This window comes from Paramormyrops kingsleyae, chromosome 23 (genome assembly GCF_048594095.1).
Source record: "Paramormyrops kingsleyae isolate MSU_618 chromosome 23, PKINGS_0.4, whole genome shotgun sequence".
Lineage (NCBI taxonomy): Eukaryota > Metazoa > Chordata > Actinopteri > Osteoglossiformes > Mormyridae > Paramormyrops > Paramormyrops kingsleyae.
Genome location: NC_132819.1, coordinates 22,731,267 through 22,853,361, shown reverse-complemented (window position 1 = coordinate 22,853,361; position 122,095 = coordinate 22,731,267). Strand labels below are relative to the sequence as shown.

The 122,095-nt window shown below is 38.9% G+C and overlaps 11 protein-coding genes and 4 long non-coding RNA genes across 22 annotated transcripts; 5 read left to right on the top strand and 10 right to left on the bottom strand.

Annotated features, from left to right (window-relative positions):
* Positions 1-18,874: 18,874 nt before the first annotated feature.
* Positions 18,875-23,182, bottom strand: hoxa1a (homeobox A1a). The gene is made up of 2 exons (XM_023817731.2): positions 22,446-23,182; positions 18,875-22,262 (listed from the first exon to the last, which is right to left on the bottom strand). Exons 1-2 carry the CDS (start codon positions 23,050-23,052, stop codon positions 21,898-21,900), a joined length of 972 nt encoding a protein of 323 aa, XP_023673499.1. The 5' UTR covers positions 23,053-23,182; the 3' UTR covers positions 18,875-21,897.
* Positions 23,183-23,355: 173 nt separating this feature from the next.
* On the top strand, positions 23,356-26,305 carry LOC111846968 (uncharacterized). The gene is made up of 2 exons (XR_002838983.2): positions 23,356-23,493; positions 25,871-26,305. It is a non-coding gene; the product is annotated as an uncharacterized lncRNA (long non-coding RNA).
* Positions 26,300-28,843, bottom strand: LOC111846966 (homeobox protein Hox-A2b). Its single transcript, XM_023817730.2, has 2 exons — positions 27,806-28,843; positions 26,300-27,269 (listed from the first exon to the last, which is right to left on the bottom strand). Exons 1-2 carry the CDS (start codon positions 28,167-28,169, stop codon positions 26,536-26,538), a joined length of 1,098 nt encoding a protein of 365 aa, XP_023673498.1. The 5' UTR covers positions 28,170-28,843; the 3' UTR covers positions 26,300-26,535.
* A 574-nt stretch (positions 28,844-29,417) lies between these two features.
* On the top strand, positions 29,418-31,979 carry LOC111846887 (uncharacterized). Its single transcript, XR_002838968.2, has 2 exons — positions 29,418-31,415; positions 31,799-31,979. It is a non-coding gene; the product is annotated as an uncharacterized lncRNA (long non-coding RNA).
* On the bottom strand, positions 31,774-78,259 carry hoxa3a (homeobox A3a). Of its 8 annotated transcripts, XM_023817581.2 has the most exons (6): positions 78,215-78,259; positions 61,167-61,250; positions 60,976-61,054; positions 54,542-54,644; positions 35,051-39,339; positions 31,774-33,366 (listed from the first exon to the last, which is right to left on the bottom strand). In XM_023817581.2, exons 5-6 carry the CDS (start codon positions 35,508-35,510, stop codon positions 32,597-32,599), a joined length of 1,230 nt encoding a protein of 409 aa, XP_023673349.1. In that variant the 5' UTR covers positions 35,511-39,339; positions 54,542-54,644; positions 60,976-61,054; positions 61,167-61,250; positions 78,215-78,259; the 3' UTR covers positions 31,774-32,596. The 8 variants fall into 8 exon arrangements, with proteins under 8 accessions (XP_023673349.1, XP_023673345.1, XP_023673344.1 ...); XM_023817577.2 differs by lacking the exons at positions 61,167-61,250; positions 78,215-78,259 and having other exon boundaries at positions 35,051-35,626; positions 37,654-39,339; positions 60,976-61,111; XM_023817576.2 differs by lacking the exons at positions 61,167-61,250; positions 78,215-78,259 and having other exon boundaries at positions 35,051-35,626; positions 39,279-39,339; positions 60,976-61,111.
* On the bottom strand, positions 45,449-51,132 carry hoxa4a (homeobox A4a). The gene is made up of 2 exons (XM_023817593.2): positions 47,417-51,132; positions 45,449-47,001 (listed from the first exon to the last, which is right to left on the bottom strand). The coding sequence occupies exons 1-2, from the start codon at positions 47,823-47,825 to the stop codon at positions 46,679-46,681; spliced, it is 732 nt and encodes a 243-aa protein (XP_023673361.1). The 5' UTR covers positions 47,826-51,132; the 3' UTR covers positions 45,449-46,678.
* LOC111846889 (uncharacterized) lies at positions 54,832-63,519 on the top strand. The gene is made up of 3 exons (XR_002838969.2): positions 54,832-54,982; positions 59,900-59,927; positions 63,052-63,519. It is a non-coding gene; the product is annotated as an uncharacterized lncRNA (long non-coding RNA).
* On the bottom strand, positions 55,272-58,799 carry hoxa5a (homeobox A5a). Its single transcript, XM_023817590.2, has 2 exons — positions 56,843-58,799; positions 55,272-56,201 (listed from the first exon to the last, which is right to left on the bottom strand). Exons 1-2 carry the CDS (start codon positions 57,393-57,395, stop codon positions 55,951-55,953), a joined length of 804 nt encoding a protein of 267 aa, XP_023673358.1. The 5' UTR covers positions 57,396-58,799; the 3' UTR covers positions 55,272-55,950.
* LOC111846883 (homeobox protein Hox-A7) lies at positions 61,870-64,554 on the bottom strand. The gene is made up of 2 exons (XM_023817591.2): positions 64,043-64,554; positions 61,870-63,327 (listed from the first exon to the last, which is right to left on the bottom strand). The coding sequence occupies exons 1-2, from the start codon at positions 64,488-64,490 to the stop codon at positions 62,996-62,998; spliced, it is 780 nt and encodes a 259-aa protein (XP_023673359.1). The 5' UTR covers positions 64,491-64,554; the 3' UTR covers positions 61,870-62,995.
* On the bottom strand, positions 67,917-72,132 carry LOC111846884 (homeobox protein Hox-A9). The gene is made up of 2 exons (XM_023817592.2): positions 69,319-72,132; positions 67,917-68,896 (listed from the first exon to the last, which is right to left on the bottom strand). The coding sequence occupies exons 1-2, from the start codon at positions 69,854-69,856 to the stop codon at positions 68,658-68,660; spliced, it is 777 nt and encodes a 258-aa protein (XP_023673360.1). The 5' UTR covers positions 69,857-72,132; the 3' UTR covers positions 67,917-68,657.
* Positions 72,269-77,966, bottom strand: LOC111846879 (homeobox protein Hox-A10b-like). Its single transcript, XM_023817586.2, has 2 exons — positions 74,794-77,966; positions 72,269-74,287 (listed from the first exon to the last, which is right to left on the bottom strand). The coding sequence occupies exons 1-2, from the start codon at positions 75,575-75,577 to the stop codon at positions 74,013-74,015; spliced, it is 1,059 nt and encodes a 352-aa protein (XP_023673354.1). The 5' UTR covers positions 75,578-77,966; the 3' UTR covers positions 72,269-74,012.
* LOC111846881 (homeobox protein Hox-A11b-like) lies at positions 78,094-82,238 on the bottom strand. Its single transcript, XM_023817589.2, has 2 exons — positions 81,414-82,238; positions 78,094-80,667 (listed from the first exon to the last, which is right to left on the bottom strand). The coding sequence occupies exons 1-2, from the start codon at positions 82,018-82,020 to the stop codon at positions 80,435-80,437; spliced, it is 840 nt and encodes a 279-aa protein (XP_023673357.1). The 5' UTR covers positions 82,021-82,238; the 3' UTR covers positions 78,094-80,434.
* Positions 82,239-84,112: 1,874 nt separating this feature from the next.
* On the top strand, positions 84,113-88,924 carry LOC111846886 (uncharacterized). Its single transcript, XR_002838967.2, has 2 exons — positions 84,113-84,578; positions 86,041-88,924. It is a non-coding gene; the product is annotated as an uncharacterized lncRNA (long non-coding RNA).
* Positions 88,925-90,511: 1,587 nt separating this feature from the next.
* LOC111846880 (homeobox protein Hox-A13a-like) lies at positions 90,512-92,740 on the bottom strand. Its single transcript, XM_023817587.2, has 2 exons — positions 92,003-92,740; positions 90,512-91,691 (listed from the first exon to the last, which is right to left on the bottom strand). The coding sequence occupies exons 1-2, from the start codon at positions 92,640-92,642 to the stop codon at positions 91,447-91,449; spliced, it is 885 nt and encodes a 294-aa protein (XP_023673355.1). The 5' UTR covers positions 92,643-92,740; the 3' UTR covers positions 90,512-91,446.
* A 14,996-nt stretch (positions 92,741-107,736) lies between these two features.
* evx1 (even-skipped homeobox 1) lies at positions 107,737-111,190 on the top strand. Its single transcript, XM_023817729.2, has 3 exons — positions 107,737-108,341; positions 109,454-109,689; positions 109,836-111,190. Exons 1-3 carry the CDS (start codon positions 107,969-107,971, stop codon positions 110,358-110,360), a joined length of 1,134 nt encoding a protein of 377 aa, XP_023673497.1. The 5' UTR covers positions 107,737-107,968; the 3' UTR covers positions 110,361-111,190.
* The last annotated feature ends 10,905 nt before the right edge of the window (positions 111,191-122,095 follow it).

Genomic DNA, 122,095 nt, shown 5'->3' with positions numbered 1-122,095 from the left:
CTGTAGCACTGCATTCAGTCACCTGGGTCCACTGTCAGTACAACATCCGCAAAGTCATTTCACGGCGCTACCAGGAAATAGGTTCCTGAATCTATTCTGGAAGTTACACACATGCGCATCCATGCTCAAATGCCAGCCTCTTATAAAAATGAGAAATAAAGCTTTGTGTCATTGTGCCGATGAGGTATTATAGCCTCACATTGTGTGTTCTGTGGAAATGTCATTGATGCAAAAAGCCAGAAGCAGGTTCACCATGAAGAAGAAACAATGTGTCTGTTTGCATTTACATTTACTGGTGTCAGATGTGTTTTGGCCTGAATATCATTCCTTTATACAATGACATTTAAAAGTTCAAGTTATAAACTAGCATAGGTAAGCGAGTAATGAAGAACAGTATCTTGATGTCACCTTATTTTAGTTTTTCAGAGAAAACATGGAAACAAAAACACAATTTATTCGAACTGGGGGAAACTCATTCACTGGACTGCTGTCTACGAGACAAGGTGACTTTGTGTGGCTGACAATAAATACTTCATAAGGTAAAAATATTTAGGTGTACTTTCAGTTGAATGGGTGCTGAAAATATACAGGTTGTTTTGTTTGCGTTGCACAAGACTGGCTGTAGAGTAAATGTGGACGTGTGTTTATTTTGTGCTTGAATGGCTTTTAAACTTTTCTGAGCAGCAGAATGCTGTTGATCTCTTCTGCCTGTCCTGTCTATTTCTATTCAGCAGTCCCCGGTGATATTTAAACAGTGCGCAGCACGCAGCAAAACATACAGGCAGGCGATGAGGTCATTCTTCAAATTAGGTGTTGAGTATGACCACTAGGGGCGCTGCCGCTCACCGAACGCCAATCCAGCAGTCTGGTTTCTGTAGAAGGTATGTCGGACAGGCAGCTTGGAAAGGCAGACCCTCACCATGACAACCAACAAAGACACATTTCCCTGGTTGTGCTCACTTGTGCTGATTCAGATGACAGATGTTATTCGCTGTGTAAATCTTTTATAGATATGAAAAACTTTCCGCCATTCTTGCCAGTTCTCATGTTTTAATTCCTGTCATCGGCAGTTGACACAGTACTTGGTGCGCTGGGCCTAGCAATGTAATCAACTAATTGTTGAAATTACAGTCCTAAGGGCCGCCGCGCGACCCTACTGTAAATAATCCTATAGTAAATATTTACTGAGAATTATGAACTGCCAGAAGTTTCGACGGCGATCTCCGTGCCTGCGTATTAACAGTTTTCAGCAACGATTATTCATTTGTGTCTTTCTTCACATGGATCGTTAATATTTAGAATCAACGAGGGGAGGACTTGGAGTTAAGTGTCATTTCCGTGACACATGCCATCATGTGATGATGTTTTTTTTTTCCACAAGGGAGGTGGGTAAAGAGACCAGGCACGCTCCACCAAATGAAATCACCCCCCCCCCCCCCCAAAGAATAAGATGACGTGTCGTGGCATATCTCTGTCTTTGCGGCTTCTGCCTGCATCTAGCGGTAATGCGTATCGCTACCTCGTGCCACATAAATCACGTTAAGTGGGCTGGGGTTTCGTCGGCCGCCCCTTTGCTCACTGTGCGTGATTCCCCCCCCCGCTCCTCGAGGTGGGCAGTACTTAAAGCGGCACACAGCACCCATAGCAGAGCTGGACGCATCTTCCGAGGCAGCTGGAGGGCCACTAATCTCCTCAATAATAATGTCGTAACGATGCAGAGTGTCTTCGTAACAAATGCGCTCAGTAGCTTGACCTGATCGGGCCTGCATGGTTTATGCTACAGGCTAATTGAAATTACCCTGGGATTCGACGAAATCTGAAAACAGTCATTAGCAGCCCCCCCCTCGGTGAATGTGGCCCCCAAGCCTGACAAAGTGACCTGCTTGGTGCCAGTTAACCCTGATTCTGAGGCGCTCCTCTCTCACCTGCTTCCTGTGTTTCTTGACTCTCTCTATCACCAACTGCTTGATCTTAATGAGCTGGTTAACTGGATGCAGTGTGGGATGCAGTGGACCGTGGCCAGATCGAGAAACGAGAGAGGGAATGGCAGGGAGGGCAAAGGATCCTGGGATATCGAGGCAATCTCTGTGATATTCCCGGTAATCCTGAGAAAAATCAGTTTGTATAACATATATTATAGTAACGGCAATAGAAAGCTAGCTGTGTCAGTCTGTTGCACAGATGCATGCATAGAGATGGATGGTGATTTCAGGTATAATGGCACTATTAGTGATGATATCAGTATCTTTTATTTGTTTATTTGCTTATGATTGTATTACTGATATGTATGTATGTTGAGGTAAGGAATTCATCCACAGCAAAATGCAACATGCATGAATGCCAATGTTGAGTGTCAGTTTGAAAATCCTGAACCGGATGAGTGAAAGATCCTGCTGTCGGGGGGTGGGGGGGGGTGACAGAGAATGCCACACGGGATCGCCCTTGAGCACTGAAGCTTTCTGTCTCCTTGTCTCCCTGGTGACGCTCGTCCCATTAAAAATACACCCCCCCCCCCCCCCCCCCGCACGGGAATGTATACACATTCGGAGAATATATCCCTCACATTCGGACGCAGATGACAGAGGAAAGGAATTCCATCTTTCAGGATCTATTTTTTTTTCTGCAATTCAAGTTCGACAGCCCAGAGCCTGGGAAAGTTTTTGGAAATCTCCCACAGAGATTTTGTGGTTTATATTATCGCTAAGCGTTATTTATTTGCTATAACGTGCCTCACACTTCGTGCTGCTGTAGCAATCCTGACAAACACAAGAATTATGTTACCATCTCACTATAAGTAATGTGTAGATGGAAATAATCTTCCCACTTGAACTAAGTTAACAAGCTTTTTTTTATTTTATGAGGACTATAAAATGTTTCCTATATATATATATAATCATAAAGCCAAACCAAATACTACTAGGATATAATGCTTTTATGATTACATGGGATTATTCCGGATGTCTCTGGCTTCTTCTCCAAACTTGGCATGAGAGTAAAGAGAAAAATCAGCGATGGTTCCTTTTGCTTGTTTTCAGCTTAACTTCTGGGAAAAGGCTCTTTAGGTCACGAACCCTTTCGGCCGGCGAGGAGGAAGGAGGGTGTGATGAAGCCTGCAGCTTGAGCATGACGTCTGCCTGTCGTGATCATAGAGGGGGGGCCTCCAGGAGACCACCACCCCCCCCCCCGGCCCTGTGCTTATCAGCTAAACATGTGGGTGCACCCCCTCGCCAGGTCGGAAGGACACCCTCACCCATTCCTGCTTTGGAAACAGACTCATATTTATGCATCATACGGGTAAAAAAGTAAGGGATCTCACTGGCGCCCAGGCATGTTCCCACAGCTCCCAACAACAGGCCAGGCGGAGAAATACTCCCTCCTTATAAGACAAACCAAAACAAACCCAGTTGGTTCCCTTCTCCCATTCAGCTGGAAGAGAAATTACAAGATTTGTCAGCTACATGCTCCTGTTTGCTTTTAGGCTGAGACCAGGGGCTCATGGAGATGTTCAGAGAAGCCCCCCCCCCCCCCCCTCGTTCTGGGCCCTCGGATCTCCGACAGCCTCTGATCCGTGTCAATATTTATAGCCGTGTGACCTTTTCTCTTTGGATAATCCACACCTTAAAAGCCCTAATTATGGTGGCAGCCCCCACGCAGGAGAATAATCGATGCGCTTGATCGGACGGTCCGTACTGCGCTACCAGACACTCGCGGCCGCTGGGCCCAGGCCCTGCTTCTCCCCGCTCTTCCAGACGCAGTCATCTTTAGGCATGGGCTCCTACGCCGTGACCTTATAGAAATGTATCTAATTATGGGCGTCCTTAGCACAGCATTGGAGCCTTAATGTGAACCTTCTTGGAGAAGATAATGGCATTCAGTGACTCCTTTAGGTACATCTAGCTAGTACTGGGCAGGACCCACTCTTTGCCTCCAGAACCACTTCAAGGGTAGATCAGGTTTATGTTCAGAGAAGCCATTCTTTTTCACCTCTGTTATACTAAGCTATAGAGGTGGATAGTTCAGGTCCAGAGAGTAAAATTCCAGACCAAGGTTTTGTTTCAACCAACCAGTTGTGTATAAAGAGTCACGGTCACATAGTACTCAACTGGTTGGTTGAAACAAAATCTTGGTCTGGATTTTTACTCTCTGGACCTGAACTATCCAACTCTGTTGAGCTATTATTTTTTGCTCATGGGACCTTCTTGTTAGCTTTAACGAGTCTGGCCATTCTCTTCCGACATCTCTCCATAACTAGATCATTTCACCAGCTGATAGGCCACTGAATGTTTATTTTTTTCTTCCATTGCACCAATCTCTGTAAACTCTTTCCAAGTGGTATGTGGGAATACCATCGGGGGGGGGGGGGGGCTGTGTCTGAGATTTTGCAGCCATATATATTATTAGACCCATACATCCCCATTACAGCATTACAGACAACTTGTTTTGGCTGATAAGATTAAATTTCTGCACATTTGATATTTATTGAAATTGACGGCAGAGTTATTTAAAGGACCACTCTGTAGATCTGTGGATCATACCTCTTTGTAGAGAAGTTCATGATTTATGTGTAATGATATAATGCGGGGCCTCCACATCTGGCATGAAAGACGAGCCGCTGAAAGCTTAACGACTGCCTGAACACGCCGTGCGCAGACGCCCTCTGCTCAGGGAGCTCAACACGGACCTCCTTCGCCAGTTTCAGAAACCGCCGGCGAGATGGCAAACGCGTCAAGGCCAGCGGACCGTGTCTCCGTTCTCCAATCTGCAGGGCTTTCGTTTGAGTGTTATTTCGGTTTCCAAGGATCTGAAAAAGAAAAAAAAAGTTTTTGAGGGAATGAAGCCACATCTCGGCGGTCAGATTTCCATGCCAAAAGGCATCCCGATTTTCAAGCCGCACTGCGAAGATGACAGCCTCCTCCCGGCAACGGCAACAATGGAAATGAATTTCACCCAAGTGGGCTTGGGCCACCTGCCGACTCGGTGGAGGGGGGGTGTGGTAGGGGGCATAACTAATGCAGCTGAAAGGCACAGGTAGCCCAATGTGACCTAAAACAAGCATGTTTACCCGCCCCCATCCCTATCACTCAAGCGCGGCCTGCAGACCCTCAGGGCTTTGAAGAATCAGAGCATTGAGGATGTGTCTGTCCGATGGGCCCGATCAGTACCTTAATTGCCTCTCTGGGTCTCCCATAAATGATTCCTCCAACGTTTTAATTACCCCTCACACCCTCTTCCTCTTTTCTCTCACACACTCCATCCAGAGGCCTGAAAAGACAGACCTACCCAAACCTCACCCAACTACTGGGGATTAGCTACTAAAGAACATAGATAATCCTATTTATTCCTATAACTGAACAATACGTAATCCTACACGGCGCACGGATCAAGTGACTGAACCTGGAATCTAGCGCGTCTGTAGCTTCCAGCACAACGCAGCAAGGTTTGACGCGCCAACAGGATCACTGACATTTGTAGTTTCAAGCACAAAGCAACAAACTTTGACTTTGACGCTACGACGGGATCGCAGGGGAAGTGCAGAGATGCTCGCGCGTCGAGCCACCGTGACTCGCGGATGACTTACATTTCCGTCCGGACAACTGGCACAGCGAACAGAAGGGTTCCGGGTCTCGCCCGTGAGATTCTCCTGCTGCAACCGGAGAAAGCGTGGTCCGGTTATTTACACGCGGGAAGACGGAGTGCAAGATACCCGGACAGACCGATTCATGTTAGACCCCACAGGTTTCTCCACATCTTAACTGCTTTTATCTGTTCTGATTGGCAGATGAATCAAAGCTGAATTCAATAAAGCGAAGGATGTAAAGAGCAACGCGAGCTGGGCGTAGATCTTTGTTGTGGGCCTGTCGGATGGCGGATCTTCACCCACCCAATCTTGCTCGTCACTCGGCGGTCAGTCAGTGACACACTGCTGCTGACCGGCTTGTGACCGCGTCCCGTGTTGATAGGAATTCGCGAGAGGCTCTGACCTTTGAACCCAGCCTTCGTGAGAGAGCGCGCCCTCGCACCTCCAGTCTCGCACTGGAGTCTCAGGGTGCCACGTCGGTGCCGTTTACCTCCAGCCCGGAGGTCCTTTTACCCTCTGTGTTTGTAAGGGTTTATTACCCCTGTAGGGGCATTTTTGAAATGCCCCCGGAAGGACACTAACCACCGAAAGACACTTTGCAGAGATGACCCCACAGAAACCCTTTAAAAATACAACCTGCTTTTAAAATACAAGTCAAACGCGAAATCAAGAACACATACTACCAACTGTTAATGCCGTTTATGTGTTTTTAGAGGCAGTTAGATACTGGAGCAGAGTTAATGGGAAATCCTGCAAACACAAAAGCTGTGTGTGTGTGTGTGTGTGTGTAAAGGGGTGTTAGTGTGAGCCTGTGTGTTTGCATGGGGGGGAGGGGGGGTCAGAGCTGTGGTGTGACTTCCTGGGTCTTCTCCTTCCCTGCAAGCTCACACAACGTCCGCCCCCCCCCCCCCCGAACATGCAGGGACAGCTGCCGACTGCCCCAGCCTGTTCAACATGCACATTCACCATCCCCCCCTGCCCCCCACCCCCAAAAGCACAGGCCCCAGACGTGTGAATCACCTGAAGCGGCTCGTTCTGACACAAAGCGAGTACAATCGCAGGACACGGGGAGTGCCTGGAGGAACGTGCCCTACCACTGTCATTTCAGCACTGCATCCAGTTTGCTACGCTCCACGGCATGCTGGGAAATCTGACGCTCCACAGCATGCTGGGAAATCTGACAAGCTTGTTTCATGTCTTTCCCCATGTCCTCCGTGGCAGGAATCTGCCCCAAAGAAAGCTCATCTTGTTTAGCAAACACGATCCCAGCTGCGAGATTTCATCTTTACGGCATCATCTAAACATCCGCTGTGATAACATTGTACCTAAGCCACGAAGGTTTGATGAAAATAGATAAAAACATGTTGGTGTGGAAAAAAAGGGAAATCAGGAATGTGACAGGTGTTGATGCAGGAGTCAGAGTAATTATCAAAATATATTTAGTTCTAGATGTAAATTGGAAAACAACTGAAAAAATAATGTCTTTCTATGACATAAGGAGGTAAAATATTCAAGAACAGAATGGGTGGCTCCTTGCTTCTGGTTTTGCTTATCTATTTCAGAATCATACGCTGATGAACAAAATTAACAATACCATCTTAGATGGAATTCCTTTATAATGTTCAGAAAGTGGCCAGAACCATTTATTCAGAATCATTGAATGTTTCCTATTTTATGCAAAACCCCTTCCACAAGTGCAAATAGGGATTTAATGTGTTCAAACAGTCCAGAATACATCCATATTGGATGTAAACAAGGAGAGTGGGGGGGGGAAACATCATGGATTTGCGTCTCTGGTCACCAGGGAGTCCCTAAATCTCTCGTTTACATTGCTGCAAAAACACAGCGCTAATCCCGTTAAGTGGGTGTTTATCTGAGGCATGAGTCAAGAGTCCCAAATGTCAGCAATATTGACCCAGCGGCCTGCGGCCCAGCCCTCGTCCACCGTTCTGCATGTAGATGATAGCTGATAGCATCTTGATGGCTCCTCTCCAGTCAGGTGGACACCCACCCCAGTGTCGCATTGATGGAATTTAATCAGCAGATACCCCAGGACCAACCTCCTGTGCGACGTCTTACCAAATGTCTTCTACCTTATAATCTTCCAGAGATATATTACATTCTGCATTACATTACATTCTACATTCTACATTCTACATTACATTACATTCTGCATTACATTACATTCTACATTCTACATTACATTACATTCTGCATTACATTACATTCTACATTCTACATTACATTACATTCTGCATTACATTACATTCTATATTCTACATTACATTACATTCTGCATTACATTACATTCTACATTCTACATTACATTACATTCTGCATTACATTACATTCTACATTCTACATTACATTACATTCTGCATTACATTACATTCTACATTCTACATTACATTACATTACATCCTGGGCACATAATTTGCAAAAATGAGCCCCCATGTAGTTGTGGTTCTACATTCTATGATTCTAAAATAAAAAGTTCTGAGATCTGATCTCTACTTGAACATGTAGAACCATTCGACGGACCTCAGCAGACAACCACCCAGCAGTAGTTACAAGAAGTGTCAGAAAGAGGCTGCCTGCAGTACTTGAACGTCTCACCTTCTGTCGGGTGCAGAGGTCATTCCCTGAGAAAACAGATCCTCTGTTACAGAACAATCTGGTTTCTAACTCCAATCTAAAAGAGCAGATGGCAAGAACCAGCCCTCTGCATCTTTTCACAGAGAAACACAGATAATACGAAAAATAAACTCTCAAACCAAAATTCCGCCGTCATAGAAAGCAGCAGTCCTGACAGTAAACATTTCTACAGTACTTTTGAGCAATGTGTCATATTTATTATTTTATTCAAAGCTTAAAACTTGCATGCTAACATTCTCCAAAAAAAAAGTGGCATAAATGAGAAAACTGCAAACTCTGAAGCCCTTTAACATCCAGTGTATTTATATTTATTTGGATACAATTTGTAGAAGAATCGGTTGGAAAAGGATTTATGCAGATCTGACACCAGTCTGTTTGGTACAGAATGCAGATTCCACTGTAAATGGTTTATGATTTTTGCTGAAAGTCTTCTGTCGTACCGAAGGATTTGATTGGATCTTTGCTAATTTGCTTTGGAGCCAGTTTATATTTTTCTTGTTTATTGCTTGCTGGTCAAGCAACTAAAAAATGTGCATGTTTGCTGTTAGAGGTAAGAACTGCGGGGGGTCAGTGAATGACTTTCCAGTGAAGAGTCTCTGGTCCATTAAAGTGTGAACTTCCCTCGATTAAGGAACAATCTGGATCTTACCAGGATATTGCAGACAGAAACAAACTTCAGTGCTGTCTCCTTCCTTTTGGTGTCTCTTTCGCTTCTCTATCTGAATATCGGCTGCAGTTTCTTTAACATGCACGCCAGGGCCTCGGGTCTCACGCCGAGCCAAATGCCAGTCTATAGATCTACAGGACTAAAGATCACATCATCGGCCAGTGTCTGCAAGGGACACGTCAAAAGGATCCGGACGAGTCATGCCGGCAAGCGACCTGACGATCACGTTATAGACAGCGCTGTCATTACCGGGGTCTCTACGGACTCCTGCCGATGCACAAATTTTAACGAGCGGTGCTCGGGGATTGAACCCGTGGCTGTCGTTCAGGTGAGGGAGCAAGACTCGGGAGGTCAGCAGCTAGACCAACGGCCAGGATTTGGCACAAATGCACCACATGTGCTCACATGCGAACCTATGCAGCTAAAAACCCGCATGCAGTGACTTCTCCTGCCAAACTGAACTCGGAAATCGTCCAAGGGAGGGCTGGTCGCACCTTTTTTGTTAACTGCTCACATGGTGATACAAGTCACTGCTCATAATGTTCTTGATGGCTTTGAAGGTCTGCCTTCCGATAGGCACGTGAGCAGCATTTGAATCCAGATCACACCGACATGACCGCCTCTCAATAGCGAGATCGACAACCGTCTACCTTGTGTCTCAGAGACAAATCGGATTCGATAGTGCTGAGATAACACAATGCCTGACAGCCTGGCTTTATCCCCCGGCGCTGATGCCCTCCAGTTCCATGACCACACATGGGATGTGTAGAGGGTTGCTGGTGGAGATTTCGGCTCCCATAAAAGCATTTCATACTGGGCCCCCAATCCAGACCAATCCAATTATCTTCCAAATTTTTTATGTTCCTTGTCTCTCACGGGTCCTTGGAGTCATCATAACTTTCCCTCCTTAATCGGGCCCCTGCGTGTGTACCCAATCATATGGGTGCACCCCCAGGGCTCTTACTTGATGGTTCCCAGTGATTCAAAACGTCAGTGAGATGCAGAAAGAGCCATGAACGGGAGCAGAACCTGGCCACATTTCCCAGAAGCATCGCACTCACATCATGGACAATTATCTCAAACCCACAATCCCTAGAGCTGTACAGCGCCATTGGAATCGAGCCACAGCGCTGGTTACTTAAAAATGGGCTTCTCAGTTTCAGGACAATGCTATTGTTTGCAAGAAGCATGCGAGTCAGTGCCCAACACAGCCCCCTGAATCCAGCCGCTGTGACACGCGCGGCAGCAGAAGGTGAGCAAGGTGAGATCTGAAGCTCAGATTGGGTTTCACTTCCCCTGCAGGGACATGTGACTGTAATTCCTGTGCAGTTTCACTCACTGCCTCTCAGGCTTTTAAAGATTAAACTGTCCGTGTGATGTTTTAAAAAGGCTTAGAGTTACTTTAAACCCTTCACTTGTCACAAAATGGTTTCTGTCTCTAACCACTGCTCATGGTCTAGGGATGTAGGGCACCACCCAACAGGCAGCTGTGTACAATGATGCCATAATGGAAATATAATTTAGTATTTTCATATTATTAATTAAACCGCAACCCGTACTAGAAAAGTGGAAAGGAAAGACAGTTGGGTGGATGCATGGATGGATGGATGGTGTTAGTGATTTAATTTGCATCCAAAAATGCAGTATGTACCATCCAGCCAATGCGAGCTGCTTAGTTTTGGTAACGACGTAATTTCCCACAAGCTCTTACGATGTTCCTCGGATTTTCGTCCTTGATATCCATCGAGCTATATTCGAAGGATTACGGTTAAAATTTTAAAGTAGGCCTGCGCCCCTCTGCTCTCGCCTTCTAATCACTGGTCCGCTTTCCACCGATCCTTGTCCTCCTCGCCGTTGTCGCAGCGGTGTTTTCATCCTGATATTGGCCACAGTCTGAAAATGTGACAATGCAATCTCACGCTTCTGGCAAGAAATGCGAAACAGCAGATAAACTGAGCCTATCTTGCTTTCTCCTAGAGCGCTTATCGCGTTTTTCTCGTGGGGTCAGATCATGCAAAATGTGGAAATGTCAGATCACTGATAAAACCGATAACATGTTTATCTGATGGATCTGGTTTTGTTTTACAGATCAACAAAGACAGACACTTTATTGCGTAGCCGTCATATTTCCCTGATGATAACCAAGCCGTTAAGCTACTCTTGGCACGTCTGCGAGTGAATGTACAGTACTGAGTACTGAAATGAATATAGCTGTCAATTATTACTGTAGCCAGAGAATCTGAGGGGACGCTATCCGCATGTTGCGTTAAGACAACAGACAACACTGAATACTGACTAGCGCAGTAGTGCCATTAATACAGAAGTTTCGACCAAAAGGCAAACAACTCCAACAAACAGCAGTTCCTCAGTGCATTTGTTTGCTGTTTTTAGTAATAACCTGGAACCAAAAACTTTGAAACTGCAAATAATTCATTAGCATTTTTATCGCTGTTGTGAGAGTTTCTGATCGGACTTTGTTCATCCTATAAGCGTGCATATCCCTCATATCTTAAAAATAACTGCGACTGTGAAATTGTGTGAAACTTGATGTTGTAAAACTTTTTTTTGGGGGGGGGGGGGGGGGGGGCTAATATGCTAACAGAATGCTGTGGCCGATGCCTTTTAATCTCCTGTGTAATTGGAAGCAGGGAGACAAGTCGCCTTCCCATGCGCTCAAAGTGTCACTATATATGAAGGATATTAACTTTTCTTCCAGTGAAAGCGGAAATTAAATAAATACTGATGCTTGATGGGAACTAAATTTAAGGAAACCATTTCAACGGCTACTTGCCGTTGTATTGGGGATGGTATTGTAAATATTACCTCCTCCCAGTCTTCCAAACCTAAGCCAAAATAAGCTTCGTGTTTGCACTCACACTTAAAACAACGTTAGTTCCTGATGTCAGAATTAGCGCACGTTTGTATTCGACTGAGAATACAGAATTGCGCAACATTTTAGAAAGGCGTTAGCTAAGGCTTATATTCAATTTAAAGGTAACAAAACGATCTCAATATACAAAGGATACAAATCATGCAATTTTGCCATGATTCTCTGTAAAACATAATTCAAGTATAATAAATCGTCTGCCAAATAGATGTAAATATTTACATTCAGAACACATTTTAGCCCCTATTTATGGCTCCTACTCATCTATGAATGTATCGATAAAACATGAAAGGATGTCGACTTCCAGTTTGTCTGCCAACAGACAAATTGCAGGTAATCCGAAAAGATCGGTGCTCTGACACCTACACGGCTTCCGTGCGCAGCAGTGACAGCTGGGGAGATCCTTTCGTCTCAGGTAGAGTAACTCAGGTGAGCCCCGGCACTTCAACACTAAGTCGATTAATCCCGGGTGACGAGGCCGCCGTGAGCCCCGCGGGGTGGCCTGCCGCTTCGCTCTCATCACACCTTGATTAGTGCCTCACCTGTATCACCCGTGGGCATTTCCATATAGGCTGAGCACCTGTCAGTGTGCCGTCTCTCTGCAGGTCTGCACGGCTCGCCTTTATTCTTCGGAACTTTTTAAAGCGAACACTCGCATCTCTGTATTTAATTAACTGATGCCCTTTTAGGTCTTTTGTAAGTAACACGGATTATGACAGGGAACCGGAACACAAAATTTATGTCAGCTGTGCTTTTCGAGTGGAAGCAAAGACTTTGGCAAGAGCGCGTGTTTCGAAATGCTTTTACTGCGAATACATCAAGGGATCATTTAAATTAAAGCTTTGGAAGAAAAAAAAAACTTCGATTTCTCTTTAGTGCCTGACACTTCTATTACCTTGCCTAGATTCATCAGTTTTCTTATTTAGCCGGATTTTTATTTAGCATGAACAGGCAGTCTGGCGGACGGAGCCACGGTGGACTGAAAGCAATTAGATTCCTTAACCCCTACTCTTAACCCCTGTGAGAGAAAGGAAAAGGATTGTGACCGGTTATGTATATTAGGAAATCTTGTGGTGATTGGTGAAGCACTGGATATTTTAACAATTAACAAGTAATATATAATATTTTTAATGTATGTCATATTTAAAATTCATTGTTTTATATTTGGTTTTAGTTTGTAATACAAGCTACTTAAAGATCTGAGTAACCAACTGCTGTTCAGGGGAGCATCCATTCTGGAGAAGACATCAATTCAGTCTTTCTGCATCTTCTTCCTTGATTCTTACAATCTCCAGCGTATCCTAACGCTGACCTCTCCTTTGTGCCATTGTGCTGTGACCTCTGCATGACCGCTTCCTCATCTGCAGCAGTTCGTCCCGTCAGGTACTCACACTTTGTCCACATCCACGCGGAGACAGTCGGCGGGTGTTGATTGCGAGCACAAAGACCCCAACACTACCGACACTGAATCTCTGCTCGTGGGATGGGGTCAGGGAGGGGGTGGGGACCCAGATCATTGGCTACCTATCTGAGGTCACCGCTGGGTCGCAGCCTGCATGATGGATGAAGTCAGCGAGGAGAGGGATGGGGGGAAAAGGAGGAGGCAGAGAGGCAGACAGAAAGAAAGAGAGGGAACATCATCTCAGCTTGGCTCCAGTAGAAGAGCAATGAACAGCCTTGGGTGGAGGAACAGGGTCACCATGATATGGATGGGTTGCTCAGTCCCACTTGCATATAATGACAGAACGCCTTCATACAGCTTCCTGTGTCCCCATTAAAATGGCCTCAATCTCCCCTGCCCTGGTAGAGGACGAGATGTGGACAAAATACCTCGTCTGAGTGAATTTGGAGCTGTGGGCTCCTTCCATGTTGTATCTGCAAAGTTCTTGCCGAAGTTCCGGTCCAGGATCCAAGCATACATAGGTGCTTTGAAGAAAACATGTCATTTTCTGGGTTGTTCTGCCCGCCCCATTTGCTTTGTGGCCGTTTGAGACCTGTGCCATAGACGGATTCCAATAAACTGGCACCTTGAAAGAAATCATAATATCCATCCCTTGGTGACATTTTTAGTTTATAGCCCAGCCCCTTCTGAAACAGTTAACTACTTTGGAGAAACTTAATTTCACCGTATTGTTTCATTTAGACACCATCGCGTCTCCCTTGAGCGGCATGGAGGCTCAGAAGGTGATTCTCCTGCTTCATACTTCCAGGGGTTTTCATTCTCATCTCCGCTTTGTGTGTGTGGAGTTGACATGCTCTCCCGGTGTCATGTGACTTTCCTCTGGGAACCCTAGGGAGGCGTGCAGTTAGGCTGACTGGCATCCCTTCATTTTGGTACATGTATGTGTCCTGCAATGAAATGGCATCCTGCCAAGATAGTGCTGCAGCCTTAGCCCCCTACTGCCTGGGACAGGCTCCAGCCCCCCCCCCCCCCCTCTCTCCAACACCAGGAAACGTGGTTAAAATAAGGATGGACCTTCTCCTTCTGACGTCATACTAGAGCTATTTTAATCATTTTTGAACTTTTAGACACATGTTTATGATAAAGATATATGATAGGAAAAAGACAGGGCTAAGGATGAGAAAGTTCTGGTTTGCTGTCAAGGCAAATGACTCTCCATCTCTTCACAGTTTCTCATTTCTGTGTTTCACTTTAAGGCTGACGGGGGTGAGGCAGCTATCCGACCTCATACCCCACACACACACACACCCCCCGCCTTCAAGTGCCGTTTCTCCCAGGATGTTAGGAATGTGTCAAGTCAGAGATGTGTTTGTGCTGTGAGCGTGTGTGTGTGTGTGCGGGTGTGTGTGTGTGTGTGTGTGTGCGGGTGTGTGTGTGTGTGTGTGTGTGTGCGGGTGTGTGTGTGTGTGTGTGTGTGTGTGTGTGCGGGTGTGTGTGTGTGTATGTATGTGTGTTTGTGTGTGTATGTGTATGTGTATGTGTGTGCGGGTGTGTGTGTGTGTGTGTGTGTGCGGGTGTGTGTGTGTGTGTGTGTGTGTGCAGGCGGGTGTGTGTGTATATATGTATGTATGTGTGTTTGTGTGTGTGTGTGTGTGTGTGTGCGGGTGTATGTGTGTGTATGTGAGCACAAATTTGATGTAGAGGATGTGGGGGGGCAGGCTGGAGGGACTTGTCCGGGTATCTGATGTGCAGCTGGGGGGTTCGACACAGCTGCAGCTACAGCCGATCAAAGCTCAGCAGCTGCCCCCCCCCCCCCCCCGCACAGAACATTATCACACCGCCGACCCTCTTGGTTTGTGTAGGAGAGTAAACTCAACATCAACAAGGACTAGGAAAAAATGTGCCGCATTTAAATATGCATTTCCGCTGCTAATAAACAGAAGTGTAATGCCTGCGATATTACTCAAAAAATTGCACAAGAAAACGTATTAAATGTCTGTTGATTTGAATTTATATGAGTAGATCATTATCTCTGTATTTTAAATTGCTTGGCTGCTACTTTTGTCCAAAACAAGAAGCATGTCTTTCTGTTGATGCTGCTATTTTACCGGAACAGATCAAGTTAGTTACTGTGCTTAATGTTGGCCCAGCAGCCTCCTCCCCAGGGAAAGAACCAGAAACCATTTGGGTCCTAATGTCATTAAACCCCATGACACCTGCTGCAAAAAAAATGCATTACATGTAAATGTGAAAGTCTTTGGGAGTGTCATAAAATGCAGGCGTCCCTGGGATGAGGGGCATTGCAAGCAGGAAATGAGCTCATCTTGCCGTCAGCATCTGTCTGCTGCCACACGCCTGATAGAAATTTGATCATCGATACAAAATTCAGAGTCTCGCCAAAAACTAAAATAGTGAGAAATACCCGATAGCCTGAAACCCCCCCGATGGGTTTAACAAGGACTTCACACCAAGCTTTACACATGATTTTAGCGTTAGGTAGCGCTAAGACCTCTGGGACGTCAGCTTTTTTGACGCTAGTGAGTATTAGCAGCCCTTACATACTGAAGTTTTGGTTGAAGATGATTCTGCTGGGGGGCCTGAAATACAACTAGGCTTCTGAAGCTCTATTCGTCGTGCGCCGGAACCAGAGGGGATTTTGCAATAATGTTTCATAATGTAACGAATTACTCCTTAGCCTAATGTGCCTTTCAAAGAAATCATTTCATGCATCACAGGTAAAGTACCCAGGCTGGGTGACAGTTCAGCACATTTCTTGTTTCAGTTGAATTTATTCTGCTTATTTTGGAGATTTTTTTTCAGGGGACAACTGTGGAGCCCACGCAGTGAAAAATCTGACCTCAAGAAAGTTGTATACTGTGTAGATGTTCAGGTAATTAATACTGAATGCAAAAGGTATTGCTTTTTTGGAAGAAGTTCTGTGGTATGAGTATGCAGTGTTCTTACCTCCGACGAGACGCACGCCAAGCAGACGGCTCAGATGCTGAGTTTGCGCAATGCCAGTGTGACATGTTTAAACAGCATCTCCCCACCTCTGTCTTCTCACCAGGCTTCTGCAAACATAGCATTTGTGCAAAGGCAAATAGCCGAAGGTAATCAGATCATTTTCAAAAGCACATTAAGAGGAAAGACCTGCTCTTGACACACTCCGTCAGACTAGATGCTTCCTGGCAGCATCAGGGAGAACAGGTTCAAAGATTTCAAGAACTGTAAAATCCTGTAGCCAGTCAGTCAGGTATTTACGGCTGATTTATGGACTCATGTGGGCGAATCATGTCAGTCACTAGTGGAAAATTAGATTAGGAAAAGCAAATTCAAAGCTGGAAAAAAATGCAACAAATCTGCCAAAGTAATTCCACCTCAGGTGACTTAAAAAGCAGTGCAGAGATCTCTGAAACATGCAAGTAAAAGTATATATTTAATTGCATCTGTATAATTCATGACCCATAGTCAAACATTTGTGATTTAATTAAGCTTGTTGTAACTTAATTCAAAGTAGCTGTTAACTTTTCAAAATCTAAACAAAAGCGTTCTGTGAAGGTCAATATTTAAAAGTTAGGTTACGTTTGCTCTTTTAGTGATGGTAGTATCCTGTTTTCACACTGCGTTTGGTTGCTAAATAATAATAATAACAATAATAATGCATAATAGTACTAGTAATTATTATGACAACAAATAATATAACAGCTTGCAGAAGGTGACATTAGAAATGTTATACCCGCGTTTCTTTACCCTTCACTTGCACCAATTTCTTTTACTTCATCTATTAAAAGCCTATTCCGAGCTTAGTTATGTCCCGAAGGCGCTGAAAACGAGCACTATCTTAAAATACAGTGGATCGTCGTCGTGCTCTCAGCAAACTGATACTCGCGTTTCTTTACCCTTCACTTGCACCAATTTCTTTTACTTCATCTATTAAAAGCCTATTCCGAGCTTAGTAATGTCCCGAAGGCGCTGAAAAGGAGCACTGTCTTAAAATACAGTGGATCGTCGTCGTGCTCTCAGCAAACTGATACTCGCGTTTCTTGTGCACAACTTAAATACACATCTACGTTTTGCTCTGGGGATGTATAGCATTTGCTGTATACTGTATTAGTATAAAACTAAAACTACGTAGTATTGCACCATCCTACACGTTGGAAAAAAATAAAATATATTACTATTGAGTACAAGTAGCATCGTTTTAATAAAATTATTCAAGTCTCATTTATTACAGGAAAACATCGATGACTACCGATTGAAGAGATCCATGATTTAAAATATACATAGGTTGCCTATCAACATCAAGGGTACTTCTTTATTTTCAATTAACTATATTTTTTTTCCATAGATGTCATGCCAAAGTTCTTTTTATTGCTGGCGGAAAAAAAAGATACAAATAAAAGCATTGATTGAAATATGTAAATTCGCGGTCAAAAACGAATGTTTTTTCCCCAAAAATTCAGTTAAAATTTTTTGAGCTACGGAATCAGTGCGGCCCGGGGAAGTGCTGACCCCTAAGATGGCACGTGGGGTCATGGCTCGGTCACTCTGTCACTCTGTTATCAACAGCAGTCTAACCAAAACAGAACCTGCGTCCGTTAAAATGTGAATCATATGAATATGTGGTAATACACAATTTTAATAAAATGCGAATATATTATTTCTAGTAGGGCCTTGAAATCTTGATTAATGTAGTGGGGTTTATTTTACATACGTCCAGGACCTAAGCCCAATGATTCAGGGGGTTGACTGACTCGAGGCCTAATTCCACACCATTGTCACAGAAACAATAACAGTAACAATTTTGTTGGCGGGTCAAACACACTAAATTAAATGTTAACATTGATAAATCAGTGTATGACGCAACAATGTTTCCGCTTATGAAATCGATGAAGAATATAAAAAGGTTATTTAGCACTTCACGCCTATCAACAGAAAAAGTTTTTAGTTTTAGCTTTCGTAAAAAGTTTGGTCATTATTTAAGAAAAAATCTGTTAGGTTAAAATTATTAAAACTAGATCTAATTTAATTAAAGTCTTGTATTCAACTAATAGATTATTTAAGTCGATGTCATAAAAAAAAACGTGAAATGTGGATATGTATGTATTATATTTATGTAATTCATGGTGATACAATTATCATCAATGTTACTATTTAATACTGGTTATTTATATAACGAATTTTACATACGTATACAATTAACATGTTTTCCAGACGAAAAAGTGTTACAACCTGTATATCTCCTTATATATAGCCTTGAACAAGTTATATAACATTGCAAGTATTAACTACAGTGCAATCACGAATTAGAATTAGAGAAAAGGCCAACGAATCTTAAAGCTTGTATTTAATTAATCGTTGCGAATCAGAAAATTCTAACATTTAATGTAAATAAAAAGCTTACATTGATCACCATTGTTTGTACTATCGGACAACAGCGCTACTAAATAACTAATCATGCACGTTACGCACGTGGAATCTTCAGGATCAGATCATATAAACTGTATTAATACGTTATTAATGTATTAGACATTGTAGATATGTAAACATTTTTACAATGATTGTTGTTTCATTATGCCACATGCCACAACATGATTGCAATGCCAACTTAAAACGTAATGCCGAATTTAAAATCACTTGAATTGCCTTGTAAAACAAGTTAGCACAGTCGTAAACTTATTTCAATTAATAATTTAATAAGAATGAGAATGCATGCATAAAGAAATACGATACAATAACTTACATCTCTAAAACAATATCTGACGTGCTTTGCGAGTGTTTATAAGAAGTTCCTTACAAGTATTTTAAGGTAAAGACCAAAAAGAAAATCTGAATCACTGCAAGCGAAACATAACGCTGTATTTCACAGAAAATAAGCTTTCCATTGACTTAGAGCTTTCGCTTCTGTTCGTCTTCCGGAGACAGACTGGTCATATCTATTTGACCTGCATAAACACTTCTCGTAGCGTTCAGGTGGATTCGAGGTAAAGGTGAAGTTGATCATCGGTTATTTACAACATAATAAGGAACTTCAAGTTGGAACACTTTATCCAAACGGTTAATAGCCGATGAACGTGTTATTTCAGCAATGAAGACGTTTCTGTTAAACTAAGAATTCAAGGAGATAAAAAGTAAATAAATCTTTAAAAATACGGTCACGGCGGTAACAATAGAATAGTTAATTTTATTGTATAGACTATTCTTTAACAGAATTGAATGATCTGTAAATCATATTAAATAAATGCCCTATAATGTGTTGACATAGAACCACACAATACTCTGTATAAGAAAGAAACGAAAACTTGCGTCAATTCCTTTTTCCTAGAAGCTCATTTTAAATAATAGAAACGCAACAAAACATAATGAATTGCAAACATATATTGTCATGTTTAACAATTTGAGACAAATAGATTTCTCTGTTGATCTATATTCTAATTACGTTTGGTCAGAGTTCTTTCAACGAGCATTTGACATGCTTTGCGTTTGTGGCCATTGAGCACTGAAAACTGAAGTAACATCAAACAAAAAACTGGGAAGTATTTTGCTGAGACGAAAGAGAAATTTAGAACCATCCGCCAATGTTCTTATATTAATATATTATTGTTCAGTGTGCATCATAATATTAATACTCTGGGTAAGTTTTCATGCCTTAGATGTCATTGTAACACTCGCACCAAAAGTTGCCACTTTCTTTTAAAATAATTTTAAATTTTGAATTTCTTCCCAATGAAAGAGCTTTAAAAACATGTTATCTAAATGGCAATTATTGAAAGTGGTAATTCCGGTACTGAAATTGATACTGTCATCAAAGATTCGCGCTTGAAGTCGAAATTACAAACAGCATTGACATTCGTTCGGATGAAATCTGAACCGTGCTGATTATTATGGTATTCAGCATTAAGCCACAATCCACACCGCTTTCCCTGTCATGCTGCCTCCACCCTTCAAGTTGCTGCCAGTATCGTTAAATTGATTATTTGGTCAAATTTTGCTTAGACCTGCTCTTTCATTTACAAATGATATAGATAAATAAACCAATAAGCTGATATTACTTGGAAGATTAGCAGCATGAAATGATAAATACATTTTGTCGAAGTTATTCATGTTTGAAGAACATGGATGGTTCTCCAGTAGTTTAATATTGGCAGTAATCCTCGTAGTTTTTGAGTGACTTTAAGCTTTTTATATACCTTTAATGTTTCTCATTAAAAGTTAAGAAGAACATTCATTTTTCCATACTTACGACACTGACCTGTGGTGATCTTAGCGAATAACGAGCAAGATAACGAACGATGAAGAAAATAACGAGTGGGTAGGCTCATTCGTTAACTTACGAACGAGATTACGAACTACTCTAGTTAGGAAGGGTTTCTGGAAACACTCGCTAATAAAAGAATGTTCTCAAGTACGAGAAAGCTAAGTGCTTAGCGTTACGAAGCTTCCAGGAAACGCGCCTCTGGTGTGTCGGCTGCTCCCCGCATTACTACACTAACTCCTGACACAGGAGTTATGGAGACAGGTGTCAGGAGTTATGCTGATCACAATCTCTCTCTTTCCCTTATACAGAAAGAAGTTAGAGAAACCGAGAAAGAGAATGTATTGGGGGATATTAGTATAATCATTACGGTGTTTATTTCGGATTGAATGCTCTAGGACAATACAGTATGCAATTGTGTCGTTCTCGTTGAGCTTCCACAGCTGAATGTCGTAGAATCACACTTTGTATGTTTAACTGAGGTGACAAACTTCAAGAATTAAGGTCCCTGCCTAATAATGTGTGGGTCATCCTTTAAGCTACATTTCTAACAACACGCCACGGTTTCCCGTAAATGTAGGAACATCACTCTAATCGTTTAATTTCCGATTTGATGTTACAACAATAATCAAGTCTGACCCGGCTATATGATTCTCCTCGGATCTTCTTATAAATCGGAATTATTTGGGTTAAAATGTGGCAACCTGGTTAAGGCTGAGGGCAAGGCAGAGTAAAATGTACAAAATGATGATATACATATTCAAGAGCGCTTTAATACATACACTGACCCGTAAACACTGCTGTGGGAAACACATTGCACGTGCCCTACTTTTTATGTATAATACAGACACTCCTGCTTTCAAACTGATAAAACTCAGTGTCCAATAAAATACATGAAAGCGTTGCACATCATGCGAACTTTACATAATACATTCATCTGGCCACAAATTACTTTTGAGACAGCAGCAAACAGGCTGATATTACGAGGTATTTAAAGACGTTTTCAGGTGATTGTAATTCAGTGTACGCTTCTCAGATGTGGCGTTGCGGCGTCAGTGCGGTTGAACTTCCGCTACAGACCTGCACACTCCTGAACTCCGTCTTCTTAAAGTTCTAATCGACTGTCACACGTTTATCGTACAACCTGCAGTTTTCATTCAAGTGTTACAACTCTACAGTATACCCAAACCACTTCGTGTAAAAAATCTAAAAATGTTAAGCGTCTGGAGTGAAAAGGCCAAGTTACTTACTTGCGCTCTACATATCACGTACATTTAACACATTAAATTAATAAAATGTTCCAGGCTTAATTACCTTGCTCTAAACGCCCTCTTAGTGCATTTATGTTCTTCTCGAGTTATCTGCATACGACATAAAGTTATGTACAATGCTGTCACATGTCATACGGGGTAATATTTTGTGTTGACCTAGCAGGGCAGATGACAAGAATCATCTAGCTAGAGATGTAAGGGTCAGGCGCTGAAGATGTTGTAGACGAAGCTGGAGAAGGTGTGGACGGGACAGAGTGTGATTTTTCTGAGGCGTCTTCGTTTTTCTCCTCGTTCTCCACTTGTCCCGACGGGGATTTCGGCAAGATCCCTTCCTTCTCGCGCTTCTTCTGCTTCATTCTACGGTTCTGGAACCAAATTTTCACCTGAGTCTCGTTCAGCTGCAGCGCAGCGGCTATCTCCACGCGCCTCGCTCGCGTCAGGTACTTGTTGAAGTGAAACTCTTTCTCAAGCTCTGTAAGCTGCTTAGTAGTAAAGTTGGTCCTGACCGTATTCGGCTGTCCGCCGAAGCCGTACTCTCCCGCTTTACCTATGGGCCGAAAAAAAATGACCAATGGCACTAGTTTAACAAACTATTAAAATTTGCTTAGATAATTATTAAGGACAAAAATAAAATTACAAACAAACTCCAAAACTGCCTAAAATGTGAACACGGCAGATATATGTTGCTATTAATCTAGTGAAAATGTGTCTTCAAGTGTGTAACACTCACCGGTCTTAGGGGGGTTTCTTTTGACTTTCATCCAGTCAAATGTCTGCGTTGGAGTTGAGCTTTCGGACAGGGGCGAACAGCACGAGTCACGGTGGGATACCTGCAGAGGTGACAGAGGGTTCGTGAATCCTGCAAATGTGAGGTTGGACTGCTCGTGCGCATAGGCAGCGTGAGTATACTGAAACTGTCCAAGAGACGCCCCACTGTAACTTTGGCGATGCTGCACCATAGATGACGAAACGTTCCCAGAGTAAACGATGGGGCCACATTGTGAATATCCAGTGTTAGAATCCACGTCTTGGTTCAAGGTGTAGTGATTGTAATTAGCACAAAAACTCTGGGGGGGGTAGCCAGAACCGCAGCCCGGATGGGTGGCGTATGTGATGCCCAGTGGGCCGTGAGGTTGGTATGATCCCGCTTGGTGAGGGTGTGTAGGAATGCCACCTGGTGAACCTCGACTGGCAATAAAGCGATCATCCCCGCTGCAGTCATTAGCTGTGACAGCACAAGACTGAAAAGTTGTAATTCCGTGGTCTGAGTGGTACGAGGTAGTAGAGCAGGAGCCGCCGTCTCCACTCATCACTGAGTAATCTAAGAAGGTGCTCATTGTAGCATTCTCTCTGTGACAGTGACAGACCGGGCCCCGACTGATTATCTCTCACCCCAGATGACCGTGCCAACCTGCCCGCTTCTCCCATCAGGCCAGCACTAAGCGATATGAACGAACGGAGGCGGTCACGTGACGCGGGTCAGCCAGTGAGTGCGCGCCGTCGTAGACTTTGCCTTTCTCTCGGCGGTGATAGATTACCGTTTTAGAGGCATTTAAATTCCTAACGCTCTTCGATCAAGGTGACGCGCATCAGCATTAATGTATTGGCTGTGCAAACAATAGGTACTGCAGACGGCGACGCGCTGCAGTCGTGTAGCGCGTAGTCATTGTATCAGAGCAGTAAACAGTGCCTCTTCTAGGCGGATGTTCATGTGCTGCACGCATTCATACCCACTCTGCACCAGGGCGACCATGTACTATATCCACAAAACACCCCAGGTAAGAAGAACCGATTATGATTTGAATAATTTAGACTAACCTATAGGCCTACTAGCTAATAATTAACGTGTAAATGATACGAGTTAAATACGGGCTGTGCGTGCGATTAAAAGGCAGGGAGCGAAGTTGGATGTCTTGGTTTAACAGGGTTGTCAGGTCTGAGTACCAGGGAGGCAAACTTCAAATGTCTGTGTTGACTGTTGTTGGTTCCGAGATCGCAAGCTCGAGTAACTTAAAACCTTTGACGCTATCGCAAAGTTCTAGACCGATTTAGTCTGTACATGTCCGTACCTTCCATGGCCGGTTGTTTACACGGCTCTTGTAATACACGTTGAATAGCATTAATTTTGTATTTGACGTGGGACTAGCGTGATGATATTTCGCAAGAATTTGTTCAAATACGTGTTCCTTATTCAAAAGACATTATTTGTGTGCCATGGCTTGAGATTTATATGGTTTTTATATTCTGCTGGTTGCCTTCCATATGTATTTAAAGAGGCAAAATATTTTTAAATATTTTTAAATGCATGCATAATTGTGCATCGATATGTAAATAACATGATTATGTGTACTCGAGGAATGACTGAATATTTGAAATAGTCCGATAAACCATCAACCTAGGCTCGTAAATGCAGATCAGTCTATTAACCAGACATAGACACATTGTAGCCCATGTCCGTGGTTAAATTAACTGTTTCATTTGGTTTCCAAGTTGCTTTACCTGCTAAACCTCCAACAATACATTTATCGTTTTATTTCGTATAGCTGCGCACAGCCCACACGTGTGTAAGGATGATCGTCATGAAAACGGCCTGTGCCCTTTCTAGACATTAAGCTGAACATGCGGCCTTGTGGTCAGTCGCAAAATGGCTCCCCTGGCTTACTGCTGGGGCTACCCCCGCCCTCTACTCTCCCTGATATGCAGGCGGCTAAGCTTTGAATGTAGGAAACAGCTACTGTTTATTCAAGTATCTCCACTCGAAAAAGGCGCACGTGTGCCCTCGCAGAATTGTCAGTATTAATTTGCCAATACAACAATTTAAGCGAAAAGGGCTTATTAAGAAAAGCAATACATAATACAACTGATAGTCCATTCGAATACTTTTTCACGGGCATGTGCTGAATACATTTCACTCCGCTTGTAAAATATGCATTGTCTCTGTGGTGAGGAGAGAAAGGCTGCATTCACCGTCTGCGGGCTATCTCGTTAGGAATAACCCGAAAAGTCTTCTTTCCGGGAGAGACAAGTAACAAGCGATGATTTTATCTCACGGTTTATTGGCGAAATGTCATGCTATAGGGCTGCATTGTGCAGTTATACCTAGTAATTGTACTCACCATACTCCTTACATGTAACAGGATCGATCCTAATTAGCAAGGCAAGCTTATAAACGTGATAAAAATAATTCATTTTATTTTAGAAAAAGTAATTAAACAAACGTGAATGCGAGTGTGTAGGACTGCACGAAAGCTTTCGTATTTTAGAAAGAAATATGTTTTTATATTGTCCAAATGATCAATGCGCAAAAAGACCATCGTCAAAAAACAATGTTTAAACTTTTCATTATATTAAGTAGAATAAAATACATATTGTGTTCTTATAGAATCCAGTTAGAAATTAAACCTTTATAGTGTGATTGTAAATTGTATAGTTAAATGTAATAGTGTTCAACACAGAATATATATATAATTACGTGTTATTTATATGTTAACACAAGCAGGATATTAAGAAGGGAATCTTTCTGCAGCAGTCATTTTGAATTAGACAGCGCGCGGCGCCTGGTTATTGTGGCCACGCGCGGGCTGTAGGTTTAAACAGCTATAAAAATGAATTACAGCCGAGAGCCTAAAATAGCCATTGCTTTGGCCGGGAATCCCCAGTACCCTCCAAATGCGTTACAGGGTTTTATTTGTATATAGGCCTCGGCAATTGATCTCTTTGTTGGCATTCTCATTCATGAAAGAATTTGATTTATGACTTCGAGGGGAATTTCGTCCAGAATTCTTAGACAGACCCCTCACTTTACACTGAGCACAACAAACATTGCCTCGATATTTTCTAGGAACTGTTTATAATAATGTAGTTATATATTTAAAAAAAATAGATTGTAAATGTTACTGGGACACCTATATTTACGTCTACTAATACACCAACATATAATTATGCATTTAAAAGAGCATAAATTACTTTTTATTTGAAAGGAAACACGAATTTCTTGGCACAATTCAACTGCACGAAAGTGTGTGCTCCCGATGACATTATAAGTGCTATATTAAGTGTATTTTGCTATTTTAGATGACCTAATTATTTTTTTATAGTAGACTTTATGCTCCCACATGTTCAGAAATGTAAACAAATGTTTTGTTTCGTTTTTAGGTTGGAAACGAAGATTATTTTTCCATTTCTCGCTGAAGGAAGCTGAAGTTTCACTTACCGTTGAAGTTTGTAACTTTCGTGATCAAGAGAATGACTGCGACTACAAACTTTACTTTGAATTACAACTGTGTAAGCAATCATATATGTTGATATATTGTTTTCATTTTGCACACTATAGTCACATATGTCCTTGCTTCCGTTTTTGAGAATTGTGTATTGTACAATAAACATTTTCTAGTTAATTTTATTTGTTTTATAATTTGTAGTGTGTTGCGTTTTAGAAAGTTCGAAAATACATTTCATATTTCATCAAAAAAATAATTAAATGACGCATTTTTTAAGCTACTTGTAGCAAGTCAAGTTTATTCTAACAAAAATATTTATTGACATTGTACCCGAAAGCGATACAAAAATAAAAGGACAAAGATTCATTTCTATTTTTCCTCTTTTTACACACAATTATATTGCTTTCGGATAGTCGCCTGTTCGAATTTTAATTCAAATATTATCAAACTAATTATTTACACAAATTATATGGTGAAATCTTACCTCTGCATGATTAGTTATCTAATCAGTTAAGCCACGAAGAAAATGTACTAATAATATATAAAACTCTGAAGACAAGAACCGTGTAGTTGTGTTCTTGGGTTTGTTTCAATTTCATTTTAGTAGTTCAGATGCTGCAAATCGATAGTTGTTAAAGTGTCCGAGAAAAAATAAAAGCTGTCCGTAGATATGTCCACGGGACTATCCAGAGATTCTGACAGACTGGGGGAAGCGGCATCTGAAAGATGTAGGCAGGAATCTGCGGAGAATACGTGAAAGTCCTGTAAAGAAGAAACGTCCAGGGCCGAGGGACTACCATTGTCTAGGCCAGATGCGGACTCCGGGCCCATTGTGGACATGCAGCCTGGAACAGTGGGTGACGGATTGGGAAAATTTTTAAGATTTTTGTCATTGCTGTTCAAAGGCGAAACAGTAAAACTTTGGGAATCTCCATTGTGGACGTTCTGAGGCTGCTGCGGGGTTAGCGAGTTTTGTTGAAAGGAGTAGGTCTCTCGCTCCAGAAGGGCCCCTGACACGTTGTTTAGCGCTTGCTCGTAAAGAGATTTCTCCTCTTCGACCTGTGCTCCGTCTTCCATACGCTTCAACTTTCCCTCGCTATTCTGGTTCTCCTTGCACTGGGTTTGTCTTTTATGTTTCATCCTCCGGTTCTGAAACCACACTTTCACTTGCCTCTCGGTCAAATCCAGTAAAGCGGCGATCTCCACCCTCCTCGGTCTGCAGAGGTACTTGTTGAAATGGAATTCTTTCTCCAGCTCCAAGAGCTGAGTGTTGGTGTACGCAGTTCTCAGCCTGCGCGATCCCCCGCTGCCACTCTCCGGAATCTCGGGCGACCCTGAATCAGCAATAACGCAACATCGCGTTACGTTTAATACGGTTTATCAATGAAATTGCAAAGACCGTTTACCACACGCACATTGCGGCAGAATGCCAGTTATTTTTAAATGCGTTAAGGATTGTTCCTTGGTTTCCGAACTGCTGCGGCAATGTTTAGGGAAATCGAGCAACGAGTCATACACAGCATAAGCTAAACTCCCCAAAATAGTACTACGTTAGTGGGACTCTGAAGCAGCCTGGCAGCCCAATGAACTCGCCAGCTGCACCATAGAGCTACAGCAATCTATCACTCCTCATTACTGTCAAATATCAAAACTCTGGCACCGGACAGCAAGGAAGGTCAGTGTGGAAATCAAATAAATCATTTTACATTACAGAACTTAGTGAAACTTTTAAAGATACAGAGAGATGCATACACTATACAATTCGAAATTATTTGCAAGGTTGGGAGTTTATATATGCGCTTCTCCACAAAAAGGGAATATTCCTTAAAAAACATTCCATCAGTATTTTCAGCAAATTTTCAGCACTCACCTTTAGGCGAGAAGCAGACCGGTCCTGCCGCAGCGGCTGTGGACGTTGGTGTCGGCAAGTGATTCTTCTTGGAAGCTTTTTTTTCCTTCATCCAGGGATACTCCGGAGGAAGAGATGCGGTCGGCAGCGGACTACAGCCATTGGGGCTGTGCTTGGGCCGGCCGTGGCGAGGGTGGCTGCCGGGGTTTAGGCTGGGAATGGTCTGCTCAAAAGGAGGAGGAATCAGTGTCGAGTGTGAAAGCGTCGAGCTCTTGATTGATGAACTTTGAAATGAATCACCGACAGGGGGAAAAGATGTCAGGCACTCAGCAAGCGACGGTTGACTGTTGATAAAACCAGTCTCTCGCTCAAATTCGTAATTCATCTCCTCTCCCTCAGAGCTTTGGAAAGTTAGCTCTTATTTGAATTTTGTGGCCAGATTTAAAAATCATAAAAATCGCTGCTAGTGTTTTTTCTAATTCACTGATTACGGCCGTATGGGGACCGCGCTACTATTAAACTATTGAATTCATGGAGACAAGGTTGAAATTGGACCGAATTGCTTGTCACATGATTACTTCTGCCCAATGACAATTTGGGGTTTAATCAAAAGAAGCCACTGTCTGCGTGATTGATCCAAAAAAAGTCTGTAAGGAACGCCTCGTTCTGGGGGTAGTACTGTTTTTATTTACACGTTCTGGTCAGTTTGTCCACCGCCACGGCCCTACAGCATTGAAATATTTTAAAAACGCAAGCGTGACTGTGCATCCGCCGCGCGAGCCTCTGCCCTCCTCGTATTGTTACTCGATGTCAGAAGGACGCCCCGCGCACCACCAATCATTTCAGCATCTACTTGCGACGCCTGTAGCCATTAAGTGAGAGATTTACCAGAAAAGTACTATGAGAAAATTCATATATCCAACTGTTCGCATTAGGTCTTAGGCACATACCAGGTTAAAACGAAAACAAAGACGCTGTGAGATTCACAGACGCATATACATTCATACAAATATACAGGGTATAAATACATCCTGAATATTTGTTAGTGTGTGTAGGTGTATGTGTACACACACACACACACACACACACACACACACACATATATATATATATATATATATATATATATATATATATATATATATATATATATATATATATATATATATACACATACACACAAACGTAATGTATGTGTATGGTACTGGACAGCATATATATCATATACCTCATAATATCATCATATACCTCATAAATTTCATGTACCAGTAATGTAATGTAAGTGATGTGCCACACATATACATATATTTATCTTATCATATAATGATACGTATCATACTGTAGATGCTGCTAACATTCGCTGTTCATTTGAAGAGGATGTGTAAATGTGTAGTGCGAAGGCTACATTTAAGTCACACAGCAATATGAAAAATATATAGGCAAATTCATTTGAAACAATAAGGAACGATAAGGTACGGTGATATTATTAGCCCATGAGCTGGTGTCAATGAGATCAAAACAGTCACCGAATGAACATATGCAATTCATTTACATTCCATTTTCCACATCTCTTTTTTGTTCATTATCGAAATGTTGGAAAGGTTCTTTACCTGAAGAAAGATACATTAAAAAACAAAAGGCTACAATCTCTTAAATCTCTGGAGCCATTTGCTTTGAAGAGTGAAAATTCCACTGTGTGTCTGATATGGGGTGTGACCCACAAGCATAATAGATATTCGGCGGAAAAATATTAAAAACTTAAATTTCGATTGATTTAATTGTATATACGATAACCAGCATTAAAATAATTGTCCTTAAACGCTGTTATTCATGTCTTATTATAGGGATATCGGTATTAATGGGATTCATCATTATTTTGATACTACGAGTGCTTTATTAACACTTAAGTAGTTGAAATATGTACGGTACGTTATTTTAAATCGTTTCTTCGTCGGTAGTAAGAGAGGGTTGTATTTAAAAGGGGAAAGAGTAGTAGGCCTCTCACAGTTTATTGCTTATATTATAAACAAAGAGGCAAGGAAGCCTTCGCGCTATCAATCTTACTCGCCAATAGGTCTGACAGCTTCGTGCCCTGAGAACACATTTAAACCTTCTAACTCTCTCTTAGATCAAATGGAACCAGGAAGAGAGGACGACCACTGAACACTTATTTTAGAACAAGATTCTGCTGCCATTCTAGTTTTACACTAGGATTTTTAAGCCGTAACTATTTTCTTGAAAGAAATAATACGAAATCGGTGAGTAACCAACCTTTAAACTTTTTTTTTTGCCTTTTACCCACTTCAACATTTTGCCTTTTATAACGTTCCAGTTTTTGCGCGAACAATTGTGTAGGAAAGACTCAGCTGGCGAGAAAAAGACGAATGGTTTTGCAATTACACACAGCTTTGTGTGTGAGAGGTGAGTGGGTGTCCGCATTCTACTAAACCCGATTCAGTCCCACACTTCAGCTCGGACTGAAATAGCACTGAATGATTTCCCCTTTTCCCCAAGAATATAAATCGGTAGGTATATCGACTTTACGTACATATATCGGTTACTATGTTTTTTTTTCATTCCCTGTGAAGTTTAAAGCACATGTGTGTGTTCTAGGCGTGGAGAGAAGGACAGAATCCTCACGGATCAATTGTTCTTTCCATATCCCTGTTAACCATATGTTAGGCGAGGCAATACGGTCATGGACCCTTGAAGTCAAAAAATAATACGAGAAAAAAAATAACGAGTTTGCGAAAACAAAGCACGAATGAACATTTGAATTACTTATTACTTGAGGGCTTAAGCAACGATAGCAACTATATAGAAGAGCATATAGTCTATTCTGCGACGAGGTACCTTTTAATCTGTACCATTCCAATTCTAAATAATATTATTTTAGGGTATATAATAGCTTTTTCGTAAATAAATATTATACGCAGTCTACTGTGGTTTAATATCTCTTAGAATTCCAAGTGGGCTAGTTTGCTATTTTTGCAAAATAGAATACAAATTGGTGACTAAATAAAAACAAATTCAATCTGCGCGTTAACATACACAGAATAGAGCGCTATTGTTTCAAAACGTAATTCATTAAGAATGAAAAATGCACGAAAAATGTACTTTCTAAAACACTTAAAGAGAAAAATTAAGAAACAGAATTCGACTTTTGCGGTTGTTATTTTAAAACAGAAAAGAAAGAGTCGAGAGGATATTTTCTGCTGATGATTGTCAGTGGGATTTAAAAAAAATTACAACATGGGAATATAGCAGTCATAGTATTTTTTTTTTTTCTACATTTAGTGTATATAGTATTACCGGTTATTTAGTTATTTTTTTAAGTGTAAATGTACTTCAGATAGTAACACAATGAGCTCTTCTCACATATATTGTAATTTATAAAAGCAACTTATGAAATATTTGATATTTATCCAAAAATGTTGCTTTTGTTTGTTCACACATATGTATTTAGTTTGTTCGATTGATTTATGTAATTGTTGGTTATTATTTGAGTTCTAGAAGCATTGCGTTTGTGACGGCCGCGTCTGCTCGGCCGCGCGGGAGAACCAGGCCACCATCTATTCCGATTTTCAGCCATCGCGCTTCGGAATCAGCAAAGCAGCACAAATAACCGCAGGTACACGACTCCCGCGGACTATTGCTCGCATAATCCTGCACGCGGACGCGTACTTCACGTAAACGGCTGCGTTTTGATTTTGTTGTTTCCATACATAAATTTAATGTGTATCTGGAACCATACAATAAGATTTTGTCCCTTTGTGTAGTTGGGTATATGTAATATATTTTAATGTATGGTGATGTAACGATTAAAAGGTGATTATTATTGTTATGGTTATTGTTATTATTGTTATTATTATTATTGTTATTATTATTATTGTTATTATTATTATTGTTATTATTATTATTATGTTACTGCTGTATATGCTTATCTCCCACCCCTCCCTCAAAATTGCTATAAGATTACGATACAAGTGTATGTTTAAACTTTTTATTTCTTAGAATGGAGCAGCTTGGAATGTATGACAAACAGAACCTGTGATCTTTGAAGTATCTTCAATAAACAAGTACAAGCTGGGGAATTCTAAAACTCTCATACCTTGTCTCTCATATCTTATTGCATGATTCCTGTTTCACTTCCCAAAAAATGTATGAACCCAATAAAGAGAACATTGTAATCTTGGTTTTTGACATGTATTCCTTTCCCTTGCAAATGAGTTTGTAAGGAGGGCCAAACCCTGTCTCTGCATACCTCCTTGTGGAAATAGCCTACATATTGGCTGGTGGAGATAAATAATACTTTAGAAACTTATGTTCTGTTAAAACAAATAAATAATTTTGAAAGTCCATCAGAATACAAACAGTGGCGGTCGGAAGCTCGTGCCGCAGACCTTTCTAACCAGCGCGTGATTCTCGGAACCTCCAGGAGTGCAACAAAATGCAAACAAAATTCTTCACCTGGGATAAATAACTAATGAACAAATTCACATTAAAGAATATGATAAAATTTGTTCAGATACCCTGTTTGATTAAAAAAATAATAATAACGTTTACGACTAAATATGCATATCTGTGCATCCGGACTGGATCTCCTAGGTATACGGTAATGGAACAATAACACTATAGCAAATGTATAGAGAAATCCAAGCAACAAGAATGACTACTTGACTAAGCTACACATCACACATAAACAATAAAAAAAACAAGGCATAGAAGCTGCTGAATGGAAAGAAAGCTATGGGTGAGGAGGTAAGAGATTGGACGGAGTTAGAGAATATCACACCACCGCTGACGACGTCGTTACAGATGCGTCAGTTTGGGCGCTTCCTGAATTCTTCCCTGAGAGTAATGTGGAGTAAGGTCTGCGTATGTGGGGTGCGTGTCGCACGGCCCGTGGTGGTGACTGTTGCCCATAGCGACAGCGCCATTGTAGTCCATGTTGGTCGATGACGGATGAGAGAGATGCGTCAGCCCAAAAACGGAGGGCCCAGAGTTCGCCACCGGTTCTGTGTAGCCTCCACCCACATATATGGGGCTTCCTTGCAGATGAGTTCCATAGTTACCATGCGTGTCATAGTCGGGGGTGGCTGCCCCAGTACCCACATATCTTTTCTGGGAGGGCAGGCAATTGTTTAGAGTGCTGTTCAGGGGTGCCGGATATGACGTCGGTATACCATACGCATTTTGATTAGCCTTATTGTAAGACGTGGGCGACTGGGATTCATACGGAACACTGTTGACAAGAGAATGCATTGAATTGAGGTATCCTCCTCCTCCTCCTGCCGACGGGGCGACCGGGCTCCTCGGGGACTGAGCTCCGGGGGAATGCATCATTCCCACCCCTTTTTGATCTTTTTTATACTTCATCCTGCGGTTCTGAAACCAGATTTTTATCTGTCTCTCTGTAAGGTTCAGCAAATTCGCCATTTCGACCCTTCGTGGCCGGCAAAGGTATCGGTTAAAATGAAACTCCTTCTCTAGTTCCACAAGCTGCGCGCTGGTGTAAGCTGTCCGAGCTCTTTTGGAGGCAGCAGACCCAGGCGGACTCTTGTCTCCTGCACAGAGCTCAGCTGCATGGGAGAAAGAAATGCAGGTTCAATAACCAATAATACAGACGAATATTATTAATGCACCAAAGCATACATACATGATATTGGTGGTAAATGATTTTAAAATGTACACGTTTCAATGACCTTAAGAATTAATCTTTAGATGAGTTGACAAAAATAATTTCCATTGTATTTGTTTGATATGCACTGAGATGTAAGTCAAAAAACAGATTATTAGATCAATATAGCTGGTTTTGTTATCAGCGAATATGCGCTACAAGTGCAACAAATTGACACGGACTGCTATCTGTATTACTCTAGTTTCACGCAAAGCATGTAAATACAACCTATTAATAACGCAAAGGAAGAATCCATTCTATGGGATGGACCATGAGCCCTGATCACTGCCGGTATGTTTGCTGTAAAATAGCGTATCCTGTGTTGTGAAACGCATATGGTATCCGCTTGGCGGGGCTGTTTGTCCTAGATCTCTTTCCGTAGATGCATGCGTGCACATTTGTGTGAATAATTCGCATATAGTTGCGTCGCTTTCGCTGGAGTCACCTGACAGCAACCCCGATAGACTTACAGGTTTACCCACTGAGGTGGGAGTAAACCCGCTATCATATGTCACTATATAATTATTATCAACAGGAGTATATGCATTATGACATACGTATCGATTATCATCACGATATTATGAAATTTATGTCAGTAAACCTGCACAACTCATTATTATTGTTATTGTTGTTATTATTATTGATGATGATGAATATAATAATTATAATATTTGGTATAATGTCAAGATATCTGGTGAATTAAGTATGACATTAACCAATGAGGTCTTTTTAAAGTTTTTGCATCGAACATTGTCGTTTTAGATATAACTGCAGAACGCCTATGTTTCTGAAAATGTTGGACGAAAATGAAATATTACAGATGCATTAAAAAAAACGAATGGAAAACATTCCACCAATCTAACCGAAATGTTTAAACACGATTCGAGTACGTTTCCTTTTAGTTTACGTTATATTAATACATGAATTATTATTATTATTATTATTATTATTATTATCATCATCATCATCATTGTTGTTGTTGTTGTGGTGGTGGTTGCTGTTGTTACATTCTCAGCCTATAGTGGCTTTGACTGAATTCGCATGGCCTACTAGACAGAAACGCCCTGAGTTTTGTAGACGGTGTTTAGTCAGATGGCGTTAGCAGTTGCAGTTCCCTTATTCAACCCCACCTATACTTTACGCGGAAACCTTTCTTATTATAAAATAATATCAATCAGGTTTCGGTATGATAACACCGCACCCAATACAAAACCTACGGTTACAAACAGAAATAGCTATTTAGTTTTTTTTTGGGAGGGGGGGGGGCGGTGTTTCAACAACGGTGAATTTTAACATCAAAGAATCACCTACCAAGGTTAACCTTACCTAAGCACTGATCATTACAAATAAACAAATAAACACTAACCGAACGTGAGTACATTAGGGGTAAAGGAAGGCCGAATCTAACTATTCGTTCGTTTTTAACATAAGCTACGTCTGCCGTTTATAAGCAAGTAAGCAAATAGATGTTTGACCTTGCGAACAACATTTGGCTATGCTTATCCATTTATCAGATATTATTAATATGAAAACTGACTGTTAGCTTGCAATCAAAAATCGACTTATTCGAACTTCAAGTAAAGTACCTGAACTGGAACTATTGTTTTTTTGTTTAGCGTTCTGGCGTGACTCCTTCATCCATGGGAAAATCTGCTTCCGGGATGCAGCGGTGGGTGATCCATGTGTGGCATTCTTGGTGGTGGGGAGACTGGAGCTGTTGCTGGAGTTTTCGGTCGGAGAAACTGGAGACGGTGGCGGCGGCGCCGTGATGGGGGCCTGCTGTTGACTGTTGTCAGGGATGACAGGCGGCTGACCGGTCTGGGCTGTATTACTCCGCACACAGCTCTCTGCGAGTTCACTGGACTTCTGCAGAGGGACAGCGCCGCTGGGGGACAGCATTGAGCAGGCAGGTCGATGGTAGTCACTTTCCACATGAGAGGATGGGGGATATTGCTGCTGATTGGCATTATAACTGAAACCATTTGCTCCTTGATATGGGTAGCCACTGTATATTGCAGAGCTGTCGTAGTAGGTCGCCTTTTGCATTTCGCCGTTTCCCAATATTTATTTCAGAAACTGACAGGGTCTTGACACCCTTGTAGACTAACATTGGCACCCGGTGTCACGTGACGCCGTTCCGCCAATGGCCTCCTCGGGTAGACCTAGGGTTACAAGAAGCACGGTGAGATGGAGAAATGGTGTCGATCCATCTTACTTTTCAATACCCGGCTGACACGAAAGACTATAGAGAGAAATATGTAGGACATTTCTGAAGCAATCACAGTTTAGCCTAAAGGTACACTTACAGCACAGGGGCCAGCGTGGGCTCTCAACACATCGCGTGTTCATGCGGTTATTAAGTAACGTTTGAAAATTCTTAGCTATTCCAATAACAATACAACTTAACGATATGACACGCGCATTTCATTATATAAATATAATAATAAATATTTTCGTGTAATCATTGTAAAGTGAGGATGACTGCCTTCCTTTAAAATAGTAAGCGCTCTTTTACCTGGCTTATCTTTCATAGCTCATTGCACTTCAGAACTTAAGCTTCTTGTTTATTATTATTATTCGTAGTAGTAGTCGTAGTAGTATTGTAGTAGAAGAAGTAGTATTAGCCTTTGAGTTTTTGTTGGGGCAACAAATGCACAGATTACGTAGAACTCTAAAATCTTCTAAAGAAATCTCTAGCTGTAACCTCCACAGGTCCGTATGCGGTCACTCCAAAAAGGAAAAACTCAACAAATGCACTCTCTACCTTCGAATGTGTAAAACAAAGATGAATTGAAGACCTTAAGGAACCTGAAAACCCGAGCGCTCATCTCCATGACCACGTCTTGAACTTTTCTTCCAACCCCACAATAATGGGTTGCTGTCCGCGAGGCCGTCTTAGGTTGATGTATGGGGGTCAGTGGGCCGAGACAAGACACCGCAGACGGCGGCCATGGATGTATTCTGTGATAGCGAGCCTTCTTCGGGAATGCCAGTAGCTCGCTAAACAAACCAAGGCGCATAGCCGTATGCAACGTAGCCACAAGGAATAAAAACCGTATACAAATTAATTTCAGTACTGCTGCAACAATAGCTTCAATTTGATAACCATGCGTAAGTTTTTTGTAAGTAAAAATTAGCAAAAGTCGTAAAACATTACTATATATAAAGGCAGTCTACAATTGCAATTTATAAAAATATACTATTAAAATATATTTAGGGCGTGTAATATCTATACATTTTCCACGAGTGTTTAATACTTAACTTGCCTCTCTGCATATAAAGTTGAACTAATTTGACGATGTTGTAATGAAATAAATTCTTTTAATGAGGTAGTAATGAAACACCTAAGCAATTAATTGCCTACTTATGACCGAACAATGTTCCGAAGCGCCCGTTAGCTGTGCCCTTGCAGAGTGCATTGAATGTTAAACTGTAAAAGCTAGGCGAGATGATATGAAGCCCAGTAACTCCTTTATTTAACATAGATAACATGCAAGTCAGAAATGCTTCAGAACATGTAGCTGAGTTGATTAATTTAGTAATCTACCCCACGCCATAAAATTGCATAAAACTGAGACAAAATTTCTGTTAGCGGAAACCTTGGAATGGACATGTCCCTACACGAGTTTTCTCGCAGTCAAACCAGTATTGCGGGAATAAAAAAAAGGATCAGCGTTCAGGGAAAAAAAAAGAAAAACAATAGTTAAGTTAAATACATTAAACAAAACTTGAACCCAAACAAAGACGATTGTACTAAATATCTATGTTAACTATCAAGTAAAGTAACAAAATAACAATAAAAGGGAAAAAACAACTAAAACAACAATTTAAAAACTTATAAATGAGAGATCTATTTTTAACAACTAACGAAATGTTAAAATCAATTGCACAACAAGCTAAACAACGGATTTTGAAATGTGTTAAAGGGAAACACTTAAAAATGTAGCGACTATAAATAGCCGCAATCAATTTTCTAGCGTTCAAACTACAGGCAGAAAAAATACTCAAAAGCTTACAAAAAAAAGCGTTTGTAGAGGAGTAGTTTGAACATTCGCATATCAGGTCCTGCACGAGAGGAAGAGCAAGCTTGTGAACTCTTCTTGAACCTAGATTTAAGTCATACGGTCATAAATCACCAGGACATAAACTCCGCCATTTACAACCGATAGCCTATTTCTGGCCTGCTTACCTTATCCTCTGACGACAAATGCAGAGCACAACACAGTATTTTCTCATTCAGTGACAAAATCGATTGAAAGGTAGTCCAGGGGAAGTTTAACGAGGCAGCGCGTGCACTTGCCGGAGTCATCAACAAAAAGAGGAAGACCCGAATGTCTACGCCGGTAAAAACGAAATCCCTTTCTTAGTGTGGATCGGTAAATCGAGATTAGGAAGACGAGCGAATCTTGGTCAAGGAGATAAGCACTATCAGCTCCGACGGCTGCAGTTATCGCATGCTGAAGAAATGCCCATGTTTCATACCGATATTAAATGTAGCAAGGGCTGTACTGAAGTGTGTCTCATTGCAGAAGTACTATGCAGAAGCCAGTGAACTCCCCCGAAACACAGCGTCACCATAGACAAGAAAAATTATGCAAATGAAGTGGTGCCTTAAATCCACACAAGGCCGAATGTTTTCCACCAATTCCATCTAATAGTGGCTAATTTAAAAGGATTTTCAATAGCACCACTCTTCCAAATGTATCTAGGCGATTTAACGCATTTTTTTTAAATTGAAAGGATTTTTAAATCTTTGAACGAGATTTTTTGTAAGTCTTAATATACTCGAAGACAAAGTCTGCGCAATCCATTGTCTGTTAGATTTCATTAATAACGCAAAATTTGTTAGCTTTAATTATTTTCTGATTTTATTTAGTTTATGCTAAAATACATTCTCAGTTAAAACGAGTAAAATGCGCCTTTACTTCTTGAATTTATTTAGTTTTATTCCAGTTCTTCTCTATAACAGTGGGGAAGGAGCAAACCAAATTTATGAAACATTTCTGATGAAGAATGGCTACCAAACGGCTGGTATGCAAGACCCCCCCGTTGAGTGCAAAGTGGCAAAAAATGGAAAAGTTGCACCTCCAAAAGGAAAATCAGAAGAAGGCGAGAGACAGAGGGGCTGTGAACTGGGACTCCTCTGCATACGAAAGCCTTTGTGTCGTCCGTAGCCAAACGTAAGATTTATGGCTTCATGCATCACAGCAGTAAACACGTCGAAAATAGAACTTAGGGGAGCTCAGGGCTTCCAGCGAAGAAGTAATCGCTGCACAAAAAGAATAACGGACGACGTAGGTGGGGAGAAAGCGACAAAAATCCACACGTGAGCATTTTAGCAAGCGGTGTAGTAGCATTTTAACTGAAGGAGTTGGGAATAATCACTTACTGCTTTGTGTTATTTAAGTGATGATTCAGGTTTTTCTTTACTGCCGCGCTAAGTGTCGGGTTAAATGTCACTGGAACGGATTAAGAGGGTGGGTGGTTTCATGGTCTTGTACTCTGCGCCTCCAAGCTCGACCCGAAGATCAGAAGCATTTGGTGTATATTTTAATAAATCCAGCTTGTTGTTCTTGCACCAATTGTTGCTGCTCAGTTTATTGCTGATCAGTGTTTTCTTAAAACTGCTGTCGTGTCCGGAGGTGTGATTTACCCCCATGCAGTAGCCTAAATGTGACAAATTATGCTACAAAGAAAAGCGGCAAGCAAAGCAGCATTAGCTGGGAAGGTAGCGACATATTCCCATCATTCCAGTTTCTTGGTAAAATTAACAGCAACGGTTAGTGTGTTAATTAAAAAACAATTTACACTTACCAAATGGCAGGAAGCTTCTTTGCAAGGTCGCAAATCGTAAAAGCTTTATTTAGGAAGAAATCTGTAGGAAACAATAATACATAGTATGTAATAATCGCATGACGCCTTGCAAAAACGGACAGGTGATACGAATATTTTGGCTTATTAGTTGACTAGTTTAGTGGAGTTAAAACGAATGAATTCATCCAGGGATGCTTGATTTAATGTTGGTAATCATGAATCATTACTGCTTTCATTGGCGCATTAAAGAGGAATAAAGTTTTTGAAACAAAATGTCCAATTATTATTACTAACAGTTGGTAATGTTGCCTGAGCGAAAATCTAATTTTTCGAAAGCAGGTTAGTGCAAAGTTTATCCTTAATTTCACTATATTTGTTACACGTTTGTGATTCAATTTGAATCAGTTACAATTTAAAAGAGTAACTATTTTCAATAGGAATTAAACGACAATATAGTATCATTGTAATTATCCAATAATAATAATGATGATGCTGATAATAATAATAATAATAATAATAATAACAATAATAATAATAATAAATTTAATGAGTTTTAGGGATCATTTGTGGATCGAGCGGTCATTAGTCGGCTTTGTGAATGGCTCTCGCAGCGGCGGCTGTCCCAAGTCCCAGAGACATAAATCACGGCGAATGCGTGACCTCGTCGCGGCCGAGCCGCTCTTGGATTGCACTCTGTATTACATTATATCCTCATTTTGCAAGCGGAACAGCATTATCTTTCGCTATATTTTCCCGAACTTTTTTTTTTGTTATATTATTTGATTTATTCCACCTTTTGTACACCTGTATATTAAAGAGCTGATCCACTGATCCAATATGTATATGATGTGTGTGTATATATGTGTGTGTGTTTGTATATATATACAATTTCAAATGGAATCAAGTAATTTACTCTTATCAATATATATATATATATATATATATATATATATTCCTCATATTCTTCATACCCGTATCTTAAACAAACAGTTAATTTTAACTGTTATAGCACGTTCTATATGTCGTCACAGTTAAACTATGGATTAGTTTTCTAGGCCAATTCATTAACTCACAAAGCTGCAACTCTGTCTTGAGCGGAAACCAAAATGCTTAATACTAAGGCCTATAAAAAGAAGAATTATATACATACATTTATATGATAAGAGAATTGACCGTCAGCGGAAATCGTTATAGTGGGAGGCAGCCGTGCCATTTCGTTTCTCGTGAATACAAATCCACATATATGAGTGAAGAAAAAATATTAAATAACTGGGTAGCCGGCATTGTTATCTAAGACACCGCAATGACAACAGTCCTTAGGATTTCCATTTAAAAAAAAAAACTCCATCTGAGCGCACCGGTATTGTTGCTCACGCCGTTTTTTTCGGCGAGCATTGAGCTTCATTACTAACCTTTGCCTTGAACAGCAATAACTCACGACAGTAATGAACAATCAACGGAAATACCTCAAAATAAAATCCATCCTCCCAAAGCAGGGGTTTTTCTCTCTCCGCCTAGAAAAACATATCCATCCGTGAGAGCGATGATATAGCATCCAAAAAAAGGAGCCCCTTCTCAAGTAAAGTGCATGAAGCCCCGACTCCAAACAGAAAATGGGAACGTGTAATCAGCATCGCATAGCCAGACCGGGTCTCCGATGTTACTGGCACAATAATGCGCCGTATTATGCGTTCACTCACGTGGTGCTACGTCAACTTAGACCCTTTTATTTGAATCTGTGACTCATTAAAACATAAATTAATTGAGTCAGAAAAACGCAAAGAAGAAATACATTTAATCGAAGCAGCTCCTGTCAATTTCAAATGGAATCATGTAATTTACTCTTATCAATAAACCTGCTCATTCAGGGTACATCACATATTAGTCGATAGACTTGTTTCTTCGGTGCTTCAAGTGAAACACATTTGGACTGTGTTTTTATAACGGGTAAAGTATTGTTATGAATTGCGGGAAATGATTCTCGCGGCGGTGTTACAATTTGGACGATGTGAAGCGTTTTTTTTTCCGCGAGGAAGCCCCTAATGTGCGCTCTGAGGATCATTCGCCACTCCAGTCGCCTGTTTTATAGATTCATTGTGCAGCGCGCGCTCCCCCTCCCGTACGGTACAGTGGGGTTACGTTACTGAAGCACGGCGTGAATAGGTACCGGAAACCAGTTTAAATCGAACGCATACTCTTGCACAGATTGTGGAGACCCGGCGAATCAGTCTCTTACACAGCCTATTGCTTATACGACTGACTGAATGATGCTGGAAATGGCTTTGTAACTACAACTCAGATTCAGACAAGATATTACCCGACGAGTCAAATGGTAATTATAAGAACTTATGAGGTCAATAAAAATTACAGTAACGTTTAATTTTTGATCAAACACCTTTAGTGCTATTAAATTACTATTGACAGTAAATGAGATACAGTGTTGATGTTTACGCGACATAAATTTGATACATTTGTGATCGTAAAGCAGACCAGGTACTAACATTGGACGGAAAGTGGGTACTAAATCAAACGTTCTCAGCTCAGTTTGCTGCTTGTTTCCGCCAACATGGGGTGGCCTCGCAGCTCAGCGCTCGACTGGGAAAGCTTACTAGGATGATAAATCATTTAACCGGACACCAGCCACATTACACTCATACTCTCATGCTCAACAGCCTTTGTCTTCACAGACTCTAAGCAAGAGTAAGTGTAAAGTTCTATAAGTCTCACAGGACGACCCATAATTTATTTATTTTTTTAAAAAATGCACGTGTGGACATTTAGCACACGAAAGAATCGATATATGTTTAATTTGTATTTATGACTGTTCTAAACAGTCTCCACGTGCTGCGTTTGGATAAAATGTCCGTGATGGTAAAAAATGGCGTGTCGACTGACCTGCGTCGGACCATCTGTTTATAAAAGAAAGAAAATATAATCTTCATTTTGAAGTACCCATTTTCTGGCCAGAGATACAATACTATCAAATCACATGGGCACGTGGACTGCTGTGTCTGGATATTATTCTAAAGCGTCACTTTTTTGTGGACGAAGAAAAGTGCGATCTCACTCGATTTTATTTCTGCATATTAGGTTTGACCCCCCGGAACATTAGCTGGTCGTTGTATGACGGAAAGAAAAGAATTAAATGTTGGATTATTGAAGTTCGTTTTCTCAGTGTATTATGTTAACATTTTGATTAGTTGCAAATAATAAATCTCATGTGAAGGAAGAAAGGGCAGCGTGGACGCCATTTCTTTGGACACGCGCCAGACGTTTGTACATATCTTCCCACAATGTTGACATTCAGAGCTATAAAAGCAAAGCTAAGGTTACCGACGCACTCATCTGAAGATAACTGTATGTTTACATCAACCATCAGGACGGTGAATGGGATCTTCAACGGCTACAATGAACTCATTCCAGAACATTTTTATTGCTTTGGAATGTTAATTAGGAGTACTATGTATCCGAAGTCGTTCTAAAACTTTTTTTTAAACTTCAAGGTACATGACTGTTCTTTGCTGCATGTAACTTTGCATTTTAGTGTATTATAATGGTAATCTTTTGGTGATATTAAACTCGTTATCTCGGAAGTGAACTTATGCCGGTTTAATTTCCAATCGGAATATTAAAATAAGTTGAATCCGTGTTAATTGATTCCAGAGATTGAGGTAAGCAAATTAGAAAGCTTACATTTTCGCATTACTAAAGCTATTGCTATGATCATGAAAGCAAAACACGCTATCTATTACGAATACCGCAATAAATGTACGGTTGATATTTTTTCCTCCATTTGCATGGTGTTAATTTATAGCCAGCTTCGTGTGTAGAAGCCCTGTAAATGTTTAACAAGTCCACAACTGAACCTTTTCTTCTCCAGGTCGCCTTGCTTACCATCGAGTTGCCATTTGGCATCTGGTGGGTTTCTTCACAAAACCAGCTCACTTAAGTGCAGAACTGCACTAAACCACAAATAACTGTTTATAATGTTCACGACAAAGACATTTTACTTCGAATTGCTTTTAATTATGTTTTTCAAGACTTCATTAGAACACTTTAGGTTTATATGTATACGGACATATAGTGTAATAACACATCTATAAACAATTGTTATTTTAATAATTTATATCATCAAACATTTTAAAAATATTCTAAATAGTCAAATTTAATGTAGGACCGTAAAATTCTGTTCCGCAAAGTCTACATTTAAAAGCTATATTGATGTTGCCGATGTATGCAATATAAAATATCTCTCCATTACAAAAATTAGGCTACCCAGTGTTGCTAGCGTTACGTTAAAACAATAATAATAATAATAATAATAATAATAATAATAATAATAATAGTAAGGGCCATTTATGATTTCCGTTTTTACGGATGAAGTTTTAAAAATTATGCCTATCTGATTTCAGTTACTATTAAAATGCAATGCCTCGGGACAGATTTACCCTCCATTTGAATTTAAAGATCATCTGCGCCCTGTAATGCAACTTAAAGAATCCTGATGTTGGATACTTGTCAAGTTCTGTGCCAAGCGTATGTTTTTTTTTATCCTTCCATCCTTTTCGTTTCCTGTTTTTTTTTTTTTTTTGCAGTTATCAAGGCTGACATTTAAACCTCACTTGTACCATTAGCTGTTGCTGAAGCATGCATTAAAAGCAATAATGCTACCGTTTCCCCAAATCATTCAGGTGTTTTGTAACCTTGCTTCATTTTGCTTTGAACCGTTACAGCACGTGCCTGGAGCTAGAATTAGAAACTTTGGTTTCTCTGCCATTTTCATTTCCAGAACACACAGAATTAAATGTATGGGAAATAAATTATAAAGCAGCATCGATACGTCAAACTTAAAACACTAAAATTTGCTGATCATTATCAAAGTTTAATGGGAAAGGTTGAATAGATATCAGAAACCATATAATTTAATGAAAATAATCTGATAGGTAGTACACTCACACAGCAATGCCGATTTCCTCTCCCATTCCAGATCATCAGAGTAGGGAACACGAATCTCCCATCGCAGAAGACCACATGAAGTGAAAATACCGGCGACTTCGAATCTATTTCAGAACACGGGTATTAATTATTTAATGAGTCACGTGAAGGAGTAGATTAAAATTTTAGCACAAGAAGATAAGGGTGACCTTTGTCTGTATCTTTGATAAATTTAATCATATTCTGTAAAATAACTGAACATTCGCATTCGAGATATTGAGATTTCTCAGAATAATTAAAATCAGGCGATGGGTGGAAGCTCCGCCTTCCAGGAATATCGATACATTGGAACAGGTGAGTCCTGCTTATTGTTAAAGCCTGACGTGAAACCTGAAGTCTTATAACTTTACGCATCGTCATAAAACTTTTACGCAATAGTCTCACAGATGGACGTTATATCTCGGCTGAATTACAAGTAATGTATAGCCGTGGAAGATAGACTAGCTTTACTGGCATCTATCAAAACTTAGTACTTCCATTTAAAATCAATTAGTTTTCTTTTTTTCCTCATTTACTGTAATATTATTAAAATCTATGGAATGTTAAAGAGTTCTCTTACCCCTATTAATGGAAATAGATCGTTTTGTTGTTATATGTGATTTTGTTTCCGCACAGATTTTGTTTTTCCACTGATTTTAATGTACCTATTTTCCAACAAACGCGCATACATGTCACAGTTTGCATAATTAAAATAAATGCATTCACACATTTTTCCTGTCGTTTATGCCCTGAGCAGGGTAGGTCTGGACATTGTGTAAAAAGGTCAGGGGTCATGCAGCCTTTCAACTCGATAATTGGACAAAAACTCTGGCCTTTCGATGAACCCGAGATTCGTACAGATGAGACAGGTTCGGTCCATGTCTCCCACTCAGTGAGATGGGCCGGTGGCTGATACAGCGACTCCAACCACAACCAAGCAATAAACATTTAACAGTACCGGTTCATTTTGCTTTAGAGATTAATTAAATAGGTGGTCTGTGTATAAGAAATCAAATTTAAGAGTTTAGCTGCAATGAATATAATTACGCTCAAAAAAATAAGGAGTTCGACGTGAAACGACTAATTGAATCGGGACGCCTTTCGCTGGTGAGCTCCAAGAAATTTCTGAAGCCGAATCGTTAACAATTATACTTTTACATATATGATTCGTGAAAACAGGAAACAAACAATATAAAGCCATTTTATTACTATTTATTGTTTAGACAATATCCATTGATCAGTCATCCTTGGCAAGAGTCAAGGTGAATAGTATTTTTAAAGGATTAAAATTGAAATGTGGCAAGTAAAACAGTCTAGAAACAAGCGAATACACACTATTATTGCCAAACATTGAATAATATTACTTCATGGCAAACTATATATAAATTGTTGCTTGACCAGGCTTACATGAACAGTGAGGCTATTTATATGTATCGTATTCTGTGCGTTGATGGCTGCCACGTTAATTAACATTTTTTTTTATTTCATTCAAAATGCACTTGATGTTTATTTATTAGCAATTGTCTTGCAATCAATAAAGACTGAATACATACATACATACATGCATACACGTACATAACAAATAAATAATACCGAGACACAGAACCAGACATCTGTCAGGTAGAAAGCAGCTTGTCACCGTTCTTACGGAAAAGTAAATTATTTCCATACTATCTTTACGTGGTCAGCTTCTGCTGGACATCGCAGCATGTTAGCATACATGGCATAGCTTATTTCAATTACCTGTTTTATTTTTAAACCAGAGCGTTAATAGTTGAATCCAGTCGTCAATATTACAAAACGCATAACAGCGATAGAGTCAACTGGACACGAAAAAAACACATCAGGCCAGAAAGTCTGGACATATAAACATATTTTATTTAACTTCTATTGTGTCTTGCATAGACTATAACACTTATTTTATTATCCAAAAAACTGATATAACGTCACAGTAATGAACACAGTTCAAATCACTGCTTCACAAAACGTACACTTACGAATAGGCCTAAACACACAAAATGAGTTTTCAATAGCACTAAAGAGCCATTATCTTCACCAAACATACATAATGTACATCTGGGAGGGTCCTTTCTATTTACATAGGTCAGTCACCTGGACGTGACAGAAAATTTAACCTTAAAACAGTTAAGCTATCTATTTTCAAGAGTATATCTCAATCTACACAAAATGACGGTCAAGACACTAGATCGAGACTTCTGCGTCCTTTCAGTCTTTTCGGGATTTCAAATATATTTTGCGAAACACGTTCAAACCCGCGCTCTTAGCTATTAATAATTCAAACACGGGCAGTGAGAATAGGCAAGTGGTCATCACTTCAGAATTAATGTCACATTCTTCAATGTATGTCCAAATTCTGCGTTCGCCTCCTCGATCTGTTTGGTCAAAGGTTCGCTCTCATTCGGTTACTATAAGCTTGCTGTGCAGGGCGCTGGAACAAGCTGTTGCTGTTGACGAGTGGGTGTTTTGATTTGTTGGTGTCCAGCCGTCGAGCTGGCAGAACGGACCTTAGTATTTGGCAGTTTATGGTCTTTCTTCCACTTCATCCTTCGATTCTGAAACCAGATCTTTACCTGCCGTTCCGACAGACACATCGTGTGTGCTATTTCCACACGTCGACGTCTAGTTAAGTAACGATTAAAATGGAATTCTTTCTCAAGCTCTAGAGCTTGCTGTCGAGTGTAGGCGGTGCGGGACCTCTTGGGTACTTCCCCAGTGAAACTGGCATTCACTAAACACAAGCAAAAGCAGACAGGTGTTACTGCTAGAATACTTTTAGTGGCATCCATTAAATACATTTCACATGTGTGTGCAGAGCTAAAACGCGCGGATCGCGTAGGAGGCTACGCTGTCGAATAGTCTGAACTATGCGTGTGCAAGATATTTAAATAATTAACAAAACTGGTGGTTTATTGCGCCTTGGCGACTGTCCAACCAAGAGAGATAGTTTGGGAAACAAAGAATCACAAGCACATGGCCCAGACAGTGGAACAGAGCAATAAAATTTATGAGGGTCGTTAATTGTTGACCTAACAGTTTGGTGCTCGTAAATAACCCGAATGTTGGGCTCATTGCTACAGTGATTGTTAGCACGTTCGGATGGATGACTGACGACGGATTCAGCATAAACCACGGCATTAACTTACCGGTGTTAACGTGCACCTTTTTCATCCAAGGGTATACCACGGGTTCTTTCGCCTTCTGTATGTGCGTAAATGTGTCGTTGGAGAGACTAGAATCCTTGGTAATGGCTACGACACCTTCACTGCTCGGAATCCGCAGGGGATCCGAATTCTGACGACCGGACTGGGTCTGAACATGACCTCCTTCGGCAAAGCCGTCCAGTCCAGTCGAAGTGGCATTGAAGTCGTAGTTTGATTCCGTGTAGTTTGACCGCTGGTAGGTTGCCTCATCGTGATTAGAGAAGCCTGGATCTTTCGGTCGTTCGTAGTACTCAGAAGGGGCAGGAAGGTATCCATTCTGCTGATATTCCTCGCATGGAGGAAAAGATGGTTCCATGTAGTTTGAGTTTATCAAATATGAACTCATGGTCATTAATTTGTGAAGTGCAATATTGCTAATTTTTATCGTGCTTTCGTTTTTCTGATCTCAACAAAAAACCCTCCTACTCCTGTCAAATGTACAAAGTTGGAAGATCACGTGAGACAATCCACCAATCACTGAATCTCCAGTGGGCATCGCGTAAAGAGACACCAATAGAAATTAGCTATGAACACAACGAAAAGACTAGACAGTCCACCTTTCCATGTTACTAATTATACCAAAATTTAAGGCAAATACAATGATGAAAGATGTTCTCAGTATGTTTTGTGCTGTATTACGTTTTGATGTTCTCTTTGCTTGCAAATCACTGTTGCGTTGATATGCATTGTAACATAACTGCAAACAATGTCACGTAGTATCAGAAATAAACAACAAACCATTTAATTTCTCATTTTGGTCAAATCCAATAATTAAATAATATGAATGCTTTATTTGAAGCAATATAGCATCTAGTAGCTATACACGAAATTGATAAACAGCTTTTTCAGTGTTAACAAAGGTGACTTTAAATTAGACGAAGCCGACATCCTTACGCCACGAACCTGTAATATTGCCGTGACATAAATAAATCAATGGAAATTCCATGACAATTGTTTTAAAGGCACTCAATGTATAACTACATTATGCACGTATAAAATGATTTCCTATCAATTAATGTTATATATATTGTGAATTTATGTAGCAGAGTTAGTTTTCTTACGTAAAACCGCCCAGTGACCGTTTAATACATCCTGAGTTTGCCTGTTGACAGCAATTTCATGTATATATTCTTCAATTAACCAATTTCTGAAATCTACGTGTGTTCCGTTGGGTAGAACAAGATAACAGGAATAAGAAAGGTTTAGCCTACTTTAGGAATGAAAAACTAAAAGTAAAATCAAGGTTACTGTTTCTGGTACACGACAGGAAAAAAAACAGAGAGAAATAAACGTTTTGTAAGGTTTTTGAAAAAATGTAAGGTTAAGGTCGTTTACTTGAATTCAAGTGGTGTGACTCACAACTCTTATTAGAGCCCTTTGAGCAAATTCAAATCGTGAAACATATATGAGAATGAACGCACCTTCGCCCATACTACAATTCAAGAAAGTGATATGTTAAATTAAATCATATTTTTGTCCCGGGAATTCATCCTATATAACAAACCCTCCCTTATACAGATGTTTATGATGTCTAGTATGGATTGGTTTCGTTAATCTTTGTTCCATCCAGTAATGAACCCGACGAGATAACCTGTTTTGGATATAGTGGTTGGAAGCTTGCAAACTAAAGTCGAGGTATATATTTTTTGCTTTTCTGTATGATTTACGACAATTTTAAGACAGAGCAGACTGAAGGCTACAGTCTCTGAAAATCCTATACGTAGAACTTTCAGCAATCGCCACTGTATATCACGTATGTTACTCTCTGACTGCACTAACCCAAAGGTAACAGCAGTGTTTTAGGGCAGTCTCATTAAGAACATTAAATGAGTTATGAAATCTCGATTTTCCAAGTTCCCTTACGTGATACAGGGTGTCCGCTCCATCCCTTTCGCGACCTGCTCCCATTCGACTGTCTTCCATTCGACTGTCAAACACGCGGCTACGGAAGATGGGCAGCGCTGCTCACGCAAAGCGAGCACTGTGACCACCGGCAAGCCTCAGGAAAATCAAAAATTGGGTTCTGTATCCCCTTAAACAAGCAGATCGTCTCTAACTTAATACTGACCGAAAAGTGACACCATTCCCATTTTGTCTTATTAATCTTGGACATTGACAGTCTTTGTTAAACAACAAGGCGTGTCCTTCAGGAGGCCATTTTCATATCTGTTAGACGCAGTGACCTGAAATTCACCCCAGACTTGGACTTCGCTTTCCAGGGTCTATGGGGGGAGATAACGAAGCGATGGGCAGGGGTCAGCACCCAGTTGCTCTCAAAAAGACAAAAAAAATGACTAAACGCCTTTACAAGTCATGAAGTTGTGATTTCAAAGACATTTATATCCTTTCGTATGAATATGCCAGGTCTTTCTTCAGGATAAAAAAGAAAATACTTAAAAAGCGGAATTAACGCCTATAGCATCAAATCAATACCCCCATTGGTGCGTTGCATGGGAATTTACTAAATAGCACAGTACGCATATTCACATATTTGTTTTACGGTTTGGATTTAGTGCCGAATGCCGATATTTACGATAGACCATAAATCTTAAGTAACTATTACTTTGCAATTATATTAAGCACTTGGAATTCTAAATATTATGGATATGTGCAAAAAAAAACATAGCACGTACTCATACACACGTGTCCACCTTATTTTAATTGGCTTTCCCTGATTATAGTACAGTTCTTACAAGGGAAGTCTTGACGAGCTTCTCGAAAAGCGCTTATCCTTTATCTTTATGTTTATTTTAAGTATCAATTGATCAAGACCTAAGTGTAGAACTCAATGTGCTTAAAGAAAAACGAAAAATATAATCGCAGTAAATGTAGCCATGCATATGTTCGGTTGTGTCTTAAGATAATAACATAACAACTTAAGACATGCTCTTCGTTATAAAACATGAGTGAAATTGTAAGTTCGCCCACTAAAGAGAATCTGCTTTACGTATTGAGGCCCACGTCATTAGTTATCGTAATATTTTACTTTAAAGCAATATTGCGCCCTACTATTCATATGTTCTTTGATGTATAACTTTAGTGAAATGGCCGGGATGAAATCATGCAGTACGAAAAATTAATGAAAGGAAAATCACTTTTGCCAGTTCGGAAGCATAAAAATGTGTTTATTTTATTTAAAAACCAAAACCATTATTTAGCTTACATGGTTTAAGAAAAGCTAAACTGAGTAATACTAGAGTTGAATAGTATTAAATAATATCGACTTTTATGATAAATGATTGTGATGTTACTTTAATTGATCACAGTTCAATCATTATTATATCAGCAAAGTTAGTAATTCAGAGTATATTTAAATAAATTAACTCACGTGTGTTTAATATGATCCAGGTCAGTTCGGAGACAATATCCTCAACAACGTCAACCATAATATGTGTACTAATCCAAAAACTGCTCGATTATTCGAGAAAAGACCCATATACTTAATTTTAATAGTTGGATTTATCACCAAATTAAATGGCACTTCTTAAAAAAGCATTTGTGTGTTTTTCATAAACTCTACATCATTGCCAATTTTTCTTAGTTCGGCGTAGTTAATTCTTCAAACAAAACAAGAATGAAAATGTATTCGTTTCGGACAAATCCGGGCAAACTAGACCAAGTTTATTTCGTTTAAAACCAAGTATTTTACATCTTCACAGAAGATCTATAGAATATATATATTCTATATATCTATAGAATATATATATATATATATATATATTATATATATATTTGAAATAATGTAAGACTCGTCTTAATTTCGGCAGGGCGCAATTAACCTACTTCGAATCAAATCGTAAAATCTCATTTTATTTAGTTTCAGGAATTGATTATATAATTCTGATTTATAATTGTTTCGTTCAGGAATAAAATAGGGTTTCCGTAGCTTCCGTCACCATTCCAAGGATGTACACGCGCTCCTAAGCCCACACAACAAGCAGCACATTATTACGGACAATCAACATGATCTCAGACAAATAGATGCCGTTTCCCTATACGTGTGCATTTAACATACGTGTTTATATGTTATTCTGGAAAAGAAAATACAGCCCCGGCTCGATTTCTGTTACAGATCAATATGGATTAGAAACAATTGATTTTATGGAATTTCATGGAATCTTTTCAATCCGATCACAGGAAAAAAAAAATCAGCTTTCCCAACTTAATTAATAAAATTCGTTCCCATATAACCTCAAAGCAAACCACGTTTAAGTTAATGTTACGCTTACACGCGGTGAATTTTCACCAGTTCCGAAATTGATTATTGTGCAGCGTTAGTTTGAAGTTCGTATTTGCGTTGTGAAAAAAGAAATAATAATAAGCAGACCACAAAACTAACGTGTTTTCGAATATTTTAGCAAGATACCATTGTGCACATTTGTCCTTCAGCATTTTCTATGTGTTTATTCTGACATATTATTGCTCACAATCCAGCTGTAAATGTTTTTAATTCCAAAGCAAATGTAATTAATAACTTAATAAAATGCAAAGATCACCAGCTGGTACAGGCCAGTGAGGGAGCCTCACGCCCCGCGGTACATAACCCCGGGTTACTGCGTCTCCCGGGTTCACCTGGAGTCCACCGTGATACATGTGTAATTCAAAGCTATTTTATCTTTTGTGCTGGGAGTCAAGATCGCTATTATAACGCTGGCATCAAGCCTTGGCTGAACAGATGACCAGGACTTGTCCAGCGCGTAAACTTTTGACCCCCATTTTTCCTCACGCCCATCCGCCCCAGCATCGCGGAGTGGCTGGCGGCCCAACTGTGTCTGCAGTGGCTGAAAATGGTTAGTGGTATCAGCAGAATTATAACGCCCATCATTAAGCAGTTTACGCCTGGTCTGAATTTAATCATTTGCAGATTTGGGGACAGTTATATCAACTTCAGGCCATACAGTACATTTACAACAATAAGCTACCTGTGGAATACAAAAAGTGTTAAAAAGGGGTCACCAAACTAAGTTAATCAAATATTGTGTGGCCTCACGCGTTTTTAATATCAAAGCACTCAACTAATTTCCGGTTCAGTTTGTTGCAGCGCAAGCTGATGACGGTGAACTTGGCCTAAAGCGGACTCTGCTGGTGGCTCTAAGGCTGTGCAGATTTATCTTACTGCTATTTGTGACCTCGCTGTGAACTGCGAGATGTGACGTGTTAATTTTTCTTCCCGTATACTAAATGCCGGTTTTCAGCGAGGCTAAACAGCGTCAATGAATTCTAGTTTGATTCAATCGTTTAAAACGCAAGCATCCGTGATCTTGTTTTAATAGGCAACATAAAAGCAAGTTCGTATCAAGCAGTTCTGGTAACAGGTTTAAGTGGAATTCTGAAATGTGATGATCTGAATAAACTATGCATAAAGGAACCATGGTTTGCTGCATGGACAGCGAGGCTAGAATTGTATAAGATCGAGAATGAAACGATAAAACATACGAGCAAATGTTCCGGGGGCAAAGTAGATATATTACCCATTGCTTTTAAGTGCAGGATAACTTGGAACACTCTAACAAACTTGTTAAAAATCAATGTGAGAAAAAATACATTGCGATCAAAATATATCCATTAAATATTCAATTTATTAGGTTCGTAACCTTTTGGAAGCATCAGTTACATTCAAAAAGGCTTTGGTATACTTCTCTACTTTTATCCATATAAAATCACGTATAAATCGCATCTCTGCAAGACTACAAATTCCATACACATTAAAATATAGTATGTGTCTATTTAATTATCATTCGCTCGCATTTTCATCTTACATGTTAATGTGAGAAGTAAAAAATGCATACTATTCAATTTTATTGTCTTTAACGGCATAACAAAAATAACGTCTTGCTGTGAGGAAATCTGTGACTGAAAGCCTCACGCGCAAACCGTGGTGTGAGATACGCGCCTTCTGTGATGGCGTAGGATTTCTACACCTAATGAAGATTTTTAAGAAATGTACCAAAGTACTGCTTCTGGGAGTCAATGTAGAATGGCAGCCTATTAAATATTACGTTCTACGCAACACAATTGTGTTGAGTTTTGTGGGAAACGGGAAACAATGCATGTGATGATAGATAGATAGATAGATAGATAGATAGATAGATAGATAGATAGATAGATAGTTAGATAGATAGATAAATATATAGATAGATAGATAGATAGATAGATAGATAGATAGATAGATAGATAGATAGACAATTGACAGTTATCAAAATACGGACAGTGTTTCAGCAGTGTTATAATAATGTTATTTCTTGTATATAAATATTCAAATACCAAGCCGTTAACTTATATGATAACTACAATTAAAATGCCTCATTGTGGCTACTTTATACCCAGCACAACACAGCACTTACATGCAAGTAGCCTGCAGTGTGTAACGAAATAGAATCGATTTTCTCTTCAGTTTTAGTTTGAGTGACACTTTCAGGTGTCCTCTGAACTTTACAACCGAAGAAACCATCCAATGCTACAGATCAAAGGGTTTTCCCCATCAAAGGCAGGCGCTCTCGCGTTAGTTAAACTGTTATCTTTATGGCATCATAAAACCTTCGCAATTGCACTGAGTTGCGAAGGGACACATGATTTTAAGGCTACCACGTGCAGCCATTGCCAACTCATGGATACTCTCTCTCTCTGCCTACTGTGTTTTAGTCTTACCGATCAGTACTCACACTAGCAGATATTCTCAAACAGTGGATTTACAAGTCATTATCCCGCCATACTAAAATGTTTTTATCAATTCAACCCAACTTATCCGACAGGTATTTATTACGAAATCCTGAAATCGTCATGTTTCCCCCATCTGTGCTTCAACTGCGATTTGAGAAAACAAGATGGACTGGAAAGGAAGCAATTAAATATCCATGCGAGCACCCACCCATCTCTCTGCATTGATAACATGCTCAACATCTGCCAGCGCCAATATTAGGAAGATTACTGTCGTCAAATCAGCAAATTAAGTAATCGTGGGTGCACGTTAGGCGCCCTTGCAAGCATCTTGTAAGGGTGGTATGGGTGGCCTGGCTGGGCCCTCGGAACAGTGGCACAAACACTAAGTAGAACTGAAGTAAAACTTACCTTTAGCGAAATCGACAGTCTTCAAGAACTTGGCCTGAGCTTCCTCCATTGTACAGAACTCTGAAAGGAAGAGCGGCTATAATGGACATGGAACACTTACAGCCTGCAAGAGAGTCAAATGAAGCCCTGCGTCAGTACTATTATATGTTATGTGCAATATACTGTTGGATGTCAACTCCCCAAAACCATAAAACTTACTTTAATGGCACCACGTGACCGTTTATAGCCAGTAAGCCTATCTTTCTGTGCTGTGGATGATTTTCCGATTCATAGACAAAACCCCCATTCATTTGGCACCCAAATGTCGTGCAGCCGGAACTGGGATAATAAAGTTTATAGCTCCAAACTTAAATAGATTTTCAGGGAGTGGGAAGCAAGAGAAGGGACGCAGAAGCCCTCGTGTGGCTTATTGTATGGACTATTTAAGCTTCAAGCACGCGGGTGAGTACCGTAAATTCTAACAAATTTTAGCCTGTTGAATTTTACACAGCGTTATACAAAAATATCTTAAAAGTTGCTAAAACTAAAAGAAAAACATTTTTAGCGATTTAAAATGTAGAGACCATATCACAGACCTTTCGTCAAAACGTTTCAGAGTGCACAGAAAAGTATACATTATACGAATGTATATTACATAGTAGGCTACTTTCTAAAGTTTCTAAACATTTTAATTTCTAACAAGCAACTTAGCATAACCTTTTAATGAATAACACAATGTAGCGCATGAAGATGTTGCAATATAAAGTTTATTATCATCCTTGATTTTATTTCCAGTCATTCTTAAAACATTTACAAAATGATCACAACTGGGCCTTAGAGTCAGACGACAAGTCCACTAAGGACCTTCTGTCAAACACATCCTACTCGCTGCGCCCGGAACACATCTTTGTGAAGAAAAGGATACAAAGGCACAGCTATGACAGACTGGGTCGGAACCGTCGCTCAGTCACGTATTCACAACACATAACATTTACAGTACAAGGTAGGTAGTATTTGTGATTACAGAGAAAACAGCCGTCTCTTTGACAGCTTAGCGCAATACATTAAACAAACACAAACACACGAGCATAACACAATTATTCATTAATTCTTCACTTGTTCAGTTAGAGTGCAACACATAACTTCTGCTGGCAACTAAACGGGCTTTACGATTTTACGATTCACTTCTTTATTAAAACAGCAAATAAGTTAAACATATACCCCCATTTGTTTACACAATTACCAAACAAAGTTTTACAGGAAGCAGTTCTACTCACTCGAAGCACTAACACGGCCAAATGAAAAAGAAATGGCTTAAAATGAGTGACACAGGGTGCGTTCGGCCCCAGAACAGCTCATGGGAAGTCTCTCACGCGCCGTAGGGGAAATGTTCCCTTCTTCTGTCAGTACTTTTTGGAGCTCAAAAAAAATTATGGACGGTACCCGCCTCCCGCTGCCCCCATACTCATGCTTTTGAGCTTATTGTCTTTTTTCCATTTCATCCTCCGATTCTGAAACCAGATTTTAATTTGTCTCTCAGAGAGACAAAGGGCGTGTGCGATTTCAATCCGCCGTCTACGGGTCAGGTACCTATTGAAGTGGAACTCCTTCTCCAGTTCTAAAGTCTGGTAGCGCGTGTAGGCTGTTCTCGCCCGTTTCCCTTCAGGTCCGGCCAAGCCGTCTGTCATACAATATTCCATCATTACTACTTAAATAAAACAATCAAACATGCTCAGAGTGACTATCAAATTAGTATTGCCCTTGAATTATTATTATTACTAATTATTATACATAATATAACGGCAACTTTAAATGTTAGAAACAATATTAAAAAAACATCTTTAAAAATCAAGTGAAGAAAACGAAACATTACCAGTACAATTTCAAAACACGCTTTAGAGGAATTATAAAACATTAAAAAATTTCACGGTCGTTCTCTTTAGAAAAAAATCAATGCGACTCTCACATGTATTTTGTAATTGAAGGATAATACTATTAATAGACCCTTATTTGCAGAAAACGATTCCCTTTCGGAATGTTATTACTGTACTCATACCACATCATATAACATATTTTTGCGAAAATCGTACTTCCGCATTCTAGACAAAAACGAAATCATTACGGAAAAATAAAATTTAAACGGTCGATCGCTGCGGCCGAAAAAGCAGCCACATATCCGGCCAGTAGCTTTAGCTCTACACCAGTTAGGCAAATTCGTTTAGCTTTTAGGCGGTATGTGCTTTATATATAGGCACTGAAATACAGAAACACGCTCAAGCTAAGACAAAGCAAGGAACATACACCAAAAGAAATAAGAATTACCGTGACTTATATGTAGTTTTCGCATCCATGGGTATATCTGGGGTTGGCCAGTCTCCGTGACGTTTTGTGAAGTTGTCTGAGCGCTTCCCGCCGGCTTGTCGTCTTCTGAGGCGGACGTCTTGGAAACACCGTCTCGGCTCAACAGCGTACAGCTGTTGTTTGAACTAGATGAAGTGGCGGGGTTTACAATGGAGTTTTTAACAGCGCGGTGACTTTCGCTGACAGGAGAACTTGCGACAGAGGAGCACGGTATCGGGTCAGGTGGAGGCGAGTGAGACGCCGTCGCTGCCTGATTGTACCTGGTCTCAGCAGATGCGGCTGTCGCACTAGGTGTGTAGCCTGGAGCCCGAACACTTGCGCCAAAGTGGCTGGTGGTCGAACGCCCGACACTGAGGTCCATCCCATTGTAGCCATAGCCGTACCTGCTGGAATGCATGCTCGTTGAATCCCTGTATTGCTCGTTGGCTGAGCTCTGATCTCCATAATTATGTAACTGGTACTCCGCGCCATTAGGATAGCGACCGCAGAATGAATTCACAAAATAAGAGCTCATTTGTTGACAATAATTATATTGTTGTTATTATTTTGAGCAAATAATATGTGTGTGCTTGATTTGTGGCTCTTGATGGTTTTGTGCGTCTATAGCACCCCTGCACAATTTATGATGAATTATGGAAATGACTGGGACATGTACTTGATTCCCTCCTACGTAGGCATCCAAATATGGGTTACGACTTAGAATCACGTGCTTTTGTTGTCCAGTCGTAAATCCTCCTTGATGACCTCCAGAGGTAAACTCGTTCACAAATAGGAAAGCTGGGTGGATGCTTGCGGGGGCGCGCGCTTCGCAGGAGCGCCCAGATCCCGACTTTCGGCTACGCTTATCGTCGTGCGCCACCCCCTGGAAGTATAGAGAAACTGTAGCCGTTGCTTTACGCGAGTGAAGACCGGGGTCACATAAAGGTTAGAGCATCTCCTTTCGTTTCTACTGCTAGACACATCCAGACGGCGCAAAAGACGAAATAAAGACAACTTTGTAAAATTTCGTAGGTGCAATGAATACAAAACCACTAAATGACCCGTCAATAAACAGTATATTTTGTATAGTTTAAAAAAAAACTGATCAATTGATTTAAGCATTTAAGCTTGGAACCTTTGTGCGTCGTTAAATGTAAAAATGTAAAATAAATGAATAAATTTAACTTAGACTAGTAGCATAAAGCAGACATGAGCATAGTCCTCGTCTATAACCATTGTGTCTCGTATATTTCATGATTTATACATTGTAATCTTGGATACGTGAAAATGTTTCCATCGCACATGACTTTAAAATGGCTAATTAAATATTATGAAAATGCATTATTTTCTTTGTATGCATTTTAGTATAAAATTCGTTTTAACTCCGGTATCTAAAGAAAATCTTTAAAATTAATCATGGAATTTTACTGAAGTACATTTATTTCGGGTCAGTAAATTAATGAAACGGTTACGTCTCAGTACTGAAATGGCAGTAAACGAGTGTCGGTGCTTATGGCAGAATATTTCAACAGCATTACAATATCAGAAATGCTTGAAACTAGCCTGACTTTATATTGCTGGGTTTAATATTAACAACGTAAGAAAATATAGAAGAACAGAAGTAAGAAAATATAGAAACCAAAAGCAAAGGCAATCGCCACTGTTTCGCTGTCTCAGGAAAGTCTGATCACAGTTACGTTGCATTTAATCGTTCGGTTCACTCATTGCTATGATTTAGTAATACTTACAAAGGGAGTGTATGTTGGATTTTGTTTTGGATGTGTGAAACGGTTCGTTTTTCGTGTTTCCAAAACAATATATTTCCGAGAAATATAATTTTATTAAAATATAATTGGACATTAAAGATACTGTTAAATGTTATCATAAACATTGAACATTTTATGTCCGTTATACATACATCAACTACAGCAGCAACTGTTACCGTTTTGTTGCTGTTTTCCGTAATTTTTATTAGGGGTATTTATATTCTTGGTGCCGGAAGTAGTTGAAATGTTATTATTAATAGATTAAAATTAAAATATGACTATATCTTATTATTTAAAAATATTGCATTCAATTGAGATATACGACGGAAGAGATCGCAGTCCTTTCATTTGTTTAGTTTATGTTTTACTGCGGATTTAGCGACGTTGAAATGCACACCCTCGTATATAGCTGTCTGTGACGTGCTGTTTGGTTCATTTTCTCCAAAGAGTTCATACATCAGATCGCTTGTTAAAGTGTCGGCGTGTATTATTTGTATTCCTGGAATATTGTAAGTTATGCTCGCGGATGACAAGGGAAGGCTTTACATTTTAAATAAATGTGTTTAAGGCCATTAGATTGTGACACGGAGAGAGCAGAACGGTGTACAACTATGAATTTATTCATAAGAAAGCTTTCTTAATCGTTTTCTTAATCGTTATGATATTTGTAATGGTGGATGGTATTGTACTAATATACCATCATAAATTAAATAAACAAATGCGAAAGCAGCAAAATTGATCAGCTGATTTGGCAGCAGCCAATAGAAAAGCAAGTAAACGAGACAAAATCCGGTACAAAAAATTATGTAAAAACTAAAGCGGTTTGAAAAATGTTTATTTGTGCCCACAAACATAAATCAGGGAAGGCTTTAATTGTTCTGAAATTCAAATCCAAAATTACAATCCAAAAAAAAAAACCTGTACCTCCAACGGATAGACTGAAAAAAAAATCTAAACGTATTTTTTATATGACAACACACTTTCCAGTCTACGCAAACTGTTTTGGGGTCAAATCAAATCTACCAGACTGAAATGAAAAACGGCCTCTTAAACAGTCATTTTTCACTATTTATATATAGATGTGTATATCCCATTGTATGCCTGCATATTTATAGATGTCCATACCGACGTATTGAACTGTACTGTTCTGCATATTGTTTTGTTATTGTATCAAGTAAAATTTAAACAAATATACAATACATATAATTTTCCTTTGTTGTCTATTTTTTTGTTTGTCTATCATCCTTCTTATTTGTTTCTACAACTAATAAAGACAGACACTGCTCCATTTCAGGATTACTGTAAGTATTGTTGCATAAATGCACTTGCAATTTTTGATGATTGTGTATAGATAGATAGATAGATAGATAGATAGATAGATAGATAGATAGATTACTATGTAGCATGTTCTTTTGTTATTATTATTATTTACATACTGTTTTATTATATGTATTGTTAGAATAAACATAATTGCCACATTCTGAATTGCATCATTTTATTCATGATTACTGTTTTTGGAACCTAATAGGCTTCCTAGTGAAGTTGTGGACTAATAATCTGAAGTACGTGTTTTCACTTGTGATTAATTTGTTTTGTGTGCAATATATTAATATTGTGAAGGTAATGTGTTGAGTTGTATTAATGCATGAACATGCTTATATTAAATAATGCGAAATTACCAAAAAACAGTAAAGCCTCTGTTTTTACAGCACAATTCACATAAACCTTCTCTTTACCACAAGAGGGCAATATTGAACAAGCGCCAGACAATCACCACAAACCAACCGCTGCCTTTCATTTGTAATACAGCAGATATGCATAGCAACCCAAATGAATAACATCCCATAATATCAGTAAGACCGCACGCTGTTAAACAGCCACATCACACTCAATATATCGAATAATGAAAGTAAACTGGTACCAAGTAAGTATACAATTCTTTCTAAAAACCTTACCAGCGTAGCCTACATTATATTTAGCACAACACAAAGCAAGCTACTGTAAGATTGCACAAAAAGATTTATACGCGGTACTTTCAAATGTGTTTTTTCTATGTTCTAAATTCCAACAGTGCCGTTTCACGCAAACACCGTCGGTTCCATCTACAGCCTCTATACCAACCACATTTAGAGATCTGCTAAGCACGTCAACTTCGTAAATGGAACTTAATTTTAAAATATCGCGCACAATTAAGTTACTCAACTGAAAATGTCATAAAATCTGTAGCTGTCTTTAAAGTACTGGTGCTCTTAAAAGCCAACTATAATTACCTCAACTAGCTCAAATATTAAAAAATTTAAGCTCGATTGCTAGTTACGGAACAAGTAATGGCAAATAACCAAGTCTTACCGTTATGAAGGTGTTTGAATTCGACGAGGTGTTAAACCGGCAAAATGGAGCCGGGGATGGGGGATTGACAGGTGTCGATCTGATGCATAAAACGAGCATTTGGTCGTTATGGCACCAGTTGTACCTCCAAATGAATCCGATAGTTTTAGGCTGAGTCCACCAAGATTTAGTATCCATATATTGTGCCATACCTTCCAGGGCATGAATCCAAAACTCCCATCACATGAATTCTCTGTGTGGCGCTCTTTTAACAAACAAATAGTCCACATTATTCCCTGTTGTGAAACAAAGCAGAAAAACAATGGGGTGATAGCACAGGTCCGAAGCAGAGGGAAGCTGCAAAAGAATGCAGCTCTATTCTCGAAAGGGAAATAATATATATAAAAAAGTTCATGTTCACGGCTACAATCCACATGACCAGCGGCGGCCAATGAAGAGACGTAGCGCCTCGTAAAGTTGTATTGCAAAGTTGTAAATTTTCATAAACAACAACGGATTTATGGCTCTCCGCGCGAGGGGGCAGGTCACTGCTAGGCGCCATCTTACAGCGTAGGAAGACCATGATTAAGTTAAATATTCGCATGGCGCTTGTCTTTCACATTAACTGTTTTGATTGGACGCATTAAATCGACTGCACGTTTTATTAATAGGGTTGCCGGAAATGATGACTATTACAACATTTTTCATGTATTCTTTGTGTTTTGGTTTTATGCAGAATGTGGCGAGAATTCGCACTGGCTTGGATGCAAATATTGACAGTTAATATTCTTTATAATTATTTCATAGTTTTAATGGGGAAAGGCAGCCAATTTGCCACACTGTTCCCACGTACAATAAGCGGAAGGACAATAAGTTCATGTAAGAAGTGAATTAACTCATTTATATTGTGCAAGCAAAGTTTGAAAACAATTTATTATAATATATAACGTGACAAAACCAAAGAAAAATGTAGAAGTACTTTGGACTTCACCGGAATACACACAACATTGCTGTTTTATGGTATTATTATAATCTATGATTTTATTTTTCCTGATACAAAATATTATAACAACAATGTTGCAGCGACTGAAACAGGAGTTATGCAAGAGAAGGCAGCTCGCTTTTTTCTGATGCGATTCAAAATGTATTTACGGCTATGAGATTTGTGTGTGAGAATATTACCGCCCTAATTACATAAAAAGAACACTTAGACCGTGAACAAGATAACAAGCAGAATTAACAACGAATATTCTCGGGGAACCTACAAGTTCCACGTTTTGCGCATAATAACATCAGATACGCAAAGCAAATTTACAAAGTGCACCTAACACAAGATTACTATATATAAGCAGTTTTTCTAAATTACGTGGTCCTAAATTAAATATGTGAGGTAGGCATATACACCAACATCATAGATAACAGTACGACTAAGGCATGCTGACATGTATAGGTGTGTGACGGACTTCAAATCCAAACACTGGTCATTTGACAATACGCACTCCAGCGCTTAATGAATGAAACATGTAAGTTGACGCAAGCAGCTTTGAAATAAACGAGCAATGCTACTTCACCAAGTCACACTACTTTAAAGCAGTGTAAGGCATGTTTCCTGCAATAACGCCATTTCCTAACCCCGTGAACCTCGGGGTTTCACAAAATTTTGAAGTTATTCGTCAAGCCTAAATAATTTCGCCGTTTTATTTTAATACAACTCTGTATTATGTTCATGCATAGGACTGCTCTCTGGCTAGAATTTCGTGCCATGAATAATAATAATTATTAAAACATTAGAGTAAACGTTAAATAGGTAGTATGTGTTTGTATTAGTTCGAATCCCTCTTATTTTAATTTAAGGGACTGCAATAGGTAGCTTGTTTTCAAAGTGCTTTGAAAAAAGTCTTGGCTCAAAATGAATAGCATTTAGCTTATGTTTCAAATAGGAATTACAATTGTAAGAGTGCCAGTTAATATAATAGACGTAAACATAAATTACTTTCAAAATATGCTTTACATAAATAAGAACGTCTTGTTCGCCGTATAATTATATGTGTTGTTTGCTGTCCTCTAATTCCACGATGTTGTCCTTTTCTTTTTCAGTGGCCTGGACGCTAACAGAAGCTACTGGCTCACTCTCCTCTTCTTCAATGACTTTGGTGACGGATCCAGCCACCTGACCATTATCCTTATGGTCCTTCTTCCATTTCATCCTCCGATTTTGGAACCAGATTTTGATCTGTCGTTCTGTGAGACATAAAGCATGGGCGATCTCTATGCGCCGTCTTCGGGTCAAATACCGGTTGAAATGAAATTCTTTTTCCAGCTCAAGAGTCTGATATCGAGAGTACGTCTGCCGGCCTCGCTTTCGGTCTGAATCTGTGAAACAAAATAATATAAAAGAAAAATTAGCTTCCGTATCAAGAATATGACAGCAATAAAACGACGATGAACCACATCACTTCGGCAATGTTACTGCTTTTGAACATATGCATTGGTAATTACCGCGGTATTTTCTTCGAACGTTTTAATTAATTTACCTCTGACAATAAAAGTACATGGTGCCCGTTATTTTGTTTTTGCTTTTTTCCACAAAACAAACCCGAGTGGACTAGAAGGGGGTTAATGGCTTCGTTATAATACTGAACAACAAAATATTTTTAAAAATATTTACAACACTCGTCTCTACAGATAATCACGCACAACAACAACAACAAACAATATAAGTGTACATATGTGTAATTTGTAGTGTGTAATTGTTTCTGTTATCTATGAAGACCAATTATTTTTTGTCCGAGGAGGCGGGAAAAACTACGTAATTAGCCTGCTGCGGATAAAATATAAGGAGAAATATGTGGAAGAACAAAACAAAACCAGAAAGAGCGTGCTGGACGTTAAAGGGATGAATAATAATTAATTTACGACCAAAGAACTCATTACTTGTGTAATAAAAGTTTTATTATTCATTTCCATAGAATGCCGCAGGCTCAACAATGTCGACCGCGCAACAGCCTAACCATAAAGCCTGCTGTAAAATAGCTCTATAACACAGTCGCATGTCATCGAGCCCTTTCTGTGCCACATGAGAACCTACCTGAAGCTCGCATCCAAGGATACATGCGGAAGTGTTTATCTGTTGGCATGCTGAGGGTCTCGGGACCCGACTTGTCGCAGCTACTTCTGGTTGGGTCATTGCAGAGGAGGTTCTGGTCATACGAGTTTCCACGCAAACCGTAGGCCTCCGGGCACTGACCATAGCCGGAGGTAAACATCGAGTGACTCTGGTAGATTGCATTGTTTACATTGTAAAGTCCAGACAGCGAAGAGGAGAAAGCTGCAGTCCCCGGACCATACGTCGGTCTCTCCCCACTCGGTGCCAGGGAGTACGGAACCCGGTCTCCGTTTTGAAAAAGAGAATTCCCCGCCGTATACTTATTAAAAAGTCCATCCTCATAATACGAAGAACTCATATTTTTTCCGTGATTTGTTGGCCAAGAGTCCTCAGTGTCGTTTTTACGAGGTAGTCTGATAAATGACAGCATTACACCCCAGATTTACACCAAGCCCCATTTTCCCCAGAACAAGGCAAATTTACTCACGTGATCACATCCTGTGACTCCAGCAGCCAATCGGCAATGGCTTTTCCAAACAGTGGCGGAGACTGGATCACTAGTAAAAAAATTCGTTAATATTGCCCACAAACACATACACACGCCCCTTTACAAGTCAGAATCATATCAGTGATACAATTACATTGAATAGATTATGTTTTACCTCAAACGATTCAAACTAATAGGTTCCAGCAGCTTTAAGCCAACCAAATTCCAAAGAGAAATTCCAAAGATTCCATGTACAAATATATGACCTAGAAGTTCCACGTATATCGTTATAGATATGTTTTTGCAGACAAAACGTGTCGATAATATTCTGAAAGCTGTTGTGTACCACATGCACGAAAGACCCGCTGATTATTTTCATATCAGTTTTTTTTAGGAACGTGTTATATAAAGCCAAAGTTACAAGTTAACAGTACATTTGAAAACCGCAGCGCCACAAAATTCTCCTTGAAGATAATGTAATACGTTTAATTCTGTCATCGCATCTAAGCAAATTATTTCCCGTACTTTAAAAAAAATGGCTAATTGGTAGTACTATCCTTATTCATCTTATATTGGATTTTGTATTTTATTTGTGTCCATAATTTGTTATCCGGTGCTAAAATTGAGAGGCTATTGAGAAATATAGGCCTAATATACATTATATATGTGTGTGTGTGTGTGTGTGTGTGTGTATATATATATATATATAATTGATTAATATTTTTAGTTTAGTTTATCGCTGCTACATTCATATTTTTGGATTTAATTGGGCCTGGTTTAGCGATGATGATAAATTCAGTTTTCGTTAAGTGTGAGCATTCGACCCCTTTTACTTTCATTATACGATTCTTGTCTCTTGAACTAAAACTAATTTCTTGATTCGTATTGTTTTTGCGCTAAATACTTCAATTCAGTGTACGAGTGTATTGTTTTCAAACGTATGTTAATGAAAAAATCTACCAATGATAAAACAAAGGAGAATGAAACAAGAGTATCAATGAAATCTGACGAACACGCAAATAAAATATTATATATATATATATATATATATGTGTGTGTGTGTGTGTGTGTACATGCGTACATATACATATATGACGAACGTTTAAAAGCTGAATGTTTATTTTAGTATTATCATTACTTAACTTAAATAGATTACAGAATAGAATAAATTTCATATAATTTTAGTTAAACAGTAAAATAATTCAGGTTCACTTAAGTAATTTGTGCGGTGGCATTTCCAAAATATTATTGTATTATCAGTAAAATAATTCCAAAATAACAGTGATATATTTTAGAACATTTATATTTACCCATTTATATTACATTTTTTCTAGCAGAGCAAGCATTGAAAATTAAATTATAATCACAGATGGCAAAATTTACATAACGCCTACAACGTTTGCCTTTTATTCGATAGCGTGTTCGATTGTCTGTATACAAAATGTAACCGATATATTTATTAGGGTATATGAGGGTCTGTTGTTTTGACCATCAGACTGTTCCACTACTGCTAATATAGCTGCATAGGGTAGTAGACTAAGATGCAGTCTTGTTGCTATCGAGAGCTTAAGAGACGTAGTGCGAGACAAAAACGTCATTTTTAATGTATGTGTTTTTACTATGCGCGGGAAAATACACCTGAGGAAACAAGCCAAATAAAAGATTAATAGACAACGTTCAAGGGCAAGAGAATTTTAAACTGCAAGATATACAACACGAATTATACTTTCATAAAGAAAAATACTACGATGCTCAGAAAATTCCCCCTTTAAAATAACAATAATAATAATAATAATAATAATAATAATAAAACGCAAAGGCGTTTTGCTGAGAAAACGGCAAAAGACGGAACAGTTTATGTACAGTAACAAAATTATGATAATGGAGTTAATTACATCCGTATTATGCCAAGTAGATCTGCTGCATACATCATTAATATTGTGGTGGAGCACTACTGCCATCTATTGGATTTTTCTCAAAATAGCAGTGTGGAAAAGCGAGGACGCCGCTCGCTCGTATTTGTCTTACACGTAGGTCTACTGAAGTAGCAGAAGAAAAAAAAAGCAAAACCGCAAAAACGGGTTTCGAACCATATCCGTTGGCGTCATATTACATTTACCTATTTATTACATTTACCTATGTAGCCGAATTGTGTAATTGCTGCTGCTGTACGACCATCTTTAATCTTGATAAGCCTTTTGTTAAACACTTTTTAAATCCAATTTCCTAAATTTCCCAGAGCAGGTAAGACAAAGAGATTGCGAGACATCCATGAGACCACAGCAGTCAAAGACGCCAATAAAGAGAATTATTTCCGCTGGCCTTTTGTGCGAAGAGCAAGCCGATGGAACAACAAATGGGTGCTTCGGTCTGGAAACTTCCTAATTGTGTCTGGACGGTCATAAACTCATTAAAAGTGGAATTCCAGACTGTATAGAAGAGCCGCTAGTGTTTTATTACACTGTCTCTGGAAAAAACCTTTGAAGTTCTGTCCATCTGCAGGGCAACATCACTAAATTCTATTAGTGCACGTTAAAATACCATTTTAATTTGCGTTTGTGCTTTCTCATGGTCATGTGTTAGGGGACTATTTTATTTAAATGTTTTTCTAAAATGAATGAATATGCGCGCAATTAAATTTCACGCAATCACTATTCTAAAATGTACGACTTGGTGGGCGCTCGTTAACCATTTTACTTAGCATGTTCATCATTGGATTATATTTCAAATGGTAAATTTATCCCCGCTCAACAGAAATACATACGCTGCAATATTTTAAGTTTCAGCTGCCTCGCTTTCAACATCTTTCTTGCTCTGTGTCCTCTCGCCTTCCAACGCTTTGCACCCCATAAACGGTTATAGCGGTAATTGTCTTTTATGACTGTATACAACCAGCAACATCCTTTGCCAAGACCTGCAGCAAGGCTGCGTCGGCATGTCTGTCCAGAATCCAAACACGTTTGATAGAACTTTCAAAGCGCCAGCATACTTTCCTCTTAGCGCAGATTTGTTTTTGAAATATACGGCCATATCACCTGAACACAAAGAATGCGCGACTTCTTTTTACGCCAAAAAACAAGGGCTTAGGAGTCACGCCAATCTATTTCACACTTACATGACAAATAGGCCTGTACTAAATAGCATACTTACAGTGTACTGCACTTATAATTATGAATTCGCTATACTACATAATGGATTAAATGAACACAAACCAGTCAGTCCTATCTCAGGCTTAAATATGTTGAATAATTGCCAAGCTAAGCTCACCATTCAAGTAAAGTAAGAACAAGCTATAATTAAAATTCTCATTGGAACAGAATGCAATATGAAATTGCATGTTTTCCCATAAATATTTAAGAGACAAAACTGTCAATTTACAGTATTATTTATTTTTTACTTGTTACTCAACATACAAATTACATATAAGGAAAGAAATGCTTTTGCTATCACAGGACATGAGGTATTCATCAGTTTTTTATATTCTCTTTTAGCTTCGAAGATATTTTAAGTACCTTGTGTGTTTGTAATAATGTTTAAAAATTCCTAACTATAGGTAGTTGCGAGGCATATAGGTAGTCAATACATGGACATTTTTAGACATGTTTTCCATTTAGCAAGATACGCATTTTAGGTCATGCACCTAATTCAGTGTTAGCATTACATGGCGTCCCCAACGTTACACTATGTTATAATGCATTTCTCTAGAAATCATACACTTCAGTCAACAAAATAATAGCATCAACAACGAGGCCACGACCAAACTGAAATGTAGATAAACAGCTAAACAAATCTAATACATAATTCGACGTACACTCACAAATAAACACTGTGCGTATTAAGAAAAGCCTCATATATGACAGCGAGCTAGGCCGTACGATCTACACCACTGTAACAAAATGAACACTGTGCCTTCTACAGACCATTAGTTTGTGCAATACAAGGTAGTTTAAAGGAGGGACAAGTAGAGATTAAATCCATCAATTGAGTCAAACGTGCGGACATCATTTTCGTCGCCTGACCTGATGATATAATAGCAATAGACTATATGCGAATGTAGAATTTGTTAAAGTGTAAATAACTCCAACACATATTATTTCACAGCGAATGATTTCAGTCGTCTTTCGGTCCATCCTTATTGAATTTCTTCATCTTCATTCTCCTGTTCTGGAACCAGATTTTAACTTGTCTTTCAGTCAGATTGAGGAGTCTTGCCACTTCATATCTACGGTCTCTGGTGAGGTACATGTTAAAAAGAAACTCTTTTTCCAACTCGAGAATTTGATGCTTAGAGTAAGGACAACGTTTTTTTCTCGTAGAGCTCGCGTGAAGCCAGTTGGACACCGGATTATCTGCAAAAAGGGGTCAAACATGTAAAATAATAAAAAAAAAAAATTAAAAGCTGGTGACTCGCTAGGGCCCATCGGTGTAATTTTCGCCACTGGGACACCCTTACGAATTTTGACGTTTCACAAATTAACATTAACAGTCGAATAGCTCAACAGCGAATTTTCACGGTCGAATTTAATATATAGGCCTATTAGATATTCTCATCTTCACTGGATAAGACGCAGAGATAATTGTTTCCTTATGGGTTTTACTTTGTATAATTCTAAAATAATAACTTAATTAATTCTGAAATAAATGCAATGACACTCTCGTTTAAGTACACGCAAACCCAGAAATCCGGAAATAGTTAAGTAAAATTGTATCAATACGTTATGGGTAAACAATATTTCAATATATTATAACGAACTGGAGATGTTGTACTTACTTGGGTTCACGTCTGGTTTATCCACGGACATATTCTCTTCATTGGGCTCGGAGTATGAAATCTGGCTTAAGAACCGATCCTTTTGCCCAGGGGAGGACCCCTTTGCAAAATCGGGCAAAAGCAGCGTATGCGAACCCAGCGTTGTACTGCCATCTCTGACCCCCACATTCTCAGGTTTGATACCACTGTGTTGGTTGGACGGTAATCCATTGAAAGGCAAGGATCCAGAAATGGGTTCTAGCACCCAGGATTGCATGCACCTTCCATCCGACTCCCCCGTGCCCTGAGAATGTGTGTGCGGGTGACACATACTGGGCATTCCGTTTGGAAACTGGGCGGGCACTGGGCTCCAGGATGAACAGAAAACCGACGGTTTCGTCTGGAAAGTGCAAGAACCGAACTCTGCATGTTCGGTGACCGGAGTTTGTCTCGCATGCTGAAGCCCTGAACCGGGGTATCTCGCTGCAAAAAGATCCTCGCTTTCAGAGAGAATGAGAGAGTCTACGTAGTAACTATTAAGTGTCCCTGATGTCGACATTGCAAACGCACATTCGTAAACACACACACACACACATAAACACGCCCACAAGTACACTGTACTATCTTGAGAAAAATAATCTGTAGAAATCAAGTAGCAACTTGGCCTCACAAAGAACTACAGTCGGCTAATAAGTTGAACGTTCCTTGCCATTCGATTGGGCGACAAGCGCACGTGATCCCGAGGCAGAACAATAAAAAATAAATCAGTCCGCTCGCTATTAAATGGTGACTGTTTTCCGTTTTAACGCTTTATAACAAGGCCTTGTGTTTTTATGCAAAGATATATTATTTAATACGTACAGTAAAGCTGGTCGTGACTATGGCCAAGACCAAATAAAGATAAAGTACACGAGGCTTCGTGAGAAACTGATTCTAGTCTGCATTAATCACTCGATCACAGTATTTTCTGTCTGTGTACGTGATGAATATATATGGATTGTAAGCGCTTATACTGGGTAATATTCAATCAATACTATAAACTATAGCTCAAAAATACCGACTAATTACCGCTGAACTGGTAATTCAAAAGCAAAAAAGGACTTATTTTTACGTATGCTTTATTAAATCGCGTGAATTTGCATTATTTGGATTAACTGAAGATGAGAGTAAAACGCGCACATTGAAGTTTTGACTTGCGATTATTTTTTTAAATCAGCCCCCATAACTACCAATTCGCATGAACGAACTAATCTGTGCGCCCCAACGATCTAACGCTTAAAATGTTCCCGTTCCTGATGGTCCGAGTCCAGTCCAAGAAGAGCAAAATAAGACCCATATCCCGCCTTTCAGAAATCATGAAACATTGCAGTTAAATTTAAAAAAAGAAAAAAAATAATGAATTAAATAAAGCAATAAATAACTGAAATAATATTGCCAATCTGATATCATTTGCGAGCAAATTAAAAGACTAATGTAATGGTCATTTTGCAATGTTGCAAATGTGTATCTACTTGTAATTACTTAAATTATAACTGATGTTTCTATTAATAATTCTATTAACTTTAAGATCGATAGAATAGTGATTACGGTTACATTAGTTGTTAGATTAAATTCAAATAGAATGATGTGAATAATACCAGTAATGAGAAATTAACAGTTTGAAATTTTGAATACACATTGTTAATAGTAGTGATAATGAAAAGTGTTAAAACATACTTTTTATTACATGCACAATATTTCTGTTACTGGTAAGCGCCATTATATCTGTATACTGAACTGACTGCAGATAAATTGTGTATAATTTAAAAATCCACATGGAAAATTGACAATAATAAAGCAAAGTTGTGCTAAGAAAACAAAAATCAACTGTTTCTTGGGATTGAATTTTTAAAAATACAGCATTTCCGCATGTTCTGGGATACTAATAATTAAATAGTAACAAACGTAAGCTCCCATTTAACTTGTATTTTAAATAAAAGATACTATGTGACTTATGTGACTTTTTTTCTTAAATTGTAGTGCGCTGATATTATGTAAGTTTTAAACTATGCCCAATAATAGTAATAATAATAAAGTTTTACTGCATATTTTAATGACGAAACATTGTGAGATATGACTAATGCATTTCTAGAGACGACCTGCTCAGAACACGTTTACTATTTGTGATAAGAAAGCAACATTATTTTAATGATTTGTTCCTTTTAGTTTCAGTAATTTCAGTTCCAGTATAAAACCGAACAGCTGATAGCCTAAGAGCTACTATTTATATAAATGAGAGAAATTAAATAAAATAGTAACATCGGAGATAAAGATAAAAGGATTTCAAATGCATATATAATTACAGAGAAAATAAATGCATATAAATACTCAGTAATTCACAGTTATATTTTCATGAAATACGAGACCTTGCAATAAATATTCTTTTATATATAGTCTATATGCATGCATACATACATACCTAAGTAAATAACCAAATAAATATGAACACGTATGACACGTAAGATTGCTTTCACCAGTGTTTTTTATTATTCTTAATTCAGTTTGTGAAAATACTGAACGTTAAAATATTTTTCTGTGGACAACACACCATGTGGGTTACTCGTCGCTTTTTTTTCTTTCTTTCTTTGAATCTAAGAGCTGGAAACAAGCAATAGTTGTGCGGTTGTAAACTGAAGGTGGGTGTTGTAACAGGGACTGAGTTTACCACAGGGGCTATTTACTTCTTTTACTCCAGATAACAGGCTGTTGGTCTGATCTAAATATCGCCACAAAGGCCTCTCCTGTCTTTGTGTTTAGTCTATTGCGCCGCCGGAAGCGCCCGGTGCTCTACTGGCGCGCCGCTGAGGTCGCTGTTGCTTAAGCGGACCGAGTAAGACTGCAGTGGTCATAACCGAGGCCTTGTCGACCCTTTAATTTCCGTGTAGAGGTGAGCTTTTAGCAATTTTCAAGTCCACTGTCCCTCTCACACGTGTTAAAGGAGTTTGGTTATTTCAAGTTTATTAGTTAAATACATTTTCATCACCACATATGGAAATTTCCATTGATAGATCTCAGCACATTTGCCAAAGAGACAGAGCAACCAAATTAGTTCATGCATTCACTACAGGACACATGTTAAAGTTAGGTATAAAGTTATTCGGTATAAAGAATGATATTATAAAGTCCAACTAAACATTTCAGTGTAGATCAAACTGTTTTTATAGTAGACTGTACGTTACAATGTCCGCCCGGCTTCACGACGAAGTTAACTGGGGTAATTAAGACAGTTTCGTGTTGTAGAGGAAGAAAATGTAGCCCAACAACATGAAACTACCTAAATTACTCGACAGTCCATAACAGTATTGCACAAAATAAAAACATTAAATCTTTTGCAATCAATCCTTGTTAATTAGAAAAAAGCACAACAATAACTGCATGGTCATATTGCCATCTATGGTGTACATGGTAATGCGTATTTTTTTCTCTTCTAGCGCAAGACTTAAATATATGACTCACCATATTTTCCTGGCACTGGATGGATCGTTTTTTTGGCGCGCTAATTTCCTGCCCAGCGGAGAATCCGCAGGAACCCTGAGTCCCATTGCCAGCTTATAAGAGAAATCATTTGCTTCCTGCCCGCCGCACTGCCAGTCGCCCAAGTGACCCTGTCAGACTGCTGCAGCAGCAGTGCACATACAGCCCGCTAGCATGTCATAAAACTCGACAAAAGCCGACAAAATTGCAACACGACGCTCTATTGCTCGAACAAAAATATGATGGTGCAGACAAATTTTAAAAGCAGGCCTAGAGATTATTTAACGTCTATGATTGCTTTTTAAAGAAAAACAGCCCATATTCAGATTAACAATATACAAAAATATACACGAAATAAAAATGAAACCCGAGGAATTTTTGTACCGATAATTTATTAATAACTCAATACACAATTCACCAATTCTTTAGCTAAAACACCAGTTTGCGTATATTTACACAATAAAAGTCCGTTTGCTGTTTCGAATCTAATCTTCATTGCCAATCGAGTATTACTCTCCCATTAATTTTACAAGTCAACCTGAAAATAGTTGCTCTCTTTCCCACATTTTAATTAGGATATTTCACCAATTATTTTGCTTAAAGACAGAAGTTATTAAAACAATATATACAGTCTCACAAAACGAGATGTACATGAATATCTACATCAAACAGCTTTCCATTAAAAAGAGGTAAACGTAATACAATTTGTTCACGAGTGCGGCTTATTTATGTACATGTGCTGATAATAGCTTTTATTTTTCGGTACTGTTCACATTCCTAAAAGCTAGTAAAACAAAGCAGAAAAGTCATGCGAATAATTTTTATGCCGACTTTTTATCATTACAGTAAAGTGGTCAATATGCCTACGTCCAGAATTGTATTTTCAGTCTTTCCTTTCTTTGTTTTCGTCAACCTTTGTGCTCTAAACCAAGAGCGCGTTTTTATTTCACACATCACAGAATATCATATCACTTTTCCCTCACGGAGAAATAATGCGACAAAATGAACACGTGAAACTGTAAACAAAACAAAGGAACGACAACGAAAAGGAAAACGAAATGAAAAATATTCATATATTACTAACCAAAAACTTTATCTATTAACATTAGCCCGTAGAAACACTGAGAGTTTCTGTTAGACCGGTTGTGCCCCTCGCGAACTTGAAGAAGGAAGACGTCCAATAAACGCATAAATAAAGATTATCAAGAAAAATTAAAATTCGGCGTAAGCTCCCGAATTCTGTTTTCGCGGCTCATTTTCTTCAGTTTCATTCTGCGGTTCTGGAACCAGATTTTGACTTGTCTGTCAGTCAGGTGGACACTGCGACTGATCTCTAGGCGACGCTCGCGAGTCAGGTACATGTTGAAGAGGAATTCCTTCTCGAGCTCGAGAGTCTGGTGCTTGGTGTAGGGGCAACGTTTCTTCCGGCCACTTTTCGCTGTAAGCCAGTTGGCTGTATTTTCACTTTTTGTATCCCCTAAAGGAAATGGTAAATACGTATACTTTAACTGACAACGCACGAAAAAATAATATAGAAATATCTGCACTCGTGCATATTGCTTAAAAGGATTGAACTTGAAGTTGGTTTTAAATATTTTCAAGGAACACAACTTTGTCATAATTAGTTACATTGTTCTAGTTAAATATTTCCACACTAGACTAAGGGACACAACAGCTCTTGGGGAATTTTTATTAATTTAAAACAGACCTGTCATGCAGTTTAACCTTATGTATACATTGTAGGAAACTCCTGTGATATACTAGATCAGCTTTGATAGAGTTCACCTTGGACAACTAGTAGTATAGTTTTTGTTAGCAAACATGTAACAAATTGTTGTTAGGCAAATTAAACTCTCCAAATGCACAAACTGTTACAAGATACCCAGCGCTTAAAGGTTAAATACAGATACTACCCCGCAAAGTGCATAATGCATCAAAGTACGAGACGCCACTCACACGCCTTCAAAACCGCAAAATACTCACCTTTTGTGGCTTTCATTGAGCTCCCTTTTTCGTTTTCTGGTGGTTCCGGTGACGACGATTCTGCTGCAGATGACAATTGCGTGTCATCGTCTCTTTGCGGCGGACATGCTGCGTTTACAGGAGACGTCTCTTCGTTCCCTTTCTTGGCCGCCTCTGCTGAGATGGAGGATGAAGGCGGCGAGCCGAAGCCATCCAGCGGTTGCAGACCAAAGTTTGTAGAGTTCGCCTGAACACTGTGATAAACCTTAGAATGTGTGTGAGTCTGAGACAAGCGGAAATAACCAGGTACAGGAACTGTGCCGTTGTCACTGACTGCGCACGACCCTGAAGTTAGTTTGGAGTAGGAGAGATCCTCCGCAGTCGACGCCTTTGGACACTTCTGCGACTCATAGAGACAGTATGCGTTTTCCTCTTTAATGTTCGGAGAGAAAGAACATGGTGTAACCTGCTGTCTCGTAGGTGGATCCATGCGGCACGACCTCGGAGCCTCTAACCACATATCCATTCCAGTCATGTATGGACTAGACGTCGGGACCATGTTTTGCGGGTTATTTTCGCTCCGTTTTCCAAAACCTGGAAAAAATCCACAATTCGGTAGTCCGTAAGGCAACTCTGTGCCTGGTGGCAAGCACACGCCGCTTCCTTGATAGAAGGCTCCACTGTTTTCGGTTCGGGCACTGATCAAGGAGTCTACTAAAAACGAGTTTCCAGCTGGGCTGTCCGAGCATGACATTGTTGTTGTGTAATTTGGCGAAGGGAGAAGATAGCCCTTTCTGGCTGACATTTCTTGTACAGAACATGCTGAATATGATTAGAGATACCCCCACTACAGTGTGCAATCTAAAAGCCAATTGAAAGGCCTGGGCTCTGTGGACTCCACCCTCCGAAATCTACGTAATGACACGAGGGTCATTTCCATCTCAGTCTTAAAAGGAGAGGAGAAACATCAGTGCGATCATAACCCATAAGTTAAATCCAAATAATAACGTTATATGCCAGAGAAAGTGCATGTGGAGTCTTCGCATAAAATGTGGAGCGACTGCGGGCGCGCGAGTCAACATTATATTACAAAACTAAACTATTTCATTCACCAAACGTCATGAAAAGTGACTAAGATTATATCAGTTCTGCGTCTAATATATCTTAACTCACCACCAGCATTTGGTGTCAGATACCCATATACGACTTGTTAAATATGAAATATACTCCACGTGTATAAAGACATACTCACCTCAAAGTACTTTGGGCTATACTGCAGAATTAGTGACATTGACATAGAAAATAACATCTCTTTCATGAATTGATAGTATATTACTTCGCCAACTTTATTTTTCATTGAACTAACGTCTCAGTAAAATCAATAATTGTCTTCGTCATGAAAATCAGGAAAAACAGAGAAGGAACATTTTGTTAGTCCGAATAATATATTTGTATGAAATCAGATTTTAATCTGGCCTTTGCAATACATTTCTACGGGAAAATACGCAGAGCGTGTAACCAAAAAGGGACGTCGTTTCGGCCCTTTTAAACGCGAAAGATAATTTAATCATTTTAAATTTTGCTTTAACGCAATTTAACGTTATGAATTTTGTAAGTATTGCTTCACATCGTTATATCGCACGTATCATTCCAGTGTTTATAAACATCGTATATTTACTACGATAACATGTATATGATAATATGTAACAGGATAAAGACATTTAAAAATAAAGAAACTAATGCAACAATACAGAAATATTATGATTAAAGTATAAGTCGGGGTATGGAAAGAAATGAAATCTTCATTAAACAGTTCTTGTATTTTTTTTTCTTGGTCGTCTTCATTTGCATTGATTATATGCGCCATAAACATGTGTCTAGCTTATTAAACTATTGGTTAAATTCTATATGTTTTCATGTGACACAAGGAGGAGTCGTTTTCTATAGATATATACCTGTTTATGATTGGTTATTTTGTCAATGGCTGAGCATTCATCTGAAGATTATTTCATATCTACTACCATGTATACTACCCAGAAATCCAGTGTCATACTTTACTGGAAAGGAATCCAATAGTAGACATTGAATTATATGAATTCACACACACACACACACACACACACACACACACATACACACACACATATATATATATATAGCTGGATTGGGATTAGGTAGATGGAGGGATGGATGGATGGATGGATGGATGGATGGATGAAAAACACGTGATTGAATTACACACACTTCGTATTGATGCCATTTTCAAACATTGCACTAATAAGTTGTACATTTCTTGGACAATGAGCGACGCTTCCCCAAGCAACTGTAAAATGTCGGCTATCGGTTTACCTAAAGTATCGTTGAGTTAAAAAAGGGGCGATTGCAACAATCAAAATGCGGATCATAGAATATCACTTTAGCTACATTATCTACACACACACACATACACAAGTATTTCGGTGTATACATGTGTGTGTATGCGTGCGTGTGTATATATACACACGCATATATAAACAATAACATAAACCCAAATGTAACTTCCCAACTTCTTACTTATTTTCTCATGTTTCTCATTTCTTATGCTATCATTTTAAATTCAGGACGAATGACTGCAAAATTAACTTATACTTTATTTCATCAAGCAGTCTTAAAACTCCGACAGGCCGTTCTCACCTATAACCTATGCGGTTATGTTCGATAATACTTCGTTTTATTACATCCAGCAACGGTTTTTATTTTTCACAAGAGACAAGAAGCCCGTGCGGATGGTTAATAAACACCGTTTTCAGACATTTAACCCGTTTTTATTTCCCCGAAGAATAACAAAGACGCGGTTATCCTGTATTTAATATGACTAATATATTGCGAAAATGAATTCTAGAATGCATGTATACATACCGCCCGTTGTGTTCGTTTGTGTTAGGCCTATACTTAGGCCTGCTATAGTAGTTTGAGTATGTATTGTGCACTTTTATATATTTTAAGTAGGTCTAAGTCATTATTATGGTTTTAAATATAGTAACTATTATCGATATGATTTTCCAGAAATGCATGTCTGTTTATATATTTAGCAGTTAAATTGTTTTCCAAGCGGAGTTACGTGTTGCTTCTAAGTAAATTCTATGAAGCAGTCTGACTGGTAGAAATTTAAACTGCTTAGGCCTACGTCCAGCTTGGAGGTTTTCTCCAAGTATTTCAGTGTATACGTGTTTCTGAAGAGTCACAAAGTAGTCGTTTCTCTTTGAAAATCGGACCACAGTGCCCCGCAACAGCATAGCATTTTTAACGGCCTCGATAGAGAAAAAATCGCAGCGCAGTGAATTCAGAAAAAAATCTAGTATTGTTTATTGACTTGACAACCGCAGGCAGCGGCCGAAGCGACTGTATAGCCTTGACATTTAATATATTTAAAAATTACAACAATATTTCAGAAATCATTTACCTGGGTATTCGTTCGATAAATGGCACGAGTAGGAGCCGTGAAGGATTTGGGTGGAGATCCTGCGGGTGTTTCAAGATCCACGGCAATGACATTGATCTAAAGAGCGCCGCCCTGTGGAAAAGCATCCATCCGGATACATTAGGCCTATTGAAATTTTCTGCCACTGCAGGACGCTCGAAGTGAAGAATGAAGCCGGAGCTGCTGGTGAACGCTGCCTTTCTGTCGTGTCAGTGATGGTCTTCGGCCCATGGTAACAGTTAATAACCTTGGTCTCAGACAGTTTATTGCACTGCACTCCAATTCTACAAATGCTCCAGACGCAGACAGATTTTATAACCGTGTTGCCAGAGTAACAAGGAGGATGTGTCGTAATTAGGTCGAGATTCCAGAGACACTCAAAGGATGAACCAGGCTGGGAGAGCGGCGATCATAAACTTTGGGTCATCATTGTTTATTGGTCTATTGACTGTCATATGACTGGGCTAGTGTGGTAGTGTTGACGCTTGTAAAATGCTGAGAATAACATAAAATACTCGGATTTTCATGAAATAAACCTGGATAAATAAATATTTATTTCTAAATCAGAGGGCTACGACAGCCGATTTGAGGAAGTCAATCTGGGCAGCTTTGTTTTCCCATTTTCTCAAGGTTTCTAGGTGATGATGAAAAACATTAAGTTCAAAGCCAGTGAATGAAAACAATTGTCGCAAATGCATTAAAAGATAAGGTATCCCAAATTATGCGTAATATACCATTACAACAAGGCGAATAAGTTGCATTTTACAATAAAAAGAAAAAAATGTAAGACAATCAAATAATATACCCGACAGCTGCACAAACCCTGTCTGATATCACGAACAAAATATCGCGCGAATATATTTAGTGATAATTAAAACGGCATCTTATAATGCTTCTGATATATCTCAAATAGGGTTGTTAACCATAATATGGTAATAACAAATAACTGAATCTTAGGCTTAGAGATTTCCCCTTTAGCCTACCAGGTACAGCTAATGTTTCATTCAAAACATTCACACCTTTTCCTCATCTCCTACATTTTAACTCCGTCGGCAGTTCACAATGCCCTTTCTTTCTTCATATAATACAGTGAAAAAATTAAAAAGCTACGATTACGCGTTGGCCGTGTTTTTCTAACGTGTTTTTTTCATAAAAGATGCGGAACGAAATTAAAACATCAGAGACGTATGCTCATGCAGCGATTGGCTTTGTTGACGTGATCAAGTCAAAATGGAAATCGCCAGCTATATTTTCTATATTGCCGAAAAATAGTAATGTAAAATATTTTTTCACAGTAACCGAGATATACGAAGTCTATCGCTGATTCATACAGGTACGCTTTCGAATGCAAAAGTTTCGTGTTTGCCATTAATACAGAAGCTTAAATTAAATAAATTACATTGGATTTGAATATGTTCTAGGGTTTCATTTGACTGCAAAAAAAAATCAAACATCCGTCTAATTTAGCTGGAGCGATTTTGCATATCCTTGCACGTTGCGCGGTCGCTGTATATTTCTTGGAAATATGAAAACACCGGCGAAAACACGTTCATCTATATATCCTGTAAAATATAAAATATATATTTAGGCCTACACCACAATTACAAGTCCAACAACGGGGTCATGGACGACTGGGGAAAAGACATTGCATGCCACACCGCTCTTGAAGTTGACAGTACAATCTTTAGATAGCAACCTTAAACTGATTGGAATACAGACTATATCAAAATAAACTTGAGTGCATAAATATACGTGTGACAGAAACATTGTATACCGCATTCACGTGCAGTGTGTTCGGATTTGGTCATAGAGAAGTTATAAATTGATGAAATTGTTTCGCATCGCATTTTCTTCTCAGACCGCGTATCTTATTTGATCTTGTTTATAACTCAATCGTAGAAAAAAGCATAAAAACAATTATAAAATAGAAAGTTAAAAAACGAGCCAAGCAACTTTAGACTTTAACAATATGAGCAGAATGCTTGGCGTCACGACGTTCGCGAAATACATAGTTGAAAACGGACATTGAGTGACGATGAGGGATCCATGTATACTTATATTTACTGTACAACCATGAGATTGTCCTCTTTATACACATTTTGCAGTATGCGGTCGAGAGTCCTCGAACTTGAAATTAGCGATTATGCTTTGGCGCCGCTGTCAAAACACCAGAAGGGAACACGAGTCCAAAGCAACAAAATCCTATAGCAGAGGATTTGTGGTGTAATATTGCAAGCGATCTCTGTTCAGTTTCTTTTCTTTCATTCTCCTGTTCTGAAACCAGATTTTAACTTGGCGGTCTGTTAAGTTCAGCATCCGTGAGAGCTGCAGACGTTTCTCTTTGTTGATATACACACTAAAAAAGAACTCCCTCTCCAATTCCCTGATCTGGTATTTTGTATAAGGGCATCTCTTTTTGCGAGTCCTCTGACCACCTGAAAAACAGAAACAAACACCGAACATTAATTCGACAGCAGAAATACAGCGATTGTTTTTTTTTTGTTTTACCGAGCATTTACGTTGCTTGGTCGTGTTGAATTTTTGAAATCCCCGATACATTGAATTACGCTGAACTGAAACTTCCAATGAATGCATAGGCAAATCAATTTCACATGAAGAACTATTTAAATGATCGTATATATACCAAATACGTCGCAAATATTTTATGATATACAAATAAATTGCAATGTATAACTATTGTGAAAATTGAAATTGGGATAAACTAATACAAATAATTTCTCAATAATGTGCAAAGATTATTGAATAATTATTGTGGCTAAGACACATTTTGTCTCATTCTGTTTCATCCTTTCCACTTTAAGATAAAAACTTTATCAACCTAATTTCTTAACCGCCACATAGCCTGGTAAGACCTGGTAAGATTTTTACAGGTTAAAAATCATAATTATGCAAAAAAAAAAAAACAAATGCACATACATGCATCATCGTAATAAATGAGAAATATACATTTTAAGTATAAATGACGTCTGGTCCAAAGTCTTTCATGGCCAATTTCAATTCCAAGCACGTGATCTTGCCGTTTATAACAAAGTTTTGTTGGGGAAATCTACAGGCCCTCCATAAACCTTGTACGCTTATAAAACAGCATATAAAATTTTTAACAGCAGCGCGCTAGATTGCAAACTTTCTCTCATAACCGGGGCGCTGTCTTAATACGTACTGCTGCTGTTAGATTTTTCCTCATTGTTGCCGGAAGAGGACTCGGCACTGCTGCTCTCATCTCGTCTTTCTTGCCCTTCGGTCTCCCGACACGGCGCGGGCGCTGGTGCAGCAGGCATCTTGTTGGAATTTTTCTCCCCTGAGTAGTCATTTGGTGGGTTTTCTGCATTCCCATAAGCTGTTTCGAAAAACTGATCAAAAACTTGGGGCAGCACCCCGTTCCTGCCTACGTTTCCGTAGAAACTGGACGTGGAACCGGAGCTTGAGTGGTAGACAGCGGAATTGTTTTTCCCGAGCATGTCCCCCATTGAGGACGGAGCAGGCAGACAGTCCCTGTGCACAATCTCCTCTGCTGGGTAACAGTGGGTAAGATTTCCCCTGTGGTGCCATTTACTGGACGCATCAATGGCATAGTCCCTGAAGGTTACCTCTCTCACGGGCTGAACCTGCGGCAGGTTCGAGGAGTATGAGTATGTCACTGGGCGAGAAGACTGGGTCTGGGATAAGAACGAAGGGAGGCTTGAAAAGTCTGCCCCCGAAACGTAGTACGTGCAACTGGGCAAATACATATTCGACCCAACAGGGACCCGCTCGTCAAAATCCATCATTACTTTATCTGGGCTTCGCCTCTATTGCAGTCCTTAACATGGTTTTCCAACGCTGCAACTCCTGGCTCTTTGAAGCTGATCCCCGGAGCAGAAATTCTGAGACGTAAGCTGACGTGGAGATCTATCTCCGTCCATTCCAGAGAGGCGTGGGTCATGTGACCCAGAGCCGAAATTGACAGATTTCTCTGTGCTAGTGCTGTGTGCTTTTATATGCTTGCACGGGGAAGAGCGAGCGTTATCGTGGGTCCTGAAATGCTGCATAAATACGATTTATGAAAGTTAATACTTTTACATTGTTCAAATATCCAGTTTTTAAATCTTCCAAAAGAAAAAAACAACCGCACACTGAATATGCGTAAAGACTGCGGGAGTGCGGATTTTAATAACGATTTAACCAAATCCAATGTTAAGGATATTTTAAATTAATTCTACAGCGTCTGGTTATTTTCATTGTTATATGACCACTTTACTGGCGTAAAAACCGTCGGACGGGCTTTTACAAATATTATTAATCTGCATAGTGCATAGTTATGTTGCATATTCGCTATATGGCACGGCTTATGTAACGTACTCTAGTATATAAGCGGGATGTCTGTACATTTGCTAAACTGATCAGTTTATCCACTAATAAGTTTGCTTTAGTACACAATGCAGTATATGTGGCAACGCTACACTAATGTACCTGCTGTATTTGAAAGAATGTTCAATTTTTTAAACATTCTTATACTCGGGAAATATAATGTGCGTGAATATCTGCATATTACACACAACATCGGGTGGTCCATATTTGTTTGAATCCACCGCAACTTTCTGCGTCGAGGGGCGAGGTTCACGTCCAGGTTTATTCCGGACGTTTCGTGGGTTTTCTTCTCAATTGTGAATGATTCGAAAAATGCTCCGCTTCGTTTTCGCGTTCTCCTAAGCTTGAGTAACAACAGAGTAAAATTACGACTGCCTAAACAATTCCGGGTGAACAAGTCTGACTAGATAGTAAACATGCGCTTAAACGCAACCACGTAAAACCATAGAGTCCTAAAAATTGTATCGAGCTTATTCATAAACATACCATTTTACACAAGTTTAAAAAAACTACTAATTGAACTGCAATATATTGAATGAAAAACAATTTCGCATTAGTCTACAGTAGTGGACAAAAATGTGCAAATAGGTCACTGACTATTGGGAAAACAAATATTTTCACCATGGCCGTCCTCATCTTATTAATTACGTATTTAACAATATACAATAAAAGCAATCACAACGTGTGTGTAATATCATTGAAAATAAAGCAAGCCATTCTTATATTAATGTTTTCTTCAAAGGTTATTTCCGAGCGTTTTCATTGCTAACGTCCAGCAGCGCAAAATGGGGGCCTTTGTAACGTTCCGTGATGTAGCTTACCCTGCGCGTAAAAATTAGAGCGTAGCGTTAAAATAAATCGTCCCTTTCAAAAATATTTGAGGCATAACACATAAAGCCAGAGAAAACACATATTCCTCAACACCGGAAGGTCTCGGTTAAAGCTGAAATGAAAATACGATTTAGAAGGGAAAATATAAGGGTCCATGGTCAATTTTAAAGATCTAGGTAAAGTATAGGCATAGTATCGAGGCATGAAAAATAAACATTCTGAGGTTTCAGTCAGTTTTATAGTTTTCTCTGGATCTTTACATACACATTGAAAGACAATTTTTATGACGTATAAATTATACATTTAGGTCTAAGGTACTACAAGCATCGTATTCTTAACTGGTTATTTGCGCATCAAGTTTTTATTCTACACAAAACGGTATACCGTACTCCTTTCTGATTTCTGATTGCGGTTTTTTTAGAATTTTACCTATTCTCTCCTTACAGTAACCTTTTGTGTGTGTGTGTGTGTGTGTGTGTGTGTGCGCGCGCGCCCGTGTGTGTGAGAGCGTGCGTGCGTGTATTGCGGTCGATTTAGGCCAAATAATTAAAAACTACTCAGTATAAGCGTGCAGGCTAGTAATACACAGGTGTTATAAATAAAATAGTTAAACAAGTATTCAGGCAATGGAATCCTTACATTAACTGTCGTGATGCATTTACGTCTTTCAGGACTGTAAGTTAGTATAGCAAAACAATTTAATTGAACACATACAAGTGCTGGCGCAATTGCATGATGTTGCTAAATATACTTTTAATCTTCTCGAGAACACCTCAGTATTATTCTGGCGGGCCATGTCTCATTAACATGCTTCACATTTGAATAATTGTAACAAAGAGCCAAGTCTAAGCCTTCGTGGCGACACGCTCCGCCTCTGAGTCAATTCAGACAAATTCTACCACTTGTGTTGGGGCTTTTAAGCCATAATTGAATGCAGGATGCCCACGAAAGCCAAAACCAGTCAGAGACTGACCTGCGGTTTTATACCGCTTCTGGTAGTCAACTGGGGTTTTTTTTTTCACTGTAGACATGACAAAACTGACCAACCGTGATCGACATACGCCACCTACGTGGAAATCCACGATCTCTGATGAAATTAGGAGCCAAAACTAACCGTCGTCAGTGACACAAAGCCGGTTTATGAAAGGTAAGGCTTATCAACCAGAATAACCATGTTAAGGCGCGCATTGTTCGTTTTTCATAGATGTAGTCATCCAAAAATCAATATATTTACACATTAATTCAAAATTTGTGTATATTTCCGTGAGTTTATTTAGCATTTCTCTTCCTTGGTCCCGTGCTCTTTTGGCTGCTAACTGCAAGCGTTACCCCAGTAACAGACTTCTGATGATAGACTTCAAGTTCGAGGAACGAAGAATGTTTGTGCCCGCGCGCAGAGCGGGTAGAAATGGGCTGTAACACCACACATGAAGTACTGTAGCCCGGATAAAGTTTTCGCGACTGCCAATGACTTACCAGTGATCCAATGGACAAATACCCTTCACCGAAACACCGATCGTCTGGAACGCATTGACAGTTCAAGATCAATAAGTGGCTATGACATTTGAAACAGGCCTTAAAATGAACTTCAACTTTGCTGTCTTCCGAGAAACTGCATATACAGTCGTGTTGTCATTTTCCACAGACCTACACGGACTATCCTGACAACCTTTTATTCATAACCCCCTCTGTAAAGACAGAAACAAAGACAATAACATTCGGAAGTTTCGATTTAAGAGAACTTAATAATATACAGAATGTTATGTTGATATTGTGGTTGTGGTAGCTGTTGGGGAAAAAAAATCACACAGAAATGTTGCTGGTTTGGAATGTGGTTTGTATTTTTTCTAAATTAACTTTGGCTTCAAGAGATTGATAAATTGCGCGTCGTATGGTCATATGCTGAACATTTTGCCAGCTGATTTAAGTCATATGTCTGTGTAGAAAGATTTGCTATCTAAGCTTTACTGACCTATTTTTTCCCCTCTGAAAATGTTGTTTACTGTTACATATTGATGTTAGAATGAAGCTTCAAACATTCATTGCTTGAGGTGAAAATATCAAGGGATAAGAGTAACATCCAAATAACATTGATTTTATTATGTATTTACTTCTAGCAGCCAAGCTGAACAACGTGGCACCAGAAAGATTTTAAAAATAGTTTTCGGAGAATCACATTAATTACTCAACTTGCCTCTCGCCATTATTGAACCTTGCAGTCTAATTGTGGATGTAAATGAGAAAAGAATATTTTCTCATGAAGCAGCCTAGTATCGGTAGCGCGATAAAGCAGAGAATAAACATACTTCACTTTAAATTTTCTATGACTATTATCCAGTACAACATATGTGTTCAAGTTCAAAAGAGATTACGATGTTTGACATATTTAAATAAAGTGCTTTTCACGTCCTATCCTCAGCCTAAGCATAATTTATTTTTGAACTTGAATTTTACTCTCGGCTTTAGAGGAATATGATATTTGGTTTGTTAACAGGAGGGTTAGCTCACGGAAAGGTAATTTCAGTCTTCACACTTCTCATAATGTCCTGTTTGTTTTAAAGATATCAGTTCATTACGCATCTTTTTTTCCGACTGGTCCTTTTCTGCAGGACTCGGGGAGAATTGAAGGCTGAGACACCGCGCCAAAGAAATCTTCACAAGTGAAATCAGTGGCTACAACTACTACAAATTGAAATGATCTGAAATGGTCTGAAAAATTCCAGGAAAATGAGTCGGAAACTCCTGGATCTTGTGGGCCCACCGAACGTAGAGCCCCGAACAGTACCCGAATCTGTCAAAGAAGCATTATATATAATAAGGTTGTTATGTTTTAGGCAGCAAATGCAACTCAAATATTTGCACTTGTTATAATAATGATTATCATTATTAGCATAGCTATTTTATATCTCAATAATAGGTATCATACGCAAAATACAAAACTTTGTAGATAGTCCCACTGTTTAGAAATATACATTTCCCGTGGCTTTCAGTATATGTTATTTCCCGTTGTGTAATATGTTTAGTTTAGATCACAATATAAACGTAGAAATATTTGACCCTTAAATCAATTGAATAAGTGCCAAAATTTATCTTTGCCCACTTTCTGTTAAAGTGTTTGCTTAGAAATTACATGTGTAACAATTGCCCACCGCCGAAGGGTATTGAGCGATGCCCAAACTCTGATTATTTTACTGAAAATTTAAATATTATGAGCCTCGGGTAAAGTCGTTATTGCCGTTATTGTGTAAGCTGTACGCAATTATTCTTGTTTTCGTTCTGAAACTCTTTGGAATATCACTGTTGTCTTCGAATCGAATGTACTATATTCTTGGCTTTCTGCGCCACCAATATTTACGTGTAATATCTTTTCAGGTATTAGAAATTAACGTTATTGGTAAATATCGGTACAATCACATAAGCATTAATATGTCGGACAGAATGTATTGTGCAGAATTTCGCAGAACTGGACCGGTTATATAGATAAATTTGCGCAATTGTAAATAAGAGTGTTTTTATTGTCTATGCTATGCGAATACGGGATTTACAGATTTAATATAACAAATAAAATTATTATTATTAGTAGTAGTAGTATTAGTATTATGGGTTTTGATAATTGATGTTTTTTTCGATGGGTACATTTTTCATTCTAACAAAAATGTCGACCTCTAAAGGCAGTAAACAAAGTTTGCATGCTTAATGAAAATGCCATAGCTAAAATTATTAAAATATTGTCAACTCAGATTATTCATCACCAGAAGTAAAGAAGTGTGGTTTTAAAACGGCGATTGTAATTAAGCATCGTCTTCCGCTCGCGTATATGTCTGAAGGTAAAAAAAAAAAAAAAAAACGGCGCGCGGGTGTCATGGTGGACTGCGAAGGTCAACGTCAGCTGACCTGCGCCTGGCAAGCTAATGCTTATACTCCACCATGATTTTTTTTAACCTCTTGTGCGCTAGGGCGAGAAACCAAGAAGTTTGGCTTCCAGTTATGAGTCGCACAAAGCCTGTGTATGCCTGCTGAGTTATTTAAGAAGATGACAAGCCGAGAAAAATCATTTCCTGTGTACAAACACAAAATGGGATAGTCCTTACAACAAAACGTAGTGTTCGGACATTAAACAGTTGCAGAGAATCTGAAATATATATGTATATATATAATTTGGTTCACAAAACAATATGAGTTTATTGTTTTAAAATAGCGATTGGACGTTTTAAACGATTGCCGTTTTTAGTTGCAAAGACACGCAATCCTCACTATTAACGTCTTTAAAGGGTACATTTGATCTGTTTGCTGCACCGCAAGAATGTTTGCAGTGTCGTTTGTTATAACTCCTTTTAGCCATTAGGTGGCAGCAGATGCTTCAACATGAGATTGCAGATGTTTCTGACAATTTGCTCACGGCTAATTCCAGTTGTTGGCCTTGTTTGGGCTTTTCTGCCGTTTTTGAATGGCGTGCGCGCAAGAAAGAATGATGCAAGCAACTAGTGAAAACATAATTGTAGTATGAGAGACAGGTCATACTATAAAATAGCAGGCCGTTTTCATTAGCCTTCAAAGAAGCTACTAATTATATCTCATATATAGCCGTTATATTGTAGGAGGTAAACCAATTCATTTACGTCGTTCAATAATATAGATTTTCATTCAAAACATCAAATCAAATTATTAAAATTCCACATATGTATACTGTAACATTTGGATACATTTCATATTGTGTGTTTTTTTGTAATATTTAAAAAATTGAGCATGATTATTTTTTATTGTTATTCCTCTTTTAGGAGAAAGTCAAATTAAACGAAACAGCAGACGTTGGTTTGTAAACGCAGCTGTAGAGTCATAACATCAGGCTTTTGCTAAACCATTATAAAGAAATTTGCCGTTATCCTGCGTTCACCATAACAAACTAGTTTGTAGAATTAAGCAAGCAAATCACTATTATTTTTGATATTATTATGCACTATTATTATTTTGATAAAGACACCGACGACAATGACAATGATTTCTGTAGACTACTTGTAAAGGTTTTGCATGAAAATTCTAAAATGTAATATCCGAATTAACTGGCATACCAGTTTTGGTGATTATATAAATAGACTTTGGCGTCGAAGAAATGTTTCACCGTGAAGTGGTTATTATGGTATCGCTGTAATCAGTATATTTTACTCACCTGAGGCCCGTGAATGTGTTTATTGATATGTCATATTAGCCGTACACATCTCTACAGTTCTTATAGCGTCCTTACCTCCGTATATTCCAAGTATCTAATGCGAGTAAACAGAAGTTCTGTCGTCCCTTTGCCGATCAGCAGAAAGCTCGGCATGGCCGAGAACAACAAAGACGAAAATCAGCCTCTTTTCAGCAGGCGTGTGGTTTTTGTTGTCTACAGCTGATATTTTAAGAAGTGTGGAACAACCTTAACGAGCAGGCATACCAATGTATATTTCTTGATATGACTATTTAAAATAAAACGAAAAAATAAAACAATAATGCTTTTCTGTTGGCATTCTTCTTCTGCTTTTCCGGTGAAAATAATTTAATGAGACTCACAAAGGACAGTGTACCGCCGCAATAACTGAAAACATTACCGAATATTATATTAAAGCGTTTGAATTCTGTTCGCGGACAGCAGTATAAAATGTGAATTCATAATACTAAACGTTTGCCTAATTTGATCATAAAATCTTTTAGTAGCAGAACACAAAAACGATCTGTTCATGTATTAAACTAGTTAAAACATGTTAACAGCTTAGACAATGTCGCAGCATAATTTTAAACTAAGATATGAACACACACGCACACACACGCGCGTGCGCGCACTCTCACACACGCACACACACACAGTCCACGTATTCATATCTTAATGGGGACTCTCCATTCATTTATATGGGCAAAACCCTATTCACAACCATGACAACCTTAAAACCTACCCAGCCCTAATCTTAATCATAAACAACCGAACAAAATACCACTTTGGACATTTTAGTTCTTTAATTTCATTAACAGATTTTTATAAAAATTGAGGTTACCTTAGGAGGACTTAAGAAATGTCCTCACAAGGTAAAAAGTTACAGGTTTTTATCATGTTATGGGGAAATCTGCTCCCCACAATGTAATAATTACAAAAACCTACACACACACAGACACACACACACACATCATGTCACGTTGCAGTGTATTTGGATTTCACATGTAAGGAAAATAATATGAATAACACCAAATACACGAGCGAGCTTTATGAAATAGGTCTACCATTAAAACGGCATTTTATATTCATATTGGAAAGTCCCACAGGGATAATATTATACATGACATAACAGAAAAAATACACCTATTTGATGAAACGTGAATTTATAATGGGAAATGTAACACAGACGGAAATTCAAATGGCTAGTTTGACGTGCTGCCATTCCCTTTGTTCCTCAATTTAAAAAAAATATACAGCATTCAGTTATTTGCTGAACAGTATAAATCAGTCTGCGGTCATGTTTGCATTTTTTGCACCGTAAAGCGGAAAATCAACAAAGCGATGATGTAATGACACTTAGGGGGCAGAGCCAGATGATGGATTATAACAAAGCTAATATTGAGTGCTAGTATTTCTGGGAGTTCATTCGTTCAGAATTTTAGAAATGTTGGTCAGTGTTTAAAATGCCAAATTTGATGACTGTTCGCCGCGTTGTATGGACTTCCATAATACATACTGTATATATGCCTCCTGTCATTATTCGGTAGTATTGTAGACCGAGAACATTACACAAATTCGTCACAAGATGGCAATGTTGGTCCACATTACAAGTTGTGAGGGGTGGGGGGGGGGGTGGAATAAACTGCAAACATTGATAATCTTTCCGCTTCTTGGTCTAACTTTCTATCAGAATAACAAATATTTCTTAACAGATGATAAAATTTGTAATCATAAAACAGAAGCATGCTTTAAGTTGATTTTTACAGACCATTTAAAGTTACATCTTGCAAATTTAATTTTGCTTACCTTAGCAAGATACAGCACAGCAAAAACTCCTCCTCTTTATTAAACAGTAGATTTAAAAACATGAATATAAAATACAATTCACACTGAATTAATTTAAAGGACGTTGTTGTTTTTATTTGGTGTTTGCAGTTAAACTTATCCCTGCTCGTCAGTTGAAAGTGAATGTCCGTTCATTATAAAAAAAGAATAAAAATCACAAGTTAGCTCAAAATTTATAAGCAGGGTTTATTAGAATTGATATTTTGTCAATTAACAACGTTGACATTAACACTTAGCGCAAACACAGGTAAATAAGCGAATTATTCAATAGTTTGCACGCATATGTTACTTTTATATACATCCACATTACTGCAATTACAACTGAAAAGATATATTTTACATACAAATGTTTCTTAAACGATAAATACAAGCAAGATTGCACCAGAAGTTTGGTAATACCGAGAGACTGCAATTCTCGAAAACACATCATTAAAAACCTTAAGGCAGAGAGTCCATTGATGTGAAGAAACATGTAGGTTTTGTTAAGAATTTATTGACAAATGTATTTTATTATACAATGTAATACTTTTCATTCGACACCGTCTCTTCAAATCAACTTCAGTACTGTAGGTAATTGTCTCGACGATCATAAATGTTTAAATGCCGGTCTACACGTTTAATTTTTCCTGAGAAAAGATTTAAGCAGGTTTTATTTTAGCATTTTACTAAGCACCGAAGTGTCGTATGTCAATCTTCTTCATGCTTTGGTTGCGGTAATGATCTTCAGCTGATTTTTAATATTAACATGAGGAAGAATCGTTTGAAATTTTCGTTTTCAGTGCTTTCAAATTAACTCCAAGTAGCCTAACAGATTTTCTCGCCATTTTTTGTATTCATTTTCTATCTGACAATCCACAAAGGTGAAAGATTTCCAGATATTACATATATAACTCGTAAGTAGTTCATTTTTCAAATAAAACAACTTTTAATGTATATTTATATATATTTTTTTATTTTTATATTTTTCCATTGTCTTCCATGAAAGCTAACTTGCGCTCTTCACTTTGTTGACGACTTTTTTCTCCTTTACTCGCCTATTCTGAAACCAGATTGTAACCTGTCGCTCCGACAGGTTCGTCTGGGCTGATATCCGTCTTCGTTTGTCCTTTGTAATAAATTTGTTAGTGGCGTATTCGCGTTCCAGTTCTTTCAGCTGTACCTTGGTGTAAGGCACGCGCTTCTTTCTTCCTCGCCGAAAAGTGCTGCCGTCTCCTGCGTGCGACACCGCATCTAATGCAACCAGAAAACACACAGTTGAGCCTCCATTACGAATGCAGACCTAGGACCAATGTATGCGATTAAATTGCATTGTGCATGGCAATGGCTATAATGAACTTTCTCTCTGTTAAAAGTTAAATACATTCGCGCAGAATTGTGAATAAAACTATGGCAGTGCCTCCATTAATTACTTGCAAAGCTTAAGTTTCTAATTAAATGTATTCAATTTTAGCCAGGAAGCTGGCTTACTTTAAAAGAAAAAGCGCATATTTTTCCCCTCGCGCATTTACACCAAATATTTATTCAGTCTAATCTCTCTTTACCTTGAATGGATGACTTCCACATATGGTTTGGCTGCGCCTGCTCTTTGGCGCAGTAAACCTGACTGTTCCAGCCGTTGGTGATGGCCCACGGCTGGTAGCTTTCCATGGGCAAGAGGGGCTCGTGTCTTGACTCTGCAGGGCCGCTCATGCCTGACACGACAGGCATATCCAGATAGCTGGTACCTGGCTGGTAAGGGCCGGTCGCGTAGCCTTGATAAAAAGCAAATTCCTTAGCTCTGGGCGTGAATTCCTCCCCAGACACGGATGTGTCCATGTACTTTTCTCCATATGCAGGTTGAGCGCAAGACTTGATGCTGCTGTGATGTGACATTCTGCATGGATAGTAGCCGCTGCCGAAATAGCCATATGGCAGAGAAGCGCTGGAAGAGCTTTGGGCTGCCGAACAGGGGCTACACTGTTTGACAGGTTCGCCCATGCCAGATACTGGCACTTCAGTCGATGAGTATGTAGTGCTGGGCGCCAGTGATGCCGGATGGGCCATAAGATTCCTACACTGATTTGCAGCAAAGTTACCTCCCGCAAATCCCTCCATGTTTTTGTTCACTTCATCTGAACCGTTGTCGTACAGGAACATCACCGGGTCAATCCAGCGGGGACGCAGCAGTAATGACGCTGTCATAGCACGTCCAACATTGAGACTACTGGCTCTTTTAAAAAGGACCCAAGACTGAAAAAGAGATACTGAATCTGAGAGAGTAACCGAGTCTGACGTGCCTGTGTACACCAAGGACGTGTTGTTATTGGCTGACGTGAGTCACGTGATATGCAAAGAAGACGATAAACGTCTTCAGGATAGACAATTAAATCTATATGAATTGCGGTGTTGTGTGATAGAACGATGACCGTATCCATTAAAGGATCTGCCTTTTTTAATATTGTCAAAAACGATGGAGTCGTGAGTAGATCTCAAATTCAAGCATTTTAACCCATTTATTAACTTTGTTTCTGTCCGGTCACCTTTTTAACTGTGTATTTTTTTTTTAGCGCAAACCGACTTGTGTTTTCAGGTTTAGCACAGGTCATGAGATACACCAAAAAGGAAAGAATGTGTAATTATATTAATAGTCATATTGCAGGCTTGTGTCGATTCAGTATACAGATTGTCTGGAGCCACGAGGCAACTTAAAACTGTCACTTTCCTCGTAGACTTTTTTTTTTTCATGAAGTATGAATTTGATTGGTAAAATTAATTTCGCATATTTTATTATTTGAACTACAAATGGTTGTTTTAAAATTAAATACACCAAATGAAGCATGAAACATCTATAGCCTAAACGAAGCACAGAAATTCTCTTTAAGGTTAGAACTGTGAAACGGTGTGTGTGTCTTTAAACTAGGCCTGCATTATACAGTCACATATCACAATATAATGGAGCGTTTAGACTTATAATACGGAATCGTTCAATACAAATATTTTGTACATTGAATAATTTATGTATTGTTGAAGGTACATACCGTTGGTTAGTCCTATATCTGCAGATACAATACTTATTCAAAGAGACTTTTAATTAGAAACCACTGTCTCGTGGTGTGTGTAATTAATTTTTGAATGAGAAAAAAATTAAAGAGTATTTGAATTTTAAAAATTTAGACCTATGCAATGTTGTCGACCTGCCTGGTCATTTAACAGATCTATTTAAAATAAAAAATAAAAAATAATAAATTACCCTGCGATCGTGATGAATAAATGTTCTCTGTCGTGGCACAAGCAGGCATCTTAATTCCTGCCCTTTGAGCTTCCGGTGTATTTACAACACGCAAAGACAGAAAGTGGTCGGCAATTTGGCAGCTCTGTTTTACATACGGGTTAGACGAGGCTCGAGGCCAAGGTCAAGTTGAAAGTTGCAGTCTAGCCACTGAGCTCGTTGTCATTCAGGCTTTGACGGACCTGTCTGAATTCCTTCAACAGGCGAGGTGGTGAGAAAAGCTAAAGAGCCCCGTACCGCTTTGTGTGAAATATGATATCGCTCACGTTTGCTATCATTTTGGTAGGCCTGTTTGGGACTTGCTATGTTTAAAATGTTGCTTTTATTTGCTTATGCTGCTGTCACGTCCAGTTTCTAGACGTTTGGGGTTTATTGTCTTTCGAATTTTAGCTAAGATGTGTGAAAAAGAAGTGATTACAAAGGCGTCTCGTGGATAATGTCATGGTAGCATCCGGTCTCCGTGTTTCCGTTTATTGGCGTGGCTCTCTTCCAAAGCCAACGAAGGCACATCGTCTCTAAGAACTTAATATTAGGCCTGGGTGAAAATGAAGAATACCAAATGACGACGGTAATTTAGGTCCTACTGTTTAGAGATTTGTTTAAAACAGAAACTGTGCGTTTAGATGTATGTCGTTATGTATTTATTTTCTGCAGTAAAATAAACATTCCAAACAGTTTCCCAGACACACATACATAAATATCATTTGGTTATTCTGAAATACTGCCCCAAACTTCTCCTTTAAGCCTCTAACAAGTAGCATTTAAAGCAAACATTAAAACAAAATTAATTTTGTACTGTGTTATGTTTCTATCCTTGATAGATTGATTTTTACAGGCTTTATTTAATTTAAAATCTTAATAGCCCAATCCATTTAACTGTAGTATTGATAAATATAAAATAAAACGTATTTCCAGTAATTGTAAAATACAAATTCTTCTAGATTCGTCTGCCACAGAATTGGCGGGTCCCCACGATAATGTTAATATACATTATTTGAATACTGACCAACAACTTTGACGAGCGATCTGAAAAGAGGCCTGCGCGGTTTCGTAATCAACGTAAGGTATATAGTGACTTGGAAATTCAATTTATGAAATATATCTACTAGATATTGTTACCCAGGGCGAATGAGAAGGTTTGATATTGGGGGTGGGGCACGACATCATAATTAAAAAACAAATGGGGGGGACGACGACGACACATCCCCTCCCCCCCGTTCCAACGCACCTGATTGTTACCAATCACGACAATGTTGCAGATCAATCCTATTGTAACAACGAAAGATTTGCTCTGAGTAATGCACACGGCTTTGGAGAATAGCACATTTACCAAAAGACTAAAATATGTGTATTAAAATATGTAGATATAGATACTCATGCAGAAACGAAATGTCCAACAAAGACAAAGCTTGCGTCGGAAGTTGCATTTTGCTTGCCATTAAACACGGCTGCGCACATACGTAGGCATCCACACGAAAATGTTGTATATATGTATGCAGATGCAAACCTATGTATATCGCGTAGCTCGTTTGTTTACATTTTGTATTTTCAAATGTATTTTGAATATTTTAACATTTCATTTTTTTAATGTTAAGTTTACATGTGTGTAAAATGTGTCTTAAATGTGTAGGAAATTATCACCGGTCATACCTGACAGAGATTCAGGCGCAGAAATGTAGCCTAAGTGTATTCCGTTCCTCTAACGATAATCGCTTTTACATTTGCGCTGCAGTTGTATGCATATTTATATAGGCCTATAATAATATTCTCATATGTCAACAAATACAAAGAAATGGTATGATTAGACAGTCATGAACGACAGGTTAAGCTCACGATACACCGCCGGCACTAACTTCTGCGTAACATGTAACTGAAGTAAAACTGGGAGAAATCAAAACGTGGACATTCGGGATGTTCGTGTCAGAGGGAACTCCGCTGCACCAAACCGGCCAGCGAAGCTCACAGCCACCACCAGGTCCACTTATCCATTATAATATGGGCTATAAAAGGGATTTTGACTTTAAATGGTGAAAATTGGTTGGATTTAAAGAGGGGATTAACTCCCGAAGAGTATATCCTATTGAATGACAGTAGATTGTACATTCTGAGGGATGTGCACGTGAAAATGGGCCTAGGATTTCGAAGTTACAAGCAGATAAGTCATGGATATCCTACTCAGTTGCACGTGGATGAAAGATTTTGACATAAAATAGTTTAAGTTGAATGAAATTGGACTCACGCGTGAATTAATATATCATGAACGCTTACTGTGGGTTTTAAAATATAGGATATCTTTCGTGAATTACACTACTTATCATAGACAAAATATGTCACAGTTTTCATTCGGCATAAAACCTCTGTACCGCGTGCGCAGACTCAGACACAACGCACTACAAACCTTTTCGTATCAAGACAACATATTCTGAAGGCTGGACATCATTGTATCAAGAGACCCAGGCCTAGTTGAATATACTTCCAAAAAATATCAACGCCCTCTTTCATACGCAAATCTGTTCGTTCAGGAATAGGTTAATTTGTCTCTGCACATTTATACGTTTCGTTTGCTCTGTTGAACATGTCCGTTTTTTGTACTTACTGTTGTTATTTTCGAATATTGTTTATTATAGTAGAACAGTATTGTAATTGGTTTTGCCACATAATCTGATATTGCATTTGATTGCAAATATCAGTAAAACGTTAATTCATCAGTTTACAATATTGAATAAACCTACATTTTGCAAAGTGATCCGTTTAATTTTGATGGATTTGCATAGTTAGTGACGATATAGGCCATTTATTCAACATTCTGTTAGATATTATAAATAGTAAACCTCCTTATACCATACATACCGATACTAGGATAAACTGAAATTGTTAATTAATTGTAATGTCAGTGTTTAATGGGCTGTTTTAAGGAGAATTAACTAGGAGAAGTACTCTCTAGGTGAATCGCCATATGGGCTCTCCACTTGAACTGGACTAGGCCACTCGCCGCCATCAATGAAAAGGTTCCTCTAGGATAACTTACGCCCGGATAAATCCGATTCAGTTTCTGTTTTGTGAACAAAACTTATAATGAAACGATTCCGTAGAAGATTGTGTGGTAGGGATCACTGTCATGCGTCATTTATCCGCAATACAGCATTTATGACGTGTTATGACGATTACATTCTATTAAAATATTAATACCCCTGTTTAATATGGAAATTGGCCGTTAATGAGCCAGTTAATGTGCTCATGCGCAGAAGTACGTTATCGGCTCACCGATATCAGCTTTTGCGTACCTAATTCTTGGGCGGTAAAAGATAAACTGTGTTGGAGTATTAATAGAAGGCCATTCCAATTTTGGAAACTGGCGCGGGTTACGCAGGTTTGTTAAGGAATCACCCATATTGTCCATTCTTGGCGAAACCAAAATGTAGGTCTGCAACAAGAACTGAAGAGCACCCAAATTTAAAGTTAAATGCTATTCGCATTCTTAAATGTTTTTTTTTACCAGATGGGACCAACTGATACAACTATTATTTTATATTTCTTATTGATTGCATTGTATCCTAAAGACATTACACTGCATTGCGTTGTGCCCATTTATTAAAAGCTGTATATGGAGAAAAAATACCAGGCAGGATGAATCCGGCGTTTGGAGAAATCCCGCCCCATTCGGGCTGCAATTAAACCTTTTGTGTGACATGTTTCTGTCCCTTTTCAAAATGACCTTTGCTTCTTCGTTATCATTTCGTTAAACAACGGAGGCAGTGGACGCCTGTTTTTACGGTAATTGACTAATGACCTTCAGAACAAACGACAAAGATAGTAATATTTGATAATATGGTTTAATCAAAATTTCGGCCGATGAAGAAGTCCACCGCCTTTCTAAAAAAAGACGGAATTTACAAAGCTTACGGTGCGAAGTCAATGTTTTCCACGTGAGCCTAGTATCACATTTACAAAACACAGTGGCACTGGCAGCAGCAAAAAACACAGTTAAAATAAATTCTATATCCTAAGTCAACAGATTAAAGCATCGACACAGTCAGTGTAACTCAGTCTTCCTTTCAGTAGCTATAGCATTCTTCAGCTTTAGACAGAGAGACAGCCCAGATATCTGGCACGACTGCGTTGTAATGTTGCGAGTCTCACGCAAAAACCTTGCTTTCCGCTATCCTCACTACGAAGACATCTGTCACACAACTCGCTTGGTTGCAGACGTCGAATTCAATTATGTATAATTTTAAGCTCAGTGTGTTTGCAGTTTACGCAGTTTTGGGCTAGTAAAAGTCTCTGAGGAAAAAAGGCCTAATTAAGTGTTTTTCCATCGAGTCAGGGACAGATATGTTCCTTGGACAAAACAAGCGGAACAAGCCATTTCATCTTTGAATGGTAATTAAAAGAACTATCTACATCTGTGCGCATGCTGCTAAAGTGAAGATGAACCAAATTATATATGATAGTGTTACGTGCCGTAAGTTCTAGGAGGAACGAACCTTACAGTAAGAACTTTATACTAAAATAACACCGTCCAAAATAACACACTTTAGATCAAATCACGTTTAAACTATATTTATAAACGTGCTTTGTTAAATTATAATAATTAAATTAACACAAGACCGCAATAATCCCTATTATGTATGACACATGTTGATGCATAAATAAAACAAAATAAGATGAACAACGAAACGATAAAGAGTAAAAACATGCAAAAGCAATACAAATAAACATAAAATTCAAACGCGTTAATCTTCAGTCACATAACACAAAATGTCTACTGTTTAATTTGTTGACTAATTCTGGCATAAGTAAAAACCAATCATGCACCAGCAAATGTATTGCAGATATAAACAGAGCTGAAACAAAAACCAAAATACATATATTTTTGTTGTCATTCCTTATATGTACATAATTAAAATATGGTTCATAATTTAATTTTAAACTAATAAGAAATGTTTAACTATGGTGTGTTTTGGCTAAATTTCAAACATTCAACCATGAAGACCAGTGAGATTCTAAAGCAAGTTAGAAATAAAGTATTTGAAAGGGCACAGTCAGGAGTAACACGACAAAGCTCATGTCTCAGAATATCTCCGACATCCACGTCAGCATAGCTGAACTTCTCGCAGCAGGGATGTGAGACGTCCGTTGCATTGGTCCATGTCTTCACACTGGGATTTGCACTTACTGGAAACTATGGGAGGGGAACATTTTGGCTGAGATGGGAACAAATGAGTCTATACTTATCAATATATTGAAAGAAATCAAGGAAGAATGTATGTCATCACTGAAAGCTTCCAAGAACTGGCAAGAGCACCTGAATAATCCGAGAAACCGGGGTGGGGGGGGGGGGGGGGGTTAAGGTGCCATGATCAAACTACAGCTCTTGTGCAGCATCTTGTAATGTTGTGGACAAACATGGTGCATTGCCAAGTCTGCACCATGCCGACAATCATAAGCCTGCCACTGACTGCATGTTCCTCTGATACTGCTTCTTCTTGGCAGGGACTGGAAAAATCACGCAGGAATGTAAGAGACGCAGAGCAAAGTACAAAGAATTATCAGAGGGAGATCTCCGGCAATCTAACACACAAGGGGCTGAAAATCTGTTTCTCCAAAGCTAACAATTACAGCCACAAAATTAAGAAGTTAATTCCACTAAATTGCCTAATCAATAAATATATACGGAATATAAGTATTCTGACATAGAGAGAAAATGCATGTATGTTCAAGATCCACTTAATACTAAAAGATGTGTGTGTGTTTAATTTCAAAGGGCACTGTAATATTTCAGAGAAATAACATGAAAAATATTGATAATATAATATTTTCTGAGACCATAGATGTAAAAGTTGGACAATGAGGGAGTATGACAGCAAAGGAATCTTTGAATGTCATCTTTGAACTTCTGTGCAGGAGAAGTATTTTTTTTTAGCATTTTGTGGACTGTAAGGGACATTTTAAGTAAGTGGATTCTTGATTAAATCAAGCCTGAGTTATCACTGAAAGCACAAATGAATAGAACAAAAAGTATCGCGAGAGAATATTATGAGAAGATGATTGGAAAAGACCAATATGTTCTGAAAAGCTTAAGGTAAAAGAATATAACAGGATGATCACCAACAAGATAAATGGACTCAATCAGAGCAATGAAACATAGGACTGGAAACCTAAAAACAGATAAAAGAGAGGCCTCTCTGGAACACTGGCATGTGTGTGCTAACTAAGAGGTAACATTAACTAAACATGCATCTAACAAACATAATAATAATGATGAGGAGGAGAAGAAGAAGAATGTGTGCATGTGTGTGACTGCATGTGTGTGTGTCTGTATGTGTGTGTGTGTGTGTCTGTGTGCCTGTGTGTGTCTGTGTGCCTGTGTGTGTCTGTATGTGTATGTGTGTGTGTGTGTGTGTGTGTGTGTGTGCCTGTGTGTGTGTGCCTGTGTGTGTGTGTGTGTTTGTGTGTGTTTGTTAATTTCTGTGTTCTTTTAGCCACAAGTCCTTTTTCGGCAGAGTTAATATATTGTTAGCTTAGCAGTCGTTAGTGTTAATTTTAGTTAGCAAGGCCTAATGCTGCTTCTCATTCGTTTATTTGGTTTCACGGTCAAACCATTTGAACACAAACTTCCTCTTAAATTTACCAGTCAGTACCAGTCAGTGCTTAAAGTTCAGTTGCTATTTTTATATTCCGGTTAATTACATTTGCCCATAAATAAACAGGAAAAAGAGAAGTTATTCCCTATTGCCCAGGGGCTCTGTACCATTTATTTAATGTTTTTTAAATGGGGGGTTAGTACGCCTGTACAGGTGCGATCTCTTAAACTACTTCAAGGGAATATTTAAATCTCTATTTACCTTGTTATGGGATTGTCTGGAAAGTCACTACTTTAGAGCATCGTAAAGCGAAACACCGTCGTCACTGGCGGGGCGTAATTAATTCGGATTTTCTCTCAAAACATCACATGTTACTCGGCGCTCCCTCCCTCCGCCCGTATTTCACTTAATATCTTGGTCAGAACTTTATATACAGTTGGCTACAGATTGTCCACAAAGACATCAAGCTGTCTACTGCGGATTTTTAAATTACGTTTCATTATATAAGCAAAATAGTAAATTTCTTCACAATATACAGCGATTTTAGATAAGTGGTCGAGAGATTGATGGAGGGATGGATTAATTGATTGATAATATTTGAACGCCATGTTAATGAGACGTCTATTCATAATCAAATGCCCGAAGTAGAACGCAGCCCTGGAGTTAAAAGGCAAATGTATAATTAAACTGACGCCAAGTGGGCGACGCGGCCAGGTTTCTGCTAAGTCTTTACCGTAAATGAACGCATGTAGGGTGTTTTCTGACCCAGGGATAAATGATTAATATCCCCCTACGAAATATTTATAAGACATCCTGTCAATGTCCTAAGAGAGACCACTGACTGAATGGTATCGTTACCCAAACCTACATTTAAGTTTAATAAAAATAATAATGGCATGCTATTTGCAACGAAACTTAGGGTGTATTTTAGTTAGTTTTAGATACTTAAAAACCTATTGTCCGCTTTCTGCAGGCAGCACGGGCGTTACGTCTACCCGGAAAACACGGTATTTAGTTGCGGTCATACGATCAAAATGAACAGCAAATTCAAAACCGAATGCAAATATCTATTTTATTTTATGATTAATATCATCATACAGACCCCAGAGAAAAAAATATATATATTTAGCAAAACCCAATAAAACCATTAAACAGAAATCTGGTCCATTCTGCAACAACAGGGTTGCCCAAGTTCAAGTTCAGCTGACCCAAATAGGATCAGTAAAATATGCGGTGTAAGTCGAAAAAATGTCATCGATACACTTGATTTAACAAGAATCATAATACGTTAGATAATGTGGCCGATCTTAATCCACATGTATTTTATGTTATTTATCTGGTGGGTACATTGATACAAAGAGACTTGCCTATGAGCATGTAAACACTGCAATAAGCGTATATAACGACAATGTTCCTTAACACAAGCAGAAACTTTCAGTAAAATGAATAATCGTGTAACATTGGCTGTAGGCCTGTATTATTCATTTAATATAAAATTTAAGAGACACAGAATTTTTTGTTATATCATATTTTATATAGAAATATTAAAACATACACACAATGCAAGAAGGAAAAGCCATTGAATTGAATTTATTGAAACGTTATTTAAAGAATTTGAATTAAATTCGAATACTGTATCAAGCCTACTGAACGCTGAGGCAGAGTCAGGCTAAATAACACAAACTGAGAACAGCTGTTAACAGGCATATGTATTACATCCGTAACTGATTCAGATCAAAAACATGGTGCTGGTGGTGGGGGTGGGCGTTAAAGAGAACCGCGTGTGAAATAAATGCGTTCAGGACTCCGGTTCTACTTCACAACTTAAAGGGAGCCCTTTCTTATGAACAGGAGGGACTCGTTCCAGAACACAGGAGCCAGGGCCGAAACAAACTTCCATTTCCGGTCCACGAGACCGTGCGCAGTCGTATGGCCGCAAGTATAGCATGCACTGTAGTGGCCTTGTTTCTGATACTTAAGGTGCAATCACCGCGTTCCATACCTAATGATCTATTGGTTCTTCTCCATGCAAAACAAAAAAAAACACATGTGCCTCGGTAGTTTATTCCATATTTCTTAGTATGGGTATGCTTGCCATTAAAGATTAGTCCAAGCACACAGCTGATGCAATGAAACCGTATAGCGGCTCACATTCGTTGAAACTTTCAGGTTTCTTGATGTAAAAAAAAAAATATGTAATAGAATTGTTACCATTAAGAACGAATAAACAGAGAATCTGAGAGCTTATGAAGAAATGTCATGCCGTAAGCAATAAATAAATAAATAAATAAATCTGGAAAAGAACATTTTTGAAGTGGGTATGACTAAATAGCCGACAACTTTCCTCAGAATTAAGACTGAATCAGCACTTTTTAATAAAGTCAACTTAAATTCGACTACGTCATCGGGATCATAGCATTATACGTACTTGTTAAACTGTTTTACTAACTTGTGGTTTACAGCAATTTTTTTCTCTATAATTATTTTACCACAGTCTGTAAAAGTTCTGTATGTTATCCTGAATATAAACATCTGCAGTTTAAATGTCGAAACAATAAGCCTACTTAAATAAGTAACTGAACACAATAATCGGACGAAAAATGTTTTGGAAAACGATTTTCTCCCATAAACACCTGTCTCCCAGTTTTGAAAACTTCTCTGAATGTGAATATTAATACCTAATAGGCTACAATACAGTTCAAATACAGGAAATAACCATTATTATAGTCACACAGCAAGGCGTGATAATTGTTTTAGAGGGCATAGTCAATCAGGGGAGCATGGTTCTGCCTGGGAAAGTTGAAAAAGAAAACATGCAATTATTTTTACCAGATAAGATGAAGTATTTCTTTTTTGACCAAATAAGATGTTGGTTTACACAACTTCGAAAATTACACAAATGCATTAAACGCCACGCTGTTTATCTTTGAGGGTCATTTTTATCCTCTCAGTTGTTACAGGTATAATATGCATGTTACGCAGACGTCATCGTTAGTTGGCTTTTGGAAAAGGGTGATATGTCAGCTTGTTAGTATTTTTAATTACATTTTATACCCTTCCATGACACGCAATCATTCTACAATCAATCACTAATTTGATGTTGTTTCCACACATGCACATGAGTATATTTTCTGCGACTGTTTTGTATTTGAAAACTCTCTGTTGCCTATAATTGTGTTTCTTGGGCATGGACTGCAAAACGCAGTGACTTCGAGCGAGGAAAGAAACATTTTGAGATGCCAAGAATTAACTCGCTCTGTTTCGGTAATAGATTACACTTGATTTAATTTAAAATGCCACCGTACATATACATCCCAGGATGCTGTTTATAGTATACTAAAGCTTCAATAGCTCAGTTTGACATAATTGTATCTCGGCAAATGGAATCCCTCAGACGGATAATAGCACGCATTGTCTTGGCTTAATTTAGTTAATCGTAGCTTTTTTCTGGTTTATATCTGCTGATACATTTTAATGTTCGACTGCCCTTATACGTATACAGAAGAAATCCTCTTTCAGTCGCCCGAAACTCCAGTCCCCTAACTGGCCTTTCAAGTTAGATGTAGGACTGGGTTCATATAACCTATTAAAAGTAAGATTTTACGTCCTGGTTATGTGTATTTTCTGCACCTGCACGGAGAACACAAAACGTACTCATCTTATCAAGAATAAATGAAAACCAACACAACTTAGTTTTCACCAGAAAAGAAACGGAAGTCATAATAGATAGTACAATAGTAGAATAAGAAATTATTTAATGATTTTATCAATTTCCCTTTAATTCTGTAATTTCTATTTCAATATGTTACTTCTAAGCACAAGCACCAAAACACACGCTATTTAAACATGCCTAAATGTATTGCCAACAGCAACTATAATGATTAATATTAATAAATAATATTATGTTGGTACTAATGTTACGATAAGTCATAATATTACAATACTAATATTTATGTTTAATTGCTTAGTTAAAGGTTATGTGTTTTTGCCGATTGTGAAGGTAGCATCGACTTATGAATTTGCTACGAACAAAATATTTATATGTTAATTATACAGATGCGACTTCATAGTTCACAGATACATTAATAAACAATCAGTATTTTAAGATGATAACGGGTGCAGAATAAAATTAGAATGAAATAATCATACAGATTATAAACATACCTACACAGAAATGTATACATTTATAATAAGTCATTCGACAAATACTGCTTGTTTCTATAGAAGGAATCCATAGGCCATTTGGTAATCAAATGTTGACGTGAAAATAAGACAAAGAGTCAAACTGTGTAACCTATTTGTTTTATTGTGCAGATTCAGTCATTTTTTTCTATTTGACTGGGTCCAGTCATGGAGCAAAAAGAATTTGGGGCGGGGTGTCACAAGCTTGGCTCATTTCCCTTCCACTGTAGTCAGTATTTTCTCTTTTTCAACAGGCGAGGGCGCACGAGGACAGCGATTTCATACACGGACCCCGAGAAGTACATGAATGTCACAGCTGCGCACAATGGCTTCGCGGTCTGACGTCCCCTGTCTCATATCCTATTGCATCATTTGTCGAAATCAGTCATACACAAAGATTATCTAGTTTCCTGGATATTCCTCGTCTCTTCACACCACCATTGTGTCTGTGGCTTTTCAGAATATGAATTAAACTCATACTTGATAGTTAACATTTCTTACACATATAATCCTGTTTTACCTGGATTAGGTACCGTAATTATCTGTGGTCTTGCCCTTGTTATTACTCTGTCAATGCTCCTTTTAAGATGAGATAATGACAGGCAGTACGCATGTTGACACACTTCTTTTCATAAGCACAACAAATGGAGCCGAAGAATTGGCGGGTTTAATGACAAAACCCTCCTCTCGTTCACAGTTAGACGTTATCTGTAAGAAAATATAACTAGCTGAAGAACTTAAAGAATGTATTATGTCCACCAGTGAACTGACTGCTTTGCATGATAACAGTCTATTCTGTAAATAAAAGGATGTAATGTACGTATAGCCAACAAGTTTTTTTCAAGACACTATATAACTAGATACAGTGGTATCGATAGGTTGCCAGTTATGCGCAATCTCTGGAGTTCTCGAGGGTGGTAAAATACACATCAGGGTACTGTGAAATGCACGATACGCATGAAAGCTTTGGCGTAACGTCTGTCTCCATCGAAACTCCAGGTTTGTTCTGTCCAGGAGAAACATCAAAGCGAAAGTACGTGCGGGCCCACTGCAGACTGCGGCCAACTGAAGCGTGGGATGCGATTAAATTTGCGAGATTATCATCGCAAGACAATCCATGATCAATTCAGTCAGAAAATCACTAAAATTTGAGATATGTTTCATATATTATTATTATATTTTCAAAGAGCAAAAATGGTGAAACAATGTTTAGTGTGTGAGTGAAATATGTGGCCTATTCATTATATAGGTATACATAGTCTTATTTACATGCAATGTTTGTGTTTACATCAGAAGAATGATTAAACTTTATACTATTGTTGTTGTTCTTTCTTTCTTTTTCATAATTTACTTGAATCAAAATAAAACGATTGTTCGTTTTTGGGTCTCATGGTTATTTTAGGCCATATAATAGCAATGCAACGTAACCAATCACTTAGATGCTTACTACTAGATAAATATTCATTGTTTAATCGTAGTTAATGCTGTCAATTCAGAATTAGCAATTGTAATCAATTTTAGAAGTCATATGATTTATGGCTTTCTGATTGGCGTGTTCAAAAGTAGAAACATTACGTCTTATTAAGATGGCTCCACCCAGTTTTATAATACTGAGATAATGTTGTATTACACATACTGTACACTATGTGTGTTGTATTTTTAACAGTGGCCATTAATTTGGCTGAGTGTTTCGCTTTGCACAAAATAAATGGAACTGTACGCTCATGAATGTACATATACAAATTTTCTTCGAATAATCTGAGCCACCGGGGACTATTCCGAAGAGAATTTATGGGGTCACCAATTTTAAACCTCCAGATTTAACTTAGTGTTTAGTATATGTATCACATAAAACATTTATTGATATTATAATACCTGTTATTAATCAAGTCGAAAAACTGCTGTTTTTAAAACTGGATATATGACATTTTCCAGAATTCCTTCGCCGTGGTTTGTATTATTGGGTGGACTTTCTACAAATCTAATTAAATGCCAGATAACCTGTTATTTTGATTTTGGTCAGGGGAACTTGACCTTTAGCCGATTTACTTGACACCACTTAAAGAAAGAGGGAGCGATGGAGACCGGAAGAGTTCACGGTGGAGGTGAGAGCGTTCATCTCAAACGGTCCTGCACTCGATCGACAGCCCAGTTTCAGGTGTAAAACTCCCTGTTCCATTTGACCCAACACAGGGAGAACTGATGAGACAATCTGTGAGCTTATAGTGCTTAACTGTGTGTTATAAACAGCGCCCTACTTGTTTCTACCTATAAGCACAATTTTATCATCTGCCCATTACGTCACATAACTTGTTTTAAACAGAATTGCTCATAAAAAGTCTCTCATCTCTGTGTTCCATAGGACAGTCATTTTCGTCTGTTCCATCTTTGACACTTCTACAATCATAATTTTTTAAGCCAAAAAAAAGACAATTGCATTACTACTACTTCATATTAATTCTGTCAGTGTACAATGGTTTCGTTGTTCTTTCAGTCTATTCTTTAGTCCCCGAGAGACAAATCAAAATGAGCTAATCACCAGTAGGCATACAATTCCCATTCTGAAAAACCGATAATGCGGTCTTTTACATTGAAACAATTTACCGTGAAATTACGATGCTAAAGGGACCTAAAAAACTATATGCCTTTAGATATGACATTCTAGTAATGCAACATAAACACCTTTTAAAGCAGAGCACTTTCAGAAAACACTGTGTGTGTGTGTGTGTGTGTGTGTGTGTGTGTGTATATATATATATATATATATATATATATATATATATATATATACGTATGTATGTATTTTGATGTATGGTCTATTAAGATTTTAAAATGCACTTGAAATTTCTGTGTATTTTAAGTTCATATTAAATAACAACGAACCATAGTTTGAATTAGTCAAAATGTTAATACTATAGACAATATTTTAATAGTCGGTGGATACTGAAAAATGCATGTAAATATTATTTGTAGTGTGATGTTATATGTATGCTATATATGTGTGTGTGTGTGTGGGTGTATGTGTGTGGGTGGGTATGTGGGAGTATGTGTGTGTGTGTTTTGTACATTAAATTTTCCTTGTGGCGTTTTTTTATTGTCTCCTAAAAGCAGTTTTTGATCATTTAACTCCCGCGCGCTCTCGGCTATATTATTTTATTTCCATTTCCTGACTAACTTCAAATCGAGTTTGTTTTCCTGTTTTCCGTTAAGCCCACCTCGTTTTAGCAATAGCTGGTTTTTTGTTTATCCACTGCGAATCGATGAGTGGCGTCACCGGGGGTGCTATTATGACGACTATCCTATTAAGAATGACAGCTCGAGAGAAAGGCAATGGTGATCCCTCCCAGAGCTCGTGCTGCACACTGGAGCGCGTGCATCGCAGGGTCAGCACATCATCACTCGAGCCGCTACACAGTCTGTTCCTGTTAAAAATCGTGTTCTCTCCGCGACTTGGCGTTTAGTCCGCGACAATAATGGAAAACAGAAAAGAGATGGTGATGTTCGTGGAGGGAGGTCAACTTGGCACGCTGGCTGGCAAGATAGGGTCCAATTTGTCAGAAGCAGTAGGAAGCCCCGTTCAAGAACCACAGGAAAAGGTACTCCACAGAAACTGTTTGAGTCCCAGGTCGGTGCCTTCATCACGAAAAAGAGCGGATGAGGAGGTGGAGGATATACGGAGCGACGTCTGCAGCGATATAAGGCCGGGTGGAGTCCCCTCTGCATCGGGGAAAACTCAGTTAGAACTAACCAACAAAGGGCACAGCAGCTCCGATACCGAGTCAGATTTTTACGAAGAAATTGATGTCAGCTGTACGCCCGAAAGCATGGATTACCCAAATGGCAAAGGTGAGATAAGAATCAGGGTTAAAACATGTACATTTGTTGTTACTGATCACATGAAAATGTTCATGTGTGAATGATTGCTTTATGCAACTTGTCTGTAAGATGTCTCACTTGAAGTATTTAATCCAAGTAGCATTCGTTACAATGGCGACACGTTAGTTTTGGCAGCTGAGTCTCCTGCACGCGCTGGTAATTACGGTGTGAAGATAAGTGCTCAATGACTCGCAGCGTGTATTCCGAAATATTTTATGTGGTAGGTGATGTTCTTAGAGCGATCTTTAAAGGTGAATATATGAGGATTAGCCTGTTTTCCTGTGTTTCATTACAGTCAAAAACCATGTTTACAATGGAAGAATAAGTACCTATTTAGTTCTGAGAGCGTCTTTGTGGCTAGCAATAACATTTAACGAATGGGTATAATTGCTGTGTCACTTAATGTGTACCCGCAGCGCGACTGCACAACGCTTGAAGCCTGTGTACAATGGCCAACAGGAACGGTCGGTGTCGTTTCATCCGTAGACGATTCGCTGGTGCTTGTTTTTTGTTTCCGTTTATCAGATTTAATTATGTAGCTTTAAAATTGATTTTTTTTTTGTCAGCCGAAAGGTAGCACCTGTCTGTTCACGGTCCAAAATAAGCATTCCTATGCTCGGCGAATGAAATAACAAAACGTGTCTATTAAGTTTTCTCTAATTTAATTCAGCTGTAAGGAAGAGATTCTTATTTTCGTTTTTTTTTCCATTAAAATGACATGAGTATTTATGTGATCAAGATTTGTTGCGCATCAAAATACATTTTGGGAATGTAATATTTCACACGAAATGCACAACCTAAATTTAATCATTCTCTCTAGTTATTTCGTTTAATAGACACTCTAGAAAATGTCTAGTGTATTTTATTCTATTGTGTAGCGAACTGTTTACTAAAATGGCATAATTATACCAATTTATTCGTTTGGAATGCGGTGTCGTTTTTAAATATATTGAAATTATGGGAATTGGAATGGGAGTAGAAGCCGGTGGATGAAATAAAACTAAACCAGACACGTAATTTTGTTAATGTGGGGCATAAATAAAAGAATTGTAATATTGCGATGTTTTCCGTAACACTTCTAGGTCGTCCCGGCGACTCCCCAAACCACAGCAGTGACAGTAACGTCGATGCGGGGAAAGCAAGTTCAGGCCAGGCATCCCTGTCCTACGGTTCAGATCAAATGCGCCGGTACCGAACAGCCTTTACACGAGAGCAGATCGCCAGATTGGAGAAGGAGTTCTACCGAGAAAATTACGTGTCCCGACCAAGAAGATGCGAGCTGGCTGCTGCTCTGAATTTACCTGAAACGACCATAAAGGTGATACCGTTAGCGCTTCATTTTACTAAGAAAAAAAAATCTATGACGCTAGTGAAATGATCGTTTTTGTGAAGTGGCAAAGAAAATAGATAACGAATTACAAACTTGATTGCGTCGTTGTACAATTTAGACTGTCTGTGTTTTAGGTGTGGTTCCAGAATCGGCGAATGAAGGACAAGCGACAACGACTCGCTATGACCTGGCCTCACCCTGCGGATCCGGCATTCTACTCCTACATGATGAGCCACGCTGCGGCCACCGGGAACTTGCCTTATCCTTTCCCGTCCCATCTGCCCTTACCATATTACTCTCATCTCGGTGTTGGGGGCAACACGGCGTCCGTTGCCCCATTCAGTAGCCCCTTGAGGCCGCTTGACACCTTCCGGGTCCTGTCTCATCCGTACCCCAGACCAGAGCTGCTTTGCGCCTTTAGGCACCCTTCTCTGTACCCCACTGCGGGTCATGGACTCAGCTCGGGGGGTAGCCCGTGTTCCTGCCTTGCTTGCCACACCAGCCAGTCAAACGGCTTGTCTCAGAGACCTTCCGGGTCGGACTTCACCTGTTCGGGCACCAGCAGAACTGACGCCTTTCTGACCTTCACACCCTCAGTCTTGAGTAAGTCCTCCACGGTTTCCCTGGACCAGAGAGAGGAAGTACCTCTGACCAGATAAGATTTTGGCCTGTTACCGTTTGGGTCAAACTTGAAAGAGTCCCAAAAAAACGCTTAATGAATTTTGGACTTTCAGCATGAGTAAAATGCTAATGTTGATCACTCGCTAAAAGCAGCGACAGCAGCATATCTCACCGAAACGCACCAGCTACACAAAGGGAAAGGACTACGTTTGGACTTGAAACAATATTGCTTTTAATCTATGGCACCTGCGAAAAGGAATATCAAAGCTGATATATATTTATTAAAATCTTTCCGTTGCTCCAAATCATAGACTTATAGAAATATTACCACAGGAGTAAAATACTTTTAGTATATTAGTCATAAGAATATTCGGGATTTCAATAATTTCATTCGAAGGAGAATAATGGAGATGGAGCAGGTCACAAGCAGTTATTGACGTGATTGATGACGGTAAATCTTTTATAACTATTTGCAGTTTCCACCTATGTCTAAATTGGCCTGGATATATTGTTAGTTACATTCAAATGATGTTTTCATCTTTCTTTTTAACAAGGGAATTTGTTAACAGACTGAGGAATCTCATTACTTCTTCTCCGAAGTCCCTGTCTTGGTATACGGAGCTGAAATGTGCAGATGCTGATAAAATTAGCAAGTGATGTATATGTAAGGAGGAATTTTGAATGTTGAATTAATGATTATACTGCGCGCGTGGAGACTTCCTGCCAAACGGTAACAAGGCGCCATGGGAGCGGATTAGTTGACGGGAGCGAGAAATCCATTGGACAATCACATGGAGCAAATTGGGGCAAGCGCGAGCTGCCTGTCTTGCTGCGCCCTCAGCTGAACATTTTCACCCTCCCTCCCCCCTCCCCCGCCCGCCCCACAACCCCTTTCCACACAGCCTTCAATTTACCTTATTTCTGGGAGTTAATGTTCATTGAGATTTCTATTGGCGATGGATGTTTTAAGCCTTATATTTATATACATATATACAAATATATATAACAAAAGGAACATAAAAGTCAGTTTGGATTTTTCCTTCATTCTTCAGGAGGCTTTTTTTCTGTTACTGTTAACTACTTTTCATGTATTGGGCAAACCAAACTCACAGGAAACTGGAATATAAAAGCAGTTTTTCAGCGTGGCATTGTGGACTTGTTCAACTCTGTTACCATTTTGCAATAAAAAATAATTTTGAGTTAAAGTACCAGTTAATGTTTCTAAATTTATTTCGTTGTTCTAAAAGCAATTAGACAATGTGAACGTAATGGAGTAAAATATTTTTAAATAAATAAAATAAATCAATCAATAAAAAATATTTCAGCCAATATTCAGTGTAATACAAAGAAATGTGTCAATAACTTCGACAGCTGAATATAAAAATGACTTTAATTAATAAACACAGCAAACGGCGGTGCACGAAGAAAATAATCAAATGTACATAGCGTTAATTTTATCGTTATTTAATATTTTCGGATCTTAATAGAAATTTCGAAAAGGTTCTACCATGCACAATATTTCCAAATATGAACATGGCATACAAAACATTATGTGGCGATGGTTACGCAGTTACATTTTAATATGTATGTTATCAGTCGGGCCTGGATGCTACCACATATATCTCACCAGTATTGAACTCATGCATCGCTGGCTTAGGTGTGCTTACATATTTCTGGAGTTATTTGCAAAAACACAATGCATATGAGCGGCTCGTGATTGTGGTTCTGTTAGTGGACATATTTAGCGAGATCAAACGAAGCTGAAGTGGTCTGTAACCTTCGATTCAGTGCCTTTTTTTTTCCTTCAGAACGCAATCCTATTAAACTGCAGTTCTACTGCATCGCTCTGTGATCTTAGTGCGAGATTGTTTGTGACAGTTAAGAGGTCCCTGGGCTGCAGTAATAGAAGCCATATTTTCTCTGTTACCAGTTAATAGATATAGCAGAATTAGATGTCTCGCGGAGATATTGGAATGTAAAAGATCGATGATGCATACCCTTCACCAATCAGCAGTCGTTAATTGGCTGGATTTTCTGGGTAATTGAACAACTTTCCTTGCAAATTGAACCTTTCTGAATATAATGGCGTAGAATCACAAAGATGTTTTTTTTTTTTTTTACAATAATCAGTATTCTTGATACTGAAGAATATTGAGAGGGCTTGGAAATTGCAGACGTGGTCAAAATGCTGCGTTAAACGACACTGAGCGAAATTCGTTTAATTGCTTGACATAAAAAATATTAATTATTTTAATATGCTAAAATCAATTTTACACACGCACCCTAACATGTCGCACGACTTTTATAAAAGTATTGATTTTAATCCTCGATCGGCCAGAGAAATCGTAATTGTCTTCTCTGTCCAAATGGCTTCCTACCATTTAAAAACATGCTAGTTACTGCAGGATACATTACTAAGACTGCGTATTTATTTCATATGCATTGTGCCGCTCTGTTAATTTCTAGATCAAATTTACAGGCTCTGCTGAAATATTATTTCTAATTTATATTCTACGTAAATTGTTTTCCTTCAATTTACATCTATCTATCTATCTATCTATCTATCTATCTATCTATCTATCTATCTATCTATCTATCTATCTATCTATCTATGTTTTGGGATCAGATTCATCTTGACTGCCCCACGGAGCCTCCGAATAGTCCGGTCTCGGTGATTGATCGACTTATTAACCAGTGTTCCTGTAAGTGTGACCAAGCTGATTAAAATGCATATGCTTGGAATAATGTTCTGGTTAAGCAACTGGGTCTTTGTAAAGATGCTTCGCAGAGCGTATATGTGTGCGTGCACGTGCGTGATACTTCCGCAAGCCGGCTCTAGAAATCGTGACAAAACACTGACAAAATATCAACGCATGAAATAGAGGCGCTATCTACATCTTGTTATAAAAACCCTGAAATGGACACTTCTTACTTAGAATAACAACGTCAGTTGGGATATCTTACTTTGCCGCCTTTAATAACTATTAATTCCAGTCTATAAATGATATTTCAGATTCAGGTGTAAATGCTTTGAAAATGATTCTTTGTTTTCTTTACGCCCTATCGGCATTATCATGGTGAAATCCAAAAGATAAAGCAGACGTTTATTTTCGAGCTTGTACAGCCATCGGAATATGATGGGATATTACGTCACGGCCTTAGATGCTATTGCAGAGGCGTACGACTGTGGACCCATTATATAAATTGCCCAAAACAGAGGTGATTTCAGGCTTAACACAAAAGCACGTGAAGCTCAGATAGGCCTTGTTCTGCAGCTGTTCTGAGGGCCAGTAAAACGGCCTTGTTTAAATTGTGTTACATTCTAATTTACAGGCAGTTTCGGTCAGACAGACCGGGAGGCGTGAATAGACCAATCAAACCTTAATGATGATGAATGGGAAATTAATTCACATACAAGCAAGACAATTTAAGCCTTCATCTGTTTAAATAGCCTTCCAATAGCATTTGGAACTGGAGGTCACATTCAATCAATCGCGCGGGCTGTGAAAGTCATATTCTGTGGCACCTTTATCAACATTATTTATAGTGCGCTGGAGACAGCGGCGCTGGCTCGAGAAAGCTTGTAATGGGAAACCGGTTCTGACAAGTAGCACATCGGAAAGAGGGTTTTGAAATATAAATATTCTTTTTTTCTTAGAATGTCTAATATATGCATGCTCCCGTGCAATAGAATTTAAACTGAATGTATCAATTTGTTTATTTATTAGTCAAAGTAAAATATCACACATTTCAATCTACGTAGCCTATACCTCAATCCGTAGAGCGAATGAAAGAGAGACTGCACGGTCCTAACGTCATATAACATGTTTATATCTGACTAGACAGACATGCTTTTAGCTTACTACGTAAAATGTGATATGATGCCATTGTTTGTGTTGATATAACGTCAGTTTTAGCATCGTGTTCATTGATTATCATGTTCACGCATTAACAAAACTATTGTTAACTTTAAACAAAAAACTGATTTTTTATGCTGTCGGCTTCCTATAACCGCCCTTCAACTTCTTAATATGTAGTGGCAAGAATTCCCGAAAGCACCAATTTACATTGAGCCTGCTTGTGTATAATCATTTAAAAACCATAGACCAAAACAGACCAATTTACTTCGTGTTTTAATTTACCAACAGCTCACAACTACCGATTAACAAGTAGCTTATTATACAAATATATGGGGGTTGCTTATATTTATAAAAATGCCAGTAAAGCATTCCATGCACCAACTGATTTTTATCATGCCTATTCGGATGGCCCCGTTAATAAAAATATAATTGAATCTAGTGGTATTAAGTTAGACCTTCAAAATTCCTTTCCTTTGTATTATATCGATTTTATTGTTTTTTTTTAATTCACCGAATCGGCAAAATGATTTTTCTATAAGCGAACCCACCGCAGTATAGAGGCGACGGAGAGGACGCGTGAAATTCACGCTCTCCGGTTGCTAGAAACACAGAAAATTATTACAGCGTGCCTCTCGATCATGTAACTAACTGCGGGAGGCTACGTTTTAAAAGGGTTTAATATCAATGTCTGTTTATTTGACTACTCCAGCTGTTTTGTATCGTTTTATTTTCTTGTAATTCATGTTGGGTTTTATAAAATCATACTTGCACACAGAACCTATTTATAAGTCATTAATATCTACATTGTGATTTCTTTCACAGTCCAAAAATAAAAATACAAAAGCGCAGCTGAAAGATAGGCTATTCATTGAAGATAGGCTACTTTCGTATAGTGTCAAACTTTTACTGATGAAATACTCGGGGGTTTTATATGTTCCCATGAACTGAAGCTCTTCATGAGATTCCAGATACTCATAATATAAGGAATTGTGAGTTTATGTGTTACATAGGTTCTTAAATTACCTTTTTCCATGTCCTCTCACACGAGTTTCTCACTCCGCCAGCTCTAGGTCTTCAAATGTCCACTGAGTGTAATTTACAGTAGGCCTAGACGCACTCAAAATACTTGCCGCAATTTGCCAAGAAGTCGAATATTTTCCGAACATAACCCAGAGTCGGGAACCGAGAAAATTGACTTCGTAACAATTAAGGAACTAAAAACGGCAAAACCAAAGCTGGAATTAAGGATTTTTAAAAAATTATTATTATTAAAATGCAATTTATGCTTGTTTTTAGTGGTACACTTACGATTAAACTACTTTAACGACTTTCACTGCATCCTCTACCCCGAGCTAGATGAAGCCTATTTTGAGTATCTAAGTGCATGTCAAGCTCAGCGTCCAATCCGAATTCAGTTTGAAGGCAAGGGGCAAATGGCAAAACCGAACAAAATGTTCCACATTTAAAATACGGTTGTGGCCTAAAATGTCGTTATATAATTACTTTTCTTTATAGCACTGTACTGCTCGGTACGATGTATTGTTCCTCTTACTAAGCGGCTGTACTATATATAGTGTCAGGTACTAGGAGTGATGATTAATTGTTAACTTATGCACGTACAACACGATGATTCACTGAATATGGACGCGATCCAGAACTAAAGGTGTATAATAACGTTCGTAGAATACGAGCACGTTAGCTTCTCCCGCTCAATGAGCCTTGATTGAGCTGTTGCTCCTGTTCATCGGGCGATTCAAATCAGAATAAACATAACATGGTCGTTGGGAAGTGGACATAGACCTAAATTAGTGATTCTCATACAGAACAATTAAATAAGCGCCTAGATTAACTGATAGCCTACTATATCTGAGCGGAATTTATTCATTTCGGCTTGTTTAATCAATTATAAAAATACGGATCATATGCATTCACTGAAACCGAGTAGATACCACCCAGGAGTCCCGTACCTGGTGCGTGATGCATCTTGGGATATGATTTTTGCTAATACCCTGTACTTGTTAAGCAAATACGAAAGACTGATGTATGGGTTTATACGAATAAGTCTTTAATAGCCTAAACTCACATGTTCCGGTAAAAATAGTAATAAAAATGGATATTACATTCAGTGAAATATTTTTCCCGAAAGAGGGCATTTATAGCAATCTGTATACACACACACACACACACACACACACACACAATGTACTACCTACACACAATGACTTGAAAAATATTTAGACTCATTGCAGACACATGTTCTGTTGTCATGTCATTGTCATGTCATTGTCATGTCATGTTCTGTTGTCATGACATTGCAAGAACATATAATGGTAAAAAGCAGATTACTGGCGTGTAGCATGTACATGCAATATATGCAAGTGTCCAAAACATTCCCAGTGGGTAAATAGGCTTATACATTAATTACAGTGTGCAAGACTACCTTCTGGAGCAGTATATTAATGCGATGCCATGTAAAGGCATTTCTCATGCTTTCAGAATTTAAAAAAAAATTCTGCCATGTAGTGATTTTTAAGCAAAGATGGAAAGACATTAAAAGCACTTCAAATGTCCCATAAAGACATAATGAAAACAGTGTTATGGCAAGAGGGGACCCCTTTTCCAAATGGCAAATTAGAGGCTTTTGACTTATCTGAAATTATGCATCAGTCATTCCAGCATAATTGCTACAGTCAGGGATGTCAGGGCGACATCTGGACCGAAGAGGACATAGCAGGCCTGAAAAGAACAGGCAGGTAGGCCTCCCACTCGTTTGTGGATGTAGAGGAACCTCCAGGCAGATGCTATTTAATTTAAATCAAAAACATTGATGCTTCAATGGGATGCCGTACGAATAAGGAAGCCGCCAGGACAAAGACCTGACAGGATTACAAAGACAATCTATAGAAAGACCATTTTCCACCAGCTTCAGAAAATGTGTAGTAGTGTAGACATTACAGCCCAGTGACAGTGCAGGGTTTAGATTCAGAGTATGATGGATTGGTGGAGACCAACCCAAATAAGATCAGATATTGAGTTTATGGGTTATGCAATCAATATATCTCTTTTCCCTTCGGTTTTTGAAGAACGTCCAACATAATTAATCACTGCATATTGTATATCTGAAAATTCAGGTGAATAAAATGTGCATTTAAAAAAAAATGCATTATGTGTCTCAGGAAACGAGATACTAAAAATAATTGGGAAGCTAAATAAGCAAAACAAGTCATTTGCTGAAGCAAATCATGGCGGCTCCTTTGCTGAAGAGCTAAAAACCATCAGCACACCAAACCCTGCTCTGAATGTATGCAGTGGTGATGAGGACATGCATGTATAAACTAACTTCAACATACAACTATCGAACATTCGTAGTTTTATTCCTGACTCTTGTATTTATGGTAAAGTATAGTTATACTGCTGGAGCATTTTAGTATATTAGCTAAAAGGTAAAACAGCGCTTACTGGAAGGATCAGGACACGTGTGTGTTCCACTGCTCAGCTGCCTGTAAGTTGTGGTAGTTCTGAGACGTTTTGCAACTGCCCTTATAATCTATACATCCAATGAAGCATTGGGCTATAAAACATTCTAGTATATTGCAGTTACTGTAATCCCTTTGCTTCAGGCTGGCCTGCCTGGTCTCCCTGACTTTGGCCATTTCTTCAGCATTATTATCTCCCAAGCACCATCTTTTAGCTTCTGATCATAGAGGGAAAATCTATACGAAATCTCCACTTGAATGATAATGGTCATATCTTCCAGGCTTACATTGGTAGTACTCATAGCTTTAAGAAATCAGATGGCAGTGGATCAATACACTAGTTTTTTTATATTTTTTACAACCGGGAACAACAGCTAGATCCAACCCGGTGTGCTGTGGCCTTGCAGCGGATCTGTGTAGAGGGGGATTCTGGGTCCTTGCATTTTAAGTCCAGGTTCCTTGATGGCACCACACCCAAGGAGAGGTACGAAACAACAAGCACGGAATATAGCAGACACCTTCTAGTATGGGGAGACCAGTCTTCCCAACCTTCCAGTTACATCACTTTTCTCTCTAATTATCCCGATGTTCACGTCTGTTTGTGAACTACAGATGCAATGATTCCACACACTGACATCGCTCACGGGTCAACGGTATTTCTCGCACTGTCCTGCAATTTTTGTATTTTATTGAGCCAACTGCTGGAATGTGCCCAAATCATGTGTTATTGTTTAAAATAATTTAATAAGCACTTTGTTTTATGGGCACGTTCTAGTTTTATTGCTGTTTTTAAGCCAATAACACAAAGCTCTCTCCAATTCTTTCTACACTTCATTTTATTTTATTACATTATATTTTAGTGCTCGGCAACATCATCAAGGAATTCTCCACTCGTTTTTTTCCAATGCAGGCATAAAAGAAAATAATTGAAAACAATGCAATCACAGTCTGGCAAATTGTGTAGTTTTACTGTATGAAGAACACTTAAAGAGTGTTATCTCTCACTTAGAAGTCACTGCTGCAAATGTTTGAGATGCCTGTGGCCAAATCGATGATGGCCTTGGCTTTGGAGATGCCTCAGACTTCGTACCCTGTTCTGCTGTGACAGAGGTTAGGCTTACACCTGCTATACTAGAGCCATGGTGTAACGGCTGTTCTCTGTCTTGTTTTCTGGTGCTAGAACAGAACACAGAGTGTGGGGAATACAGTATTTGCATGCATATTTTTCACCAGCATTTGGTTAGGACACTGTGTCTGTGATCAGAAGGTCTTGAATCCCAGGGTCAGCACAATGATGTCATCTTCGCCCCCCCAGCGAGGCCCTTAATCCAAGTTGCTCCTGGGACTGTCTGACTCTGCTTTCTCAAAAAAGAGGACATTACTTTGGATAAAAGCACCTGCAAAGTAAAAAATGATATACAGCCAGTCAGTCTCCAGGTTACCAGCGAATTCTGTCCTCTAAGTCTGTCTTTGAGAAGAATTTGTAGGTAAGTCGAAAAATAATAATACAATACATAATAATGATAATAATACAGTGTATAATAATTATTTTACAGTAATAATAAAAGTAACGACATATGGTACTGTACTGTACTGTACTGTACTATACTGTACTGTTCTGTACTATACTGTACGGTACTGTACTGTACTATACTGTACTGTATTGTACAGTACCTTGAGCCAGTGAACCGTTGAAGCTGTGACATATTTTCATAAGCATCGCAAAGTAGTTTCTGTGTCCATTATTATGAACCATTGTATTTCATCATAATTTTTTATACGGCAGACTTTATGCCAGTCCAGTGTTGAGGGCTTCATGCTTGACATGGTTGCTGTGTTTTGCTGTATGTAGGGTTTGAGGCTAGATAAATTCAGAGCATTTGTGAGTAGGGGTTGATGACTGACACGATCATTGTCTTTAGTGTGTAGGGTTTGATGGCATGTGTAGGGCATGATGTATTTGGAGTGTGTGTGTGTATCATGTGGACCAAATGTGCCCCACAATGTTATTTTGACTTTGTGTGGACCATTTTTCAGGTCCCCACAAAGATTTGTGAATGCAATCAAACAACTAAAAATGCCAAAAGTCTCGTACAGTAAAACCTTGGATTGCGAGAAACTTGGCCTGCGAGTGTTTAGCAAGACTAGCAAAAATTTTAAATAAATTTTAACTTGATAAACAAGCGAAGTCTTGCAATACGAGTATTGGGTATACGCTGCCGAGCATCACGTGATCACAACTGAGCCGATGGTTCTTCTCTCTCTCTCTCGCTGCGGGATTGTGGGTAATCGTCTTCCAAGCTCGGTCTCAGTCGGCGTCCCTCACTCGTATAGTCAAAATTTAGTAGAAAAGCACCACCACCCGAATAAGGGTGTAGCAGTGCGAGCGATGAATCTGTTTAACGACAATGCAATGTCCACATTTCCGCGAAATCGAAAAGGAGGCAAAAGCGGCTGTCATTGGACAGGTTCCTTGTCAAAGTCGCACAAAAAGAAAAAGATTCCAGTGAGCCAACAGATATCAGTGATTCTGTTAGTTATAGTGAAAGTCTTCCTACAAAATAACCCTCCTCTTCTCCTCTCTCTCGTACCATCCCCGATTCTTTTCAAAGGTAAAGTACAGGTTAATTTGTTTTATGTATATTTACTTTATATTTTAATATTAATAATTTATTATTAATAATTTTTATATGAACATTTTATGGTGGTGGAATGAATCATCTGAGTTTCCATTATTTCTTATAGGAAAATTTGCTTTGATATACGAGCCCTTTGGATTACAAGCACATTTCCAGAATGAATTATGCTCGCAATCCAAAGTACCACTGTATGTTGTTTGGTTACTCATGGTTAAGGTTAGGGCTGGGTAGGTGTTAAGGTCGTCATGTTGGGAAGTCCTCATAAAGATATAATTACAAACCTGTGTGTGTGTGTGTCTGTGTGTGTGAGTGAGGCTTAGCCGTGACGTGGGGATAACACTGTGAAGGGCCTGGTTTAGCCTGCACCATGTCGTTACGGTGATGGAGTGGAGGAGGGTGCAGTGATGCGTCCTCGTTGACCTTCCTGTCTTGTAGCAGTAGTGTCTGGACCTGGGAGCTCAGCAGAGACAAGACTACACTGCTGGGGGGTGGGGGGTACGGGGGGGTGCCTGGCTTTCCAAGCCCTCAGTCGCTTCCTCATCCATATGTCTTGGTCCTGTTGATGAGCCACCACTCAAACCTCTCCTTAGTCACTATGCAGGATGCTGACTTAGAACAACAATTCTGCAATTCTTCTGCAGGTTTATTAGTACGGTGAATATGTCCCATCCGTCATATATCCTATAGACATCTGTATTATTTGGCATTAGTGTCTTAATGATTAAATTACTGACATATAAATTGAATTACCAAGCCCAAAACAATATACAGAAATATGCAGAGGAATGTGCGGTTCTCTTAGGAGCAGAGAATGCCTTAGCGTTAATACATGCAAGTAGAATAATTTCTCTGGTTTTATCTGGAGCATATTAGAATTCTAAATTTGTAACGGCCGCAGAAGCTTACAGAACAAAACGAGAAAATGTTGCATGTACTCATGCGTCATTGCATCTGTGTCCAGGTTTTGATACCTTCTGGGCACAAACCGGAAAGTTTGCTTGACAAAAAAAACCGAAAACTGTTTTTTATCATCTTCTTAGATCTGACCCCCAACTCCCCGGCAAATTTTTTAGATGCATTTAGATCAATAGACAGACAAGGCAGTATATGGCTCTGTGCGTTAAGACTCAGTGGCTGTGATGAGAAGGTTGTTGGTTCAAAACCCATGGTTGGTAGAAAAATTTCACCCTTGGGTTCTTAAGTAAAACCCTTAAACCCAAGTGCCCCAAGGACTAGCTGACATCACCTAGGATGGGGGAAAAATTCAATTGGTTTAACTTAAAGAATAGGTTAAATGATGTCACAGACAATGTCATGTAACTTATTTCAGGAATTTTTTGGTTTTTCAAACGGAGATGCTGGGATAATGTGTCCTCCATAAGCCATCCTTTTCCTGCCAAAACCACAAAATGTACATATTAGAATATAGCACCTAAATAAAGCCACATCCTATTCCATCATGATGCACCAGCGTTTCCCAAGACCCATACCAATATGACGGCGATGCACCCAAAAAGACAGAATGAAGAAGAGAGATCCCTGCCATGAGATCTTGGTGACCTTTGGCTACACTGAGAGGAAGAGAGTAGCCTAACATTGCTTCAAAGGCAGCAGATCTGGTAGCTTGATATGGGTAGTTGGTACACCAGGGTAACTGCTAGTGTTTACCCTTCTAATGGACCCAAATATGCCTCTCCCACAGCTCACCAGGCTCCATAAAGATGTCATGGAGACAGAGAAGAGTTTCCCACAGAGGTGGAATGTGTAAAACACAAAGTGGCGTCTCCTAGTCGTGACT

Bases quoted from the DNA above. Each gene is read 5' to 3' on its own strand.
- hoxa1a (XM_023817731.2), bottom strand. From the start codon at position 23,052: ATGAGCACCTTCTTAGATTACTCAGTGATGAGTGGAGACGGCGGCTCC. The intron at 22,263-22,445 runs GTGAGTGTTACA...TTCGGCCCATAG, and splicing joins AAGAAACCCCCCTAAGACCG to GTAAAGCGGGAGAGTACGGC.
- LOC111846966 (XM_023817730.2), bottom strand. From the start codon at position 28,169: ATGAATTACGAATTTGAGCGAGAGACTGGTTTTATCAACAGTCAACCG. The intron at 27,270-27,805 runs GTGAGTGCTGAA...TTGCTGATTCAG, and splicing joins GGTCTGCTTCTCGCCTAAAG to GGTCGCCCGAGATTCCGGAG.
- hoxa3a (XM_023817581.2), bottom strand. From the start codon at position 35,510: ATGCAAAAGGCGACCTACTACGACAGCTCTGCAATATACAGTGGCTAC. The intron at 33,367-35,050 runs GTACTTTACTTG...TCTCCCATGCAG, and splicing joins AAACAATAGTTCCAGTTCAG to CTGAGCTCTGTGCAGGAGAC.
- hoxa4a (XM_023817593.2), bottom strand. From the start codon at position 47,825: ATGACCATGAGTTCATATTTGATAAACTCAAACTACATGGAACCATCT. The intron at 47,002-47,416 runs GTAAGTTAATGC...GCTTGTGTTTAG, and splicing joins AAAGGTGCACGTTAACACCG to TGAATGCCAGTTTCACTGGG.
- hoxa5a (XM_023817590.2), bottom strand. From the start codon at position 57,395: ATGAGCTCTTATTTTGTGAATTCATTCTGCGGTCGCTATCCTAATGGC. The intron at 56,202-56,842 runs GTAATTCTTATT...ATTGTATGACAG, and splicing joins AAAACTACATATAAGTCACG to ACGGCTTGGCCGGACCTGAA.
- LOC111846883 (XM_023817591.2), bottom strand. From the start codon at position 64,490: ATGCTGTCATTTATCAGACTACCTCGTAAAAACGACACTGAGGACTCT. The intron at 63,328-64,042 runs GTAGGTTCTCAT...TTTGTTTCACAG, and splicing joins TCCTTGGATGCGAGCTTCAG to ATTCAGACCGAAAGCGAGGC.
- LOC111846884 (XM_023817592.2), bottom strand. From the start codon at position 69,856: ATGTCGACATCAGGGACACTTAATAGTTACTACGTAGACTCTCTCATT. The intron at 68,897-69,318 runs GTAAGTACAACA...CCCTTTTTGCAG, and splicing joins TAAACCAGACGTGAACCCAA to ATAATCCGGTGTCCAACTGG.
- LOC111846879 (XM_023817586.2), bottom strand. From the start codon at position 75,577: ATGTCAGCCAGAAAGGGCTATCTTCTCCCTTCGCCAAATTACACAACA. The intron at 74,288-74,793 runs GTGAGTATTTTG...CATTTCCTTTAG, and splicing joins CTCAATGAAAGCCACAAAAG to GGGATACAAAAAGTGAAAAT.
- LOC111846881 (XM_023817589.2), bottom strand. From the start codon at position 82,020: ATGATGGATTTTGACGAGCGGGTCCCTGTTGGGTCGAATATGTATTTG. The intron at 80,668-81,413 runs GTACGTATTAAG...TCTGTTTTTCAG, and splicing joins GGAAAAATCTAACAGCAGCA to GTGGTCAGAGGACTCGCAAA.
- LOC111846880 (XM_023817587.2), bottom strand. From the start codon at position 92,642: ATGACAGCGTCATTACTGCTGCGTCCCCGCTGGATTGACCCGGTGATG. The intron at 91,692-92,002 runs GTAAAGAGAGAT...TGGTTGCATTAG, and splicing joins GTGGAAGTCATCCATTCAAG to ATGCGGTGTCGCACGCAGGA.
- evx1 (XM_023817729.2), top strand. From the start codon at position 107,969: ATGGAAAACAGAAAAGAGATGGTGATGTTCGTGGAGGGAGGTCAACTT. The intron at 108,342-109,453 runs GTGAGATAAGAA...TAACACTTCTAG, and splicing joins GGATTACCCAAATGGCAAAG to GTCGTCCCGGCGACTCCCCA. The intron at 109,690-109,835 runs GTGATACCGTTA...TCTGTGTTTTAG, and splicing joins TACCTGAAACGACCATAAAG to GTGTGGTTCCAGAATCGGCG.